The following is a 144,179-nucleotide window of genomic DNA, read 5'->3' as shown; positions in this document are numbered from 1 at the left end:
ACAACAATAACAATAAGAGCAGTTTGACAGCAGAATCAATTACTGAGGATTTGATGGACTTCTTCACCAAATGTGTTCAAGGAGGCTTGACAGTTCTTTTCAGAGTGCCTCAGTGTGAAGTCCTGAATGGAGCAGGTGGTTGAATGCAATCTAAATGGCGCCTTTCAGTCCTTTGACTCTACAATTCTACACAGTAGCTTTAAACAAACTGTGTGTGTGTGCGTGTGCGCACATGCGCATGCGCGCACATTCATGTATGTATACCTTTGTGTGTATATGCACCTAATGTAATTATCTCCTTCTCCCTCTGTCTTAAAAATAATTTGCAATATTAACTAGTTACATCAGGCATTTAATTCAATGTCTATAATATGCTGAATCTTTATAAAGACACGTCCTAATTTATTACATCATTTTTCCTACTTTAGCCTACTTTATTTTATAATTCATTACTTCTATATTCTGCTTCTTATTTTGCTTTTGCTAAGTTATGAGAGTAGACTATACTTACAATCATAATATATTAATGGTGTCTCTGACTCCTCACATATTAGCAGGCAGTACCTCTTAACGTGTCATTGATGTATAAGCTGCCTAATTGCAAAATAATTTGGATACATGTGTTTTAAAAAAGAAAGTGTTTAATATCCAGTAACAGGTCAAGCTTGTGAAAAAGGTTGTAAGAAAAGGAGAAGGGGAAGAATATTCAGCTATGGTTGGTCCAGTGGTAATGTTACAAAGGACCAATATACCATCAGAGGATAATCCTTCTCTTTGAATTGTTACCCTATTCCATGTCTCTTTTAAAACCATATCAAAGGCAAGTAATGACCCACCATTAGATAGAATATGAATAGCAATCTGGACCACTTCTTTGTGGTTCTCTTTATCATGTGAGGGAATTCACTAGAGAAAGCAACTGTGCTGGGAACAGTTAAAAGTAATAGGAAAACAGGCCACCAAAGAACATGGTGGCTGGACACTATCAAAACTGACACCCGCCAGAGCATAGAAAAACTCAAAGAAATAAGATCAGAAGATGTGGAAGGATCTGCTCATAAAATCAACAAAATTTCATCATCATCATCATCCATTTAGAACCATTAAGAAAGGTGCATCAAGTTATGAAAAGCCTACTGACTTTCATTTCGAAAAACAGATAAAATGAAGGAATGTGTTCCCTTAAGGAAAACATTTTCTTAATAGAGCTGAGCTCAAGAAAGCAACATTTACGAATGTTTCAAAGACTTTTGATTATTGTCCTTTTCATCTCTGAAAATGACGGGGTGCTTTGGTGTTCTGCAAAAAAAGAACAGAGAAAATATCAACCAAAATTAACAAACTGTTTTCTAGATGAAAGGTACAATAGCCACCAAAGACATCTCAACATGTATGCATAGATTTCTAGTGATACTTTCCATCTACATTATCAAGAAGGCACAGTTGATAGAATTTTTTTTAAAGGCCGTCATTGAAATTATACTTTATTCAGGCCCATGAAAGCCACAGGAGAAGCTCTTAAATCCTGTATGATCAGGCTTACATTTTGTGGCATATGGTAAGCATGTGATAAGTGCATAGTGCTACAAAAATCAGTGCTCTGGGCACAGTGTATCTGACCATGTGCCTCTGGCCACAGGCTTGAGCACTTAACATGCTCAAGATTTTTCTTCAGCTGCATCCACTATATGGTCATATGAAGGCTGAACAGCAGCACTCATGAAAGTTTAATGAAGAAGAGGAACAGTTTCTTAAACTGCCAAGGGAGCAGTTGGCCATGTTTGTTGTAGAGTATAGAAGTCCCTTCTAAACCACACAGAGTGCCTTTCTGCACAAAACATCTGCTTGAGATGGGATCAAAAGTTTGGAATACAAGAGAGGGAGTGAGACTGTTTTAGTGGGTTTTGATGTGCTCCTCTTTAGTCTCAACCCAGTTTGAAAGTTCTTCATGAAACAAGTTGAAACATACAGAGGTCAGTTATGGTCCATGATGTATGGACATTTGATCCAGCATATGAAAGAACACTTTAACAAATATAAAATAATTATACGAATCAATACAAAAGATCTAGGCTTTGTTTCATCATTGCTCAGATTCTTCATAACTTGAGAGACTAGGAATGTATGTATTCTAATTCTATTTTAAAAAATGATAATGCATTCATTCTCTTCAACTGTTCATCAAACATCATAATTTGAAAAGGTTACAGACATTGAATAAAAAAGAGTGAAGAATACTGAAATCACTACTTTTCCCCTAAAAAAAGCACATGTGCATCAGTAAATTTTGGCTTTTATTTTAGCAACTAAATGTCCCAGTGGAAAACATCTTAAATTGCAATGCCAAATTAATTGCCACCCTCATCTCTTTGGAGGAGAGTTTTGAAATGAAAGAAAGCCAGCTATTCTGACTTTTGACATTTTTGTATTAAAAAAACATGCCATACTCTACATAGTAAACAGTGTTTGACCATAAGTACCAGGAAGCCTTGAAAAGTACAAGTGCAAAATGATTATATTCAGAGTATAGTAGCAATAGATATTAGACCTGGGCAAGGCCATATTTTTGCAAGAAAGTTTATTGCCAAAGTACAGTCCATAACACAATGGCTTTTCTGAGTCATAATTGAAGATGATTGACATTCTAATGAAAAACCGCTTCATGACTGCATGAGAATCATGTGAATGAGTAATCCACATTTCTTAAGAATGGCACTGTGAAAAGATGAAGAAATAAAAATATTTCTTACTTCCCTACCCCAGTTCACATTCAATCCATGTTGGGGAAGAGGAGTAAGTATAATTAATTGTATCCTGTTTTACAGATTCATTAATTTTGTACTACTCCATTCACTGATTTAGCTACATTTCATTATTTCATTTCATGACGATAAGTCTGCATTCAAATTGATTTCTAAAATTATTTATACCATTTTTTAAAAAAAGGCAATACATGATTTTACTGAGAGGGATAGATTCTATCACCCTTCAAAAATAAGCATGGTTCTTTTGCCTTGTTCCCTAATCCAGACTACATTTTGATCATTTTACCAAAACCACACTGATGATATATTTACTGGGTGGCTTAACTTGGAGTAGTCCTGTTGGAAGAAATGTCCATCTGGGTTCAGTTCCAAGTGGGGAGAAAGACACAATGGTGGCTGTTTGGAAGTCAAGTCAAGTCAAGTCAAGTAAGTTTTATTGCCATTTCAGCAATATACAGTACAGTACACAGTGAAACTGTGATCCCCAGGACCAAGTTGCTATATCAGACAACATAGATGAAAAAGAAAAAGAGCAGGACACAGAACTACATATAGCTCTAAATCTAAGAACTTAGAGAGTGTTGAGGAATCTCATGGATTGTGGAAAGAAATTGTTACACAGTCTGTTTGTACAGGCCCAAATGCTTCTGTACCTTTTTTCCAGATGGCGGGACAGTAAAGAGCGTGTATGATGGGTGTGTGTGTGGTCAGCCACAATGTTTCTGGCTTTATGAATGCAGCGTGTGGTGTATATGTCCATGACAGAGGGAGGAACAATCCTGATGATCTTCTCTGCCGTCCTTACTATTCGCTGTAGGGTCTTGCGATCTGAAACGGTGCAATTCCCAAATCAGGTGTGATGCAGCTGTTCAGGGTGCTCTTGATGGTCCCTCTGTAGAAGGTTGTGAGAATGTGTGGTGGAAGCTGTGCCTTCCTCGGTTTCCTAAGAAAGTAAAGAAGCTGCTGGGCCTTCCTTGTTATGGAACCGGTGTTGAGGGACCAGGTGAAATTCTCCGCCAGTTGAACACCAAGGAATTTGGTGCTCTCTATGATCTCCACAGAGGAGCCATTGATGTTCAGTGGAGAACGGTCGTGTTGTGTCCTCCCGAAGTCAACAACCATCTCTTTTGTTTTGTCTACGTTTAGAAACAGGTTGTTGGCTTTATACCAGTTCGTTAACTTCTCCACCCCCTCTCTATATGCTGTCTCGTCATTCTTGCTGATAAGACCCACCACAGTCATGTCGTCAGCGAACTTTATGATGTGATTCAAACTGTGCATTGCTACACAGTCATACATCAGCAGGGTGAACAGCAAGGGACTGAGCACACAGCCCTGAGGGGTTCCAGTGTTCAGTATGATGGTGTTAGAAGTGTTGTTCACGATCCGGACTGTCTGAGGTTTTCCAGTCAAAACGTTCAGGATCCAGTTACGGAGAGAGGTGTTCAGGCCCAACAGGGTCAACTTCCCCATCATATGTTGGGGAATGATAGTGTTGAATGCTGAACTAAAGTCTATGAACAGCATTTGTACGTATGAGTCTTTGTTTTCTAGGTGAGTGAGGGCTAGATGGAGTGTAGTGGAGATAGTGTCGTCGCTGGAGCGATTCGAGCGGTATGCAAACTGCAGTGGATCCAATGTTACGGGCAACAGGGTCTTTATGTGCCTCATGATGAGCCTCTCAAAGCACTTCATGATGATGGGAGTAAGTGCAATGGGACGGTAGTCATTGAGGCAGGATACTGATGGTTTCTTCAGCACGGGGACAATGGTCGTTGTCTTGAAGCACTTTGGGACAACAGTGGTGCTCAGAGAGATGTTGAAGATGTTGGTGAAAACATTTGCCAGTTGGTTTGCACATCCTCTGAGCACTCTGCCAGGAATATTGTCTGGTCCCACAGCTTTCTGTGGGTTGACTCTGCTTAGAGCTTTCCTCATGTCAGTAGTGGAGACAAAGTATCTGGTTGTTGGAGGGAGGTGTGGTCTTCCTCGCTGTCACGTCATTCTGTGCTTCGAAATGGATGTAGAAGCTATTTAACACATCTGGAAGTGAGCCATCACTCTCACAGGCAGGTGGTGATGTTCTGTAATTAGTGATGGCTTGGATGCCCTGCCACATACACTGTGTGTCGCCACTGTTTGTGAAGTGTTGGTGGATGCTCTGGGCATGTACACGCTTAACTTCTCTGATGGCCCAGTACAGATTGGCTCTCGCTGTTCTTAGGGCTGCTTATCACCTGCCCTGAATGCAGAATCTCGGGTTTTCAATGGAGCATGCACCTCTCCAGTTATCCACGCTTCTGGTTGGGGTGTGAGATAATTTTTTTGGAGACTGTGACATCATCAATGCACTTGTTGATGTAGCTGGTCACTGACGATGTGTACTTCTCCAAGTCAATGGAGTCACCTTTGGTTGCAGACTCCCTGAACATGTCCCAGTCAGTGCATTCAAAGCAGTCCCGAAGAGCAGAGATAGCTCCTGCTGGCCAGGTCCTCACCTGCTTCTGAATTGGTCTTGAATGCCTGATGAGTGGTCTGTATGCTGGAATTAGCATAACAGAGATGTGGTTTGAGTAGTCAAGGTAGGGGCGGGGCTTCACCCGATATGCACCCGAGATGTTTGTATAAACAACATTCAGCGTGTTTTCCCCTCTGGTAGGAAAGTCCACATTTTGATGAAATTTAGAGAGCACAGTCCTGAGATTTGCGTGATTGAAATCTCCAGCAACAATAAACAATCCATCAGGGTGTGTGTTCTGCAGTTCGTTGATGGTCCGATGAAGTATACAAAGCGCTTCCTTAGCATTAGCGCTAAGTGGGATATACCTGCCGAGTATAATAGCAGTGGTGAATTCCCTGGGTAAATAAAAAGGTCTACATCTCACAACCATAAACTCCACAAGTGGTGAGCAGTGGGTGGAAATGAGGACAGAGTTTCTACATCATTCTGTATTGATGTATACATATAGTCCGCCGCCATGAGTCTTACCGCACAGAGCTGCATTTCTGTTGGAACGAAACGCAGTTAACCTGTCCAGCTGAATAGCAGCATCCGGAACTCTATCACTCAGCCATGTCTCCGTGAAAACAAAGATGCATCAGTGTCTGTACTCACACCGTGTAGCTTGCTGGAGTCTGATGTAATCTAATTTATTGTCCAAGAAGCAGACATTTGCTAGCAGGATGAGGTAGAGCAGGCCGGCTAGGGTTTGCCTCTAGCCTAGCATTAATCCCTGCTCTCTTTCCGCACTTCTGCTTTCTCTCGCACCACTTCTGATGCCCCCTCCTCGATCCGTTGGCTTCTGGCGATGCTGGCGTCTGAGGGCAAGCTGAGGTTGTGCAGCTTCTTCTGCAAATCATCATTAATGGTGTTGGAATTTCTGTATTTCCATAGTGTCTGCCAAAGGTACACGTAAATGCCAGTTGCTCTGACATCCATATGTTTTGTAGGATGGGATACAACATAAAAATAGCACCACTTTAGATCCGGAGTGGCCGCTGCGAGCTACTGCCGTGCCACCTCCAATCCAATCATCCATGCATGCAGGCAGTCAGAAAGACAGGGAGGCAGGAAGCCAGCCAGCAAGCCACGCGTCCATCTATCCTTGTGAAGAACACTTCCTGCCTGCCTCCGTCTTCCCCACTATCGGCCTCCAAAGCACAGGGGCTGGAGGTGGCACTGGGGGGTTTAACGAGCGCTGCACATCACCAGAGCCATCGGGGCATGGCGGGGCCTCCCCGGCTGGCCTGCCAAGAGTCCTCGGGGTTAGTCCATGGCAGGCGGCCAAAGTGAGGATGATGGACGGCCCGTGAGGGGAGTGAGGGAATGGCGGCGGTGGCAATGAAAGGATGGTTTTAATGGTGGAGGTCCTGGGCAAAAAGGCACATGTTGTGATTCGAATTTGAGTTTGTATTCTGACTGGTTTTCCGAATCCCATGGGACCATGCAGGGGTAACTTTGTAGGTTGTGTTTTTGAGTTCCAAGCTTGGTTGAGACTTGCTGGGTGATGGTGTAACTTCCTACTGTCCATACATCCATCATCAGGAGGAGGAGTTTTGGCATTGAGAGGCATTGACTGAGAGCCACTATGCATCCTAGAGATAATAGGATCTCCTATTTAGAAGCAAATGTTTTCTGGGACAACTGTGGACATCTTGTGTTCTGTTTTGCAAAAGAGAATCCTTGCTAGAGGGCATTTTCTGTTTTGAATCTTGTTCTGGTTGAAAAGATATTCAATAATCACTGATGAAGAACCTCAAGGAGTGAGCAGGAGCCCTCAAGGGTAAGACATAGGTTCGGTTAAACACGGAATACAAATGAATTATTATTGTTTTCTCTATTACGATGAGACATTTTGCCTGAAATGTTATGCAGCACGTCTAAAACCTATATTTCTTGATCTTTATTCTGTAGCTTTAAGAACAGTCTTTTTTCTCTTGGTTTAGGAAAGGACAAGAACTACGCCACATAGTCAGGTGATTTTTTTGCTTTATTGGCCACACAGCTTAGTGATAGGTTCCCAGTCCCAATTATGGTCATGAACTGAGGATTTAACAGAATGTTGACATTCTGATAGTGTTTCCCCTTACATTCCTCTTATACTAAAGACAGTCAAGGCTGGACAGCTTTAAGGATTTTGTCTTGTCTCCCGAGGCAGGGCTCCTGTCTTGCTAATAGCCTTTGTGCACCTTCCCCAAGGACATTTCTGTGTTCCTCTACAACTGCCCTCATGGCTGATCCACCAATAATGGTGTTACCCTTAAGATTTTAATACAATACCAGTTAAGGAAAGCACCTGGTGAGTTGTCCAAGCTTAGTTTCCTTGCCCACAGCACTATTGCTGGAGAGAGAAAAAACAATCCTTGCTTCACATGATTCTAGTGCATAGACTCTCTCTACCTGTTACCTAACAATTTGGCTATTTATGAACATGGATCTAAGGCCAACGAATGTAAGACTATGGAGAGGAAAAGCTACATTGCAATGATGGAAAGCAGTTTCTTATGTTCACTTGTTTATTATTTTGGTACCAGTGATGGAAGGATTCACATTTCCCCCCCTCTGGATGGCTTATGCTGGGTTCCTGGAGGGATGGAAGACTGACAACTGAGGAAAGCAAGGGCTTTTTTCAACCCTTTCCTTTTTGCTTCAGGAGTGAAGCAAATCTAGCCTGATGAATCTAAGAAAAGTTATTGTACTAGAGCAGGGGTGTCAAACTGGTGGCCCACAGGCCGGATGCATCATACTCAGGCCACACCCACCCCAGCTCTGCAAAGGCAAAAAATGTCGTGATATGTGATGTCACATGATGCGATCGAGTTTGACACCCGTGTACTTGAGCAATGTTTCTCAAACTTAGCAACTTTAACTTATGTGAACTTCAATTCAACATGGCTGGCTGTGTTGAAGTCCACATGGCCACATCTGGGTGTTGAATTTGCACCATTCAGGTGATCCTGATGACACAGATAAACCTCCAAGTGGCTTTAATGACTCGCTAAAAGAATGCAAATGACCAGCTGTCTGCAAGGAGTATAAATTCTTCCATTGTCCACCAGCCAGTTAAAATTGAAGAAGTTTCTTGGATGAGAAGCGAAACATCTTTTTTTTTATTAGAGAGTTTTAATAAATTTTACAAATATATCCCCTTCCCCTCCCCTCCCTCCACCCCGATCCCACCCCCCCTACAACCCTCCCTCCCCCCAACCTCCCAGAGCAAAATACAGGGTATAAACATTTAACAATCATACGCTAACATAAGCTAAGGAGGAATTTTAACATCTTCCTCCTCTTGTACTTTAACTCTTCTTTTGTTAAGCTAACTTTAGATAAATTATACCAAAACGTCTTTAAAAAAAACTCAGAAACTCCAGTTGCCTCTTGAAAAAGCACCTTTGGGGCAGCCATGACCTGGAGGACTCAGAATCTCCATAGACAAACATCTTAAAGTTGCCAGATTCAAGAAACACCCTACTAGAGGATACAAGTATAATCAGATCTTAGAATAGCTTTGTTCTCAGCTGACCAGCAACTGCTCTGTTCCACTCTATAGGAAACCCACAATGGAGCCATCATTTCCAAGACAATCTGTTGCAGTACACCTAATCCTAATGCATCTATTTATGCATCTGGCAATTGGATTACACTGTAATCAGTAGGGCTCTGGGGTCCCCACAAAGTTTATTTTGCACTGCTCTTAATAAGCTTTCTTTCTAAGGAAGATAGTTACCTAACTACAGTCTAATAAATATTTGTCTAGGAATAAAGTCACTGGAAAAAAAACCATTGGAATTTCAGTGCCTATCAATTAAAGGGGGGACTATTTTATGACATCCAAACATGCTCCCACTCACATAGATCAGCTTGTCAAGAGTGAAACTTCCTCTCTGTCCTCATATCCACTGTTGTTTACCTACCGCTGTGAAGAGCAAACTTGGACATGTTCAATCTCTCCAACCAAGCATTGTTTGTTGACCATTTGTCCTGCTACATTATTGCTGGGGATATTTTGCCCTAGTATCTTCCCTTTGGATTACTTGATTCTGTTTCCGCTTCTTTACGAGGCTTAGCAAATATCTTTATCTCTTGAAATCCTCTCCTTCTCCTTTATGCATATTCAGACATACATTCCCAGACATAATATATAAGGTAGACAAATCTAAAGATTGTGCAATATAAAATAAAAACAGAAGTGAAAGAGAGGATACCAATATGTCTTTTATGTTTTTGCTGAGCCTTATAGTTCACATAAAACACATACACCAGTTTGGTGTAGAGGTTAAGGTATCAGGTAGAAAGAGGGTGATTGTGAGGTCTTATCACCAAGTCAAATGGGTGATCTTGAGCCAGTCATTCTCTCTCAACCCTAGGAAGCAGGCAAGGAAATATCACAAATGAAATTTCAGAGACTAGTCCAGGCAGTCACCAGAAGTCAAGACTAAATAGAAGCTACCAGACAAACAAACAAAGTTTCCACATACACTTGGAGTTTACCCAGAAAGGCTGGGGTCTAGACTTCACATTTTTATTAAATAAATTGATCTCCCTTAAGCATGAGTATCTATACATAAATGTATAAATGTACAGTGTTCTTCCCCAACCTGTGACTTCCAGATGGGTTGGACTGAAAATTGCAGAAATCTTATCAGTCCTCTGATCTCACTGGCTTCACATTCTAGAAGATGCAGTCCACCAGATCTGGAAGGCATCTTATTGGAGAAGGCAGACAGAGTCACTTAATTGGAGGTATGCAACCACTGCCAATTGATATTAAAACTGGCAAACAGGCCAACATTTCCATCTGCACTGGGTTGAAAAATAACTATGTGTAGGCTGAGATAATAGGGAGTCTGCAGTACATTATTCAATCCCATGACTCATAAAAGCGTTAAGGCAAAAGCTGTGCTGCCTATTCACTCTGCTCTCCCATCAAGCAACAGAATCAATTCATGAGCTTTCCATAAAGACATTAATTTACTGGTGAAAATGTAGGTGTGTGTGTGTGTGTGTGTGTGTGTGTGTGTAGACTCAGATAGGTTTAGAGACTTGAACTACTCCTCAGGTTAACTCCCCACCCCACTTTATAGCTCTGGTTATCATCTTCTTCTTTTACTTCCTCTTCTATGCTTCAGGAGGGAGATACAATAACATACCAAAAGAGATGGTTCGGATGGCATTTTTTAAAGAGAACTTTGCTTGCTTAAAAACAAGTTCAGTTTTTAAAACAAATGTTTGCAGATTAAAGTTATTTATGAACTGATAAAAAAGAGTGAAAGGAGAAGCTAGTATTTATATCAAATGAGTCAGTAAACTTTGGAAACCATTTGGGTTTGCTGATAAAGACCACATCTGTTACTGATTCTGAGATGCACTGATTAAAAAAAGAGAGGAGAGATAAGGGGAGAAACAGAAAGTCTAAATACTGACCAATTTATATATAAACTTCCATAGTCCTTTTCACTTCTGAAAAAGCAAAGAATGAAATAACTCACTGAGATAGATCTTGTGCTTAGATACAGCAGGTAAGAGGTTTGGAAAGGATAGACAAAGGGAGTGGTGAGCAGACAAGAGTGCTTTGGCAGGTTAAGAGACATGAAACAAAAATTGCTTGAATAGAAGTCCTAAATTCCTAAAAGTCAGCCCTTGTCAGTCTGCTACAACAAAACCAGAAATCTGATGGCTCTTCAAAGACCAACAATATCTGTTTGAATCTTGATAGCTTGCTCATTCTCTGGAGGGAGGGGAAGTCAAGCTAATAATATGTTACACACTTCGAAGCATTGTTTAATGGTTGAAAGTACCATATAGCATTAGTGTAGAAGATGAAGCCTCTATATAAATTGGTGGAGAAACAACAATAGGAGACAGTCATTGGCTTGGTGTCTTGATTAGAACATTCCTCCTTCCCCCAAATTCCAAGGTCATTCTCACATCCCATTACATCAGGCGGCCCTTTTCAGAGAAAACAGACTGTTTACAAAATGAAATTTTAAATGCAAGAAGAAAACATTGTCCTACAATTGCCTTTCCAAGCCTTAAAAGAGGTCCTCACATTATAAAATGTTAAGGTCATAGGATCCTAAATTTTCCTATCTAACAACTTTGCTGAAGACTTTGTTAACGCAATTTTATCTTTTGAAAAGGCACGAACCTGGACCTTTTTCCACTTCTCTACCATTCAATGTCTTTCCAAAAGGTAAGGCTTGTTAAGGAGAGAAACACATATCACACAGCTAGATGACGCATCTGTGCCAGAAAAAGACTTTTGGGTGCAGAATTAAAGTCAAATATTTCCAAGATGAATTTCTTAGTTTTCCCCAGACTAGGATACTAGAGGAAAGGCAACATCAGACAAGTACAGAGGCTGGTTCATACTATCCTCACTTCATTCAGTTTTAATCCACACAAACTCTAGCAGTGGGCACAATTAGTGAGTCACTGTTAATAAATTGCAGCAGTAGATTGCACAGCATGGAGCAAGCATCATTGAGGACTATCACATGCAACAAATTTACTCAAGTGGTATCTAGTGGGCATCCCAGATTATGAATTCAGCAGTAACTCGTGAAAGTGCCCTTCAAGCTGTCATTTGCTTGGTCCCATAAGGTGCTCCAAATAATCAGAGTATTCTAGGGACTGGTTCATTGAAAAATTATATCGCCTAATAAAGGCACTGAGGCATGCATAATGATTAGGGCAGTGGTGGGTTTCAAAATTTTTTAGAACCTCTTCTGTAGGCCTGTTTTGTGGGAGTGGTTTGCCAGCCATGTGACTGGGTGGGCGTGGCCAACTTGTAAAATGTGGTGAAATTCACTTAACAACGCTCTTGCTTAGCAACCAAAATGTTGGCTCAGAAACTCTGGCATTTGAAGCACGCAAGTCTTAAAGCTGTCAAGTTACAAGACCCTTGCACCCCTAACCCTTTAGAAAAAAAACCCTGGGGTGTTCAAACTCGACAGCTTTAAGACTTGTGGACTTCAACTCCCAGAATTCCTCCTCCAGTCATGTTGGCTCTGGCATTGAAGTGTGCAAGTCTTAAAGCTGTCAAGTTACAAGACCCTTGCACCCCTACTAAACCTTTAGAAAAAAAACCCCCAGGGGTGTTCAAACTTGACAGCTTTAAGACTTGTGGACTTCAACTCCCAGAATTCCTCCTCTCGCTCTTCATCTTGATGTGCAGACGGGCGGGGGGGAGAGAGCTGGAACCGGTTCTAAATGGCACTGTAGATTTGTGGAACTTCTTCTATAGAAGAGGTTAGAACTGGCAGGAACCCACCCTTCGATTAGGGAGATAATCATCTTTGTATCTGCGAAGATATAAAGTTTCTGTCAGTGGTTTATCTCATATGGCTTCATGACCCGTATATGAACTAGATTTTGTGACATGGATTTATGTGTTACAAAATAAAATTCTCATTAAGTCGTTTCAAAAGGGAAACATTAATTTTATCTTTGTGTGGATCCTACCATTTTGGATAATATACGGAATGGATTACATGACATCACACACCTTTTAAGAAAATTTACAACTGATCAAAATCATCTGACCCAGTCCTCTCCACTCCAATAGCATGTCAAGATATTGGGATTCAATTTCTAGAATTACTCACTAGAAATCGTATACCCCATTGACCGATATGAGGGAGGAAGAAAAACATTAATTAGAAGGGATGAGATCAGAAGCAAATTTTTGAATAACCAAGGCTAAGAGAATAGTGGGAAATGGGGCAGAGATGCAGAGTTTATATTTTAAGACTAATATGCTGAGAGGAAATTAATCATGGAGCTTTAAAATATGGTGTGAGAGTAACTAAGCAACCGAGCCTATTTCATTATACCACATTCATTTTGATCCTTTGTCCCTTAAAGTCTCAGAATACTGCTCCTCTTGTCTCAAAAATCATGACATTTTCTTCTCTAATGAAATAGTCTAAACCTGCTCCCAATGTTAATTAAATGAAAAACCATCCAATTTTACTGCAATTACTAAGACGAGGAATTGGTTTTCAAAAATGTTTTGGGTTTCATGTGTACTTTGCTGTTGTACCGTATATGTTGTATAGGATCTTGAAAGAGACAATTAAAAATGTTTTTAGAATATTTACTACCACTGTGAAAAATATCTAACCGTCAACAAATGCATATAACAAAGTTTCAGTGCTATGAACACATATAATTAATATTTAAATTTTCCTCTTCAAGTATTGCACTTCTAATTTATAGCAAGCTTTTTTCAGGCTCTTTTCCCCCTTTCTCTTCAATAAAAATTGATATAAGAGCTGCTGATGAATATTGACAGATACCATGGTTTTGTAATGTATATTTGACATAAATTGTTCACATCAGTTGTTTTAGCTTGAAAAATCTCGGAAAACTTGTTAGTTCCAGAGACAATTCAAATGGTGCAGCTCCACATTTTGCTGTTGAAGTGTGTCACATAAAAGAGATTTCCTGGCTCAGACAGCAAATTTTTAAAAATAGTCAATTTTCACCTCAAATTATGTTAATAAACTATAAATACACTATCAACGTACATTTTAACAACCTTTGAATCAATGCTCAGCTTAAAATCATCAACAAGTATTAATTGCTGTATGACTTCCAATTTAAATAAATAATAATTGCTATAGCAAGCCAGAAGCTCTTTAAAAATACTGCACTGCTTTGGTGGCAAATAAAATGTGCATTGCTGAATATTCTTTTTATTTCTGCTGTTTTGCTTTTGCTTTCCAGTGACAGAAAATATAACATGAACCTGCAAAACTGTGAAAAATATTTCAGGCTATGCTGAAAGCCTGCAACAAAAAGGATTTTGCATTGCTGAGAAGAGTTCACTTTGAGTCAAGAGAGAAACATTATGCACTATCTGTCAAAATCTCTCTCTCTCTCTCTCTCTCTCTCTCTCTCTCTCTCTCTCTCTCTCTCTCTCTCTCTCTCTCTCTCTCTCCCTCCCTCCCTCCCTCCCTCCCTCCCTCCCTCCCTCCCTCTCTCTCTCTCTCTCTCTCTCTCGTATGGCCACCCACCTTACATGAAAGTGACTAGTTTAATATAATAACATGATTAGCATCAGAATGATATTTGAATAAAAATGCATTGAGAATGTGTGTTTGTATACGGTAATTACTGAAAATTCTGAGTTTCATACCAGGGCTTGTACTGGTTTGTTTTTTTTAAAGAATCAGAAAGACTACAAGTAAAATAGATTAATAAATGGAGGAATGTGAAATTATCACAAGTAAAAGTGTTAAAGCCCCTGGACAGACCAATTCCTTACCCTCTGTCCCTTTCCTCCTGACCACTGCCTAGGGAGGATGCTCTCAATAAAGCCTGAAAATCCTGTAATGCTGTATTTTCAGTAATCCAGAAAAACTGAACTGTCAGAACTCAACTAGACAGATGGGAGCTTTGCAATGAGAAGCAGATCTGAGCAGACTTTCATGGCTGCCATGCATCAGAGCAGTTGTATGGGGATTGCTACCTCACTTAAAAAAAGCCACCTTGAGCTTTGTCTGTCACCCCCAGCAGATACTTCGGTGAGCTAAAGCAGGGATCTCCAAACTTCGCAACTTTAAGACTTGTGGACTTCCATTCCCAGAATTCCTGAGTCAGCCATGCTGGCTGGGGAATTCTGGGAGCTGAAGTCCACAAGTCTTAAAAGTTGCCAAATTTGGAGATTCCTGGGCTAAAGGCCAGAATTAAGGAAATGGTGGATGCAGGAAAGATTTGCCATTTGCGAAGACTACTTGCCAAGTCAAACTGAAGGGGAAAACAGCCAAAACTTCAGTAGGCCCCATCCTCACACTCAGAGGGTTTTCCTCTCATAGTTGCTAATCCTAATAGTCTTTGTCTTACATCCATTCATTCAGTGGCCGTTCAAAGTTACAATGACACTGAAAAAAGTGGCATGATGGGTTTTCACATTTATGACCATTGCAGCATCGCCGTGGTCATGTGATCAATATTTGAGCATTTGGCAACTGGCACATATTTATGACAGTTGCATTATTCCAGGATCATGACTCTCATTTATAACCTTCCCAGTTGGTTTCTGACAAGCAAAGTCAATAGGAGAAGCCAGTTTCACTTAACAACTGAGGTGATTCACTTAACAACTATGGCAAAAGAGGTTGTAAAATGGGGCATAACTCACTTAATAACTGTCTTCCTTAGCAATGGAATTGTTGGGCTCTTTTGTGGTTGTAAGTTAAGGACTATCTGTCGCTATTATTCAGAAGCCTTGTAGAGTATGAATTTATGCCCCATTTTAGGGCAGAAGAGAGTTGATTTGATTCTAGTTTAACATATGGTCTGAAGCCAATTGAGATTTAAGGAACTAACCATAGCTAAGCAATATCACAGAGTTCATGTAACATGTGAACAGTGTTAATGAATGGCTCAGATTTAGAGGAACAGCTTCCAAAATCAAATATCTTTCAATTCCAGCTACCAGAGTAGTGTTAGGCCCTAATATGTTTTGTTAACAGTGAGTCAAAATGTCTGAACACATTTTTCTGTCCATTTTTCAGGATTGGAGGTTTTTTTATAATTTCTTTCCAATTTATACATCTTTTACTCTCTCACATATACATGGGTACCTTAATGAAAACAGCATGTATTGTATATGTTTTGGAAAAAGTGTGTGCAAATATTTCTTTATTTTCTTGTTTATTTAATTACATTTATCTAGTTGCCCAGCTCACATTATGGCTATAAATAGAATATGCTTAGTGTGGGTACTTAAAAATACTACTTTAAATTAAATTAAAATTAAACCCGCAGACAATAAAACCTTACCCAGCGGGGTGACGTTGGGCCTATCATTCTGTCTCAGCCCAACCCACCTCACAGGGTTGTTGTCGTCAGAAAAATAGGAGGAAGAAGGAGTATTCTTTGGGTTTGCTGCCCTAAGTTATTTATAAAGGTGAAAAGAAAGAAGAGAGAGTGGGGGAGGGAGGGAGGGAGGAAGACAGAATTTCATTATGAAGACTTGATTTATAATGGCATAATCTGATAACTGGATGCAACCATTTTATAACCAAAAGAAAATTAATGTCTGAGAAAGCAAAGCTACTTTGCGTCTCTGTGGTTTCTCTATTTTTAAGCCCATCTCTTTGGTAACAGAACAGAATAACAATATGACAGAGTTGGAAGGGACTTTGGAGGTCTCCTAGTCCAATCCTCTGCTCAGGCAGGAAATCCTATATCCGTGATGACGAACCTATGGTACAAGTGCGAGATGGCACGCAGAGCTCTATCTGTGGGCACACGCGCCGTCAGGAGCTACTCTTCTGGGTTCCGTTGCGTGCATGTGTGCTGGACAGCTGCTCTCTGCCGGGTCCCGGCACTTCGGTGTGTGCGCCCACACTCCAGTTTCAGCACTCGGTGCCTAAAAGGTTAACCATCACTGCCCTATACCATTTCAGACTTCCAGTATTGGGGCATTCACAACTTCTGGAGGCAGGTTGTTCCACTGATTAATTGTTCTAATTGGTGTTGTCCTCTTGATTTGCAAGGACCCCAAATTGCATGTGGGAGAGAAGCTTCTGGAGATGCTTTTTTTCCCAGATGTGGATTTTGCACGTTTCAGGTCCAGATAAATAATTATTGGGCTGTTCTTTCCCCCCTCCCCCTCCCCACACCTTTTTTTAAAAAAAGAATCCCCATTGCAACTGCAAAATCAGTTAAGAACTGGAAAGGGGTGGTTTGTCTCTGGGAGGTTAAGCTTTCTTCTTGTAAAAACAAACTTCAAAGCCATCACGTTAGGGGTGGGGAAGCCTTGATCAGCTCTGCGTGTTCCCTGACAAGAGCTGCGTGTTCTGGCAGCCTTTGTGTCTTGTATCCCTGAAGGGATTACCCATTATGTCTACATGCTTCTGTCTCTTCCTTTTTTAAGGCTAAGTAAGTTCATCATATTGCTAAAGTTTATGTAACAGCTAGACAGCTGGCGTTTTGCAAACATACCTTACTTGTGACATGGGGTAGTATTAGACCATCTTTCCAAAGAATCTAATTGTCCAGCACAATTCTAGATCTAAGCCTTATAAGTCAAAATGCTTATTCTTGCCAAGCATTTATGGATTATACAAGGATTCCTTGACTTACAACCATTCTAAGTGACCGTTCTAAGTTTAAAAGGCACTCAAAAATGTGACATATATGACCAGTTATAACCATTGCAGCATCCCCATGGTAACATGATCAAAATTCAGATGCTTGGCAACTGGTTCAGATTTATGATGGTTGCAGTATCCCAAGGTCTTGTGATCACCCTTTGAGACCTTCTGACAAGTAATGTCTATGGAGAAGCCAGATCCACTCAACAACTGTGTTAATTTAACAACTGCAGTGATTCACTTAACAACTGTGACAGGAAAGGTCGTAAAGTTTCCCCCATACATACATGCGTTTCTGGCTCTAGGGGGTGGTGCTCATCTCTGTTTCAAAGCCGAAGAGCCAGCGCCATCCGAAGATGTCTCCATGGTCATGGGGCCAGCATGACTAAATGCTGAACTCACATGGGGCATTGTTACCTTCCCACCAAGGTGGTCCCTATTTTTCTACTTGCATTTTTTATGTGCTTTCGAACTACTAAGTTGGCAGAAGCTGGGACAAGTAACGGAAGCTCACTCCATTACACGGAAATAGGGATTCAAACCGCTGAACTGCTGACTTTCTGATTGACAAGCTCAGCATCTTAGCGACTGAGTCACTGCGTTCCTCTAGAAAGGTCGTAAAATGGGGCAAACCTCACAACTGTTTCACTTAGCAACAGAAATGTTGGGCTCAATTGTGGTCATAAGTTGAGGAGTACCTGTACTTTCAGCATAATTAAGAAACACAGGATATGTTTTCCTGACTTGTGGTGATTTTTCAAGGTCTCCTCACAAAATCAGGACATTTGACAAGTCCAACTGTAAATAATAGGCAGTTGATTATCAATCATATGATGTGGTTCCAAACTGCTGTGACATTTTTTGTGCAATCTTTGGCCCTATTCAATATAATTACATAAAGAAGTCTGTAGCTTTTGTTTTAATTTGGCTTTAGACAGAATGTTTCCATTGTATATATTATCATAAGTGCTCTGATGTATCTATGTGAAAAGTTTGGTCTTGATTTGATTCCCCTGATGGCTACTGAAAACCATTCTGTGATGCTAAGGAAGTTACAAAATACTGAGAACTATTCTAAGTTAAGGACAAGAAGTTTTCTGACTCTGAGGGGGGAAAATGAACATTTCTTGAAAGCAATCAGGAGCAGAGAAATGCCCCAGGAGAGAGCCAAGCATATCCTTTCTCTGCTTGTATTTGGTCTAATTTCTCCCTGATTTTCTTTGAAAAACATGGTGTCCTTGCTGTTGTTATGCATTAAATTCTGGCTTGTATGTTTTAGCTGAGATGGAGTTTATTAGTTGAGATAAAGTAAATTCCAGTATCCTGGACTGAAATGAGAAAAAAACTTTGTGTCTCTTTTAAACAAAACAGGATTCCATCCAAAGCAGCTAGTCTTGGGAATTTTTTCTTTTTCAGTTAACCAGAAGAAATAACTGCCATTATGTTATATACAACAGGACACCATCAATATCACCATCAATTATATTTCCCCCAGGAATTGGTACATCTCTCCCTCTCTAGAAGATTCCACACCTATGACTTTTAAATTATGAGATGACAGACCACAAGTACAATTTGTCTTTTTCCTGTTTGGAAGCTTTTCTCCCAACCCACATGGCAAAGTGTTGATGAGTTTCCTCTCATAGTTTGATTTGAAAGCTGCTAATTTGCAAATGGCTCTTGAAAGGCTGAATAGTTTACAGCTGGATCCTCTTCATCAGGCTGAAAAGCATCAGCTTACAACAAAGAGTCTTATTCTATTCTCAGCCGGTTTCATGCGTACGTGTATTTACCTTTTGGGCTTCTGTTTTGTGCTTGTACCAGCAACGTGGAATGAATGGAGATATTAGTAGTTGATAATGCTTATCTCTACACTTTGAAAAATGTAGCCTGTTGATTCCTGTACAGCAAACAGCAATTAAAAGGCAGGAGCTGTTTAGACAACTTCAACGCCACTCCCCCCAACTGCTGAAGTTAGCTTGGGTAGAGTTCAGGCATTGTGAATGATGGATGTGTTGTGTTCTTAAGTACAAGCCAGACCCCCGTTCCCTCTCTTACCTCCAACAAACTTGCAGCAGGGCTGGTGCTCAGAGTTCTGCCAGTGTGTAGCATATTGTCAGCAGACAATAAAGGCCACTGTAGTTATAGGTATATGTGACTGTTCTACCAAGCTGGCTTTAAATTCATGACTCAAAAGTCCAAGAAAAGTATACATTCTTTTTTTAGGACCCCTGAAATATTTGGCAGAATTCATTTATTTCCTGCTGTTCTTCCTTTCTTCTCCACGTGTGTAGCCTGTTTTTATGAAACCCCCTAGCTATGCTTGGAAATTAACCGTTGGCTTTGTTAAATACAGAACTTGCCTCCTTGTTTCTCGGAAAATATCACACGTGAGCAAATGTGCTTACTTTCCAATAATATTCTGTTCCAAGTAAAAGACATGGGCACAAAGAGGTTGGGATGGGCTAAAGCCACCCAGAGTGTTTCTGGATTAATAGAAATAATGTGAGCAGTTATGCTTTCATAGAAAACATATCCAAGTCTCAGAATTATGATTCTGTTTATTATTTATTGGGAAATAGTCATAAGAATATAGACTGCATTGGTTTGAATTTTTATTAGGGTCAGTATCTAAAAAAGAAGAGTTAATCTCCCTGTTAATGTTTACAAAAATATTTTAAATGTGGCTATTACTAGTTTTGGTTTCCACATTGCAATCCTGAGTCATAATTTGTTTGTTGCGATGTCTATTAAATGTATTAGATGCTTTTCACATAGTATGCTTTTCAAACCAGCTGCCACTCTAATGATATTTCTACAGTACTGTGCAGTAAAAAGGCAAAATGTGGTCTTTTTCTTTATATCTTAATAGCAGTTGTAAGAATCCATTCACAGACTGAAAAACATACAGTGTACACATTTTTCTGCAGATGTTATTTCTTCGGCTTGTATATTTGAAGTGCCTTCACATGATTTCCCATTAGTTTAACTACTGTTGAAAATTAGTCTAATTTTTTTTGACATCAGCACTTGTTTCTTGTAGTGCTCTTGAAAGATGTCAAAAACAGCAGTTCTGAATGTTGCAAAATGCACACTTCCTGCTAAATTCATGATTACCATCTTGTTATCAACATATTATTTCTGCTTCATGTACTGTTCTGAATATGGAGGCTCATCAGAGCCAAAAGCCCTCAAGGTTTCCTGTATCTTTCGCCCCCGAATCTGATTTTTTTTCAACACTTTCCTCAGTGTATTTAACCACAGTTAAGCAAGGAATATGCATTTCTCTTTACTTTTATAACATTTTTATTCCTGTTAAGGTTTCATCACTGGTCTTGAAACCAAGTGTAACTTATTCCAGAATCCGAAGGAAACATGATTTATGATAAACTGCATCAAGAGCAGATAAAAATTTGGTAAAAATCAGGCAGACCATTATTTTCTGTCTCCAATTGCCTTCTTCAAACCACTGTTTATACTTTCATGAAAAACGGGAATTCGAATAGCAAAGAATTCCACCTTCCTCCCATCTTTATTTAGACATGTCTTCTTCATTAAAGAGGATGCAATATTTTAAGTTGAAAGGGCCACGAAATAAAGTTTGATTAGGAGACTCTCCAGTAAATATTTATTAGAACTGTACCCCAAAATTCTACTTACTTCAGTTTTGTTCTAGTTCACAAAAGTAAAAGAAAACAAGCATATTGAGATGACACATTTATTGGCTGTCAGATCTAGCCCAAGAATGATGTAAAACAATCCAGCCAAAATTCAGTTCTTATTTGCACACACCATATAGACAGAATCTTGCCAGGCTAAATCTATACTACTTTAATCTTATAGTTATACCCAGAAAATTCTAGACAGTCGCTATCCTCAATCTCTTCCTCTTCCCATGATCCAGCTCCAGACAATGCCATCTCTTGTTTCCTCCTCCTCCTTGGAATATGCTTCCTCTTTCCTGGGAACCAGATGTTTTATTGAAATCCAACAAAGGTAAAAGAAAGCAAAGATAACCAGCAATAAAAGTGGGTGAAGTCAGTTACAATAACAATGGGTACATTGATGGAAGTCCTGAAGGGTCTAGAGATAAATTATCATATGGAGAAAATCTATATGGTTGCTAGGAGTCAACACTGACTTAATGGCACAACCCGTATATAGGCCTTACCAGCCACCTGCGGACACATTGTGGCCAGCCCACAACCTGTTAGATGTCAAGATCCTCTTCAAACACAATGGACAAACATCAATGGCACATAATCAGTCAAGCAGTCAAAGTAAGCTCTTATGCTGTTCCAAGGACATTTAAATGTTTTATTTTTAAAGAGCAAATTAAACATTAAGTAATTCTGCTCACAACCAAGAAATTATTGAGATTTGATTTTCTTCTGAGACACAACATTGACAATATTTGCTTTTTTATATTTCCATCTTAGATGTTCTTGAACTGATGGCGTATGAGTGTCAAACTCGACTGCATCATATGACATATTGTGATGTATCACACGATGTATTTTGCCTTTGCGGAGCCCTGCGTGTGATGCATCCAGCCTGCAGGCTGCCAGTTTGATCCCCCTGATCATGGTATATACTTGTAATTTTCTGGCCAGGAGTAAGGAAGTGGCATATCATTAACTTTTTCCAATATGTGTTTCTGACTTCTCTTCTCCAGCCTGAGATTTTCTAATAGTGTCCTATTAAAGTACTAATAAGGATCAAGCCAGTTTAGCTTTTTCAATCAACCAAAGTTGTATGGATGCTGCCATATGCTTAAACGTTTACAAATTTGACCAAAAGGAATCCTCCAAAGCCAGATGACTGTTGCAACTGTTCCATTGTATGTTTAATGTAATTATTAATAAATGTATAAGGAAAACTTGGAAAGGAATATTGGTTGATGATATAAAGGTACATATATTTTTATGGAGTTGATTGTTATTGTTTGAAAGCCTAATAAGTTATAGCTGAGTGTTGGATAGACAATACTAGGCAATGAAAATTAATACACTAGGGACCAAAATAATTGTGTTACATAGAGGGGAAAAACCAAGTTAATCATTCCAAATTATACATAAATGTTAAAAAAAGAACAAGTAGACAAGTTTTCATACCTCTGTAGAGTTGGGGAAAGGATAAAGACATTTTAAGATGATATAATATTAGAAAATTACATATAATAAGTGATGTGTATAAAAGAATGCTTCTGCTAACTTTATTCTTCTGAAGTAAGAAATGGATATGTTAAGGGAAGGCGAACTTAAGTTAAATGTAGCAAGAACTGGGTATTTAAGAACTGTGTGTGATAAAGCCAAAATGAATGGGTACTGAATTAACAGAATACAAAGGGACTGTCCAGCAGGAAAGAAAGCATATTGAAGAGGTTTGACCAGAGAGAACGAAGGAGAATCAAATTGCAAAAATAAATATATGAAAGAAACATAAAGGAGTCAATAGGAAGAGGAAGCTCAAGAAAGTTGTGGTTGAGCAAAACACAAAACATGAAAGGGGTCATGATAAAAACAAGATAGATTTCAAAAACAGAAAGGTACAAAGAATGATAGTGAGAAGAAATGACATCAACTAGATTGAGACATATTTCCTTTTAAACCTCAGGCCTTTAAATTCTTTGGCTTATAATTTCATTTACTACACCTTTTCCGGTGGCAGTATTGCTTATAGCACAAAGGATGAGTATCTTTGTATCGTCGTTGCAGGGTGTAATAACTCCTTTATAAAGTGGGTGCAATGCAGCGGTGGGTTCCTAACGTGTTTACTACCAGTTCGCTGAGTGCTGCGCGCGCATGCGCAATTAAACGAAAATTAGTCAGAAAAAAGGGAAAACAGCTGCTGCCCCGGATCAGCTGGGCTTCGGAAGCTGGAATAAAGGTAAAAATATAACCCAGGGACAGCGGGTAGGCCCACTTTTAAGAAAAACAGAGGACAGGTTCACTCTCTGTTTGAAGGCAACACTACTGGTTCGGGAGAACCAGACCTGGTAGGAACCCACCTCTGGTGCAATGGAATTGGATACAATCCAGATCTGAATTATAAATATCATTTTTTAGAATGCCATTTTAATAAGGCGGCCCTTTAAGGCTTTGTTTTTTTTTTAAACTGCTGTACTTTGTTAAATTTGATGAGTGTAACTACAGGTGACTCTCCATAACAGGACTCCATTGGATTCAATTAAGCTAGATGCCTCCTGGCAGCCTGGTTTCAGCATCACTTTCTTGTTGATTGTTTAGTTCTTAATTCTTTTCCTTTCCATTTCCCCCAACCATTCGCTGTCAATATGCTCTCGGAATCATCTCAGCCTCTTCCTTCACCCTCACGCCTCTGCTAAAAACAAAAAGCAAAACCACACTTCCTCTTGGGGACAAGAAAAAAAAACCCACATTCCTCTGCAAGGGTCAATTTATTATTAATTGATCAAACTTGCTTTCCTGCAATCTATTGAAGTTTCCTGGAGGTTCATTATAAAAAACCGCACAGCAATGTGTAAATTTCTGGCCACAGCACAGCCTTAATTAAGCCTTTGGGGAAACCTTTCTGGGTGGTGGGAAAGGAAATCTTTGCACTCCACCAACTGACAGATTTAGGATAGCAATGCCAAATGCAATATCTCTTACCCCATCACCGGCAGAAAGTATGGCTATAAAATATGACAGGTAGGATGGGAATTGTAGTCCAGCCATAGACAGGCCATGTCTCTGATCTCTGGCTGGAACAGGAGGCGATTGGTTTGGGCTAAGCTGTTTTATAAACTCTTCATTTCAACAGCCTTTTATTCTAGTTGCCAAAATTGGCAGGGAGAGCTGAGTGCAGAGACGCAGCAGGCATGTTGCAGAGATTAAGAAGGCTAGAGGAAAAAAATGCTCTGAGACACCTCATCAGCCTGATACAGATTCTTAGCACAGGGCAGGTTGGGAGAACAGAGGGAATGTTGAAATGATTTGCGAAACGCTCTGGATGGATTTTTTAAAAAATCCACGGTTTAATCATCCAACTTCTTTTTTGATAATGTTACAAATGCCCTGGTCAGAGCAACCTTGAAATGGGCTGTGAAAACAGTGCAGGAAAGCCAGATGTAGAGGAGATAGTTTCCCTCCCCATTCCCTCCACCCCTACCGGGCAAGCAATTTTTCCAAAGATATTTCCCTCATGGTAACCAGTTCAGTTCGCAGTCATGGCAAACTAACTCTGGAACTACACCTAGTGGCCCACTCTGCATATTGCCATGCAAAAAAAGACTGCATTTTAGGGTCTAATTCCAATGGAATCACCCTTGATCTAAGTCTGGAAGTTGATTATTTGGAGGTGTTTTTTTTCCATGTGTGGCATGCCAACTTAGCTCTTATAATATTCATAGGATTGTAGAAGTTTTAGAAACAAAATTGGAAGTGCCTACAGCCTGCACTCAGAGCACTTAAATTTGCATTCGCTTACTTGGTAAAGCAACACTGGTATATTTCTGATCTGAGCTTTTTCCCCCCTCCTTTTTATGATGCCCTTGAGTCATGTGAACTTCTGGTAATTGCAAGGACTAGTCTCTGGAATTTTATTTGCAAGATTTTGAAAGTGGTTGTTTGGCATTGCCTGCTTCCTAGAGCTGAAAGCTATCCCAAGGTCATCCAGCTGGCTTTGTACCTCAGGCAGGACTAGAACTCATGATCTAGCTAGCCTGATAGATATCAATTTCCAGTCTTACCTTAAACACTATTTCCAATTGGCTCTCTTTTGTGAGCTGACCCCCCTCCGCCCACTAGATATTTACAACTCCATCCAAAACAACAGAAGGCAAAAAGGATCCATGTGTGACTTACACACATCGTACAATTTCACAATTCTCTGAATTAAAATATGTCTGATGCTGATCCCAGTATATCTTAGCTGTGTTACTTGTCCACCAAAAGTGAAAAAGGCACCTTCAGACAGTTTACATTTTCAACGTATGTTTGACATACTCTTATTTTTATAAATAGCAAGCTGATAACCCAGTGTTGTCTGGATATTTATTTATAAGGGGAAAATGTCCAGACCAAACATAATTTCTAATGTTGGATTTTCCTCCTTAACAGAGGGAGCCCCCTTGTGGAGTATTGTAAAGTCGTTACCAGGGCAACTCCACTGCGCTGTACAACAGTAGAAGCCATTTGAAGGCACAACAGGCTGTATTGTAACAGAACACACACCGTGAGGGGTGTTAGGGGCAGTGGTGGGATTCAAATAATTTAACAAACGGTTCTCTGCCCTAATGATTTCTTCCAACAACCAGTTCATCAAACTGGTGAGAAAGTTAACAACTGGTTCTCCCGAAATGGTGCAAATTGGCTGAATCCCACTGGTTAGGAGTGTCTTACCCTCACAGTATTTTTTTCCAAGGAGTAAGTCATCTGTGTGCCAGGTTTGGTTGAAATTACTCGAGGCTTTCCAGAGTTATGCTGAAACGTACACACACACAGCCTTTTTTTATATGTATAGATTCAAGATGGCAAATATATTTCATATTCCTTCCTTCTCCTATTTTCCCTAAAACAACAACCCTGTAAAGTGAGATATTCATTGTCAGAGAGGACAATGACTTTCCTCAATTCTACAGGCTTCAAGTCAAGAATGAATGATGGTAGAATCACCTTAGTTTCCTTGATAGCTGCTCCACATGTTTAAATTCCAAAGACAGTCTCAAAGGTGCCAAAGCTGACTAATTACTTTGTCCAAAAAGATGCGTACATTTTAGAGATATTTTCCCTAAATCCCTTTTATTTGGTATTGTTATTTTTTTGGTCAGAATGGTAATATACAGCAAGACAAAAAAACAATACAAGAACAAACCATTATAATGAGAGTATTTATTGTTAAAGAGACTGTTGGTTTGCTTTCTCACTGTACATTCCTTACGTTCCCAAAACATTTCAAATTCAAGTAATCCTCGATTTATAATCATTTGCTTAGCAACCGAAGTTACAATATCACTGAAACATGTGATTTACAACTCATCCTTGCATGAAGGACTGTTGAAGCAACCTCAGGGTCAGATAATTTGGGCACTTGGCAGCAAGCATGTCCTTTCGATAGATGTAGCGCATCAAGGTCACATGATCACCAATGGCAACTTCCAACAAGCAAAGTCAGTGGGGGAAATCTATGATTCAATTAACAATTGCAGTGACTTACTTAACAACAATGGCAAAAGAAGGTTACAAAATCAGGCTGGACTCAATTAACAGCTGCCTTTCTTAGCAACAGAAATCTGGTTAAGGTAAGGACTACTGGTACTAGTTCTCTGTCAAGTGAAGTTAAAGGTAAAGGGGGGGGGGAGAACTATTAAGACCTTTCATTTGATCCAATGCAGCTCCTTGACTTTGAACCACATTTTAATTGTGAAGTGTACAGATGAATGACTTAGATTGTATTAAGGAAAAGAGAGACAGGAATTCTCAGAAGATGTATGTGAGGAAGGGGCAAGTGGAGGTTAACTCATCAGGGATGGAAGAATTCATATATAGTTTATTGCTTGTTCATCTTTGCATTGCACTCTGTCAATCAGCAGCTGTTTTTAGAGTAGTTTTAGCACCATCCTAAACAGAGATACCTAGAAATAAACCTTACTGAATTCCAAGGGAACTTCATTAGCATTTCACAAGCATCCGACTTCTGAAGAAGGGACATAACGCCAGCAAAACAGGTTCTGGGTGAGCCGTTTCTGACATTGGAGACAGGCAGGCAATAAGCCACCAATGAACTCATCCATACCTGATGTGGTCTTTGATGGAATAGTATGTAGAACATCCTAAGTCCTGTCTCTTTCTCCATCAGCACCGGATGACCCCAGAATTCTGTCAGCATAAAGGTGATTGCTGTTTCTTCTGTTGCTGTTACTGTTGAAGAGAATATAAAGCATGTTAATCTTTAACCACTTGACTGCAAAATGCTGCCTGTCTTGATGGGGATGATTGATTTGATGTGTAGCCTGACTTTCAGCTCAAAGGGCACTCCATATTGATCACTGACGTTTACATGCGAGCTAATGTTACAGATGAGAAAGTTTGAAAACAGACCATTACATTTCATCCCCTGAGTCATAAACATAAACATATTGTATAAATGTAAAAGAGTCTTTTTCAAATATGGCAGATAATATTTTTTCTAGTTATTTTTTGCAGATTGTTTTCAATTAGGTATCCCGTAGTAGTTCAAAGTAGCTTCATAGTAGTGAATCCCTCCTAACATTATCCAGACCACTAAGAGATGGGAAGTAATTCCTTCCAGGGTCATAAAATCCAGATAATAATCTTTCTTCCAACATATGAAAGCTTCCCACCCCCCACCCCTCCAATTTTAACAACTGGAATTCTCCATGACAATGGCCATTCAACATTCTCCTGCCTAATGTCTGCCCATTTCAGGACGACAAAGGAGCCTGTTTATTTACCTTTCATTTCCAGAAGTTATGAAGAGGTACTGCTAAACGCTACTCCCCCACCCCATGCCTTTATTTTCCTTAGTCCAAGGTAAGGTTTATGTCTAAGATAATGATCGCACCTCCATTCATCAAAAAGTGACTCTGTTATGTCCAATAGATTGCAGTTATGAGATGGTGGATTTACATCTCCCACAACCCTTTTCTGTGTGTCATCCACTCAATCATCATGTAAACCTGAGAAGATTGCTAGCAAATTAATGGCTCTGAATCTAGAATAAGCGGTTGTCTATAATAAATCAGGGTTTATCTCCTGCATCTCCTAGCGTCTACCCAGATTGCACTTTATCCATTCTGCAATACTTGTCATTTATACATCATGCACAAAAATGGCCTGCATTTGTCAATAAGAGCTGTTGTTATAGCTTGGAGAGGAGGAGGAGGAGCATACACCCCAGATGTAGGAAGTTAGCACCCACCCTTCTCCTAGAAGAATGAAATATCCTAGGAAATTTTTAAAAAGGCAGAGTATTATATTTTTCTGGATGTGAAAAGGGAGAAACATGTTTTTAAAGACAAAGTAGCTTCCTCCCTTTGTCAATAAATGATTAAAGCCTGAGCTAATCTACTCTACATAACAAAGGTAGGATTAACCCTCTACAGAAACTTACCACAAGGCACCTGGGAAAATTACATTAGCAAGCAAGGCAACCAAAGCACAGCCTACAGAGTTGCCCCTGCATGATCCCATGGGAGTCTGACAACCAATCAGAATACAGATTCAAGATCAATCTCAGCCTCTTTTCTTTTCTTTCTTTTTTTTTGATCCTGTTCATCATTAAAACATCTTTCCAAGCAGCCTCCCTGTTTCCAGTGTCTTTTCCCCCACTTGGAACTGAACCTAGAAGGACATTTCTTCCAACACAGAAAAATAGGATAGTAGGTGGATTTAATTTTATGATCACAACCCTATGCCCTCATATTCTGAACAATACCCACTAAATTCAATTCAACACGCTCCTAAATAAATGTGCACAGCATTACACTGCACATAGATGCAATCAGGATTAAAACATAATGTTTCCTTTTAGATTTCCAATAATGTGCAGGAATTATCTCTATACAAATTGCAGCTATTCAACTGGGTTGTTTATGGGAACATCAGTTGCACTAGGTCACAGTTCCATTCATTCTCCTTGGTACAGAATTCAACCTTATCTTTCACACTAGACATGCAACATTATATTAAAATGTTGGCAACCATCACTGCTATGTTTCAGTGGTCTAAACATTATTAGACAAGCCAGCAGAGAAAAAAATGCCTTAATATATGAAGTCCCTCTATAAATGAATTGAACAGGCTGAGAGGGTTTGTTTTTTAAGAATAATAATTGATTGCAGTTTGTTAAATTGTCTTTTTATATCCCCTAGCAACAGGTTCTTTCCCAGGACATGATGCTTTGAAAATTTTTAAAGCAAGTCTCAGAGGGCTTGCTAAATAATCAAACCATGAAAGGAGGTCTTGAACAGGTATGAAGGAAACCATGTGTTTCGATAAAACCTGGGGTAGGCATGTCTGTTAATAAATGTTCAAAAAAATCAATATGAGGATGTAGGAAATTAGCATCCATCCCTCTCCTAGAAAAATGAAATATCCTGGGAAATATTGAAAAGGCAGAATATTATATTTCCCTGAATGTGAAAAGGGAGAAACATATTTTTAAAGACAAAAGTCATTAAAGCCTGGGCTAGCCTACACTACATAACAAAGGTAGGATTAGCCTTCTACAGAAACTTACTACATGGCATCTGGGAACTCAACAAAGCTTGGGATTCAAAAGATACTCAACCTACAAGTTAGTTTAAAAAAACCCGCCCCTGTGAGTCTGACAACCAATACATTTCTTACACAGGAACAGGAAACAGAGAGGTGGGGCTGAACAGAAAGTATAAAAAACCCAGGAACTCACAGCAAGCCCCCTTTTCCCTCTTTTCTTCTTCACCCAACATTGGCAAGCATGTGATCCCCTTTTCTGTTCAGGAACTCAAGCCATGTGATCCTGTCCACCATTTCCAAGCAGGAGGGGGCAGCCTCCATGTTTCCAGTGTCTTTTTCCACACTTGGAACTGAACCCAGAAGGACATTTCTTCCAACAAGGACAATGATAACATTTCATGAAAGGTTTCACTTACGCTATTTTCTTTTTTTAAAATCCCATTGAAGTGCAAAATAAAATCAAAAGCTAATGTATCTAACACACTCCATGGTTTTCTCTAGTTGGCTGTCTCCAAGCTCAGTTCAAAGTTATTAGTACTGTGGATTCTATTTATATACAGCTCTTCCCTTTTAAAAAATTAGGTTTTTGTTCGTGTTGGGACCAGCCTTTGCAGTCTGCTTATCTGATCAAATTCATCATATAAAACAGCAGAGACAAGGAAATTGCTACATGGCATAGGGCCCGGTTACTTGACGGACCCACCTGACTCCCATAATATCTGCCTAGCCAGTTTTATCAGGCAAAGTTGTGGCGCTCTGAGCTCCATTAGTTAAAGCAATGTTTCTCAACCTCAGTAACTTTAAGATGCATGGACGTCAACTCTCGGAATTCCCCAGTCAGCACGTTAAAGTTGAGAAACACTGAATTACACAATTGTGAAGTATGCCTTATCTGGAGCACGGCTTTCCCTCTAGAATGAAGTGTGTCTCTCCCCCCCCCCCCCAACTTGGTTAGAGCAAACGTTTTGAGTATTTGAAAGGGCCCTGAAGATGTGGCTCTTTGCCTAGATCTTTGTCTGGGATTATTGAGACCCCCTTTCTCTGTTCTTTGTTTTCTATTGTTTTGGGATCCCCTCCCCCCTTTTACTGATCCTTGTTTTAAATGTTTTACTAATTGGTAAACCATGGCAAGTTGGGCAGCGTATACATTTAAATTATTACGACTGTTTGTCACACACTCAGCCAGATGTTTAGACTTGATATGACATTTTATCCATCTATCAAGCCCTTTCCAAGCACTCAGGAGAGACAGACGTTGTCGTCCAAGCTGACTTTTACAATTAACTGGTGCTGATTTTGTCAATGCCGGTGGCGTTCAAGTGGTGCTCCAGATGTTTTAGGATTACACCCAAGGTACCTATTACTATTGGTGCTACATTTGCTTTTTTTTGCCACACGCTCGTTCTGTTATTATGGTTGATTGCACAGTCAGCCAAATTTTTAGACTGGCTTTTATTATTGTTATTGGAAAGTAAGGTGTATATTTAGTTTCCTGCTTCTTTTCCCCTCTAGCAAACCTTACAAAAGTGTCTTTTGAGGAGAGTTATCAGTGGTAGGAAATAGGTTCACTGATATTTCCATGCAGGGGTGGGTTCCTGCCAGTTCTAACCTCTTCTATAGAAGAGGTTCCACAAATCTACAGTGCCGTTTAGAAACGGTTCCAGCTCCCTCCCTCCGCCTGTCCGGACATCAAGATGAAGAGCCAGAGGAGGAATTCTGGGAGTTGAAGTCCACAAGTCTTAAAGCTGTCATGTTTGAACACCCGTGGGTTTTTTTTTCTAAAGGGTTAGGGGTGCAAGGGTCTTGTAACTTGACAACTTTAAGACCTGTGTGCTTCAAATGCCAGAGTTTCTGAGCCAACATTTTGGTTGCTAAGCAAGAGCGTTGTTAACTGAGTTTCACCATATTTCACAAGTTGGCCACGCCCACCCAGTGACATGGCTGGCAAGCCACTCCCACCTGGTCACATGGCCAGCAAGCCACTCCCACAAAGCAGGCCACACCTACAGAAGAGGTTCTAAAAAATTTGAAACCCACCACTGCTTCCATGGAAATACTTCTAAAATACTTTTAGAATAGTCGCCCTCCCCCAAAAAAAGTCATTTTGTGTTTTTCTATTCCAATGATGTCTCATGGGATCCAAAATATTGCTTGAGAGCAGGGAGGATTGACTTAAATCCAACATTCAAGAAGAAATATAAATCTAGCAGTAAGCTTTTGTTAACAAGTTATAACACTGGTTAATAATTGCTGAAGTCTGTAAAAAGATATTGATTGCAAGCATAGTGAGATGACTGTGATTTGCCTTTTTTTTGCTGGGAAGCTGTTCAATTTAGTCACCTGCCTTGAAGCAGGTGATTATTATATAGTGGATATCTATTTCATAAGGAAACCAGATTAATTTTTCTCATCGCTACTGCAGTGAGCTTTATTAAGGCTAATTAATTCATGACAGAGAACTCAAGTGTACTCCACTAAGGATTTAAAACATCTGATTGTTATCTACCTATAACCATAATGGCAGAAGGAAGCTCAGATTTGTTTCAGTGGGCATCATTGCTAATGGAATTTCTTGGTGGGAAGGACTGTGCACTTGTGTAGAAAAATACAACTAGATTCATCTAGAAAAAAATTAATTATTTTTAGATTAAATCTAGAATAATTTAGAATAATGGATCATTTCCTGTAGATCATTTTCATCTACCCTGTCCAGTTGCATTTTTTTAATCAGTAGAATTGGCGATTGAGGACATGGAGTAGAGCTGGGACCTTATGGGGTGAAAAGAGACAGATCATCAGCCATGCCACCTTTCTGGAGCGCCCTCCAGGGCTTTCCCTGTACCACCTCTGTTGGGGTGGGCATTTTTTCTGATATCCACAGGCTCCATTGTAGTTTAACCTATCAACATGTAAGTGGAGTAAATAAATAAATAAATAATTTAGGATGGGGGGGAAATTACAGTATACATATGAATACCAGACAGACAGACAGACAGACAGACAGACAGACAGACAGACAGACACATAGATATTGATTGCATCCCAGCATATATTATTAAAAATTATATGTAAGAAGTATAAGTTTAGGTTATTAGCATGTAAGAAAATATGCTAATAAACTCAAGAAAAAATGTTAAGAAAAACATTTGCTGCCTGTAAAAATACTTTTTAATTAAACGATTTATAGAAATTTTGACACAGTTAACATGGACTAGTTTCAATACTTTCCTATACTGAACCTTATTTTCAATATCTTTTTTTCTGCAATATTTTTTTAGGTCTCACTCTTTTTTGCAGTACTTTTCTCTGCCCCGCTCTTAGTCAGCATAAATCCTGTTTCTGTTATAAACTGCTTAATGACATTAGACAGATTTCAGAAAATTTCATTCAATTGATGTCATTTAAATGAAATTTAATGAAACTCAAAATTTATCTTTCTTTCCCAGACTTGGCCATATAAATGTTCTATAATGTCCTTAGTTAAACCCTATTGCCTACTTACTAGTATGAATTACACCAGGGACAGTGGTGGGATTCAAATAATTTAACAACCGGTTCTCTGCCCTATTGACCATCTGGGTAGGTGCGGCTCAGTGGTCATGTGACTGGGTGGGCGTGGCCAACTCAAGGTCACTCAGTCAATGGGTGCTTCGCCTTAGCTGTTACAATGTAAGAAGGGTTATCCGGAGAGGCAGTTTCTCTAAGCAGGTCAATAAAGTTTAGGCTAGAAAAAACACTAGAATGTTTCTTTCCTGCCTTCCTTACAGGATTAGCCCTGTAAAGTGGAAAAAAAGAAAAGGAGATTTCTTCCAACAATCGGTTTTCTAAACTACTTAGAAAGTTACCAACCAGTTCTCCCGAATAGGTGCGAACTGGCTGAATCCTACCACTGACCAGGGGTGTTCAAACTCACTTTGTTACGGCGGTGTCTCGTGACATCTCGGGACTTTTTCCCCCTTCGCTAAACTGGGTGTGGCCAGCGTGTGATGCATCCGGCCTGTGGGCCAGGAGTTTGACAACCCCAAATTACACAATGATTTTATGGAACTCTTTATATTGTTTACCAGGCAAATATACCATAAATGACATGTTTAAATTTCTTTCTATCAAATTTTTGTTGCCTTGTCTTGCCTTTTTGTCTTGCCTTTTGCCTTGCCTTGAACACCATTCCATATCACTTGGGTCACCTTCACATTAATGGTTCCATACACACCCATGGTGTATCCACAACATGAAGTTGGTGATGAGGCTGCATCACAAATACTTAGGATCCAACTCTGCTTATTGCAAAATAATTAGATGATTTGGTAATGCTGCTCTAGAGTTAAACAAGCATGATCTGCTTTCAAAGTAAATAGCACTATAAATCTCTTGCAGCGGACATATAGATAAATTGTTGTACCACTCTATTATGCAATATTACACACACACACACACACACACACACATATGGCAATGTATACACACATGGAAACATTTGTCTCTGTAAGTAAATAGAACAAAGAGAGAGCTAGAGTACCTTTCTCCTCCATGTTCTTGTTTTCCATTTGCAAAGAATTTTTATATGGAGTCCCACACAAAAATAGCATTTCTGTTTGCTGAGCTTGTTGTCTGAAAGGCAGGTGAAAGCAACTGTCAAGGTGTGAGGCATGGATGTCCCCCTGGGGAAGTATCAAAACCTTCAAGATAGCAAGCATAGCATCACAACCGAGGCCCTGCTTCGTTTTTAGTGTGCACAGCACCATGTTACAAAAGGGCGGGGCTTTCAGAGTGATGTTGTACCTGCCATCTGAAAGATTTGACACACATACAAGTAAATGCTATGGATGTCACTGCTTTGAAGCTAAATTCAGTTTGAAGACAACATATAGTACCAGAAATTTGCCAAATACAGTATATAAAGCAGAGGTGGTATTCCGCTGGTTCTCTCCAGTTCAGGCAAACTGGTAGCGGTGGATGTGGCAGGCTCCGCCCACACACCCTGACATAATGCACAAGCACTACGCATGCGCAGAAGGAAGTGCGCATGCGCAGACACAGTGAGTGCGCTCACATTTGCGAACTAGTAGGGAAAGTAAGTGAATCCCACCACTGATATAAAGGATGTGGGAGTTGTTGTTTTTTAAAGCCACCCCCCCCCCCCAAAAAAACCCAGGAGATTATTTTGTGGTCACTGCCCCAGACTTGAGGTTTGCTTTTGGAGTGACAGGAGAAAGAACAGGGTGATCTATCACAATTACAGGCTGAAAAAGAGGGGGAGAAGGAAGGGGAGAAAGAAACTTCTAATCCTTCTTGCATATCTATCTCCAGCTACCATACTGGTGAAATCTGTCCTTATTCATTATCAGGATTTGGTGGTAGGCTTTAAGGGAATATTTGGCTGCGTTAGACTCTAATCTCAATAAGTCTTAAGTGCTATTGCTATTATCAAACTGCTTTCCTGCATGTCTAGATCTGATCTTTCATAAGAAGGGCGTAGTTTCAAGTCTGCCCCTTGTTGCTCCATGTGAAGCTACAGAGTGACCTTGTCTTGTTTTCCCAGAGGAAAGTGACGGTAGTGAGAACAACAGCAGCAATGGCAAAAGCAATTTGAAAATTGTCCTTGTTTTTGGAAAAAATGCTGTAATTTCTAGAGAAATGTATTTGAAACGTAAACTATACCTCCAGAGAGAAGTTAACATTCCCAACATGAAAACAGGACAAATAGACATCAGCTTTTTGGACTTTCCTGAACACTGTAGGTTTCTAGATGGCTCTATTTTCTGGAATCTCTGCGTTTCAGAGGTTGATTTGCACACCAGCATTTAGAAAACCCAGAATGTTAGATATTAGCATATATCGAGATAAGTCTCCCCTCTGGTCCGCTACTACAGCGGGAAACAGGTATCCCTCTGATTGGTCGAGGGGCGTACCCGATCCCTATAAAAGGGGAACCCTCCGACCTCAGAGCAAGCTGGATCACTACTACTACTAATAAAGAGCTGTTAAGTTACTTCGTGTCCGCAGTCTGTCTCTCGTTGCCCAGATCTAACATTGGCGACGAAGGTGGGATTGAAAGACAGATAGGACGAAGAACGCTACCTCCAGAATCTCCGGATTTGACCCAGCCAAGGAATTCGGCAGTAATTCCGACAGCCATCTCAGATCACCGCGGCGCGGCAAATTCAAACTGAGGAAATGGCGATGCATGCTCCCCCCGCTCCTTTCGACCCAGCAAACGACGAATGGGAAGCTTTCATGATTCGTTTCGAGTGTTTCCTCGAAGCGAACGAATACACGGGGATCACCGATGCGAGGAAGAAAAACATCTTCCTCGGCTACTGCGGAAAGGAAGTCTTCAATACGGCCAGAGACCTCACCGCGCCTACTCCAATACAGGCAGTATCGTGGACGACGTTGCAACAGACTCTGCAAACTCATTACGCGCCAAAACCTTCCCGCCATGTCTGCCGCAAGGAATTCAACATGAGGACCCAGAAGGCGGAGAATCCATCAATCAATATGTTGCAGCCCTACGAAAAGCAGCAACTCACTGCGAATACAGGGATCTGGAAGAGCACATCTTAGAGCAGCTCATCTGTGGGTTAAGAGACATTTCTTTGCAAAAGAAGCTGTTGGCAAACCCGAATTTAACCCTACAGACAGCGTTAAACGAAGCAAGAGCGTCAGAGTCAGCGGAGAAATCATCAGTGACCATACAACGAGGGGCCAACGTAAACCAGCCAGCACCAAGACAAACCAGAGTTCACTACGAGGACACAAGCCCCGACTTTGAGAATCCCGAGTTCGAGGACAGTCACCTGATGCAGAGCAGTCACTTGAGGCCTGGGGGGAAACCCGGATCCCGTTTGCCGCCCTGCGCAAGCTGCGGAGGGAATCACCCCAGGTCTACTTGTAGGTTCAGGAACGTTGTTTGTTCGCACTGCAACAAACTTGGGCACATCGCACGAGTGTGCCGGAGCGGAGTCCCTGCCTCAAGGCAGCCACCCATGTACCGCCAACAGAAGCCCAACCCAGGGGCTTGGCGAAATCAAAAAGGGCGCCCAGAGAGAAATCCACAAGTGTTTACCCAGAGAGAATATTTCCAAAGAGCTGAACGAGCGTATCCCCAGAGAGATTACTCACAAGGAGTTGAGCGAGCGTATCCCCAGAGAGAATACACACAAAGAGCTGAAAGAGCGTTCTATCAAGACGCTCAACGAGAGTATTTTCAGGATGTTGACGATGAGATAGAGTTGACCCAGAGAGAAGAGTTGCGAACGTATCTCACCACAATACATCAGGTCCGCCCTAAGCGGCCAAAAAGGCTGAGAGTCACAGTCCTCTTGGAGGGCTCACCCTGCGAGCTAGAAGTTGACACAGGATCGACCCTGACGATCATTTCATGGGCATCCATGAAACAGGCTATCCCTAGCCTCAGAAAGAGCCAACTACGCGCTCCAGACGTCCTGCTACGAGACTACCAGGGGAACCAAGTCCCCATCGTGGGCCAAGGCACATTCCACATCCGTTTCAAGGACATCGAAGCCCAGCTGCCCGTGACCATCGCCAGCGCGCCATTGCAGAACCTTCTGGGGCTTGATTGGTTTGAAGCCCTGGGGTTAGAAGTCACCGGAATCAACGCCGTGAGAAACAGCAGCGCTGAACAGATTTTTAAGGAGTTCGAGGATGTGTTCAGCCCCGGTCTTGGTAAGTATGTGGGTAAACCAATATCATTCAATTTAGACCCCAAAGTGGCGCCAATCCGACTTAAACCGAGACGAGTGCCTTTTGCACTCCGCCCAAAAATAGATAAGGAAATAGATAAGTTAGTGGAGCAAGGAATCCTTGAGCCGGTAGATCACGCGCGCTGGGAAACGCCCATCGTGACCCCAGTCAAACCAGACGGATCAGTCCGCATCTGCGCGGACTATAAATGCACAATTAATGTCGCGCTACAACAGAGCGCATATCCTGTGCCTGTAGTACAGCACTTATTGCACTCGTTGGGGCCAGGAAAGGTATTTGCAAAATTAGACATGGCACAAGCTTACCAGCAACTGCCAGTTGATAGCGCCACAGCGGAGGCCCAAACTATAGTGACGCATAGAGGAGCATTCAAATGCAACCGGCTACAATTCGGCGTAAGCATTGCCCCAGGATTGTTCCAGAGCGTCATGGAACGACTTTTGCAAGGGATACCGGGAGTCGTCCCCTATTTTGACGACATCTTGGTGTCCGCTGCAAATGAGGAGCAATTAAACAAAAGAGTCAGATCTGTTTTGGCTAGAATCAGAGAAAAGGGTCTCCGCCTTAAAAAAGAAAAATGCCAAATTAACGTGCCTAGCGTAGAATTCCTGGGTTATAGAATCGATGGTCAGGGAATACACCCCACTTCAAAGAAAATTAAGGCGATCCAGGACGCCCCCACACCACGAAATCAGACCGAGTTGCAGGCCTTCCTCGGATTACTTAACTTCTACAGCGTTTTTCTGAGGCAGAAAGCGACCGTTGCTGAGCCACTACACCGTCTACTCCAGAGGAACGCACCATGGAAATGGGGATGATCCGAAGCTGCAGCTTTCGCCGGGGTAAAGCGCCTGCTCACCACTGACTCACTGCTTGTTCAATACAGCCAGACCCTACCGCTGGTATTGACCTGCGACGCATCACCTTTCGGAGTTGGAGCAGTCCTCAGCCACAGGATGCCCGACGGAAAAGAAGCACCCATCGCTTTCTACTCCAGAACTCTTTCATCGGCCGAGAGGAATTACAGCCAAATGGACAGGGAAGCGCTGGCTGCCGTAGCGGGAGTAAAGCGTTTCCACGAATACCTCTACGGCCGCGATTTTGAACTGATCACAGATCACAAACCGCTGTTGGGACTTCTGGCGGGAAACCGCCCCACTCCGGTCTCCCTTTCTCCTCGCATGACCAGGTGGACTGTTTTCCTGGCCGCGTATTCATACAAATTGATTCATCGACCGGGCTCCACTCTTGGACACGCAGACGCACTCAGCCGTTGCCCATTACCTGACATTCTGCCAGACCCCACTCCAGAAGTACCGGTATTGCTCATTGACTGTTTGGATTCGGGACCGGTTTCTTCCTACGATGTTGCAAGGTTCTCCTCTAAAGACAATTTAATAAAACAAGTTCAAACTTGGGTTTGGAGGGGGTGGCCGAAGGGAAATGTGGGCCCGGAATTCAAAATGTTTTGGTCAAAACGGGACGAGCTCTCAGTGCTACAGGGATGTTTGTTGTGGGGGGATCGAGTTGTTATTCCGTATGCTTTACGTAAAAATGTATTAGATGCTTTACATATGGGTCATCCGGGGATTGTTAGAATGAAGGCGTTAGCAAGAAGTTACGTGTGGTGGCCAAACATGGACAAAGAAATAGAGGAGTGGGTGGCCACTTGCGACCCATGCCAGGAATCGAGACCAGCACCCCCGGAAGCGCCCGCCACAGAATGGGAGAAACCCAAAGCACCCTGGTCGCGAATACACATCGACTTCGCAGGGCCATTCCAAGGTCAGACTTTCCTTATAGTTGTGGATGCATACTCAAAATGGCTAGATGTAGTCCTAATGACTTCAACCACGGCAGAGGCAGTCATAAAGGTTCTACGGCGACTTTTCGCCACCCATGGCCTGCCAGATCTCCTAGTATCCGATAACGGGCCCCAATTCACGGCCATGCAGTTTGAAACATTTTTAGCAGGTTTGGGAATTCGGCATGCCCTCGTCGCGCCATTCCATCCAGCATCAAACGGACAGGCGGAGAGAATGGTGCGATTCGCAAAAGAGGCCCTCGCTAGGATGGGTCCAGGTGATTGGCAAACACGCATTGACCATTACCTCCTAATTCAGCACATTACCCCAAGCGCAACAACGGGTAGGAGCCCCGCTGAACTACTCATGGGTCGCCGCCTACGGTCTCACCTGGACCGGCTTCACCCGAATTACTCTGCCACGGCTCCCCCAGACGCTACAAGCAAAATCCGGTCTTTCAGAGTAGGGGATTCAGTATACGCCCACAACTACGCAGGGGGAACATTATGGATGCCGGCAAAAGTCATTGGCATCACGGGTCCACGATCGTATCTGCTGGAACTAGAAGATGGGCGGAATTGGAAAAGGCACATCGATCAACTTCGGGGTCGTTTAGCACACTCCGACCTTCGGAACGAAGACGAGAGTTTCCTGTCTACAGAAAGTCAGCCACGCGAAAGCCCCATCATAGGAAACAACGACGCCGGCGAGCCAAGCGTGGGACAAGACAACACGCACGAAGCAGAGCAAACCCCAGACAACGCAGCCGAACAGACTCCTGAACGCCCGAGCAACGAAGGCACAAGACCTCCAGAACGGGAAACAGGAAAAGCACCCGATCCTGCAACTACTTCGAACCAACCCGCACCCGGTCCTGCAACCACTTCAAACCAACCCGAACTACGACGTTCCTCCCGAGCAAGACAAACACCCACATACCTAAAAGACTATGTTACCTACCGCAACGTTCCATCTAGGAGGGGAGGGGTGTTAGATATTAGCATATATCGAGATAAGTCTCCCCTCTGGTCCGCTACTACAGCGGGAAACAGGTATCCCTCTGATTGGTCGAGGGGCGTACCCGATCCCTATAAAAGGGGAACCCTCCGACCTCAGAGCAAGCTGGATCACTACTACTACTAATAAAGAGCTGTTAAGTTACTTCGTGTCCGCAGTCTGTCTCTCGTTGCCCAGATCTAACACAGAACATTAACTGCCTTGCCAAGTAGCCAAGGCTCATTTTAAGGTCACATAATAGCAAAATAAAACAATAAATATGAGATTTTGTTTAAAGAGCGCTGTTAAAGGTCTCCAAAATATATCATTTTCAGCAAATTTCTAAACCAGGATATATTCATATAATAAAAGACCAGGGTGAGCCTGATGAATAATTCCTGAATAGGGAATCATACCCTTCCAGTGACTGGTAAAATACAGGTTACTGAATTTTCTTACAGACCAAAGCATCTTAGATTGAAACTATATCCAGAGGTAAAGGGATGGCTTTCCAGGTTTTTTTTCTTCTTCCTGAATATCTGCTATGGATGTCAGGGGAATCTTCTAGACGTATAATAAGTATAGGGAGAAGCACCAACTGGAAAAACAAAGCTACATTGTTTTTGTCAGCAAAATTCTCCACTAGATCTACATCTTGGTCCTGTCTACAAACAGAAAGAGGTGAAGGGATTTTTGCAGAAGCCATGAATCTAAACCATAAGCACCATTTGTTTATTAGATTTTTATTGCATCTTTATTACTTCATAAATAACTCAACATTCCTAATTCTCTTTCCTTCTTCCATTTGCCCCACAACAGCAACCCTGTGAGGTGTGTTAAATTGAGTGTGTGACTGGCCCAAAGATACTCAGCTGGCTTTCATGCCTAAGGCAGAACTAGAAGTCACAGTCACCTGGTTTCTAGGCCAGCACCTTCACCATTACACCAAACTGGCTCTCTATTATTAATGGCAGCTGAAGATCTCCTTGGTTTCTATCCTTCTTTAATTGATGAAAACGTTATTTGAATTAACATGCCCAGCTGTCCAATAATCTCCAAATTTTCTATCCAGGGCACCTGGCCAGAGTGGTGTATAAACTATGTTTTCTACCTGTATTACTATTTTTAATTGCATGATTATTATTATTTTATTATCTGCATATGAGAGCGAGGGAGGGAGGGCAACCAGGATCCTGATAATGGTAAAAAGACACTGAATGCTGAGCCTGAACTCAATCTGTAATGAGTTCATGTGCAAAGCATTTGTGGTATTTAGTGACATCTAGGGACAAATGGGTGACACTGCATCCTGAAACAGAGTCAAACAGTCTCAGATGGGAAAGAAACCAAGTTCCATCTTTGCCATAATGGGACTGGGGAAGGTCAAGATGGTCTCAGAGGATATAGCTTCTTACAATGCAATTTATGGATTAAGATGCCTATTAAAAAATCTGATGGGTTTCCTCATGCAGGCTTTTATCACACCTACATTAAGACTATCATTTTACTAATCTTTCTTGTTCATAAAATTTTATATATTGCTTTGGATATTTATATGTTGCTTTGGATATATATATATATCCAAAGCAACATGTATGGGATTTTCTCCTATTTTTCACAACAATAAGAAGGTGGCCAGGGTTGAGGGAGAGTGTGACTGGCCCAAAGTCCCCCATTAGCTAAGGGGTGTTTGGAAACCGGGTCTCTCTGTTCCTTGTCCAATAACATAACCCCTATTGCCACACTCTCTCTCCCTCAGGAGAAATGCCTGGACGTTCCTAGAAAATCCAATTTTATGAAGTCTCCAAACAATGCCATCCTCCATCTAATTTTGTATTAGGTTTATATCATGCTTTCAGGATCTGAAGGCACAATACACATCCTATCACTTCCTTGAGCTGAGAACAAGTGATAGGCCCAAAATCATCCAGGGAATTTCTGTGCCTGAGAGCAGATTCTGGGTCTCTCCATCTAATATCACTGTAGCGCAGTCATGGCCAAACCTGAGATTATTTTCTGCCAAAGAGCAAAGCCACAGATAGTAATTTGTGCAGCATTCATCACATTCCCAGAATGGAGAGAAATAAATCCTCCCCTCAAGTCTTCAATATATAAACAAACCCATTTAACAAAAAAGGCAAGCCTCTGGTTTAGAAGAGTGGTTGTAGAAAGAAACTAAAGAAATCACCACCCTAAAGAACTGGACGATAATGGGATTCTGAAAGGAAAGCAGCCCATTTTTTTGTAATAGTAGCTCATGTAAATCATGTAATACTAAATCTTATAAATCTACTGTAATAGTAAATCATGTAAAAACAGAGGATTCAATGGACATACTACTTTTAACTAGTAAGAGCCTGACAGAATCGCTTCATACTGAGATGGGCAGCATATAAATTTAATGAATAATTTAAAAAAAAAATCTCATCACACACAAGGCAACATTGGATTGTCATTCCTAGCTAATGGCTCAAGAGCCAGGTGTGGTTCATCTATGATGTACAATGTTCCTCATGAGGTTCTTCCTCCTCTTATTTGTTTTCTGAACCCTCATCTGTATAGCTGGTTCTCCTTGATTCTGCAGAATCACCTTTTCCAGTGTGCATTTATATCTCTGGAAGAAGAACACCAGTTTCGTCGATGCCTCTGCCTTTCAGCGCTTATCACTATGTATAACCATAGTTGATTGCATGTCCTAATGACATACACAAGTAGCCACACTATCTTGGTGTGCACTCTCAAATTTTTCTACTGCTACTGTAACTTGAGGGAATTTACTTCACTGATTATAATATCAGGCCCATATTACTTGATTTGGTTGTAATCAATACCTTACCTAACTAAATTAGAATAGGGTTCTTGCACTGACAACAAAACTATATTTCACAACCTCCTGCTCATCCAAATCTGTTGTGTAATTGAAAACTTCCAATATCACAGTGCCACTAAAAGTTAGATGTACAAGGCTAAAGAAACACTGACTAATTCTTTAGAAATGCAAACTGAAAAGACTTCCTGACTTGAAAATAAAATGATCATGTACCAATCCTCAAGAAATTGATTTATCAGTAACAGTTTTTGTTACCTTATTAACCAAACTCACAACCTCTGAGTGCTTAGAAAAGTATTCAATCATTAACAAATGTAGCCATAAATCAAGTTCAAAAAATATCATCAACCTTTTCCATGGAAGAACTGGGACCTCTTCCATGGAAAGTAATAACTCCTTTTGATTATTGATGGAATGCAAAGAGAACATTCTTTTACTGTAAACACAGTCTCTGATTGATTCCATGACAAATGCATAATCCTTAGCATTTGCTGTTGATTTTTGAAGTCCCCGATAAGAAATATATCCACCAGCCCAAGGCATCTTGCTTCACTGAGGCAGGAACCCATCACTCATATTTTAAAATATAGAATGCCATATTCTACAGACCAGTTTCAGACACATTGTCTTGGCCATTATTTTCTAATAATTACTATAACTACTTGTTATTTAAATCTTGGAACCTTTTTGCAAGGCTTTCTTATATGTATCTCCAAACAACACATCTACCACATCTTCACCAGTCTTGATTCATCTGTTGAAGGATCCTTGACAACATATTATATTTGCTACCTATACAGATTTTTTCTGAACTCTATTTTCCATCCACCTGATAGCATTGCAATGATAACAGCATATACTGGATGTGAACTGCTGCATTACCCATTAGTCTTCTAAAAATTGTTTCCATCTCCTTGAAAACCATCCGTATCACCATACCCGTGATGGCGAACCTATGGCACGGGTGTCAGAGGTGGCACGCAAAGCCCTCTCCGTGGGCACACGTGTTGTCGCTAGCTGTTCTTCTGGTTTCCAGCCAGCTGGTCTTCGTGGGTGCCTGAGCGCCAGAAAATGGCCCAAAAAAACAGCCCCAAAACAGGCTGTTTTTGGGGCTGTTCTTCAAGCAGTTTTTGGGCTGTTTTTGCGCAGCAGACAGCTAGTCTTCATGGACATGGAAGCTCCAGAAAACAGCCTTAAAATGGCAAAAGAATGGGCCGTTTTGGGGTCATTTTCAGGCCATTTTTCAGGCTCTGTTCAGGCCAATTTTGGGGCCAGAAAACAGCCTGAAAACAGCCCCAAAACAGCCTGAAAACGGCCCAAACAACAGCCCAAAACCAGGAATGTGCGCATTGACCAGCTGGTCTTTGGGTTTCCGGCACTCCTGCACACTTATACACACATGTATGTACGCAACTACTGGTTTGGGCACTCAGTGCCGAAAAGGTTTGCCATCACTGCACTATCCCATCTGTAGTACCATCACAATTCTTCCACTTATGTTCAAATGGAAATTTTTTAGTACATAAACTACAGTCAAAAACTCAATTTCTATTTGAGCACAATTTAGTTCTAATGCATTCAAGACCTTAGGACCATAAGAAACAAAGATGATCTCCCACTTTCCCCCCATTTTCTTTGCAGTGGGCGGTCACAAAGGGAGATGAGCTGCCTTGGCTACCAGCCAGGACTATTGTGGAGCCAGTGACGTGCAGTCAGGTGAGGCAAGTGAGGCACAGCCTCACCACTCTCATCATGAAAAAAAAAGTAAAAGGAAAAAGCTGAGCTAGTTGCTGCCTCACTGTGGATGACTCTGCTTAACCTCACTGGTGCTCTCCCTCCCCAAGTGTAGTGACTTCCTCCCCAGGCCCCCATTCATTTCTCTCTCACACACACACAGCTGGATAAAACTATATAAAAATCTAGCCCAGCTTCACTGATTACAAGTTTGAAAAGGCAATGTGGCTCCACTTGCAATCAAACTACACTTGGGGAGGGAGAGCACAAGTGAGCACTGAGGAGACCACAGGAGGAGGCAGGAAGCCAGGCAAAGAGCCATGCTGTAGTACACACACTTCCCCCCAGCCTCTTTCTTTTGGAAAGCTCGGCTCGGCTTCCCTCTGGCTTCTCTGCCTCTCCTCTCACCCCAGCCTGCCAGCAGGAGGTGGTGGGTGGGCTTTATTGTGTTCCAGGCATTTCCCACCCAGACAGCAGGCTGCATTTGCAATGGTGGAGGTGTTTGGGAAAGGCAGCAGGGGAATGGTGGGGGGATGGCAGAGGAGCTGCTTTCAAGCCACTGGAAAAGATATCCAATCCAACTTTTGTGTGTGGGGGGGTTTGTTTGAGAGTGAGTGAGAGAGGGAAGGGGTAGGAGAGATAGTCCAATCCAACTTCTGTGTGTGTGTGTGTGTGTTTGAGAGAGGGGAAGGAAGGGAGAGAGGGAGGAAGGAGGGGAAGGAGAAGAAAAAGAAAAAGAAAGAAGGAGCAAAGGAGAAAAACAAATGCTGTCGCTTTAAATTGGAACTGAGCATGCCTGGCTGTGGAATTCTGGGAGTTGAAGTCCACAAGTCTAAAAATATTTGAAACCCAGCACTGTGTCAGTGCCTCACCAGTCATAAACCTCACCGCACGTCACTGTGTGGAGCGGATCGAGACCTTGTGTCTAGGAGTGGAGACTAATTTTGTATTTAGGAATTGGAGACATTGGCCAAGCCAATTAGAATATATAATATCAAGTGTTGGGGGCTAAAACTTCAAGGGAAACTCATCTCCTCAGTTGCTGGGGAAAATGAGGCCAGTTTCATCCATAAAGGAAATGGGGATAGAGAGACATGTTGCAGCATCTGAGACCTCGGAGAGAATGTTAGAAGTTGGGAAGTTTGGACACTGCTGAAAACTGGGTTTTTTTTCACCAGTTCACACAAAAGGAGATGGTTTCTATTTCGCTTCCATGACCATCACTTCAACTTTTTAGGCTCCACCCCACTTCAGCTTACCCTGAAGCTGAAACCATCTTGAGGCTTCAGTGCTGCCACACCTAGAGCTGAGGGATAGAGAGGGAGGATTAGAGATAGCTGGGGCTATGTAGTCAAAATAAAATACTTCCTCTTAGGAACCAAGAACGTTCTCACATCCGGCCGGAGGAAGGAGGAATGATGTCACCAGACCAGCGAATGCTGCCTTGATTGGGCCATGGACTGATCGTTAGGGATTGGGGCAGAAACTTTCACTTTTAATTAGGTGAAAACCAAGAGGCCCATCAGGGTCGGTTTTCACCAGATATGTGCCAATATGATATTTTCCAATGAAGCTATTCTTTGAGGAATCTACCTGCCTCGGAGTTTTGCTTGCAAAGGATCTATTACTTGGAACCCTGACAACAGTCCTCAATTTATGATCACAATTGAGCCCCACATTTTTGTTTCTAAACTAGATAGTTATTAGATGGAGTTTTGCTCCATTTTACAACCTTTCTTTCCACAGTTGTTAAGTGAATAACGGCAGTTGTTTGGTTAGTAGCACGGTTGTTAAATGAATCTGACAAGCATTGTTTTTCCTTGTCAGAAGGTCCCAAAAGGTGTTCCCATGACTCTGGGACACTGCAACCATCATAAATATGATCCAGGTGCCAAGCATCCAAATTTTGATCACGTGGCCATGGGGATGCTGCAATGGTTGTAAGTGTGAAAACTGATCATAAGTCAATTTTCAGTGCCGTTGTAACTTTGAACAGTCACTAAATAAATTGTTGTAAGTCAAGAATCAGCTATATAAGAGTTTTTTTCAGGAGAGAACTGTGAAGACAGCAAATCCAGACATCAAGAGTGTCCAGTGCTACTGCATTTACACAGGATTGTAACTTAGGCAGTTTATTAAAAGCATCTAGTAATCAAAGATAAACTGATTACTGTGGCGGAAAAGATATATGAGTGTTTCAATTAAAAATCCAGTGTGCCAAACTATCACAATCAACAAAAAGAAACACAAAACATTTGCCTTTATGCCACTTCAGAAGTGAGGAGGTTTTAAACATAAAATATATTTATCTTTGTTTAACCAACTGCTATAATGTGTTTACAACTTGATCACTAGAGGTTTTTCCTCTCAATCTTTCCACTCATAACTCAGAGATCTAGCATGCAGCTTGGTTTGGTTTTTTTTTAATACTGCTTGCTTATATCCGAAAGCAAAGTCTGTTGATCTGTGTGACGTTGCTTTTACAATTAATCATGTGTAGGGGGGGGGGGGGGAGATGGGGAGGATGATACTTTCAGGAAGCAGGAAACAGAGATATGGAGAAGACGAAAACCTCATTTCCTTTGAAAGAGCTTCTTGTATTATGCATTGGTCTTCCCCAAAATGGCCAATATTGACTCCCAGGGGTTAATGGGGTTGATGCTATGGTTGTTATTATGGTTGGTTGCACAGTCAGCCAGATGTTTGAGCTGAATTTGGCATTTCTATCCACAGGTCAAGTCCTTCCCAAGAAGCTTATGTGAAGTCACAGCTGCCAGTACTTTAGCTGGTGTTGACTTTCATATGCCTTGAGTTCTTCCCAAGAACCTAGGATACTGCAATGTATCAATTGAATAAAATAAAATAGAATAGAATAGAATAGAATAGAATACAATACAATACAATACAATACAATACAATACAATGAAGGGAAGGGACGAGAAGAGAAGATAAGAGAAGAGTAGCATATGTAGTAGTATATGTTGCAGATCCAAGCGGTGTGGCCCTTTTGCAATTGACAGATGGGAATTTTGTCAATGCACGGATTTTCTAAGTTCCATCCAAATTTTTTGGTTATGGCACCAAGTGTGTCGATAACCACTGAGATCACTCCCAATCAATTTATTCCATTGTCTTTCTATTTCAATTTTCAGATCTTGATGCTTTGTGAACCCAATTCTTCAACTTCTGTTCTACTGTCTCCTGGTACTACCACAATTATTCACACTTTCTTCTTTTCAACCACAATTAAGTCTGGTGTTTTATGACACAGGTGTGTGTGTGTGTGTGTGTGTGCGCGCGCGCGTATGCTAAAAAAAACCCTGAAAGCATCATGGAAAAACATGAAAATTTCCAAATGAACAACGATATTGATGATATTTGAAAACCTTAAAACCTCTACATATGAGGAAATAAGATTTCATAAAAAAACAGCCTAGCTAGAAAACAGCATGATATTCTCATACATCTCAGAATATAACTATTCTCTATTTTTTTTCAAGCTTCTCCATAAACAGAGATGACAAGACACCATCTAAGGTTTGATTTGTTCTCCAGAAGCATTTATGAAAAACAAGTGGCCACTTAATCCAGATTTCTTCTTCCCCAAACTTCTTTACTAATACCGCCATCCCATTCCTCTTATGATTTTCAACATTTTCTATTGTCTTTGCTTGCTTCTCATAAAAGTGTACCATGGCAAAACCGTTGGCCCTACTTCTGTTCCCAGCAATATTTCTGCCAGTCAGCCTTGGACTTCTTACTGAGTTTCTGAACATTTTATTGTTAGTTGAGCTATAGTCTTGGCACTTGAAAGACATCTCATGGAGCACATATTCTCTCTCCTTTCCCCTGTCCCATAGATGAACGTGGAACCAGACCCAATATGGACTAAATACTTCCCTGAAGTTAATATAGTATAAATCATCTATGGAGTCACCCTGTTATTTATTTGTTTAGAACATTCTTCTTATGTTAACCTCCAAAAGTTAAGCCTATTTTTATCAGATCTAAGTTTCTCCTAACCTAAGAAATAGAAGGCCAAGTTTCTCCCTGGATGAAATCCATAGGGCAGAGAGGCATTTTAGCTTTCAGAGGGTGAGTAGACACATTAACCTCAATAGCACAGGCTGCTATTGCAATGTAATAGCGTAGCATTGCATTGTATTGTAACCCGTGAGGAAAGAAAATTATTTCACACTGAGATGCATGGAAACATAAGCCTCTTTTCCCCAAACTCTCTTACCTGCTTTTTGAAGCCCAGTAAAGCATGGGTTTAACAAACTAATTGATGGAAAATGTGTCCTTTATTATTTGAATCTGATTCTTGATGTCTCAGATTTACCTTGGCTTTGTTGGACCCCACCAGTGGTAGGTTGCCAATTTTTTTACTACTGGTTCGGGCACATGAACTGGTTCAGGCACTCATATGCAGAAGTGTCTGAGCAGATGGGCGGAGCCTCCTGTTGCCTCTACTACCGTTTTGCCCGATCTGGGCTGAACTGGGAGCAACTCACCTCTGGACCCCACCCAAACTCCATTTGGATCAGAGCGGGCCACACATGTTGCAAAACAAAGTAAATGAAATTAAAGGAATATTATGGAGGTAATGATAGAAGAGAACATACATATGTAGCTTAAGTTGAACTGTGGAGTCCTTCATGCTCTCTGAGCATGATTGCTTGCTTGTAGAATTTTCATTAACTGATAAGGTAATATCATCAGGGCTAGTGAGTGTGGAGGTTTGCTCCCCATTTAAATATAGTAGCTTGCCTAGCAATGCTTGTCAAGAAACCAAGGAAACCAACATTGATAGGGCAAGCTACTATATAGAAACAAGAGAGCAAACCTTACGCTCACTAACTGAGGACATTACCTAGTCAGTTAATGAAATATCTGCAAATAACCAAGCCTACAACCCCAAGGACTTTCTGTAGTGGTACCTTTTACTCATGCATAAAATGGTAAAGAACGTTTATCCATTGCATCTAAAGTCCAGTTAATTAAAAGTTTAAGGTATTCACTTTATATAAAAGAAGCCAAAGACTCTAATGAGAATTGTTCCAATGTGTTCACACACCCAGCTAGATGGCAGCACCTCTGTCAGCCTCTGCTTTGCAGTATTCTTAATTCTGAAAAATGGAGTTGAGTGGTTTCTTTCTTGGTTACTGATGGAGGCTGCTCTGACAACCTTGTTGACTGTGGCTAATATCAAAAAAGCTAAACAGGATCCCAGCAATAAAGACTGAACTGTAGTCTTCTGCCCTTCACATAATGTCTTACAATGGGAAAATGTTCCCATCATAAACTATCACTTATTGACATATCAATGTAGAGGTCGCATCACACAGAACCAGCAACATTTCACATGGCTGACTGCCAACCAAGTAAGAACTGGAATTCATTTAATTCTAAAGGTCTTGCCCCTTGCTTGAGTAGAATTTCCTATATGATCACACCAAAGACAAGTAGATTTATATTTAAAAGGACAGTAAGTTATACAATAGGTTCAAAGAATATGGAATAGGTTCAGACTATTTACAGGGGATCAAGTTTCCTGAAAACTTCAGTAAGAGGGGGGGCGGAGATATAAAGAATACTAGAGAAACAAATAGTCATGTTGTTTTACATCATGTGCCATGGTAATATAGGCTGTATAAGTGCTCATAAAGTTCCTTGGATTTATATAGGCCCAGCTAGCTAATAAAGACTGCAATTTCAAGAGCACTATAATTCACATTTTATTCTATAAATCCAGTGTATTTCATGACACCATGTGCTTTGACTGCAGAAAGTAAGTAATTCTATGGAAATTAGGTGGGGGGGGGAATCCAGTGCAGAAATTAGCGTTCCTGTTGAATAACAGCTGGGTACCTGAGGTTTACTTTAGGGGTGAGTGTAGAAATCAGTTGTACTTTCTTCCTAAATTTAGATTTTGTAAAACGTTGTGTTTTTATTTGAAAGATGTGAAATTGAATTATCTCAACAATGCAGGCTGTTGCTGCTTTATCTAACCTGCTCCTCTGAGCACCTTCCCCCCCCCCCACCTATGGATTCCTGCTACTTGACAAGAAGTCAAGTGATTAGTCCAAACAAACTGGCCTCAGTGCTAATTTGAAACACAACACATTTTCATCCAACACGCAATGTGAAATGCCTACTTGATTCAGGCCCCCTATTTGTTTTCACTAGAACATGGTTGCTTATTATCCTATACTATATAAAGTTGTGCATCTCATCCAGTTTGATATCCAAAGTTTACTTGGAAATATTTCTTTAAAAATTGGGTGGTATGAAGTCTTATTAAACTTTAGTTAGTCACGTGGGAGTCGAAAGGTGGTTGTGAATGTCCTGTCTTTCTCTGTGGAATCGCTTTAGTACTCTACAAACATCCCAGAATCCTTTACTTCAACTAAAAATCAGATGAAGAAGTTATGAGCATGGTGACCATATTTTTTTGGAAAACAAAATAAAGGACAAATCCGAAAAGGGGCACATCTGAAAGAGGTACACAAGGAGAAAAAAATTACGTAAATAGTTGAGGTTAATAACTTTGCTTTACAAAGGACAATTCAAGAAAAAAAAAACAGGAAAGCTTTTACAAAACTGCGTATTTTAATAAAAATATCTAAAGGCACATAACCATGAAGTTATTAAAAAAACAGCTGTTGAAAATGATTTCTGCAATCAAACTGCATTAAACGGTACCATTTGTATAGTAAAAGTTAAATGACCAAAACAAAGGACAAAAGTGAATGTTTGAAAAATCAATAAATCTAAAGGAGAGCTTTCTGAAGTAAAGGTCTGTCCTTTATAATCAAAGACATATGGGCAGTGTAATTATGAGGGAATTTCTCCCATTGGGCTTGATTGGAAAGCTAGCATATGTAGCATGGCACACCAAAATGCATTTTAGTGTCATGGTTATAATATCATTTTAACTGAATGTGGGAAGATCCAGGCTGAAGATCCCCAATTAACTATAAAGTTCAAAGGATTTTAGGTCAGTCAGTCTCTCTCAGCCTACTTCGCATAGCTGTCAGGATAAAAGGAAAGGTATGTCCACGTAGTATTGTTGTAGGAGAAGAGGAGGAAAATCTGGAATGGTGTTAAGCATGTCATCAGCTTAGAATCCTTATATTGCCACAAACATTCCAACCTTCTTGAATTCTATTGACCCTTATTTGGTGCCAATTTAGTATTGAACTTTAGTTGACTAGATTCTTTTGTATAGACTTGAGGAATAAACTTTCTGAACTGCAACGTAACAGATGATTCTGACCCTGACAATTGTTGTGTCATAATAGTAAAACTGTAAGCAGTTGAAGAGCCATCAAAAAGTGTGTAACACAAAATAGCACTATCGGCAATAGCAACTTCCACCAATAAGGTATCCACAATTTTGACATTTGAGACAGGTTTTCAAGCATCCAGAAAATCAGGAACCCCTTTGCAGGAAAGAACTGAGAAATGGCAGGGCATCGTTCAACACACCATGAATTTAGAATGGAATGGAAACAACACAAACTGAAGTGGTACATTGAGACTCAGGAAAACTGATTTACACCATTCACCTCCAAACAAGAAAACATCCCTTTTATGAAAGAAAACTGTTGGGTGAATGTGCAAAATAGTTTACTCAAAGACAAATGGTTCTTGTTCTTCTTCCTGCAAATGTTTAGAAACATAAGCACCAAAGTGATTATTTTTTTTAAAAAAAATGTTCTTTTAATTCAGGATTAGCACATCTATTGCTAATTCTTTTACATGGCACTATGGCATTGGAAGCTTACTTTTATAGAACATGTAGAACAACTTAGTAAATCTACAGTCATTCTCAGGCCAGCATCAGTAGCAGAGTTTAGGGAGAAAGTTTTATCATTTGTATCATTCTTGTTGTAAAGTTAATCTAGCTAAATAGTTGATAAACCTCTGTCATTTTTTAAAAACTAGATAAATGCCACCTTAGGGCTTCCCTCTCCTAAATCTGCAGAACTTTCATGTGTAATATTATCCAAAGCAGAGTGATGTCAGATAACCTTGACAACAAGCAAGGATCTCCTTTTGTGTTCACTGGGGGTTATGCTGGGGTAAATACAGTAATCACTTTATAGGAATCTGGATGGTATCCAAACCATTGTTGGTATTGGATTTTGTCACCACACACTGCAAAATGTATGTTTTCTTCCATTGAATCAGCAGCTGACATTTGTCTTAGATGCTAAAAACAAAGAATCTCAAGAGAAGCAACTAATGATGTGGCGAGAATGGGAATCTTCCACTGCAATTATTCTGGTTCTGGGTTTGCAATATCCAGCAGCTTCTTCTGAAATGTCCAGTGTTTCAACGTGTAACTGATTAAATCAACCTTTTCTAACCTAGTATATTTTAGATAGGTTAGATTTCAACTCCTAAATAAAGTTATGGGGACCATAATTCTCTAAGATGAAGCCTAATGCATTTGGAGAAGACCAGGCTTGAAAGGTTTGGCTTAAACGGATCCTTGGCATGTTTCTAATAATGCCAATATTGAACATTCATTTTGGAACAACTTATCTTTTACAGGAAGGGGAACTAAATGACATCTAAAAACTGCTAAATTAATGCAGAAAAATTGTACATAGCCTCGTTTTGCTATCTGGCAGAATGCCACTACTGGGAACCAGTGGCCATTTTGCTTAGAGTGTGTGGGACTTGTAGCCCTAAAGCTCTTGAGGAAAAGCTGTATCACATCATTTGCAATGCAAATTGAATAGAAGGTAATTATATAGGCTAATTCAATCCAGATTGACAGATCAAATCCATCTGTATTCGTTAACAAGTAATCATCAGTTTAAATAAGCTTGAAAACCACGGGCAATTTCCAGCTTTACTGAGTGACCTGAGGTAGACTTTAAAGACTTTGTTTTGGAAAGCTGTTTATTTATTTATTTTCTCTTTTTTTAGCACAGGGCACCTAAACGCCCATGCAAAGGATGTCCCTATAAATAAAAAGGAATATATAAATTATTGTGCCTTAATAGAATTTAGTATTATTGCACCAAAGTTCTCTGCTGTTTATTTCCCATCTTAGTTTCCCACAGTTATTATTTGAAAAAAGAATATTTTTTCCATTCCCACGTTGTTTCTTTTTAATAAAATATATTTAATTATGAAAATAAAACAAGGCCATGAGGTTGCTTTGAGAATTATGGGTGTTTTGGACAGCTGGGGTTTGTAAGAACTGCCAATTCTCCTATTTTTTGTGGGAATGAAATAATACTGAGATATTTGGTGAAACTGATGCTTGATAAGGCACATAAGGGACTCTAGATTTTTCTAGTGGGTTTCTCCGTTTGCATCTCCTAAATGAGGTGCGGTGAGTAGGAACAAAATTGCAAAATGCAGATAGATAAGGCATACTTTGAGAAATGAAAATATCTTCTACTTTCTTTAATTTCACTGAGAACCAGATACGAGAACTTTATAAAACCTGACATGCTGATACACTTTATAAAATGGATATGCTGAGCCTATGGTGAACTCTAGACACTATAATGACTGCACTACTTAAAGCAGCGGTTACTACAGTGAATAAAAAAATACATAATCCAGAACTGTTTCAAAGACCCTTTTTTAAAAGGCAACTGGGTTTTTCCTTGAAAACATTTCGCTTCTCATCCAAGAAGCTTCAGTTTTGAAGAACTTCTGAACTAAAGAAGCTTCTTAGATGAATAGCGAAACTTTTTCAAGGAAAAATAAACCAAGGAAGTCCAGTTGCCTTTGGAAAAGCATCTTTGGGACAACCATAATCTAGATGATAGAGAATCTCCAGAGACAGTGATCTCAAAACATTCAAACACAACTAATACAGTATGATATAAGAGGAAACGTATAGCTGAGGCTTTTTGTAAGACGAGTCATCATTTTCCCTGGGATCAGTAATCAGTTCCCAGTTAATATTCCCTTGCCAAGTGAAAGATATCCATCAGTGGGATGAAGGGACAATTACTCATCAGAACATCTCTGTAGTAAATATGAGAGGAAGCATAGCTAATGCATTTGAAATTCCTAATTCCATGCTTTATATCCTCATTAAGTCTTGAGCCAATTGAAAAAAGACACTTGTGTTTATCAAAAAAAATATATGAGAAAGCAAACAAAGCAGTAATGGAGGAAGAGATCATGTTTTAATGCAGGGCAGTGAATTTTGGATTTTTGTCACGCATTGGAGGAGCAACTAAAGTGTGTCATTCTGTCACTCTCATAATCTCTAGAGGAGAGGTGGGGAACTATTGCCCTTTTATGACTTGTGGACTTCAACTCCCAGAATTCCTGATGCAGCCAGGAAAGCGATGGCTCATCTTACAAAAAACCTTAACTATACCTTTCCTACTACTACGATGGACAAAATTACACTTTAATTATAGTGATAAGCAAAGCCACCAACATTTCCTGTTTTTTCACTGTACTCCTTATTTTTTGTTAGGCTTTACATAGGACTGGCATGATATTTCCTTGGACCTTAGAAGAGGCATAGCCATATGATGAAGCAAGCTGAGATTTATAATGGCAGATAATGTTTTCATGTAGCACATTTTGACAGCTTCTACAGTGCTTTTTGGATTTTCTGCATTGGTCATCCTCTTCTTGTCTCCCCCTCCTCCTATTTCTCTCTTTCTATGCTGAGGTGGCCTCTACACCTCTTGTCTCCTTTATGCTCTTGAGGGATAGGAAACAATGAAGATGTGGATACTCAACTTTGCAAAAGAATGTGCCACTGAATCTGTCATGGGCTCAGTGACGTGCGGTGAGGTTTATGGCTGGTGAGGCACTGACACAGTGGTGGGTTTCAAATATTTTTAGACTTGTGGACTTCAACTCCTAGAATTCCACAGCCAGGCATGCTCAGTTCCAATTTAAAGCTCTCTCCCTTCCTCCTCCCCCCTCTCCCTCACACACACACACACATTGGATTGGACTATCTCTCCTACCCCCTTCCCTCTCTCACTCACTCTCAAACAAACACACACACACAAAAGTTGGATTGGATATCTTTTCCAGTGGCTTGAAAGCAGCTCCTCTGCCACCACCACCCCATTCCCCTGCTGCCTTCCCCAAACACCTCCACCATTGCAAATGCAGCCTGTTGTCTGGGTGGGAAATGCCTGGAATGCAATAAAGCCCACCCACCACCTCCTGCTGGCAGGCTGGGGTGAGAGGAGAGGCAGAGAAGCCGGAGGGGAGCCGATCCGAGCCTTCCAAAAGAAAGAGGCTGGGGGGAAGTGTGTGTGCTACAACATGGCTCTTTGCCTGGCTTCCGTGGATGGCTGCTTAACTGCTAAAAAAAGCCTCTTAAAAATGCCCTCTACTATGAGGTAAGAGAACTGCTGCCTCAACTACGTCAGGAATTTTTAGGCTTTTAACCCTTGCTTAACTCCGCTCGAGTGATCATAAAACGCCCAAAGTCAGACTAGAGGAGGCATGCAGTTCTCCTGCCTCATAGTAGAGGGCGCTTTTAGAGCCTTTTTTAAACAGTTAAGCAGAGTCATCCACAGTGAGGCGGCAACTAGCTCAGCTTTTTCCTTTTATATATATATTTCTTTTCATGATGAGAGCAGTGAGGCTGTGCCTCCCCTGCCTCATCTGACTGCACGTCACTGCATGGGCTAGGCCAGTGTGTCTCAACCTCAGCAACTTCAGGATGGGTGGACTTCAATTCCCACAATTCCCTAGCCAACAATGCTTAAAGTTGTCTTAAAGTCCCTGAGATTGAGAACATTGGGCTAGGGCATGGGTGTCAAACTTGCAGTGTCACCTTGACATCACGTGATCTATCATGTTTTCCCCTTCATGGAGCTGGGGTGGCGTGGCCTGCATGTGACGCATCCGGCCTATGGGCCACCAGTTTGACACCCTTGGGCTAGGTGAATGTTAGTATCTGATTTGTCACATGTTTAACTGGTTTTAGGAGCATGCTGGTCTAAGCTGAGCATCTTGTATCTTGCTATGGCAAGTGCAGAAAGCTAAGAATACAGCATATTCTTAGGATGAAAGACACATAGACATCTCAGTCATTCTCATAGTCATTCTGCAATGAAACATATCTTCTTATTTGGGTAGAATATTATGCGTGGCTTTACAGGTTCAGCATGTGCTCCTATAATTTGTGGGATAAATTATTTGCTTCAATAAAAACAATTACATATAGCAGGGGATACTAATGAAATAGTAAACTTATTTATTGCCACCGAGAGTCAAAAACTGAATTCATACAAAAGGCTTGTTTGATTTTGGATTATCATGTGGTATTAACCGAGATATTGTAAAATGTGACTGATGATGTATCTGTTGCTGCCCATGTAACAAACAGCAGTGAAAGCAAATTATAAAACGGGTGGTAACGTAAGCAGAGCTTTTTCAACTAAGTGGCTTTTCTTCACTACATTTTCACTGAAGGAATATTGCATTAAAGGGGGAAGATGCACAACCTACATAACTACAGAAGTCTTCCTACCTGCAAAGAAAAGCCTAGTGTTGAACATTGTGACAAACTGTGTTTGACAGCTCTGTTTATGTTGCAAGGAGTAATGAGTGCTGACAGTTGAGAGGACCACCCACTGGATTATTTACTTTCAAAGTCAACCGTGTTTAGATAGTGTTTCAGCTTTTGCATCTGGCCAGCCCACAGATGCTACTTAAATACAGCATGTCAGTTAGCGCAATCTACTAGGAGTCTAATCAATAACAAGTGTATGTCAGGTTGTCAAAGCAAGCACTATTAATATCACACTCTGGAGGCTTGTATTAAATATTTTGTTCCCCTAGAGGCCAAGGCAGCTTGTTGAAGAGTTCTTCTTTTGCACACTAAGGGGGTGGGGGTGGGGGGAACCACACTTGTGGAATGGTTTATTCAGAAACAAATATAAGATAATAACGTGTTTGGAAAGAAAATGTTTTAAATGAAGAACAAACAAAACATTCCTTTAGAAATATTTAAAATGCCTCGAGAAAAAGGAAACATTCAGAAGAAAAAGGAAACATTCAGATTTGATGCTACCAAGAGAACACAATCAGTAAAATATATATAGGGCCTTTTCAATGGTGGCACCCCAAATGGCTATCCTTTACAATTTTACTGATTGTGTTCTCTTGGTAGCATCAAATCTGAATGTTTCCTTTTAAAACAAAAACATTAAAACAAAAAAAAAAAATAAGAATTTTACAATACAGTAAAATAGAAAAGATGACCATTAAAATAAGTATGGAGAATTCTGGGGAATTCTGGTAGTTGAAGTCCCACACATCTTAAAGCTGGTAAGGCTGAGAAACATTGCTTCAGCCAGTTAAGTCTTTAAAATTCCAACCTACATCCTGAATTGAGTTAGTAGCAAATAGGTGTAGAAGATGATCAGGTGGATCCCAAAGGAAGTGGTCAAAGGTATCATCAATTTGGAATCATTACGTTTCCACAGGAGACCTAAGTCGAGCTTCCCGTGAATTCCACTGACTCTTATCTCGTGCCAACTTGGCTTGACTGTTAGTAGATCCGATTCTTGTGTATAGGTAGCATGAAATAAACTTCTAGTGCTTTGAGCTCTATTTCTGTTTGTTTTCTTATGCAGAAAACATTACTTAATATAATTACTTAAACATTGGAATGAAATGAATCTATTAACAGGTACTGTAATTTAAAATACGTTTAATTGCATTCAAGCTATTTTATTATTGTAAATTGCCCAGAGAAGCTCCCTGATGAGATGAGCAACAAATACATTTCACAAAAAACCCAAACAAATTAATAAATAAATAAAAGTTAATAATAAAGTAGATGACCCAAAATTTTAGCTACCAAAGTTTGAAAAGATTAAAGTTTCCAAATTGTTTAAGGTAAACTCCAAATTTTACAGCTGGTGCAGTTTGCAGTGCCTAACCGTTACTTCTTTCGGACCAATAACCAACAAAGGTTTTTCTTTTTACCAATTTCGATGAAAAATATAATTAGTTTGGAAGATAAACCCTAAACTGTGCTTAATGTGATTTGGAAAAGAGATCTTCTCCTAAACAGAAAATAATGTTGAAAACTGTGTCTGCTCACTGATTTCATGCTGCATATATACAGTGTACTTTTGAATATAGCAGTATACTTTTGTTTTAGCCTCTGAACAGAAAGTGACATATAAATCTAATAAATAAAATATTGACAAATCAACCAATAGCTATGGTTCTTAAAGACTATTATTAGGTTTTTGTGATTTTAAGATCTAACTAAATAATTAACATTAATTAATGTTAACTATTTACATTATAATAAACATTTTGTTTATTGGCAACCCGGATGTTTAAAAAAGATTAGCTCTCATGTTAGATGCGTAAAGTAGGTTAGGTAGGTTGTTATGATATAGACTTGCCCTATTGTTTCCATGCTTTGCTTTAATATTCCTATTTGCTCTTCAATATTGGAAATAATGGCACCAAGTTTGTAGTCCTGGATCATCAATATGTATTTGCTTTGTGTTATGAACTGGATCTCTAGCACTGCAATGGAAAAACTGATCAATACTATTCTGTGTGGTCAAGGTTGAATGAAGTCTTGTGCTGAATGATTTTCTCTATATATGTGATACATACTTTTCTCTCTCTTTTCTGCATATTAAAGCAATAAAATACAATTTTTAAAGATAAACAGTGTAGCATATTAATTATTTAGTTCATACAAATAAAAAGGTATTAGAATTTGTCTGACATCTCTTTTTTAATCAACAATTTGGTTCTCAGCCTTATTAGAAAGAGCTGAAAGGTGATATGAAATCCAGACTGAGCTAAAAACAATGTCGTTAAAATGGTGACCTAGCTTGAAAATGAAGATATCAGTTCATACTTCATTAATTATGTTTCTAAGTTTCTCCTGTTCCGAATATTTCATCTTTGCCAGCGTACTGTACTTTGGTTCATCAATCTAGCTTTTTAATTCCCAGCACATTGTTTTTATGAAATAATGCTTGTTTTGTATTTAGCTGATATCTTTTCATTTTCAAGCTAGGTCACCATTTAACGACATTATTTTTAGCTCAGTCTGGATTTCATATCATCTTTCAGCATTATTTCATAAAAACAATGTGCTGGGAATTAAAAAGCTAGATTGATGAACCAAAGTACAATACGCTGGCAAAGATGAAATATTCAGAACAGGAGAAACTTAGAAACATAATTAATGAAGTGTCAGTTGCACAACATACCTGTCGCAAGCTGTTTACTGCCAAAATGAATGGAAATGCCACTCATTACTTTTGAGATATGTAGGCATTTTTGATGTTGTTAATTAATCCAAAGCCAAGAGAAACATCAGTAGATTCACTACATTCTGTTTACAACTCCACACAACATGTTTAGTGATGCTATATGGACATATGCTGGCCCAAGAGTTGACGTTAATTGAAAGCCCATATACAAACTGAGTGACCCAGAACATTTCAGCGACCCACAACACATTTGTTGAATTCTTTTTTTTCCATATGTATTTGTCAGAATATGATAGATGACAAGCAACCAATTAAAGCCGGGATGATGGCTTTGGTTTATAACTCAGGGTAGGGGGTTAGTTTTAAAAATCTTGAAGGAAGGAAACAGATTAGGTGCTTTAATACACAAAGAACCTGCCAAAGAGAGTAAGAAGCAATGTGAAACAAGACACCATTTTCAAAATGAATTGCATTTAGTTCTCTAAATAAACTGGCACTGAAGAATGTGCACAGGGGATTGACATGGAAATCAGTCAATTAAGCAGCATCAGTTTTCAGTATTTGGGACGAAGCACTTCTTGATCCCAATCAGAAATTGTTAACTCCAGTCTGTAGCCATTACAAGAATGTTGCAAGGTTAACAGGCAATCGAAAAATTATGCCTATTCCTCCTTCCTGTTTTGAGCCTGAAGGAATATTATGTACAAATGAGCACGCACACAGGTACACAATTACATACACACAAGCTGAACCTTTACACTCATATACTACATTTTCCCCTGCACATTGCTTAAATTCACACAATTTTTGCAATTTTTAACTTCTCTGCTGGAATGACATGACAAACCATGAGACTTGCATTCTCTGCTTCCATGCCCCAGTACCCAGAACTACAAAGGTTAAATGAGTTGGGCTTTTCAGGGCTCCGTTTTATCTTCAATGTGGCTTATATGGCTATAGAACGACAACTAAGAGACATTGGTACGAACTTTTGTTTAGTACCCTAATGACACAAAGAAAGAGAGGAATCTAGTAATTCTGGTAAAACATGGCCCAGTAAAAATTGAAGCTGAAGCCTGACAAATTAGAGATACTCCTGAAATCAAGTAGATTGGCTCCATTGAGTGGAACTGTGGTTTTTTCCTAAAAGAATGGTCATTTATTCTATGTTTACAGAGTTAATGCTACTAGTGGAGTATTGTAGGCTACTTCTGCTGACTGCTGGCTGACTTCAATTTAGCAGTTCGAATTTCACCAGGCTCAAGGTTGACTCAGTCTTCCATCCTTCCAAGGTGGGTAAAATGAGGACCCAAATTGTTGGGAGCAATATACTGACTCCGTAAACCACTTAGAAAGAGCTGTAAAGCACTGTAAAGCTGTATATAACTCTAAGTGCTATTGCTATTGCTAGCAAAGGTACAAGGAATGCTTTTTCAAAGGAAATGCTTTTTTTCAATCTCTAGCCATCCTTGTATAGGCAGCCCACAGTGACACTGGTAGACTTGGACTCTTGCAACAAGGTTTATATGTTAGTTGCAGTTCATGCATTAAAGGAGATACAATCCTGACCGCATGCAGTCAAAGAGCTGCACTGGGTGCCAGAATATTACTCAGTGCTTGAACTGAGAAAGTTTCCATCTCTTAGGACCTGGATGCTGGTGGATCACCTTCTCTCTTATATAATTGACCATGAATTCCTTCATCTCTAGAGAAAATGCCATCTTGAGGGAGAGACGTCTGGCAAGTAGGGAGTGGATAGAAAGCATTCTCAATGCTTTGGTCATGACTGTTGAAATGTCTTCCTCCATTTCCCTTCCCAGGTCTTACAAGTTGTACAGAAGACTTCTTATTCACGCATGACTTCAGCTGAATCTATATTGTTGTATTCCTCTTGCCTGCTATGGATTTGCTTTATGGCTTTGAATTAGAGTACATAATTTTCCACATTCTTAGTCAGTTTTGCATTCTTGATTTGTATGTTAATTAAAAACAGACAACACATTTTACATAAACCAAATAATGAAGCTTGGCCTACACATCATGAGGAATAACTAAAAAATGCGTCTTGGAGCTTAGCAGAGAAATTGTAATTTCTTACGAGAAATGCTCTGAGAAAGGCACGTGGATCAAGATCATTGCAAATGTTTGTCACTACATAGAACAATATAACATGGTTTGATTCTTCTTTTACTCATCGTGATTTATTAGCTTAAATATAAGAAATACAAACAGCAATTTAAACCAAATCCAGAGGAATAACATTTACATACTTAAACACAGTACATAATATGAAAACATTCTTTTGTTCAGAAGAAATACAGGAGACCCTTGGCAAAAATAATTTAAGGTTGTATTTTGAATTAGTAATGAGACCATATTAAACATACAGTATATTAAATGCAGCACCTGTCATGCAGTTCATTCCAATTAGATGTATGCTTTGCTCATTATAGAAAGACATTAAAATTTATAAAAAATATTATTTTTGAATTTATTTTCTAAAAAAGCTTGAAAAATATGGTAGAGTGCTCCCGTTAAACAAGCCTGATCCATATAAATAGCCCTTATGGATCTCAATAGTAGCTTTATTTCCTCTGCCAACAGCAGCATCAAACAGAATAGGGGAATTCCATCAACATTTCTTCCATACCCCTCTTCAACTTAATATCTAGCCTTAGAATGGAAAACTGAATATAGGAGACATACAGTATATGACTTTTTCTGACTTTTCTCTACAGTCTCCTTTCTGAAAATATAGGGCTGCAGTGGAAGTTAAGACCATGAAAAGAGTGCTTTAATGAATTTTTCCTACAGGAGCCCACATTCAACTGAATCAAAAAAGTATAAAATGATCAGTCTTATGTTTACTTAAGAAAAGGATACCAATCAAAAGTATAAGGCCATTTTAAAGTAAATACTTTAGTTCAGTGTTACATAATTAGCAGGAAAAATGCCAGTCCTGCCGTGTAAACTTCCTTCCCACCAATCAAATTGGGAATCTGTTTTTGTTGTGACCTTGATTTTGTCTCCAGGGTTAAAAGTCAAATCTCCTGGCTGCTGTCCTTGAAAGGGATATATGGCTGTCACAATTGTAGGATTGAATTTGGAGTTTTCTGGGGGGAAAAAGAAAGTAAGTTAGCTTTGTACAAATTTAGCTGTGTCAAATTTTACCGGGAACAGCTAATTTCACAATCCAGAAACCTAAGATGCCTATGTAAACATCTGAGGAACTGCCTAGAACAGCAAGAAATATAGAAATTCTTAGTCAAGGTATCACATTCGTCTTCCTTAACTTTAGTTTCTTAAAAGCCCAAATGCTTTTGAAATGGTGCAAAACAGCTAAATTGATCAAGTTAATCTTTTTGTTGTTGTTTCTTTTTCATTCTAACACAGAATTGTTATTTATTTCAGCTAGGTTAACTTTAACAAAGTGATTGACTGGATTGGAAAGGGCCTAAATCTTGAGAAAAAGATATTCTCAACACAACTAAAAACACATTTTGAAAATATACTGAACTAGTTACTTGCTTCTACATAAGTAGGCAAGATCATGCAGTACAAGCTTGCTAAATCATTATGTGCATTAAGTTCTTTCAATTGTAACTTTTAAGTATAAAGCATTCACAAGATGGTGCTACAGTGCTACCTTAAAAAAATAGATCTAAGTGACCGAGTCATGCTGATCCATTAATCTGTAACTTCTAAATCAAATAGGGTGACTTTATGAGTTATGTTATTAGTATTTCTACATTAGAATAGGAAACAATAGTACGGAAACAGGTACACTTCTGGTCAATTTCTCAAGGTAAATTTGAAATTTGTTAAAGATCATTTTATGTGTACAGCTTTGATTACTGAACCTGATTCAGATGTGTTGTTGCTCTCGCCTCAGTGATTTCAGAGGAAAGAAGGTCATAATTAACCTATCCCAGAGAGACCTCATTAATCTAGACAGAACTTCCACCTTATTAAATTTTTTGAATTCCATATAGCACCCTTTACTGGCTCAGATTTGTAAATGGAACATGCCTATATTTTAGAAAAAGAAGTAGAATAACATAGTTGGAAGGGACCTTGGAGGTCTCCTAGTCCAACCCCCTGCCTAGGCAGGAAACCCTACACCATTCCAGACAAATTGTTATCCAACATCTTGTTAAAAAGTTCCAATTTTGGAGCATTCATCACTTCTGGAGGCAAGTTGTTCCACTGATTAATTTACTATCTACATATTTTGCAAAATAATCAGAAAACATTTGTTATTTATCATTGATCATGATAGCCAATGTTGGTGTGTTGTCAGATTTTGGCAGCAATATTTGCTCTCCTTTTTATGTGTTATGCAGTGTTTCTCAACCTCAGTGACTTTAAGATATATGGACATCAGTTCCCATAATCCCCCCCCCAGCCAGCTAGTTGTAGTCCATACATTTTAAAGTTGCTGACATTGAGAAACATTATATTACAACATTACCCAGGCAAGGTCCAATGTCCCCTGTGTAATGACACAGAACTTTGAGCCTGGCATGTCATCTGGCACATTCTCTCATATAGTTTTTAAGCCCTCTTCTACTAAGAGGTGACCTATAATAAACCAAGTATATTGACAAAGTCTAAGGCCACACTTCTCTTCTCTTACATTCTCATGAATCAGATGTTGGGAAAGTTTTAAATGGCTATCCAGAATGACCTGACATATCTATGACTATTAATTTGATTTAAATAAAAAAAAAAGCCATGTTTCTTTTTTTGCTGTCAGTACTGGAAAATACTTGCAGCTCCTGCAATAATATATCTACCATAATCTTCAATCGTACTTTTGTCAGAGTTTAATCTTAGTAGAATGCTTGGATCATCTCCCAGGGGATAATTGCATTGCAAAAGGAAACTATAGACTGAATGTTTCCCAGATTTCCAAATTCATTTCTGAAAAGTTAATATCTACCTGCTAAAATTGATATAAAAGTCATTTTGAGGCAATGAAAGAGTAATTAATTATGAAATAAACTTTCACAACGAAGACAAAAAACACTTAGTAGTAATTTTTTAAAAAGCCAAACTATCATCTAATATATATCTATAGCAATTTGTAGATATTACTTTGATCCTTTATTTTCGTACTGCTCTGTCCTGGAGAGACCCATGTAGAGCAAGCTATATCCACTCATCTAGTTTTTATTATTAAAACATATATTAATAATAATTGCTGCAGTGCATTGTTTTCACAGTGTCTAAGCTGGACAGGCAACAACATTAAATACAATGAACAAGAGACTCCATGCTACGTTTTGTAAAATATGCAAGATGCTTGAATTCCAGGGGGTATCAAACTCAAGGCTCGGGCTTGGATTTGCTCGCGGGGCCGCCCTGGGAACAGTGAAGGGCTGGCCCATGGTGCCTCTGCCAGCAAAAACAGAGCAAGGGAGGGCTGTGTCTTTGCTGGCAGAGGGTTGCAGGAGGCCGTCGCAGCTGAAAATGGAGCTTGGGAGCCCGTTTTCTCTGGCAGAGCGCTTGGGCCACCACAGGCGCCCCAACACGAGTGATAGTGAGCTGGCCACGCCCACCCTGGCCACACCCACTCTAGCCCCCTGAGGTAACCCTCATGCGGCTGTCAATGAAATCGAGTTTGACACTCTTGTTGTATTCAGACAAGATTCCTGAAATGATATAAGACAAAATAGAAGCAATAGTAATAAATCTGCACTTGTTTATAAATGAATGAGACATATTCATACTCAAACAGTGAAATTTTAAGAGGAGATACACAAGCATATGTTTAATTCCCATCCAAATTATCTTTAAAAATCCTTTATTTCAAGTATTTCCACTCTAGTACTTCCACCAAGTACTACCCTTGGTGACTTCATGTAAGTCTGGGAAAGATTCCCATCTGGTGTTCTGGAAAAACATTGTTGGTCAAAAGAGACAAGGTTGAACCAACTAGTTTTAACTAGGTATAATACAGCAACTTACTTCCAATATTAGACCTGAAATAGAAAAAAATAAGGCAGATACATAAACAACAGATGAGGCTGCCTCCAACAACTATGGGCTGTGTGAACTTTAGTAACATTTAAGTTAGTTTTCCAAACTAATGGCTTCAGATCTGTTACATTACTATGGCCACCACCTTCAACCAGGTAGAAAGAAGGTTATCTTAAAGACTTGCATATCAGCCTTTGGTTACAAAAAATTCAATGGATCCATATTGCCCATGGAACTGGTATTTACACAAATATAATTTTTTTCTAGATCTCTGCACTGTTTAAGTATTGTAACCTTTATTACTTGCCTCAAAATTCAAGCTACTGCACTGCTGGATGGAGAAGAGTTTTAAAGTTTTAGTGATATTTTCAATGATTGGCTGAAAGACCATTGCACACTGTAAGAATTTATTTCTTTGGCAAGAACAGCAGAAGTACCAAGTTAAGAAAGCTAGAAAAATACATGTTTCTAGTGCCTGCCTATTATTCAGTAAGTTTAACATAATGGCATTTGCCCAAAATACACATAAAACAAAGACCTCAATTTTCTAGTCCTAGCATGCACTGACCTCAGTTGCTATGTGCCTCTGCAATCAGCTGGCTCAGCAGGAGAATGGGTTTTTCAAGGTTTTTTTTTAATCCTTGTTACACTGCAACTTCTTTTGTGTCATTTCAAGAAAGTACACATCAAAAAAGAGACTTCATTCAAAATGATTGCAGAATTGATCACAGCAATGTTTATTGTAGCTGAGCTGTTACAAAATAATCTTAGCAAGATTCCTGTCATTCAGTGGTGGGTTATGGCCGGTACGCCCCGGTACGGACGTACTGGTGCCTGCTGGGAGCACCAGGTACCGTTCCGGTACAGTGCTCCGGAGGGCTCGCCTGCCCGCCCTCCTTACCTGTATTTGACCCAACCGGGCCATTTGCACACGCGCACAGAGCGTACAGCGCCTGCGCAATGCTCCGCCGAGCAGCTAGAGCGTCACGGGCAGTGGGTGCGCATGCGTGTGCAGCATGGGTGCGCATGCGTGTGCAGCATGCGTGCACGTGGTGGATGCCCAGCCCTGTCTCAGCATACCAGTTGCGACAGGATCCTGAACCCACCACTGCTGTGATTTCCTGCTTCAGGAACAGCATTAAAGAAATTTAGATTAGTTATAACAGCAAGAGAGATACTATTAAATGCATGCTTATTTTTCTTTAAAATCAGCAGTTAAGTTCCACCAGAAAATCACAAAAATAGACTATGCTCTCATAAATCTCCTTAAAAGGGGAAAGGATTCAGTGTTGCATATCATGTTTTATAAACTTATATAGATTATACTTTTGCTTACGGATCTTCAGATATACATATCTATCAGTCACCTTGATCTGGCTTGCTACCCTTATAGTTTATAACTAACGGTAGGTTATTCCCTCAAAATTATTACAAATATATTGGAACCCAGATTATGAGCATCAGCTCTGATTATCCCAGAACAGTTCAACACAGTGGCCCCCAACCTTTGGCCACCAGGGAACGGTTCCGTGGAGAGAGGTTTTACTGTGGACCGGAGGAGGCATGGTTTTGCATCCTGCCTTCACCCAACGGATGGGGCTTCACTTGTTTGCGTGGCCCGGTGTCGGTCCATGGACTGGGGGTTGTGGACCCCCGGTTTAACAGAAATATTTTACCTTGCTTCAAAGAGCCATATACAGCCTGTACTTATGAGAGGCAAACATTATTATTTAGGTACTTTTTCAATGATATTATGAAAGCTCAAGGATGCCGTTAAATATAGCTATTAAGGCAAAGCCTTACCTCCTTTGTGCTGCTAGATGAGCAAGATGTGTTCATCCTTACTAAGTTTGCAACCCAACTGTTTCTGTTTCTATATTACAACTGTAGGTGTGGGAACCATTTTCCTATAAGCCTATTCTGTACAAACTGTGTCTACACTTAGAAACTACAACAAATACTTAGCTATTTGTTATTTGGTTTGAAAAGGGCAAAATATTACTATTTCTATGAAGTAATATAAGGATATTATGCACAACAGTCTGTGAGTATATTACTGTATCATTTAAAACAAGTTGATTTAAATCATGATTTAAATCACTACTAAAAAGGCTTGATTTAAATCAACTCGATTTAAATCATAATTTTTAAAGAGCAACTGTCATCTGTGTCCCAGAGCGGCTCTCCTCTGACCCGCTACTGACTCACCGACAGTCTCAGTCACTTTAATGGGACAGCTGGTGATGCGGCAGTGACACAACAAGGTGAGGGACATGGCAGGCAGCAGGTGAGTGGATGCCTGCTAACAGGGGCTGCCATGATGGATCTGAAATGACAAGTGCTCTTTAATATGATATTTATAAGCTGCTTAGAAGGTTTCACTTTCATTTTTACTGCTTGCTCTTCCTCCTCACACTTAGAGCCTGGGATGCATTTCTCTTCAAAGAGATGCATTTCTCTTCAAACAATCATACAGTTTGTAGTGTACATAGATTTACAAAACAATGGGATACAGGAATATTCCTGAACTTTGTTTTAGGATTTATCTCATGGTTACTGTGAAATTGTGTGAATGCATCAATGCAATGCACGTTATCTCAGCTTGCAGAGTTTGGATTCATTGAATGAGTTTACCAAAAATGTAAATATTGCAGAACATACAGCCTCATGCTACATAACTAAGCTCCATTTCATGCGGAATAAATTAAATTATTGATGTATCTTAGATAGAAAACTATCTTTAGATAGATTTTTACTCCAGAAGCTTTTTATTAAAATAAATTTGATTTTAAAAATCCAATTTAATTTTTTTTATTTTTTTTAAATCATCAATTTTTATCCATCCTAAAAATGTTATACCATAAAAATCAATACTAGGAACAACATACTCCAGAAATTATGTAGAACTAAATGGGGAGCTTCAATTGCCACCCTGAGATCATCAGCCCTAGGGTTGGTCTTCTCTGCAGCAGAATACTGTATGGCCTAACAGCTGCCATATTAGAAAGTTAGATGCCAGACTCAACAACACTATGAGGATTATAAATTGATGCATTAAAACCACTCCGGCTTGCTGACTTGCTGTTCCGAGCCATATAGCATTGCCAGCTTTACGGAGGCAAGTTGCACTAGTCAGAGAATACAGAAACAATTATGAATAACTCACTACTATCGGTGCACGCAGACCTCTGTCTTCTTTTTAGCAGGAAGACTCAAATCCTCCCCTCAGTGTGACTATGGGGTCTCACGTCAAACTATTGACCACATCATAACTGGCTGTAAGCTGAGGGCATATACTGGTCCCATATCTGGTTTCTTTTTAAATTTAAACGATGCTAAGCTTCAATGGTTAGAAGGTCTAGACATTGATATTTGAACATAGATCTTTTTGACATTTATATTTTATTGGGTTCTACAAATCTAGTTGAATTTATATTGCTAGTCCATACATGATATGCCATATGTAAATAAATAAATGTACTGTTTGATATGATTACCACTACTGTGTAGAATGAATATGTTGATCTCTGATTCCACGTGAGATAAACGAATATGTGCCAGGTTTTAAATAAAGAGATCCTTGCTATTTATCATATCCAGACTCTAACAAATAGCCAAACTAGTTATTTAAATTTTAGCATAAACATGCAATGTCTCTTACAAGTTGTTCAAAGGAATAAAATGCTTGTAAGGACAGTGAAGTTAAAAAATAAAATCAATTGTATAGGTTTCTATAGAAAATAAACTACTGTAGTTCAGAAGGCAGTCCTTTGCTTTCTCTGACTGAAGGAATTAAACCACCATTAACTGTCTGAATAATATCTAATAGGAAACATTTATATCCAAGTCTCTGGCTGCAAAGACAGGCATACCTAGTTTTAGTATGCTTTTCTTTATTGTGCTTCACAGGTATTGTGGGTTTTCCTTACAACACATTCCACCAGCAAAAAGATTGTGAGTTGCCAAAGGCTCAGATTTAGCATTTTTTAACAATAAAGTATTTTTAATAAAGTTATATATGTTGTGGGTTTTTAAGCATAGCTATTGCCCACTTAAGAGACTACAGTGTAGTATAAACATAAATTTTATTTGCAATGTAAAGCAAAAAAAATCTTATGTGTCGTTATTTACTTTATTGCAGTGGTCTGGAACTGAACTTGTGGTATCTCCAAAGTGTGCCTTAAACCAGCAGTCACCAACCAGTGCCTACTGGTGGTCCATGAGAAATGTTTGGTGGTCCGCAAACAAATTATTTGTATTTTTTATTGCACTAAATACTATTTATGTTTTTAAAAAATCATCATTAGTGGTCTGCAGGATTTAAAATTATGAATTTAGTGGTCCCTGAGGTCCAAAGGGTTTAGACAAAATATTAGGACTCTGCCAAGTTCTGAACATGACAATTTCATCCAGAAGGAGCTAAAGAAATTTTGCAGCACCTATAAAAGGCTGACAATTTTTACTATTCTTTTAGTGTTTATGTCAGCTGTTGCTGTCCTGATAGCAACAGAGTGGGAGAACCCAGACATAAAGTTACTTGGTTGAACTGGGCAGCTACATAAATTAAATAAACCGCATGCAATATATTGAAATTTCTCATTTGGAAAAGACATTTGTGAAAGTTTACTGCATTAGCAATTAGCTAATTGACAAGTGGAGGGAATTCCATATTCCTATTGTATTCTATTCTGTTTTGTTTCCTTTGCTTCCATTCCACTCCATTTACTTTCTTCTCCCCCCCCCCTCTCTCTCCCTCCCTCCCTCCCTCTCCCCCCCTCTCATCTCTCTCTCTCTCTCTCTCTCTCTCTCTCTCTCTCTCTCTCTCTCTCTCTCTCTCACACACACACACACACACACACACACACCCCTAACTGTTACTTTAAGCTTCTTTTAGCCAGGCACCACATTCCAAGAATCAAATTCTTCTGGAGCAGAGAAAGAAAATAATAGCAGTAATGAGAAAAAATGCTGGGACCAGAGGTCTTGGATATGGTGTTTCAAACAAAACTTAGTTTGTATGTTCCAGGATGGCCAAAAAAGTTTACCAAGCAAGTTTTCTAGAATCAGGATGAATAAGAATATGTAAAATAAGAATTTGTTCCTTCCTATTTACTTTTGAATGTGTGGAGAAGGAGAATGGAGGACTGATAGGCAAAATGTGGAAGGGGAATATAAACTGTAAATTTTGCTCTATTTATTTATGCTGGTCCATGATCATAATACAGATTTGATTTGCTCTCTGCATTCTGAAAACAGCCCTGAGCATAGTAGAAAACATACCATCATGTTTTACTTACATTGAAACATTCACTTTCTGATTTTTCCAACTTATTTTCCGCTGATCCAATAAGAAACACCCCCACCCCCCACCTCCACATTTGTAGGACATGCCTGTACAGAATGTAGTGAGCAATAGTCCGTATTCAAAGATTCCTGAAAGAGGAATATGCTTGCATCAAACATCCATCAATCAGAATAAAGCTGGAAGGGACCTTGGCAGCCTTCTAGTCCAACCCCCTGCTCAAGCAGGAGACCCTATACCATTTCAGACTGTCTCTTCTTAAAAACCTCCAGTAATGCAGCACCCACAACTTCTGGAGGCAAGCTGTTCCACTGGTTAATTGTCCTCACTGTTAGGAAGTTCCTCCTTAGTTCCAGGTTGCTTCTCTCCTTGATTAGGAGATCCATTGTTTCTTGTCCTGCCCTCGGTGCTTTGGAAAATAAATTGACTCCTTCTTCTTTGTGGCAGTCCATCAAATACTGGAATACTGCTATCATATCGTCCCCCAGTCCTTCTTTTCTCTAGACTAGCCAAACCCAAATTCTTCAACCGTTCTTCATATGTTTTAGTCTCTAGGGCTTTAATCTTCTTAGTTGCTCTTCTTTGCAATTTTTCCGAAGTCTCAACATCTTTTTTGTAATGGAATGACCAAAACTGGATGCAGTATTCCAGGTGTGGCTTTACAAAGGCTTTATAAAGCGGTACTAATATTTTATCAGTTTACACAGTTTTCTTTTTCCAGAATTCTAGACTGACTTGCCAGTCCGGGCCCAAAATTTTGGCTGTTTGGGTCATATGAGCATAAGAACACTAAAAGTTTGAAGAAATCTGGATTATTGGTATCTCATTTTCTTTCAAAGTAACACTAAAAAGTAACTTTCTATAGACCAGTGTTTCTCAACCTTGGTCACTTTTAAGATGAGTGAACTTCACCTCCCAGAATTCCCCAGACAGCTATGTTGACTGGTGAATTCTGGGAGTTAGAAGTCCACACATCTTAAAAATGGCCAAAGTTGAGAAAATACTGCTATAGACAGTAATTATTTGTTCTACTTGTTCTGTTCTGGTAGGCCAAAACTGCTGAAATTCTAAATAACTGTAACCAATATATGTGTCTATGTGTTGCCCCTTACCAAAAGCTGTATATTTTTAACAGCTTAATCTTCCCCAATCTCATAAATCATATTTAAATTGTAGGCTTGTATGCTGGAATAAATTTCTAAATGGGCATCCGTAGGTGGAACAAGCAAGAACAAATGACAAAACAGGCATCGCAACATTGCAACAGAAACTGCATCTCTTATGTATCAGTGTTGTAAGATTCTGTGGTCCTTTCTGAGTTCTATGTGGAGAAATGGACCAATATCTCAGAAACCTTCATTTACTTCTATTCAAACATTTTCCTGAGTTCTAGAACTCTCTGCGTTGTAACATGTACTTACAATACTATAAATACTCACCTATTGCAGTGCAGTTCTTGGGAATCTCAGGATAAAGTCTGTTTGATGTTCTTGGAGCTATAGAAGAATTCAGAACATTACTATGTTAGTTAACACATTCTATATGATGGTTACTTCCTTTCCTATTATAAAGCTAAAATTACTGGCCCAAGCCAGTCAGGAACTACACTATTAAGAAAATAAAGAGGGGAGACTAAATACTAACTTACCACGTGAAGGAATTCAGAAAGCAACAGAAGAGAAAGCCCAGTCTTAATAGGTGGTGTGATTATTTGATGCAGCACATTGTGTCTTCACAAAGCAGAAATTTAAAAAGATTATGGGAAGAAATTAATTTTTTCTTTGAAAATATGTAATATAAATAATGGAAAATTGATGAGAGTGAAGTTGGAACATTTAATGTACCAAGAAGAAAATAATCTCCACTATTCTCAACCAGATCAGTGTAAGAAAAATAAAAAGATTTTCAGATTTGATTCAGTGTATTATAGTATTATAATTTCAACTTGTGAGTTATACAGTATTTACAATGAACTTAATTATGTACTCTTAATATTTATTCCTAGTTTTGTAAATCATGTAGTTTATAATTCATAAGTAATTAATGATATATGTAGAACACTATAATCCTCATAATAGTACAGCTCCTTTATTCATTTGTATGTTACTATTTACATTTTATTCTTCTTACATGTTTTCTGTTTATACTCTTCCTCTAAAGTCTTTACAAAGTAGAAAACAAAGATAATAATGAAGAAGAATTAGAGTATATGTTAAAACATGCTTTAACATGCTTAACTCCTGATGCAAAGACATTGCTAAAATAAGCTTAGATTAAAATTAAAACATTGCAATGACTGTTCTACTGACTGATTCAAAAGTCCTCTGTTATTCTATTGTACGAATGAAGAAAATCAGTCAGTACTTAAAGATTGTTTTAAACTGTTTTAAACAACCCTTGTGTTAAAGAGATGAATTTAATTTGTCTTTGTTTGACCACAGGACAAGAACACTGTCAAATTTTGGAGTTGCTTCATTTATAACATCATTTCCAGGCTCACTGCCCTGGTTTTTTTTCCTTCCTTTTTAAAATGGCTGTGCTTTATTAAGAATTTTTTATTTTTTTTAACGGTACTATGTATATTTGCATTTTTCTTTTAGTGTTATGAATGTATCTTGATTACCACTGTTTGCCAACAGCCCTTTGAGTTGGGACAAATATCACAAGGTCTACTGGAAGTTGACTCAACAACAGAATATAATACAACACAATGTCACTTTGAACCAAAGAAAAAGAAGTGAAAACATTACTATGTTCTTAAAGAATGGAAGATCAACCATGAAATGTTGTCATGAAGCATCCTTTTTGTGGCAACATATGATGTATTCCCATAAAATTGAAGTTTACAACCCTATTGCTTGGCAAAAGAAATTCCAGTCTCAATTGCCATCATAACCTGAGGACTACTTTTGCACCAAACTGGCTCTAGATTTCATTTACTGTCTCTTTAATCTGCTAAAGGTTCTTGCATTCCTTGGCCAACCTTATCTTTGCCATATTGTCTAAAAGTAGCCTAAGTCACAATACATATCACTGTTTCAGGCATTCACTCTGCGTCCATGCATGTGAGAGCAGGACTTTTCACCACATATGGAGCAGAGGTGGGCTACCAATTTTTTTACTATTGGTTTGGGTGTGCTCCCATGCACACTTGCGCAGAAGCTTCTGTGCATGCCCAGAAGTGTCAGGGGGTGGGCAGAGCCTCCCACCACTGCTACTACAGGTTCGGCCAATCTGGGCCGATCCGGCAGCAACCCACGTCTAATACGGAGTCAGATTATTCCAAACCCTCCCTCTCAATGTCCAAAAGGATTGATTATTTTAAAAAGAACAGTCGAAGGTCAGAAAGAAGACTGAGAAAAGAAGAGCACTATAATTATTTCCCCTCAGCTTCTGATTAAAGTTTTCTTAGGAAACTGGAAGACCAGGTAACTGGAGCAGAAAAAAATATATTTCTCCGGACTCTTCTGTTTTTGAAGAAATTGTTACGGTGTTTCCCCGAAAATACAACCTGTCCCAAAACTAAAGCCTTGCCACATTTTTCGTGTGGGCAAAAATATAACCCCACCCCCGAAAATAAACTCCATGGATAACACCCCCCCCTGGCCAGGCAGAGCACCGCTCACTGACCTAGCGTTATCCCGAAAGCGCCAAGTTGCAGGAACCGGGGGGGGGAGCGCTCATGTTGCTTGCCGCCTTCGGGAAACCGCTAGATTGGGGAGTGGCATTCTGCCTGGCTGGAGGGGAGAGTTGCTGGGCAGCTGCTCCCTTGTGAACTGGCTCCCGAAGAGCCAGACACAGCCTCAGGGGCGAAGCAGCCATGAGGTAACCATGCTCACGAGCAGCTGCCCGGAAATCCCCTCTCCAGCCAGGCAGAGCGCCATTCACTGACCTAAGGGGCATCCCTAAGGTGCCAAGCCATGTGGCATTCTGCCCGCCCCCAGCTCCCGCGGCTTGGCACATTCAGGATACCCCCTAGGTCAGTGCATGGAGCTCTGCCCGGCTGGAGAGGGGAGCTGTGCGAGCACATGTTCCGCCCGCAGCCTCACCAAGCCCTTGCGCAGCTCTTCCAGGGCACTGCTGCCCGCCGCTGGCCGCCACCGCCCCGCTCCGAGCATAACTTCCAAACTCCAAAACTCGGGGCCGAGTCTTCCAGCATCGGCCGTTCTAGGAGTGCTCTCTATGGTGGGCCAGCTGCTGGAAGACTCCAGAAGACTCTCTGTCCGGCAATCCCTAGGTCAATGAATGGCACTCTGCCCAGCTGGAGGGGGGAATTGCCCGGCTGGACGGGGGATTTGCCGGGCGGCTGCTCATGAGCATGGTTATCTCATGGCTGCTTCGCTCCTGAGGCTGTGCCTGGCTCTTCGGGGGCCAGTTCACAAGGGAGCAGCTGCCCGGCAGCCCCAAAACAATAAGCCCTCCCTGATAATAAGCCCTCAGCCATATTTCGTGGGGCAAAAGAAAATAAGCCCCTGACGTATTTTTGGGGAAACCAGGTAAGATGTTTAGCAAGGATGTTGCACTGTAGATTTGATTTCTATTTTCTATGTGGCCCCCTCTGCAAAAGCTGGGAACTACAAATATCTTCAGCCACTATCTATCATTCAGGGTGGGTTCAAATATAGCATGCTTTCCTTACAATCTATTTGTGGTTTGTAATAATATGAAAACAGTCTTTCTCCAGAGACCTGCATATCGTTTTTTATTAGGAGACCAGTACTATCTAGAAGACTAGATTTCTTAATTAAATTGACAGTTATGTGATCTGGATGGCTCTGTGATAGAACTTCTCCATAAATGATTATCCGCATTTTAATATTTAGAGTTAAAAGTTATTTTTAATGGTTTATATTTTTCTTTGAAAAAAAGAGTTCGGTTTTGTTCATCTCTGAGGTAATTAATCATCTACCAAACAGACAAAAAAAGGGCTGGACCTTGCACAAAGTAGCACTATTGGGGGGAAAAAGCATTTTTCAAGCAATATTGCAAATTACGCATTACCTTCTCGTGGAATGTTCTGTGGTGTCCTACTTGGCTGTAGCTTTACATAATTCTGTCAGGAAACAGCCAAAAGCTTTATCAATATACATTATAAACAGTTTCCTGATACCTTATAAACATACTGGATTACAACTGTCATAATTTCCTGGCCAATATGGCTGTTGGCTAAGTATGTGGGAAAAGGAAGATATGGAATCATTCTTAGAATATGCACACACTTTCTATGAGTAATTATTTTAGTCTGTGATTAGCTAATTCTGCATGAGCCTGACTCCGGCCTGAAAAAGTATACTGTCGCAGTTTATGGATACTATATTGTTAAATTTGGCTCTTTCTCTGGGGACCTGGATATCAAGAGCAGCTCTCCATCACTTAATGCTCACATGTCATCTACAATTCCTCAACTGAGATAGCTTACACTTCATTATCCATGCACTAGTAACAAGTCTTTGAGTCCACTACAACACATCATAACAACGGGCTGCCTTGTTATTGAAAAACAGAGCAATCATAGCTACCAGCTGGAATTGAAATGAGCATTGGAATATTTTTATGGTTTTCATGTACTATTGAAAACACTGGTCACTCAAGAGTACCTGGCTCCTATTTTCACATGTTTATCTTCTTTGGGAGATTAAATAGAATAGACCAGGATGTCCTAAAGGTGCTTTTTTTTCCTTTTTAAAAAAAATGGCTTATAATATAAAATACGAAAATACAAAAGCAAATAGTAGGGAACAAAGGGAAGGGAAAGGGGATAGAGAAAAAGGTAGGAAAGAAGGAGCAGGGGTAGGGGGTGGAGAGAAAGGTGTTGACTTCCGAGTCCCTCTGAGGCAGTAGAATAAGACAGTAACATCCAACCTCAACTTTTTAACTTTTCCATAATAGCATAAGCTAGCCATTTCTATAACAACGAATCTATGTAATCAGTAAAACCCAAAATCAAAGTTTTATTTTTTAACACTTCAAAGTCCAGAAGCAGTTTCCAAGTAGAAACCAAAGATGTTCTTTTCTTTAATCAAAGCAGTCAATTTAGCCATTTCTGCCAGCTCCAGCAACTTTTGCAGCCATTCGTCCATTGTGGGAGCCAAAACATCCTTCCATTTTTGCCCCTAAAATAGTCTTGCTGCCGTCAACATATATAACATCAAAGTTCCAAATTGTTTTTCCAAGTCTTTTTCCATTAAGCCTAAAAGAAAAGTTTCTGGTTTCATCTTTATATTCACTTTAAGAATTCTGCCTTTTTCAAGGGGCAACTGGATTTTCTTTGTTTTTCCTTGAAGACTTTTTGCTTCTCACCCAAGAATTGAACATCTTCGATGAAAAACCAAGAAAAAAGCACATTTGGGACAACCATGACCTGGATGTTTGAGAATCTCCATAGACAATAGAGAAGGATCTGCTTCATATTGTATGTCGGACAATTTAAAATCTCTGCTGTCTTAGTTAAGAATGGGGTGGGGTGGGGGTGGCAGTTAATTTAAGAAAGCCCTTTTCCTTCTTTTATACTTGCAGGTATAAATATGTAAATCTTTTCAGGGCTTTTGTCATGATACTACTGTCAGGAGGCAGGCATGAAGCAGGTTAACACAGACCTTTCTTGATTCTTTGGCCACTGGTGCACTACTGTAGCTTCTCCCTTCCTCAACTTCATATTGAAGAGTAAAAGATTCAAGGATATCATAAAGATCTTGTGCCTGAAGAGGAGGGGAAATATCACCAAACAAAATGGCGCTGGCACGAATATCTCGGCCATAGAACCTAAAAACAAACAAACAAAAATCCTTTATGTTAGTCCACAAGGTTTTATTTATTTTTTAAGAAAATTTATATGGCTGCCCAACTCACTCTCAGGGACTCCAGGCAGGTTACAAAGTTATAAGGGGGACGGGACAGGACACTACATGTTCCTAATAAACTGAAATAAACACTTCATGTTCCTAGTAAACTTTCATTGCATGCTAACTAAATATGAAACCTGCATGTTGCAATAAGTGGGATCTGGGCTGTTGCACTGAGTGTTCAGGTTTGCGCCATGGCCTCTTTCAAGATGTTCCAATATCTGTGCATTCATGATCTACATTAGTTGGAGTTCCTCACATAAATATACAAAGTCTTGGAAGAATATACATAAATAAAACCTTCAAACATTTATATGGGTGCCAGAAGCGTACATAAAACAAGATTTTCACGATTAAGTAACCAGGCTTTCTACAAACTATAATCCTTTAGTGATTTCTCCCAGCTAAAGCATTTGATGCTGTATTTTGATTACAAAATGGTTTTCTATGTAATAAATATCTCAAAACTGATCATCTTTGTCATTTTATCAATATTTCTTGTCATTAATGCAGAGCTACTTTGAATCTATTCCAGTTCTATCCAATTTAAAGATGCTGATGGCTGAATTTAACAATTCTTCCTGTTATTTCATATAAACCACATGCAGCATTTTCAAGAGATAATTTTTAAAAACAAAACACTTTTGTTTACATTATGTTTTTTTTTTACACCAGAGGATGCAAACGTTGAACTAAGCACATTGGGCTATTCATTTAAACATACTTGCTGTTGGTTTCTTTTCTTTCAATTAAGCAAGTTCCTTCCAAAGAGACTCCGGCAAATAGTCCTCGAGATTTGCAATAGGTATACACAGCAGCAGAGCTCCGCAGTGCCACATCCCCTTCTAGATTTCTAAGAAAGGTGGAAAACATTTTGAATAGAATAGAACAGAACAGAATAGAATAAAATAACATAGACTTTATTGTCACTTTGAATGTACACTAATCGGCATACATTAAAATGAAATTTTGTTGCATACAGCTCTCAAAGAGTCACTACCTCCACCACTATATATACACTATACAAACATGACAAAATAAATAAATACTAAATTATATGAATATAGCCACATATATTAAAGACACAGAGAAACAATACAGTTTAGCTCAGATGTATACTTGTACATGGCGAGCAAAATGAATCTTGAAAGTTTACCAGACAGATTGCATAGGGAACAAAGCTGTTACAGAATCTAGTAGTCCTTCTAGAAATACTTCATATTTCTAGTCATATTCATATATATTTTCTATACTTGGGGACCCGAGCTTAAACTTCCTTTCATGTTTCCCCATCTGAACTAGATTGCTGGAAAGTGACACCAATAGCAATAAATTACTCCCTTGGTAGATGACAGCATCTCATCAAACTTGGCTTTCTAATCAGCAAGTGGCTGGGAAACCAAAAGGCTAGATTAGAAAGTTTTAAAAAAAACTTCTAAAAGAAGGCAACACAAAACCACTCTCCTACTGCTATTGTGAAATCTGCACAATCATGGCAATGCATTTATCTGGAACTGAACTCAACCCAAGGAAGGCTTGTTTTTCTAGTAAACTGTTAACTGAATCTTATAATTAGATATAATGGAAGTAGTTAATTGGAAAATCCCTAATTAAAAGCTATCATGGCACTAAACTGCCGAGTCAATAATCCTCTGCTCTTCCAGCAAATGTTAAAAGCTGAACTGTTTCGGAGAAGCTTGACTTAAATTTACATCTGCTTTCTTGCCGTTTTCTGTGTTTTTCTATGGGTTTTGACATGATTATTTATTGTTGCTATCATTATTCAGATTGGAGTGAAGCTATTGGTGGCTATTGGTGGCTATTTTAAAATCTCAGTGGGTCACTGAGAGACTGCAACAGAGCAGATGTATGATTAATAAATAAAATAAACATTCTCCTCACTAATGTGAACATATTGATTAAACCTTACTGAACTTTTAATTTCACTGTTGCTCAACTTTGACTTATGTGCCAATTATGCCCTTTCCTGGTTAGAGAGACTCTCCGCTAGGCCTCATGTCATGTCAGCATAACAACAGTCATCTGCTGTTTGGAGCACTGTAATGTGCTCTATACGGGGCTACCCTTGAAAAGTATCCAGAAGCCTCAACTGGTATAAAATGTGGCCATGTGGGCAATTTTAAGCACCCGAAGGATGACACATATAAAATCTCTGTCAAACTTGTCATTGCTTCAAAAAAGGTGGTACGTGAGGCAAACATGCAAGTGTTTTGTAGAATTTTTAGTACTGGAAGATTTGCCTTCAGTGAAATTCTATCATGTTATCATTTCAAAATAAACCTTGGTACATCTGCTACTTCATTTTAGGTTCCTTCTTAAAATATTTTGCGGTTTCAAAACATATCACAGTCATCTATTAAAAGAAATATTCCAAAGATCTGAAAAAAACCAACAACCTTGGGCTGAGAGTGACTGGACCAAAGTCAACTAGCCAGCTTTCATGTTTAGGGCAAGACTAGAACATGCAGTCAACTAGTTTGGTAACCAAGTCTAGAACTTGTAGAAAGTAAGCAAAAATAAGTTAATGTACATTTTTTATTCATTAGACTTTTATCCCGCCTTTATTATTTTATAAGTAACTCAAGGCAAATAACCTACGTAATATTCCTTCCTCCTCCTATTTTCCTGACAACAACAATACTGTAAGGTGATTGGGCTGAGAGTGACTGGACCAAAGTCAACTAGCCAGCTTTCATGTTTAGGGCAAGACTAGAACATGCAGTCAACTAGTTTCTAGCCTGGTGCCTCAACTACTACCCCAAATTGACTCTTTTCATATTTTCTTTTCTAAAAGTAAAAGAAAAAAGAAGTGGAAGAGAAGAGAAGTATTAGTAATATGTACAGATAAAAAGAAGCACTTGATGGGCCTTCAGGTAGTCATTAGTGAGTGGTTTGAGTCCAGAGCCTGAAAAGTTGTAACTGCCTTATTCTGTACCCTTTTGCACGCAAATGTTCTGACAGGGAGAAACTTTAATTCAGGTGAATTCCCTCAGGCGCTGGGAATTGGTACAGGAGCCAGGGAAGTGGCATTACATGTTTTGCCTGAATGACTCTCCAAGCATAAGATGAACAGTACAATTTTCAAGAAACAATTAAATAAGGAGCACAGAAAGAGTTTCAGGCTCTCTGACTTTGCAGGATATTAATGATACTTACCTCCCTAAAGGTCCAATTGCCACTGTGAAATTTCCTCCCAGAGTAAGATTTCCACCTTTTGCAAAAGCTTCAACTGCTCTTTCATGGTTCAATATTACTACAAGGTCTGATACCTGATAGCAGCAGTTTAGGGGGTGGAATAGGAGAGAAAAAAAAGAATTTAATGTTATTCTTCTTCCAGAACCAAACTATGGGTTGTTGGAAAAAAATCTTGGCTTAGTGCAAAAGTAAACTATAAAATGCCTGTTGTTGTTTGTCAAGATACATTACAGGCACACATAAAACTACTGTAGCTATTTTTTTAAATGTTAAAAATAGAAGCATTCATGAGATTTCAGCAATCTTGAATTAAATTACTGTGATTTTGTAGTGAAATCTCATGCAACTTTGGCAGCTGTGACTGATATGCTCTGTTGTCAATCACAACTGGGGCAATAGGTGACGAATCAAGGTTAGACTGATCACCTCCAACTTAGTAAAATGTAATAACAAAATCACTGTGTGAGAGAGACAGAGGGGGAGCGATTTCTTGAATTCTTTCTCAGTGTGGTTTGATAATTCCCTAGGATCAATGAAGTAACTTAAGTGGCTATCATCTCAAGGTAAAGGAAGACAAACTCTTTATCATGAACTGAAATATAAACATTCATTCTGAACTTGTCTGAACGTTGTCTTCACTTGCCTTGACACAACCAGAATGGAATTAAATGCTATTCCCAAACACTGCTGCAGAAAAGCAGCATTTCCTTGAGTGAAAGGGAGCAATTAGGTTGACTTTGAAAAGAGCAGAAAAAATCTTGGAGGGGAAGCAAAAAGGAAGAATGATTAGGCTGAAAAGTATGCTTGAACAAACCTGCTGAAACCTTCATTATTTATCAAATCAGAGAAATCATATGCCCTATAATGAACTATGGTAGATGTAGGATTTGCCACGTGACTAGTTAGTTTTTGTGAAACTATTACTATAAACTATATGAATGCTTGAAAAGGCCACACACATAATTTCTAGTGGAATATAGCTGAAGGCTCATGTGTCAAAGGCTATTTCCCACCAAGTCAACCTGGCTAATCTGACAATAGTAATAACCGTGAGACGGTTTTTGGAGTCCTAGTGGACAGTCATTTAACTATGAGCCAGCAGTGTGCTGCAATTGCCAAAAGAGCCAATGCAATCCTAGGCTGCATTAACTGAGGGATAGCATCAAGATCACATGAAGTGTTAGAATCACTTTATACTGCCTTGGTAAGGTCACACTTGGAAAATTGCATTCAGTTTTGGTCACCACAACATAAAAAAGATGTTGAGACAGAGTGCAAAGAAGAGCAATAAAGATGGTAAGGGGGATGGAAGCTAAAACATATGAAGAAGGGTTGGAGGAATTGAAAAGGACTAGGGGTAAACCGATAGTAGTGTTCCAATATTTGAGGGGCTGCTACAAAGAAGAAGGGTGTATGTGTGTGTATCAACCATATCTCCAAAGCACCAAAGCAGGACAAGAAGCAAGGGATAGAAATTAATCAAGGGGGAACCAACCAAGAACTAAGGAGAAATTTCCAAACAGAACAATTAATCAGTGGAATGACTTACCTCCAGTTGTGGGTATTCCAACACTACATGTTTTTAAGAAGACATTGGACAACAATTTGTCTAAAATTGTATAGGTTTTTCTGATTGAGCGGGGGTTGGACTAGAAGGTCCACTATCCCTTCCTATTCTGTTATTTTATTAGAGACCTTGGCATAGGTCTTCAGCTCAGACAAACTTCTGACCAAGAAGCTTCACTTTCTAATGTTCTAATTTTATAATTCACATAGCTTTTATTTCCTTCCAGAAAACCGTAATGGTGGGAGACTGGATGGATAAAGCTAGAGGAATAGTTGTGTCATCCCCAATTTACTTCAGTTCATTGCTTGGCTTTGATAATTGACAACTGCAAGACAAATGTGGGCAATACAACTGTTCTGAATCAAAACCCCAGGATCCTGTAGCCAAATCAATTAATCATCATATAGAGGTACCCTGCTCCTCTTTTAATCCACAAACTTTGATACATTATTTTCTTATTTTCATCTTAGAATATAATTCTTAAATAAAGCAGAATACATCTGCATAACAGGATAAATGAGTTTGCAAACTACTGGCTATGAAGCTGCTATCCACTGTAAATATTCGTTCTTCCAGGGCATAATGTATATCAGTGCAGAGTAAACTCTGATGGAATTCTTTTGAAAATATAAATAAATATGGAAAGAAAATGAGTGTTAAAGCAAAAATATTGTACACTTGGCTAAGATCTTATTAACACGGAGAGCTAGTAACCTAAATCACCTTGGCAAAAAAGAAAGAAAATGGGATTCCAGAAACTGCAATATCTCTAACATTGGATCATATTAAATCTAGTAAATCTAGTTAAAATCCTCTCTGAAAACAACTGCTCCCTTTGATCATAAAGGATGACTCTCACTTGGTTTACTGTTGCATGACTTTTAAAACATTACCAAATATTTCAGACTGTTGTCTAATTTACTGGACTCATCTTTTTAGTCATTTTTAGAACTATTCAATGTAACATCACAACTCAATACTCACCTCAATACCAATTTCAAATCCACCACCAAGGCCAGCAATTCCTATGGCAGAAGGAGCCGACCAGCCTATAAAGGTAATTTAGAGAAACCTTGTGACTATGCTGACTACTTAATTTTGATACAGTAAAAATTGAAAGATGGTAGAAACAGTTTTCAAGAATAATGCATTGATGTTTCAATGAGAACAAGAGAAGAAAGAAACCTTATCTACGTACGAAAAATAGTAGAAAGCAAAGTCACCTCACCAAAGTCCAAAACTTTGTCCCCTATGCCAACTGTCTGGTAAACTCGCAAGATTCGTTTTACTCGTCATGTACATGTATACATCCGAACTAGACTGTGTTGTTTCTCTATGTCATATATGTGAGTATATACATAATTTTGTATTTATTTAGTCATATTTATGTAGGGTATATTAGAGGTGGTCTTTGAGAGCTGTATGCAATGATATTTCATTTTAATGTATGCCGATTAGTGTACATTCAAAGTGACAATAAAGTTATTCTAAGTCTAACTCCATATCTACAACAGAAAGAGACGTGTCAGGAGTATTTCTGATAACGACAGAGGAAAATGTTAAAGTATCAAAAGCAACTAGTTGTGTCCAACAAGGAACATAAAGGTATTAACGTGGCATATTTTGAAAGTAAATGGACACATGGGATGCAAAGATGTAACCATCCTATTAATGTTCTTAAGAGGAAGGACAAAAAAGAGCAGGCAGTTAAGGTTTGTCTGGTGCACTAAATTAGAAAAGAAAAAAAATTACCTCCATTAGGTAGGCGAGCTAGTACTATCCCACTGCCTCCTCGAGCTGTTACCAAGAATCCTGCTTTGATAACAGACAAGATTGCAAGGCCTTTTGCTTTGGCAATTACGTGGGCTACAAACAACAATACAATTAAAGATTACATTAGAGGCACTTTAAAATATATACATACATACATACATACATACATACATACATACATATACATACATACATACATATATATATACACATACATACATACACACACACACACACACACACACACACACATATATGTTTTCTGAGGTTTTCGCGGGTGTTTGTATGTATGTCTTTGGTTGTTCGGGTTTTCTCCCGCGTAGAATTGGAAGTATCTTCACTATGAAGATACTTCCAATTCTACGCGGGAGAAAACCCGAACAACCAAAGATATATATATATATATATATATATATATATATATATATATATATATATATATATATATATATATATATATATATATATATATATATATATATATATATATACATACATACATACATACATACATACATACATACATATATATATATATATATATATATATATTTTTACATATATATATATATATACAAATGAACTTATATAGTCAATACCTGCCCCATTTTCTAGGTAGAAGAAACAGGAAATATAACCAGTTGAACTAACTCTCGTTATTTCTTTATGGTAAGTTTACATTAACAGAATCTTGCCAAGTCTGAAACTATTTTTCTCCCCCTCTAATTTCCCCGTTACCCCAAAAAACAGGGAGGGTCTCTTCTGAGCCTCTAGCCCTACCCACATTCCTGCTGCAGGCTCAGCTGCCTTTTATTTGACAGTTGACCTGGCTGTGTTTCAGTGCCCTGTGTCCCAGTGTCATTCCCACATACCATTACAATATGCTGCTATTATGCTAATAACCAGTTGCAGACTTCCTGTTAGCAGTGAAGAGACCAACCTATTTGCTTTTTGATTAGGAAATTGTTAGAGTTAGATAGTCTCCACACCAAGCAACATGGGGTTGAATTGATTCTAAATTGAAAATAATTTGGTTCTAGTAATAGCTTTAACTCCATTCAATCTGTCTCAATAAACCTTATTAAACAGAACTCTGAGAGTGCTGGAGGCATAGAGGAATTTTACTTTAAACAGCTACCGAAGTGCCTGAAAAAAGCTACTTTTCTTCCAGGATCATGGGGCTGCCACAAAAATTCAGGAAACCTGTCTTTCTTCTCAACAGTTGCAGGCACAGCCAACTCTTTTGCCCCTGTATTCTCTGGAACACCATTCTGCCTTCATATCTAAGGCACTAACACAGCTCTAATAATTACAGCATTCTTGAGAAAGAACTGTCAGCTCAATTGAATGATTCCTTCTCATTTTACACTGATTTGGCTTTTTAGTTTATGTAGAGCTGTCTTGATTATTGTAGCTCTTTAGAAACTAGAGAGACTTGGTTCTGATTTAATTGAAAAAATAAGTTTTGGATTCAGATTGATTTATTAGAGTATGCCATTAAATTAGTCATTTATTTGTTTATTTTATATGGCTTAAATCCAATTTAACTCTAAATTTAACTCTAAAATCCCATCCTAAGATGTTGTTACCAAAGTGGAAATTACTACTTATCAGAATCAAAACTGAAAAGATAAGATCTCACAATTGTCATGCTTGAAGTCAGTCTTTAAAAGAAATATATTTTCCTCAAAAGACAAAAAAAGTAGTTTTCTATTACAAAAAATTCAAGCAGAAAAGGCCATGGAAGAGCAAACTCTAAAGTCCATTTATTTGTAAGTTTTAGTTGATGGTATAAAAATATTACAATACTGCTGATGTGTAAAGTTTTCTCTTCTAGACATTTTGAGACAACATTTTGCTTCATGAACAAGAAGCAATGAGGTCTATTATTAATATTCTGAATGTCATCTGAATATTAAAGGACAGCCAGGGAAGCAGTTACCTTTTAAACTAGACTTCTAGAACACATTATTTCTAAGGGAAAATGGAATAGGAAAGGAAATATGCCATAAAAATATTATTTCACAATATTATTTCAAAATATTGTTTCAAATATTATTATATTATTATAATCCATCTGAAAGAAAGCACAGTGTGATTACAAAAACATTTTAAAAACCCATCTTGATCTAGTGCTACTGCCATTGGCTACTAACTGCTATTTTAGGTTTTATAGAAAGCAGGCCCCTTAAAATGTAACAACATATGCTTTTTACAGGCTCATAATCCATTTCCCAATGTAAATTACAGAATCCATGCCTTTACAGAATAATTTTTCAAATAAACTCAGCAGGCAAAGGCAAGGCTTTAGAGGTACTTTAAAAAAGAGAAAGGAAAGCATAACTCAAGGCAGAACAAGGCTTCCATAACATACAGAAATGAAAATATCACTCTTTACCAGGTATGAGCTTGTCAGGACCATTTCTGGAGGTTATTTCAGTAAATTCTCTTAAAATTTTAGCTGCCTTTTTGGCTTCCGATTTCAAATTGGATGGTATGGGATTGTTCACTAGAAGAGAAAAAAATGATAATATAAAAGGACATTATAATAGTATAACATTGACAAGAGAAGCTGAAACCATCTTTCATTTTTTCCAATGGTTTGTAAGACTTGATTGGACCATAACTCTCAACCTTAGTCATATTCCGTGATGCTATTGCAATTTCCTTCAATATCTGCATAATAATGGCAGAACTGAGGTGAACATTGGCCTTTCATGGAATGAGGAACTGAGGGACAATTTCTTTCCAATGACATCCACCGGTCCCATCAGCTCATCTGGGATGGGTATGTTTTGCAACCTGTCAGCTAGGGAATGTTGTCTGGCTAGAAAGAAACGCTGTTATGTCACGGCTCCCTCCCTTTGGAACATCATTCCTCAAAGATCAGATTAGCTTTGACTTTCAGGCCTTTGAAGTAGTCCAGAGAGGGAAGCGCTAACCATGAACGTTAACAGTATATTTATTGTAAAGTTACAGTAACAGCATCTTGGAGGCCTGAAAGTACATCTCCCTCATCCATCCACTTTTACAGTCCAAGAAATCAGGGAGGGTTCCTTTTTAGGCCTCTGCCACGCCACATTGCTTCTGAAAACCCAGGTGCCATTTCTCTGCTAAGGTCCTTCTCCTCCTGTCTCTCAAGGAGATTTTCACAGACCGTAAGACTGACCTTGCTGGCCTTGAAATGTGGTTTCACCATGGGGAGTTGGAAGTGTGGTAAAGAGAACCAGTGCGGTCTAGTAGTGAAGACACCAGGCTAGAAACCAGGAGATGGTGAATTCTAGTCTCGTCTTAGGTATGAAAGCTAGATAGGAGAATTTGAGCCAGTCACTGTCTCTCTCTCTCTCTCTCTCTCTCTCTCTCTCTCTCTCTCTCTCTCTCTCTCTCTCTCTCTCTCTCTCTCTCTCTCTCAACCCAGCCCACCTCATAAGGCTGTTGTGAGGAAAATAAGAGGAGGAAGGAGAGTTAGGTACTTTCACTGCCTTAAGCATAAAAAAAAATAGTAAAGGCAAGATAAAAATTAAATAAATAAATAAATACATAAATACATACATACCACATACATACATATACCCTGTGCAGTAATTGTGCAATTGTTGATGGATATTGGAATACCTCAGCTATAGATTTTGTTATATGGCTTTTCTATTGTTTTTAATCCTTGTTTTCTGTTATTTTTTAAAATGTGATGAGCTGCCCTATATTTGAGGTTGGTAACTATATAGATAGTTATAGATTGAAATAAATAAATAAAGTAAAATCTTAACCCAGGAATATTTATTGATATTGAAGTGACGGGTTAGGCATAAATGATTTTTTTTTCCACTACACACCCTCTGAAGTTTATTTTAAAATCAATACATGATTGCTCTAATTTAATTCTACCAACTATCAAGAGAAAAATGTAGCAGGAAATAGAAAAACAGTTGTTCCGTTTCAGCAAGGAAATTTACTGTCTGATGATTTTGAAATGCTTACATCCCAGCTATTAATTTGAGAAAGATGATAGTGAACAGGAAACCATACCTTAATGCTGCAAAAGGGTTAAAACTTTAAAGAAAACTCAGTTTATAGTTAACAATATAACTAATCACTCACTGTGTTTATTCTGAAAATGTTCTTTTTCTCATAAAACTAATCCTAGTGAAATAAATGAAGTTATGTTGTAAATTGTAATGATCCCATTAAATTCTAAAAATATTTAAGGATCTGTTATGATATTTTCAAGAACTTATACTAATGTATAGACCACTGCAACTTAAGAGAGAAATAACCATTTGAATTGTAATGTATATTTACTTATAAAAGCTACAATTAGAGAGAGAGAGAGAGAGAGATGTATTTACATAAATGTATATATTATGTATTTTTTCATTTAAATACTGTCAAAATTGTATGACTCCTGGGGGTTTCTAATTGAAAAACAAAATGAAATTTAAATACAACTTGTTCAATTTTTATATTAAACAAATTTAATATCGAAACATTAAAATAAACATTTATTTGTATTCTTCACACCAGGCAATATCAATTTCAAAAGCTCCAATATCTATAATAGTAAGTACTATTTCATAAGAGAGCTTGCAGCCGCCTTATGTGTCAATATTTGATCAGAGGGCAAATATTATTGTGTACTACCAAGTTGCTTTTGGTGACATGAGCTGCCACACAAGTTGGATTAATAAATAAATTATAAAAAATGGAAATAGGGGAAAGAGGTGGAAATATTTCAGGAACATTTTCTTATACTATTATCCTTTTACTGCAAAAGGCCAGATTTTGTCTTAATGAATTTACAATTAGTGTTTGATACAGAGAGAGGGATCACATGGGATTAGTCACATTTTCACATACTTAATTCTAATTTACAGTACAGAATGAATGCACTGTTTTGGAAAGTATGAGATTTGAGAAACTCTTAAGAAAGAGATGAGAGAAATAAAGGAAGGAGGGAGGGAAAGAGAGAAAGAGATGTCCTCTCACAAGAATTTTTGCCTTGCATTATAATTAAACAAATACATGGTGCAAGACATGATTAGAAAAAAGCAATATACCGACAGTATTAAAAATACAAATAAATAAAACTGCTCCTACAAATTGGCATCAAACAAGTTACATTTACTTCAATAATATATAGAAGTTTGGATTTCCGGTTCCGGCTGCGATTCGCGACGGGCAAGCTTTGCTTGCCCCACGCACTCCTGGTGGGCTCCCCTTTGATCGGGGGGTCACAGGACGCCTTGGAGGGCCTCCTGCCAAGGGGGTGGCGTAGTGGGGGACCCCCTGTGTCGGCGGCGGCCGGGGGGGGCTCCCCGCATCGCCCTAGGCATCGGGAGGCAAGACGGGAGGCGCTGCGGCGTCTTCGCGTAGAGGCAGCTGGACAAACTGAAGATTTGAAGGACGCAGTTGCAATGCGGCGAGATGGAGATTCCCCCCGTTCCCTTTCATGAGTGAAGGAAAATAAAAAGACTGTCAGCCTTTTGAAAAAACTTTCAACCTGTTCCTGGGAAGTGTGATTGGAGGAAGGGGGATTCCCCTCCCCTTGGACAAGCGGCTTTAAACTGTTCTGCTCTCTGCCCCCAGAGGAGGAGGAGGGGGGAGCCTGGAATGAAATCACGCTCATAGCAAATGCAGATTTTTTTTTACTGTAATTGTGAAAATGAGGTGATGATCTGTTTCCTTCTGACAACTTTGAAAACTTTTGGTTTGTTGCCCTCTGATCCCGGAGCTGGCAGGGCAAGATGGCACACTTCCGTCGTCTTCATGTACTTTGAAATTTGACTCCACCCACAGAAACTGCTGGCATTTGTCTTTGTTCTCTGTGACACTCAGAGAAATCTCTTGTTACATTACCCTGGACTTGGAACAAAGGATTTTATTGCTTTATTGCCTGGAACTAGAATTGAGAAAAGGTCCTTATCTGTCTGGACTTCCTGCCTCGCGATCTCTCTTGGCTATCCACCTTACCAATTGTTTCTTCTCTGTATTGACATTGCCATCTCTGAGCTTTGCTTACTACAATGCCACCTAAAAGACCATCACCGGGGAAACCGGGTTTTGCTGGCTCCGTCCCAGCATCTTCAACGTCCAGCCCCAGCGGACAACAGACACTAACTTCTTTGTTCCAGCCTAAGCCCCCTGAGGTGGACTTTCAACAGATGTTTCAACAACTTTTAAAGGGGCAGGAGGACTTAAAAAATCAATTGAAAGAAATGAATGAACAGCTCAGAGAGAACCAAGACCGAGCGATCCAAAATTCACGGAGACTGGAACTTTTGGAGGAGGGGATGGCTGAGATGAGGAGGGAGGTGAAGGGGGTGCAGAAAGGAAACGAAGAACTTGAGAACCACCAGATAAAAGTGGAATTTGAAAGGATGTCTTTTTTTCTTAGATTTCAAAATGTAATTGAGGCTGATGATGAAGATCTAAGGGATATTATGACAAATTTATTGGCTGAATATATTAAAAAAGACAGACAACAGATGGGGTGGGACATGGACCTGGTCTATAGAATAAACTCAGCATATGCCAGAACACACGTTCCAAGGGAGGTACACATTAAATTTCTCAGAAAGACCACAAGAGATGAGATTCTGAGTGCACAAAGGGGGCAAGCACTAAAATACAAGGATAGAGAAATAGCATTCTGAAACAAATCCCAAAGAAAGTTAGAGATAAAAGAAAAAACTATTCGCTTTTAGCGAAGAAATTATACCAGAAAGGGGTGTGGTTTAGATGGCTTATGCCAGAAGGTATGCTAATATTCTGGGAGGACACGAGAGTTAGAATCAACACAATTATGGAGGCTGAGGCCTTCATGGAAAAAAATAAAGTCCTCCTAGATAAACCTGATGATACTATATGGGACATACAGGACACGGGAGGTGCCGGAGCTCTGCTGGAGGGGGGAGAAGAGGCAACATTGAGAAAACTCAGATCACAAAAATGAACTAGAAAATCTGTTTGATATAAAATGATTGAAATTGTTTGAAGATAAAAGTTTATGCTGACAAAATACTATTAAGTAGCAACAATCTAATGTATTAATAAATGAAAGTTATGAGAATGGGGGGGAGGGCCATTTCCTGCATAATGTAACTGTCAAAATTTGTAATTTTACCCATTACCCTTTTCCTTGATAATTTTTTTAAAACTAATTAAAAAATTTTTTAAAAAATAATATATAGAAGTTTCAGACTTCTGAATGATGTGGTGGCCTAGTGGCGAAGACTTTTGCCTCCTACTTGGAAGATTGAGAGTTCAATTATAGGTAGTGCCAGATATTTCTCTCCCAGGGGCCAAAGAAAAAATAGCTGCTGTGATATTGCATGGTGTCAGGAAGGGTATCCAGCTAGTAAATGTTCAGCTCCATCCACTTGCTCCAATTCTACCCTGAATTAAGGGATTACAGGGTTGTAAAGCCTGTATCTAACACCCGAGGCACCCCATGAAATACTGCAATTAATAATGTACTGTCATACATCAAATACAATAGTCCAGGAAATTACAGTGTATAACTATTATATCATTTTCCCCATTGACCATTTGCAGGACCTCCACAGAAAATAGACAATCCATGAACCATAAATTGGGAACCATCATAGTATAAAGTAGTCCTCAACTTACAACCATTCATTCAGCAATCAGTTACATTGACACTGAACAAGTGGAACTTACAACTGACAATTGCGGTTGTGACTGTTGCAAAGTTCCAGCAGTCTTATCATTGCAATTCAGGCACTTGGCAACCAGCTCACATTTATAAGGGTTGCAGTGTCCTATGGTCATGTGATCATCATGTGTAACCTTCCATGCTAGTTTTATCATAAGCAAAGTCAAAGAGAAGCTTCAAAGTGGAAATTGGTAGCAGGTTTCAAGTTACTCACAATCCTGCTGCTTTTCCTCCTGAGGAGCCCCATGGGGATCTTGTGCTCAGTAGCGCATACCCACCCATAAACTGTTGTGCCCACCCTTTTGGCAGCTACCAATTTGCACCCTGTAGCACCAAAGGCCTGCATGTCTGGCATGAGTTTTCCCACACTGTATTCATATGAGGTCCTTGCTTAATAACCTGTGGGATCCTTGCTAATGACAATAAGAACTGCCAGGATTGCCATCACTAGTCATGTGACAGTTCTCTGCTGTTGTTAATAACATTAATCTCCCTTTTGCAGATGTTTTCAAAAAGATGATGAAACCCCAGAGATAACAATAAACACCTCAAAGCTCACATACCCTTTGCATAGCTTTCTTTAATGAATAATATCCATTAACTATTTGTTGATTTAAATGTATAGCCAAAGCAGCACAGCCCTTCTGCACTGTGCAACTCTCTCTACCTACATTCTATTGATAATCCTGTTCCCATTTGTTGTACAAACAAAATTTGAGAATAGTCTTAGAAACACTCATTCTATTAGTGTATGCTTCTATGGCTTGCTTTCTCTGTGATCAAAGACCATGCCCATTTTTTTAGAATTGGAATTCATTTATATATTTGCCAACAATGAGGGGGATGCTAGGTTATTTGATATATTCATAAAGATTTCCTAATATTGAAGATATCCGCTCCTTCCGCCAGAAACTTAAAACCCACCTATTCCAGCTAGCCGACTTGACCTAATTCCACCTATCCCACCTCAGTTCTATTTCTAAATTTTTAAGATTGGTTTTAGGGTCTGTTTTTTAATTTTTATAAATTGTACAGGAGTTGTTTAATTTATTTTTACCTATTTGTATGAATTGTCTGTATGTTTTAAATTTATTCCTGTACTCCGCCCCGAGTCCCTCCGGGGAGAGGGGGCGGTCTAGAAATTTAATAAATTATTATTAAATTATTAAGATGATTATTAGAATCTGAAAGTTTACTGAATGTATTAATAAAATTTATCATCCAATCACAGCTAAATAATTCTGCTCTCAGAAACTAAAACACTTGGTTTTGTCCATTCCATCTAACACAGTTATGATCTCTCTGGACAATTGCTATGAAAGAATGAGGATCATCTGAAATAATTGGGATGTACAATAAAAGGCTGCAGAAAATGGGGGGAGAATGACCTTATTCCACGGCTACAATGCATCTACCAGTCCTTTGCAACAGGTGGTTAACTACTTCCTTATCCAATTTTCCTCCCTGTGTTTCAATTTTAATTTTCACTGTGAATGTATTTACATTAATAGATTTGGTCCATATCTGTTGTAATATTCAAGCAGATCAAACGGTAGAGAAAAGGTGAAAAAAATGCACAATTATTGCACCTGTGTGTGAACTACACAAGGTAAAAGGAGCTAGCTGAATGGTTTTTCCTGAGGAAAAAAAATCAATACAGCTTTAAAGGAAGATCTACCTTGAAACTTCTTTAACCTGTGTTTGTGTCTGTGTGTGTGTGTGTGTGTGTGTGTGTGTTTGGTGTTGGAGAATTCCCAGTCAGCCTAAGTAGCTGAAGAAAATCAAAAGATATTACAAGCGCAAAGTATATTCAGGACTTTAAAGGTAGAACAATGATACTAAACTTTTTGGTCCTAAAATTTAACTGGTAGTTAATGCGGTCACGTGAAATCAAAAATGATATGCTACTCATAGATATCCCCTGCTAAAATTATCCACAGAATTGTCACAAAGGTGCTTTTTTTTGAGAGGCAACTGGACTTTCTGGTTTTTCTTTGAAGACGTTTAGCTGAAGAAGCTTCTTGGATGAGAAGTGAAATGTCTTCAAAGAAAAACCAGAAAGTCCAGTTGCCTCTTGAAAAAAGCACCTTTGGGACAACCATGACCTGGATGACTGAGAATCTCCACAGATATCCATAGAATCATAAAAAATTGAAGCTACCAGCAGCTTCCAAATTAGGAAAAAAAGTTACTTGAACAAAAATAAGTTTTAATAGCGTCCACTAACTCAGAAAGGCATGAGGAAATAGAATTTAAACCCATAAACTTAAAAAGAAGAGCTTTTACTTCTATGTGTTACAGTAGATAAATGTATTGTATACAGATGGCTTCCTGCTTGCCTGCTATAAATTAATGAAATCTTTCCATTGTAGTCATGAGTCTTCTGCTAAGAAGCCAATTCCTAAACAAAGCCTAGGTATCTGGAGAACAGAGTTTTTTTTACTCTGCCTAGGCTAAGGCTAGTTATATTTTAAAATTAAATTCAACTCTTCAACTATCTTCAAGATTAACCTCATGTACGACCTGTCCTGAAACTAAAGCCTTGCCACATATTTCGGGTGGGCAAAAATATTAGCCTCCCCTGAAAATAAGCCCCTTGGACAACCCCCCCCCTTCCGGCCAGAGCGCCGCTCGCCGACCTAGCGGTATCCCAAAGGTACCAAGCTGCAGGAACGAGGTGGGGGGCAAAAGTGCTCACGTTGCTTGGTGCTTTCAAGGTTGTGGGCTGCAGAGTGTACAACCATAGAGCGTACTCCCAGAGCGGCATCTGTCCTCCATTGCGGCTTTCAAAGCATGGAGGTAGGATACCTCTCTGTGAGTACGCTCTATGGTTGTACGCTACCATAGAGCATGCTTCCAGAGCGGCATCCGTTTTCCGTACATTGAAAGCCGCAAAAAAAAAAAAAAGTGGCGAGCGGCACCAGCAGCAGAGATGCCCTGGCTCTGCAGGTACTGTAGAGTTAGCCAAGGGCATCGTGAGCCTACGAGTCGCACAAGCGGGGAGGGCAAAAGCCACTCGTGCAACCCCCCTCTCCAGCCATGCAGAGCCCCATCACACACCTAGGGGCATTCCGAAGGCGCCAAGCCATGGGAGGCGGAGGGCGGTGAACAGGCGCTCGCGTTGCTTGGTGGCTTCCGGGTACCGCTAGGTCAGTCAGCGGCGCTGTACCCAGCTGGAAAGGGGGGTTGCCGGACGGCTGCTTGTGAGCGTGGTCACCTCATGGCTGCTGTGTTGCTGCTGCGACAGCGCAACACAGCCATTCAACCCTGAGCTGTGCCCGCTCTTCGGGAGCCCGGTTGCAAGGGAGCAGCCACCCGAAAACCCCAAAACAATAAGCCTTCCCCTTTAATAAGCCCAAGGCCATATTTCGTGGGTCAAAAAAATATAAGACCCTGTCGCATTTTTGGGGAAACACGGTAGTAATCTAAAAAGACTATAGTCAAAGCATAAATGATGCAACAATTTAGTTAAGTTTTGTGGAGTTGGACCCATCTTCTAGTGTGTGGGTGAAGAGATATAGCTCTTATAATAAATAGTTGTAGCTTAATTGGATAGATGCCTAGAGCCTATAAATAAGTAACCAACTTGGAAAACTTGAAAGTGTCTTAACATCAACTCCTTGGGTCATGTGACCAGGAAGAATGGAGGAATCTCCAGCAGAGTTTTGAGCCACTTCTAAACCGCCTCTCCTAAAAGGATACATTAGGGGATATCCCCCCCCCTGCAATACCCTTATCCAGATCCAACCAATTTTTAGATGTCGTTATTCTTTTCCCTTCTTTTCTTTTTTGAAGCAGAAAAGCTGTATCTTGAATCCTTTATTCTTAATCAAGAATAATCAATCTGCCTGCGTGCCCTTCCACTGGTCACAACAAGAGTAAACCAAACATAATTTTACCTCTGCAGGTGGCAGCACAGGGTTTGCGCTGTCTGGTTTACTCATAGCTCAAGCATGGTTGGGTGTGATTAGTATTTGGATGGGAGAGTATCAGGAAAAACAAGGGCTATATAGGCTAAACTAGGAAGTCAAACAACAAAAACACAGCCATATCCCCATCCTGAAATAAAGATACAAAAAGCCACTATGTGTCAAGAGTCATGCTGGCCTCTGTCCTTGAAATATATGTTTATTGGATTTGTATCCCATTATCATCATTCAAATAAAGAAATCATGTCATTAATATAATCTCAAAGATTATGAAAGAGATATATAAAGCGTTTCGTTTTAGCTGGTGTAGATCTATCTTCCCCACACGTTGGTTACAAGCTCAATACATATACTGTATAAAAACATATTCATTACAGTCAAGTAAAAATATAGCAGATTTCTAACAATCAAGGCATTCCATAGATGGGTCTATGCAACACAAGGAAGAAATGAAGGCAGACGCGGACCCTCCCGGACTAAGCCCACAACCTTTCTCAAAATCCCAATATATGAAATCCTCCCCTTCGCAGATCAGCCGCATCCAGATCTACTCACTTCTGCCGGGCGTCCCTGGTTGGAAAAGCTCCACTTGACTTAAAAGCCACGCGCTCACCCACGCGAGAGAAGGAACACGGTCACATCCCCACCGAAACCCTTCGCCTGGGCAAGGCGGAGGCTATTGCGGCAGCAGCTGGGGCTGCTACTGCTGCTCACCTGAAGCAGGTGCATTTGGGAGGGGGAATAGCTGTCTTCCCGAGTGCCTGATTTTTAGAGGGGGGGGGAGAATGAGGGAAGGAAACCGGGCGGGTTGACGGGCATTTTGCTAATATCTTGGGCTCCTGTTTTGAAATTCTACGTATCCCCTACCCAAAGAGGCCACCAAATGTCTCTGGTCCTGACATTTTAAATTAATATCCAGGCAATGGACGAAGACGGACCCGGCCGTTGCCGTAAAGCGGCGAAAAGAGGTTTTACGTCAGTTCGAAAACAGCTTTGTCCGCTTTTCCATCGTTCGTTGCCTTCGGGGTTTTGAGCGATCATGGCGGCGGGGCAAGCAAAGTCCGTTTTATTCGTATGTCTGGGTGAGTGGATACTTTTTTTTAGGGAAAGAGCGGTGGGGTGCATCGGTTGGCAGAAAAAAGGGGGGCATTGGCTATTGGTCTTTCGCTTTATTTTTATTTGTACCCTATGACTATCATTAAGTGTTGTACCTTATGATTCTTGATGAATGTATCTTGTCTCTTTATGTACACTGAGAGCATATGCACCAAAGACAAATTCCTTGGGTGCCCAATCGCACTTGGCCAATAAAGAATTCTATTCTATTTAATACAACGACTAAAAAGAGAGGAGAAAGGAAAGATTAGAAATTAAAAGAATTTTAATTTACTACTTTCCCTCTTTCTCCCGCTGTTCCCAAGAATGATAAATAAGGACTGATATTTTCAATTGCACATATTCCCTATTTCTCATCTCTCATCTTTGCCGCTCCTTCCTTGCATTTCCCCCAAGTTGCTATATTGCATCTTTTGCCTCCGTCTCTGGCTTCGGCATTTACATGTCGTACAGCAGCAGAAGGGAGGGCTGCTCTTTTACCCTAAAACTCAGTTTGCAGGCCCTGCGATTCACCAAGGTGGGGAAATAACTGTAACGGCGGGAAACTGTTTATTTTGGCGAGCGTGCATCATTTCTGCGGAGGTGAGACTCTACTTGTGACTGGAGTGTTTCCTTTGGATAGCTGCCGTATATCTGGTGAAACCAGACACGTTTTTAGTCCATTAGCTTCATAATTCTATCCACTTCATATTTTTTTAAATCTCACTTTCTCCCCCTTTTCCAGTTAATTTGGGATGTGGTGAATAACAAACAATAAGCAATATGAAATAACTCTGCTTGCATGCTATGTATACACTTCTCTCCACTTTTGCTATTCTTTTTTTTTTTAAAAAAAAGCTGGATGATTAATTCACTAAGGCAGCTATGACATTTACTGAAGGACAGTCATTAATTGAAACAAGTGACTTGGATTTTTTTTAAAAAAACCAGCAAATAGGATTTGATTCATAATGAAAAACAATTTTCTATTTCTTGTTTGGGTTTGTACTAACAGCGCTCCTGTCATTCACAAATGAGGCAGTGAAACATGAGACAGCTGTAAACCGGAACTGTTAAAGATATACCAATCAGTCTTTTAAAGAAAAAAAATTAAATGCCTAATACGTACTGCCTAAAAGCATGTTTACTTATGCCTGCATATATGATTTATAATAAATATATAACTGCTACAAAAAGAAACCTTAATATGCACATAAATTGACAGAATAAAGGTTCCTCAGTCGATACTTTAACTGATTCTTGGTAATACTAGCAATCATGGTAGATGTTAGTTTAATCGTCTTTTTGCAAATGCCGCTTTGAACCCATTTTAAGTGTCTTAAAATATAACTTCATATACATGGAAAGAGACATCTGCATTCTGATAATTCTTTAATCCACAACTCAGAATAATGAGTATCTGGAGTGAAGGCATTGGAAGCAAGTGATAAAATGTGCATGATGATATCGTCCTTCAAATGTATATGCATATTTGAATCAGATGCTGGGGCCGAAGTATCACAGCATTTACATGGTGATCTTACCATATACAGTATGTGTCAGTATTTTGACATGATTATGGTTTGCCACAGCTACCACTACTCAGAATTACTTTCTGGGACTTTATTACTATAAATTTCTGATTGTTAGAGTGTCGTTCCGTGACTCAAAGAATTCACTAGTGACCATTTCAGAAGCCACTGTGTTACTTGAAATATTTACCTGTACTGTGAAGACTTTATTAAAATGTTCTCTATTCAATTTGTCTTGTTGGTGCACCATGGTTTTGGTGATCTGTTACCCTAATCTGCAGAAAATTAGATACAGTTATAAACCTATGCAAGGTTGATCATGTTAAATTCAATAGAATTTACTATCAGAATAGTCTAGAGGTTACGGCTCAAATTTCTGTTATCTCATCATGGCAGGAGAGTCATGACTCATTTAATTTCTGATAATTGCATTAAAGAACATAGAAGTAATTTTCTATATAGTCACAACTCTGTTTAACTTTTCTTTGAATATTTGCAGAACAGAGAATGTGTTAATGCAATGGTTTGGTTTATATTATGTGTAAACTTACTGAATAAGCCCCAGTGGGTTATTCCATATACTAAGTACCATAACATTTAGCAAGCCAAGTATGAGCTTGAATAATTTGTCGTAAAACCAGCAAATAACTATAGTTTAATGTGCTGTATGACCCCAGTAAGTGAATTAAATTTAATCAGCACTTTTTTAGTTGCACCTATTCTCTACTAAGTACAACCAGATCTACTAACTAATTTTAAAAGTACTGTCCTAGTAATTTTATAAACACACTATGCTTTTGAAACCAGATAATGTAGGACAGAATACCCTATAGGACACCCTTTACTGAGTACTTTGTTGAAGCACCTTTGGCAGCAATTACAGCCTCGAATCTTTGGGTATGACATGACAAGCTTTGCATACCTGGAATGGGGGATATTCTGCCATTCTTCCTTGAAATCCTCTCAAGCTCAGTAGATTAGACCTACAGAGATGGGCAATAGGGTACAGGTCAGGGTTTGGCTGGCCCACTCTAAGACATTCACAGAGTTGTCCCTAAACTACTCTTGTGTTCTCTTGGCTCTGTGCTTAGGAATATTGTCATGTTGGAAAGTGAACCTTTAGCCCAATTTGAGGTCCTGAGTGCTCTGGAACAGGTTTTCATTGAGGATATCCTTGTACTTGGTACTTGAGCAGCTTTCTCTCAACCCTGACCAATCACCCAGTCCCTGCTGATGAAAAATACCCCCACAGCATGATGCTATGCTTCACTGTTGGGATTATATTGGGCAAGTGATAAGCGGTGCCCGGTTTCTTCCCGACATAATGTTTAGAATTGAGGTCAAACAGTTCAATCTTGGTTTCAACAGACAAATAATCTTGTTCCTCACAGTCTGAGAGTCCTTCAGGCCCTTTTTTAAAAACTCCAAGCAGGTTTTCATGTGTTTTGCACTGAGGAGAGACTTCTGTCTAGTCACTCTGCCACAAAGCCCAGATCAATGGAGAGCTGCAGTGATCCAGCTGCAGAAGGTTGTCCCTCTGGAACTCTGTCCCATCTCCACACAGAATCTCTGGAGCCCAATCATTTTTCTTACAAGGGCCCTTCTCCCCTGATTTCTCAATTTGACCGTGCGGCCAGCTCTTAGAAGAGTTCTGGTTGTGCCAAATTTCTTCCATTTGAGAATTATGGAGGCCACTGTGCTCTTAGGAACCTTCATTGAGGCAGAAATTTTATTGTAGCCTTACCCAGATCTATGCCTTGCAATAATCCTATCTCTGAGCTCTGCAGGCAGAGCTTTTGCTCTCCTACAGTATGTCCCTTGTGAGGGCTGCTATAGAAAGGTGCGTGCCTTGCCAAATCATGTCTAATCAAAGGTGGACTCTAATAAAAGTGTAGAAACATGTGAGCAACGATCAAGAGAAATGAGAAGCACCAGAGCTAAATTTCAAATGTTGTGACAAAGGGTATGAATATTTATGCCAATGTGATATTTCAGCTTTCTAATTTTTAATAAATTTAGAGACATTTCTAAAATTCTGTTTTCACTTTGTCATTATGGGATACTAAGTGTAGATTATTGGAAAATAATGAATTTCAATATGTTTAGAATCAGGCTGCAGCATAACAAAATTGACAAAAGTGAAGGTGGTCTGAGTACTTTCTGAATGCACTGTATAAATTAATTAAATATTTCCTACATTAGAAAAGGAAGACATAATTGGAAAAGAAGGCCAGGAGACATTAGATTTGCTTTTAGCCGAAGCCAAAAGGCTAAAAGCCTACATATGTCTCATGACTACGTATGTTTTTTAAATATATGTAAAATTGTATTTTAGAATCACTGGACTGAACCTTTATTTCTACAGGGAATATTTGCCGGTCTCCCATAGCTGAAGCTGTTTTTAGAAAACTTGTAACTGAAGAAAACCTTGAAAACAAGGTAAATTTGATTTTAATTACTCCAGGCATTTTTTTGCTAGTATTATTTAAATAAATTGCTTTGTTTTTCTGTAGTGGAGGATAGACAGTGCAGCAACCTCTACATATGAAATAGGAAATCCTCCAGATTATCGAGGCCAGAATTGCATGAGAAAACATGGCATAAGTATGAATCATATTGCCAGGCAGGTACTGTACCCATATTCTTTTTAAATGTGTGTCTATCTATGTTCTTATTGTTTGCAGTGGATAATAGACAGTGGTGCTGTTTCTGACTGGAATGTGGGACGGTATCCAGATCCAAGGGCTTTAAACTGTCTGAGAAATCATGAAATTGAAACAGCTCATAAAGCACGACAGGTAGAAAGATGTGTCTATGTGTCTGCTTGTGTGCATGTGTTTTCAGAAAACACAGGCATACCTGTATGCCACAACTGTTTTGTTTTCTGTGAAAGGGTGGATAAAGCATTATATACTGAATAATCAATGCAGCATCGTTGTAAAAGTGAAGCTATAGATACTGATAACACTGTAACCTGATTCACTTCTGAACATGGGGTTTTGATCCTTATTGGGAATGTCATTGGCCATTTCCTCAGCTTGGACACATCTTTGCTTGGGTTTACACATGGTGAATAAGATGGCATCCAGGACAGATTAAAAGTTAATGATTTTACAAAATTGAATTTCAAAACTTTAAATGGGATTTTTTTTATTAATCAGATTTTAAATTGTATAAAATATGTAATCACGAAAACTGAATTATATTCTACTTTATACAAAGTATTTTATAAGGATAGTTCTCAACTTAGGATGGTGCTATATGAAAGGACAGCCACATGAACAAAATTTGGGCACAGGACCTTGCCTTCAGTTACGATCATAGGAGCTCTGCAACTCCCCCATGATCTCCCTTGCATCTCAGCTGCCTACGTAGTCAGCTATTGAGTGCAAGCCTACTACAGCCAGGGAGGCCTTGGCTGGCTATGGGATCCACTAGCATGTACAAAGCATCACAATTAACTTCACTGTTTTTATTCAGCTGCTGATACTTATGGCCAGCCTACGTGAGGCATAGCCTTCCTACCGAAACTGCCTCACGCCATTCTCAAGCAGCATTAGTTAATCCAGGCAGGTTGTCATGGGGCAAGCCCACCTCATGGTTGCATGGCCCTCTGTGCTTCTCCCAAAGGCCACATAGCTAAGTTTTGACCCCTTTGTAGAAGGCCAAGAGCATGGGGGTTGGCCTCTGTGGGCAAGGTGCAGGGGCACCGGCAGAGAAGCCTTTCTTCCTAAACCCCACCGGGCTAAATTCACTGACTTACCAAGATTGCAGCTTATCTCCCCTACCTGATGAGCGGGATGGGCTAATGTAATGGAGCAAAGCTAGTTCTATAGCAATCATAGAGTCATCACACAGATGGCTTTATTTGCATATTGGAAATCTATTGTTCATGGAGTCCATTCTAATAAAGTCCACTGAATTGAGATGTCACTGTACTTACCATTAAAGGGGGTTTTCAGTTAGATTCTTTTCATAAAGAGCTTGTGATTAGGAGTTGTATGCAATGATTTGTTGTGGATGTTTGGAGGACATTATTATATTCACCAAAAGAACAATAGTTACCAATTTTTATAAATTGTACCAGAATCTTTGGTTCTTTCTGGCTGGCATTCTTGAGCAAACACAAAACATTGCTTCTTGTTAAAATAGCAATCAATTGCATTTTTAACTATTCATAAATAATCTTATTTTTTATTTACTTAAACGTTAAATATATCTTTTGAATTTTAGATTACAAAAGATGATTTCCTGACATTTGATTATATTCTTTGCATGGATGAAAGCAACTTACAGTAAGTGGTAAAAGCTATGATTTTTGCTAATAACTGTTTGCATATCCTAGCATACTCCCTTCACATCACTTAAAGAAAACCCTTGTGAAATTCAACATTCTTCCTTCTAAATAGACGCATGTAAGATTATTTAAAATGTACAAACATATTAGAATGGAACATGAAAGTGTGAAAAACAGGGGTCTTTCTTTACATCCAAAGCGCTGAGACACAGTATCTCAGCAATCACTTTTGTCTGCTGTGTCTCTAATGTTACCTTCATCTTGTTTGGATAGCTTCAAGTGGTCCTCGAGGTTCCAGTTTTAAATAGTAGCATTTTCCCCACGAAGCTGGTTGCATACTGGGACAGTTTTACAGTGGGTTCAGTTTCACTGGCAATTCTGCTGGAGTCACAGTGATGTGAAACATAGCATCTATGAGCCACTTTAGCTGGCGCAAGCACGCTCTGTCTCCCTCCCCCCCCCCCCCCTAATATTTGAGCAATGTCAGATATTTTAATTTTGAACAGCAGGAAAGTCCAGTGTATTCACACAGGCTCTCCCCTTTACCTACTAGTTCTCCAGGCAGAGAGGCCTTGATTAGTTCAAACGAAGTTGACCATTACCAATTCCCTCTCTACCACTTTATACGGCACTACCCTTCTGCCATGCCTGTCAGCAGTAACTGGTTTGGCACTCTCTGAGCTTTAAATCCACATCCAGTAGAAGCCTCTGTGAACAGACTTGTGCAACGCACGTGCACAAAGTCAGAGTGAATTTTAACATCGCTAAATCCACCAGCCTAGCCATCTGTTAAAACTCACTTCCTCCTCGGTCCCATCCCACATGAAGGAGTAGTAAATGTTTGCCTCATAGTTGGTGATGCTTGATGGATCAGGAAGGAAACAGCTGGGGCAATCTCCTTGTCCCTTTCCTTAACATGTGGTGCACAGGGCAAAATAAGGTCATAGCCATTTGGCAGAATTACGCCTGTGGTAGGATAGGTGCAGCAAATATACTAGTTAAAGGTCTGGTGGATAGTACTTTAAGTTGGCTGTGGGAAAAAGTCATAATACAGCTCCATTGGTTCATCTCCAGAACTTTGATTGCAATTCTGTATTTGACAAACAGACTGACATCCCTTAATTGCAACTTCCCTGCACAATTCATGCATTTCCCCTTGCTTTAGGATTTTTTCTTTTACATCAAGCCAAGGGCTGGATCATGAATTAATTAGGGCTTGCCTACTTTAAATGAGCCATTCTGACGATTATCCTTTTTGGATAGTTGCAAGAGGTTAGCCATTTCCTACTGACAGATACCTGAAGGAAGATGCAGCAACATTTTTCCATGTGATTTTTCATCCCATTTTATTGGCTGAGAGTAAAACTAAAATATTTGTTGCTTTCCCCCCAATTTTTCTTTCAAAATGAATTACGAACACATTTCCATTTCTACTTGGCAAAATGCTTGAAAGCCATAGAAAGTTCCTCACTATAGATGTCATTGTGAATAAATGCCTTTGTTATTAGCGGAGTCAATTATACCATTCCAAAAAGCAGGTGTTTCTTTTATATACAGCAATACTGATAAAAAATATATGCTTTACTTAATAATAATGAAAAGTTAACTAATATTTTTTAGTGACTTGAGAAGAAAATCCAATCAAATTAAAAATTGCAAAGCTAAAATTGAACTCCTTGGTAGTTATGATCCAGAGAAACAGCTTATTATTGAAGATCCATATTATGTAAGTATTTTCTCATTTAATCTACTTAATTATTGTTATTTGTAAGGAAAAAAATTGTTTGTAATTTGAGATTCTATATTTTCTCTCTTTTTTTTCTTTCCAACTCCAGGGAAATGATGAAGATTTTGAAACTGTTTATCAGCAATGTCTCAGATGCTGTAAAGAATTTTTGGAAAAACCTCATTGATGTGGTTATGTTTCTGAACGTAAATAATTCTATGACAGTGCAAAATCTCAATTAACATTAAACTATGGTAGTGTGCCTCTAAAATAGATACATTTGTGCATTCTTAATTTTAATTTTTGTAGTATACCAAATGGGTATACAGTACATTATTTGAGAATATATATATTTTTTAAATTAAATTTGATCTTATCAATTATACGACGAATAAATATTGTGCTGGTATGTAAGAAAAAAAAATCCTGTTGGTACTAAACTAAATGAATAAACATGTGTTATTCAATATACAGATAGTCCTTGACTTGTGACCACAATTGAGCATGGAAATTAAGTTGTTAATTAAGTTCTTACGTTGTGGTCATTAAGTGGATCCCCACATGACCTGACTCAACTTTAGAACCAGCATGGCTTTCCCAGGCATGGGTGTTAAGTGACCATGCAATGGGGAGGCCTGATTGCTTTGTCCTGCACCATTCAACTTCCCTGGCATTTAAAGTCATATATGGAGGCAGGAAAGAGATAGGGAGATGGAAGGAACTTGAATTTTGATCATGTGACTGCAGGCAGGCTGCAGTGACACTAACTTGAGACACGGGTCATAAGTCCCTTCGTTCAACGTGGTTGTAAGTTGAAGACCACCTGTATATAGATATTTAACATTTCGTTTAGTGACCATTTGAAGTTATAGCAGCACTGAAAAAAGTGATGCATTACTGTTTTTCATACATATGACCTTGCAGCATCCTATGGTCAGGTGATTGACAATTGGAGTGATTCATTTAACAACTTTGGCAAGAGGTTGTAAAATGGGGTAAAACTCACTTTTGGGCTCAATTGTGGTCATAAGTCGATATGTATTGAAGATACATAAAAAAATCTTGGATGTGTAAATATGGCACAGAGGTCTGTTTCCTGTTGCTATTATTAACTAGTGTTTTTTTCTTTTCACATCGAAAGTTTATAAATTCTTCCCTGTACATTTTTATTTGTCAATTGCTAGAGGTCTGAAAACTACTCTATTTTGATATTTTTCATCACTTGTATGTTATACAAAATATAGATTTGAAGGTAAGGCAGCAGAAAAATAATAATATAGGAAAGATTTTATGATATTTAACAGCCATATAGAATGCTGTGATGCAAATATTTGCAGTTCTGCCTTAGCACTGACAAAAAAGAATTCCCTCGTAGTATAATCTTTTTCTAAAGAATACAAATTGAAGTAAATAACTGCTTATTTATTTTTAAACTTAAAAGAAAATAGCTTTAAAGGCTATTGACATGATGTTTGAAAAAGGTACTATAGCATTCTGAAATAAGATAATGATAGATTATGTGTTTCAAGTTCTGATCAGTTCCTTTACAGCTCCAGCACTAATAGAAATAGAGTAGACCAGTGATGGCGAACCTTTTCGGCAATGAGTGCCCAAACCGGAATGTGTGTGTGTGTGCACGCAGATCTGGGCACATACGTCGGAGCACTGGAAACCCAAAGACAAGCTGCACGCACCGGCCACCTAGTGTTTGGGTTTGCGGCGCTCTAGCGCACGGAAAGATCAGCTAGCCAGCGTGCATGTGCACATTGGAAACTAAAAGACCAGTTGGTGATGGCGCATGTGCCCATAAAGCGGGCTCTGCGTGCCACCTCTGGCACACGTGCCATAGGTTCGCCATTACGGGAGTAAACTGGTAAACTTCCTTCATTTCCATAATATGAAAAAACTAAAAAACAAAATGTTAGGAAATTATTACATTCTTGTTTGTTACACAAATGTAACCTTTTGGAGCCTGGTATATATTTGTGGAAGGCATAAAATGATTGAGGGAAGGATTTAAAAACCTAGAGAGTTTGTAGTTTTCCAGTGGAAATAAAGCCTCTACCCTCCCCTCGCATTTCATGCCTCTTTTTACTGATGTTCCTTATGACATCATTGGTTTCTTTCTTTTCTTCCCTCCCTCCTACTTTTGAAACAATATTATTTATGGATGCTTCAAGATTAAGCCAAAGACAAGTTGTTAGACAGAAGCAGGCAGCGAAGTCCATAGTAAGCTGGCAAAGATCTGCTTATTTAAAAAGCACATACTGAAGGATGTTGATATAAACCAGTGATTCTATGTAAATATTGTATGAGCCATTTCTACTGATTATTGTCAGTACATGCAGTGTAATGTTGTGTGGTTAATTGTTTAAAAGATAACAGGATTGTATGCAATTGTTTGCCAAAACTTTCATCTTCTACTCAGTATATTTTGTCTGTGTTTTGCAATTATTCATTGTTGCCATAATCCCTTTTCAGCCAAGAGTCCTTATAAACACTGCATGGGGAAGTACAAGTCAGCACTATTTTCCCCACTTCTCTTTTAGAGTTAGTTTTTGTGTGTCTTCAAGTCTTTCCAAAAGAGGAATCCTCATAGGCCTGTAGTAGACTTTGCTGCTGTTCGTGTTACCATCTGGATTTGTCATTTTTAAGCCATAATTCCTATTAATAAGACACTTTGCTCAAGTTCTATTAAAATGCTCTAGGGACCTGCTTTGCTTTCATGAATGTCAGGTTTTATTTCAAGCAAATTTACAGACATCATAATTAACTTCCAGGCCTGTGATTAGTATGTACAAGACCAAATAAAATAGTGAAACAGCTATTTTACTTCTTGTAAAATTTTCATTTTATGATCTAGCTACGGTAGTAACTTTATAAATGTATTTTGTAAATTATCTGTGCAAAAAGATGATATATGAAACCTGGTGCTGATCATTTACAAAGTTTCTTTCTACGATAACTGTTGATTTACCACTTAAAAATAAGACACTATTTTTATATCACATATTAAAAATGAGTGTTTTGTATATTATCCTTAACTTGAGGTTTTGATAGCAAAATATATTGTTAGGAAGGAACAATACATTTGAACAAGGTTTATCTTATTCTGCATAAGTTAATTGAATACAAAGGGATTTTTTTGAAAATTTGAAATTTGTGTTTCATAGCCAGCAAATTTTGCTTCATTTTTTTTATAATTTAGAATGATTTGATCATAGCCATTTTTATTACAGTTAATTATTGGGACATATTTTGATGGTATTAATGATTTAAAGCAAATTCCTCACTTTTTATATATTTAATCAAACACGAAACTATTCAAATATCCTTAAGTACTAATGTTTCCCCTGAACAGACTTTGAAAGTTACATTTTCCCCAGGTCTTTGGTATTTTTTAAACTGTCTCAATTTGTGGGTAATTGATGCCAGCACTGAGTGTTTGTACACATAGAAAACACTGTTACCTATTGATTTAAGTTTGAAAAAATAAGGCTATTTTAGAAAAGCTTTAATCAGTTATAATTTTTCCTGAAATTTTTGTGTGTTGTTAAGGGCAGAAGATCTAAATAATTAGGAAATCAGTTAAAATGTTTATACCTAATTAAAAATAAATTGATTCCAGATGTGAAAAATATACAGAAGCTATATTTGTAATCTGATGTAGTCTTGTCCAAAATAAGACCATTAAATTCTTTTTTTTTTAATCATGTAGTTTTCAAGGATGCTATGGTAAAGCATTTGACCAAGAACCATTATGGATGGTAATACCTATTAATTAACTCCACAGTGGACCCATGGTGGGTTTAAATGAATTCTCATATAGTGATCAAATTGAAGAGAGATCCTGTTATTACATTTTTATTAGAATCTTGAGCACATACACATAAAATTCTGACTACTTCCATTCCAAAATAGATAACACCGCTTTCAAGCTATACAGAGTCTTGGAATTGGAAGATGGTGTTTTGGCCACTGATTTCAAACTCTTGCTCTGTTCACATAAGATTGTGTCATGTGAACTGAACAAGAATTTGGAATCAGTGGCCAAAACACCATCTTCCAATTCCAAGATTCTGTGTAGCTTGAAATTGGTGTTATTTATTTTGGAATGGAAGTAGGTGAAGCAAATTTAGAGTTAACTGGTCTTATTAACTGGCAGGATGACAGGGACGAAAGCATGATTGAGTAGACAATAGCGTTTCACTTTTAAAAGAGCTATTTGGCAAGTTTGGTGTTTGAAACATGACCTCAATTACACCTGTGGTAACTGACTGCCATCACTTTGCAGTGTCAAGTTACATTGAATTAATTCTTATTAGAACTATTTAAATGCATAGTCCTTATTACCAACCCTCAAGTATTGAGAAGTATTGCTAGAATTGTAGAATTGAGATCAGTTAGTACCCTTCAGGTTTATTCAGTTGTAAGCTTTGAAATCCATCCAGAATATACACTGTATAATTATTATGGGAATAGTAGTCCAGCATAAGTGGAAGGCTTCAGGTTGCATACCTCTGTTTCACAAGCATAATTTCTTCCAAACTTGAATATGCAAGGAATGAACACAAACAACCAGATTATATACAAAACATTTTATTACATATATTTGCGAATTTACAGTATGTACATATTGCACATTTAGCTGGAATGTATATTTCTATTATACAGGAAAGAAGTGACTTCAGAGTGGATACAGAATCTAACCTAAAAACATGTTCATCCCTTGCCTATGGCATGCAGTCTAGTAGACCACCATTGTAACAGCTTTATGAAAAGTTTGTAACATAACATTTTCAGTTGCATAAGCAAGAAAGATTTCAAATAATGCTTCTTCCACAGGCAGGTTTCCTTGACAGTGTGCTGTAATGTCTCTTAATGGGAAACATGTCTATACTTGAAAAGATGGTACTTGTTACTTTTTTGGCAGTACAACACAACTGTTGTAGAGCAACTTTAAAGCATAAAACATGAACAATTAATTAGCCTTTTGGTAGTTTTTCACTAAAAAGAATGCATCTGTAAACAGTGATGATGGGATACAAAACACATTTTTAAAGTTTTATGAGAAGAAGTCCATCAATTTCCAAAAATAAATCTCTGGTTCATAATGCCATATGTTACAAAAATGCTAAGTTCAATTTCCCTGTCAGTTTCCAAGGCACTTCTCTTGGTTCTTTTATATATTTTTCCTTTGATAATAGTAGCATCTAAAGTAAAACAAAAGCACAAAAGATTAAACACTACTTTTCCTGATATTTCACATTAATTTTCAATAAATCCTGTTAAATAATAATTCAGATTATTTCCAATTCCTATTGGAATGTGGGAATTGAGACAAGTGAGAGAAACCTTCCATAGTATAAAAATCTAAACTTGATAATCCATTTTAAAAGTAGAGTAGAATATTCCCAGGTTCAATTTGCCAATTTGCATCTCTGCTGTATAGTTTCTTTTTTCCCAAATGTATTAATAACATTCTTTTGCACAAGGGTTATCTTGATTGGTATTCTGAAGCACAGCATAGACAACTTGAACATAGTAAATTGAAGGAATGGTATTAAATTTCTTTTATATCAAATTATTGATGTAAAGAGAAAATAATCCAGTGATTCCCTTGGGGGCATCAATTGTTCCTGGTACTGCTGTACAGTATTGCTGTATTGCTTTACTGTATTGCTAAGCAAGTATAGTAATTCAAATACAAATTGCTGTTGAATAAGCAAATAGATCTTAATGCTGTTTGATTCTATGTATAACAAAAGCAACATTTACATCCTGCATTATATCATGAATGGTGTAGATGTGTAACTGGCTTCTACACATGCCTAATTAAAAATGGCTTCTTATATCAACAAAAAGGTATCCAGTATAAATAGAAAGAAATAGCAGTTGATTTAATTCCTGAAAAATTAGCTATGCCCAATACACTATCTACTGCACTAATTCACAGTTGTTTCTCGAGAGTTTATACTGTATTGCTTTCTAGTAGGGGGTATGTTTTTATTAATAGTAAATATTTTACTAAATGAAAGGGCTTGCATTGCTTTTGGAAACAAACATATTTCAGTCCAAAAGATATTCTGCCAATGTTTATGAATTAGTCATTGTTATCCCCATAGCGGCAGCATGCAATTGTTCCTCTCAATAATCTTACCTTATCCTTCTGTGCACATTGGACTTACTGCCAACCGAGTAAGGAGCCTGGCGCATCTTTTATAATCTGGTGGGGAAAAAAAGATAAATAGCAGTTTAGAAAGTTCTTATGGGGAGGGTCAGGTATATTTTTAAAATGTGCAATTTGTATAAGGCAATATAAACGTAACTATTTCATCTTGAAGCCCTGTATTGTAAATTTGAATTTTTGTGCTTGAACTAATTTTAAACATGCTTCTTAGATTTTTAAGAATGGTATATATGGTAAGTTTGCCATCCTATGAAGACTGATGTGGCACAGGGCAGTGTTGAATGAATGGATATTTCATCAGACTAAGATAATGAATATTTACTAATATCCATGAAAAGACTTTCCATTTGCATGAGAAAGAACAGTTTGTATGTTTATATAGTGAACTATTTATATAAGTAGCCATGCCTATAAAGAAAGTTTTTTAAAAAATGAGGTTAATCATGGGGTACGTTAATCAGCATCCACCTATCAATTTAAGAATGGAATAAGATAGCTGCTAACAGGGTAGTAGCAAGAAAGTGAAAGGATGACTCAGATGCTGAAAACATGTAGAAAAGGAAGAACAGTAAAGATGGTCTAGCATAGCAGCTCTCAATCTTTGGCATCTTAAAACATATTACTTGGTCCATTAAAAACTCATGTCCCATAATAAGATCTACTATTTCAAACAAAGGTTTATATATGTTTAGGCTTTCTGTTGCCATAAATATGGGAAGTTTTAAACATTTCAGTGAATTGCCCCGTATCCCATTAAACAACACATTTTATTTTTATTTAGCATATTTAGGAACTACTCATTTTCCTCATAAAGTGGTTCTTAAATCTTAAATTATGCAACATAGCTTGCACAATGTCAACCTTTAAATGAAGTATGTTTGATGCTCATTAGTTAAGTAGTTCCAGAGCACATTAGTGAAAACACTGGGAGCTAAAACAAGTAATAGAAGCAGTAGCAAAGCATCTAAATTCATTTTCATCTCATGAACTAATAGCATGTTTTTGTTAATGAGTAGTTTATATTGTATGCTTGTACCCATGCAGATTTATGCAGAAATGTGGATGCAAAATAAAAGAAATGTGTCTTACTAAATACTGTACAGCAGGCATGTCCAAAGTGCGGCCCGGGGGCCAAATGTGGCCCTTTTTCAAATTTCAAGCGGCCCCCAGCCTCTTCTCCCCACTGGAGTTATTTGTTTAGTCTTTCATAAAATACCGTATTTTTCGAAGTATAAAGATGCATCTTTTTCCCCTCAAAAAAGAGGCTAAAAATCTGGGTGCATCTTATACACTGAATACAGCATTTTTTGCCTCCCAAAACTCTGCCCCCTTCACCAAAATGGCTGTGCATAGCCTTTAGGAGGTTTTCAGTGTGCTCCTGGGGGCTGTGGAGGGCATAAATGAGCAAAAAACGGGCCATTTTTTTGCTCAACTTTGCCCCCCCCCCTAGCCCCCAGGAGCACTCTAGAAGCCTCTTAAAGGCTATTCATGCCCTTTTAAAAAAAGGCCCATTTTCGTGGGAGAGTGCAAAAACTTTTTTTTTAATTTGCCTCTTCAAAATCTTGGTGCGTCTTATACTCTGAAAAATACGGTAGTTAATTCGCATTTAATGTTAAGGGTTCAAAGAATGTCAGGCTGAATGATCGGCCCCACACATTTTCACCTCACCAAATCTGGCCCTCCTCGCAAAAAGTTTGGACACCCCTGCTGTACATTGTTTAGGCTGCCACTTAGTTTTGTAATTCAGTTCCTCGCGTATCATTTAAATTTACTCTAGCAGTCAGGATTGGTTTTAAATCCTGTAAAAAGTAATCCTTAGTAGAAAAATGTTGCTGTAGGGTAACATGTTGCCCAGAATCTATGGTAGTTTTTCTATAATGTAATAATGTAATTAAATCCCAATTGCCAAGCTTATTTTAAAATATCGATTTTTGTTCAGTTAAAACTGTTGGAAAATAAGAAACAGATATACTTTGTTGAATTGCTGACTTTATTTGGGAGGCCTTTGACTAGATTGGATTAAATAATAAATTTGATCATTATAGTAAGGCGTAATATGGTTCCTTGGTTTTGGCTTAGATTACTTTAACAAACAAATGTTGGTTTTTTCATCTACTCTAATAATAGGTATTAACAGATTTGGCATAATGTGTGAGAGATTTTGTGGTCAATTTGTGAATAGACGGATAAATTCATAAGCAAAAGTCAATCTACTTGTAGAAATACACCCTCCTGTTTATATCTTAGAAGAAAAAATATGCAGTTTATGCATTTATGCAAGTTCAAAACCTATGTACTAAATGACTTATACTTTGAATAATTGCTTTTCTAGCAACAGTAGTACCAGGATTTTTCAGTGGTGTATTTGTGCTTTAAGCACAAAGCAAGTTTGATTTGTAAATTTCTGTTATCTGATGTGATAAGAAATTCAGTTTCTGTACCAAAATCCTAAAACAAAAAGAGTTGGCATATAATGGAAAAGCAGATTGCCTGCCAGCACAAATATGCTTTAAATGATTGTTTATGAAATTAGAAATTAGAACCATTAGATCTCCCTGAGGAATTGCAAGAAAGCACTCCTCTATTCCATAGCTTTAACTCTGCAAACTCTTGTATCATGTTAATTATACAGGGTGATTATTCTTTAAAAAGCTACATTTATTAGTAATTCTGGTCTTGGATGATAGAACTTACATGCAGGTATGGTACAATCTCTCGTATGGTGATAAAGTCTATGAAAGTGTTTAGTGCACTTTGGGCCAAAGTAAAGGTGACCTGGAAAAGAAGAAAATCAGCAGATTAATTGAATTGGTGCCATAATAAAAAGGATTATAATTAAGGCAATAATTCTGATGTAAAGTTTGGCTTACCTGTTAAATGGTTTAAAAATTTGTCTTTCATTCTTAGGTCTCTAGGAAATATTTCTGTTAAAGAGAATAAAGAGACTTCTTTAGAACAGTCAGTATTTATATTCTAGTTCTGTAATTTCCTGGAATGTACAATTCAAGGCAAAATTAAAAAATTGTCTGAAAGGGCAATGATGTTTTAGAACAGGGCTGTCAAATTTGCAGATGCATCATGCTTTGGCCACACACACGCCCGGCTTGACACTCCTGTTTTAGAAGCAAATTATAATCTCTCTTTTTTCCATTTATACAGTTGGAACAAAAGTCTTATATAATTAAGATATTGTATTCCCATTTAATAAGAGCATCAAATTTTGAGTAAAGATGACTAGTATTTGGCTTCAAAGCTATAATCTTGCTAAAAATTCTTGGAAATCAGCAAATTGTAATTAATTTGCTTTATTTCTGTGCTTTATAAGAGACAATATTAGTGACTTAAATTGGTACAATTAAATAATAAATAGGACTGTCTCAGAGGGATTGAAACTGAGACATTGACATGCAACGGCTCTCTTTCCTAAAGGGTTTTTCTGGCACTAGTGATTCAGAGAAATACTGTCTCTGATTCTGAATAAGTATTCCGCCACTCTGAGATGATCTACAATTTGAACATTGATAGGTCTGCTTAGGGCAGGGGTGTTAAACCTGCGACAACACGTCACGTGATGTATCGCAACTTTTCCCCCCTTTGCTAAAATGGGAGGTGTGGCCAGTGCATGACACATCTGGCCTGCTGCCCACGAGTTTCACACCCCTGGCTTAGTGGGACAAGTGGTTACTGTAGCAAAAACGTTTTGCCCAGTTTCATCTTGTGACCTTTCCTGGATCAGTACCCTCTGCTCATTGATAATAGTTATCTAGCCACTTACAATTTGGACTGTTGTAATATGTCTTATGTGGGATTGCCTGAAGAGCATCAAGAAGCTATAATTTCTGTGGCCTGAGCAGTCATGGATGTATTTTATATGCATATAAAATGAAGTGGCTTGGGCAATCCTGGATGTATTTTAATCTGTTCTGGTGAGCTCTCTGCTTTGGGATTACAAACTAAAGGGATTCCTCTGGTCCCTTCAAATTCTAGCTTCTCTGTGCATCTTTTGGCTTGATGCTGATTTGCTTAATGCTGATTTGCTGGCAAAGGTGTCATGGACCTTCTAGTTGTTTTAGCTAAAGCTGCTCTGACATGAGAGGGAGAAAAGACTGTCAGCTTAAGTCTCAGCAGCTGTGGACAACATCCTTAAAATGCAAGATCATTCATCTTAAATTATGCAACATTGCTTGCACAATGTCACCTTTTAAATGACCTATATTGACATTAATTAGTTAAGTAGTTCCAGAGCACATCAGTGAAAAAACTGAAAGCTAAAGTGAGTAATAGAAGCAATAGTAAAACATATAAATTCATTTTCGTCTTGGAACTAAGTATAGCACATTTTTCTTAAGGAACAGTTTTATATCATATACTTCTATCCATGCAGATTTATGCAGAAATGGGGGTGAAAAATAAGGAGTGAGAAAAAGAAATGTGTCTTACTAAATACTGTATTTAGACTGCCATTTCCTTCTGTGATTCAGTTCCTCAACATCCTTATCCAGGATGGGACAATATTGACACACATTGACAGAGAAATTGATACAATATTATATTTTGAAAGAAATGAAACCATGTTGTTGAACAAAAGGCAGTGGAAAATACATAAAACTTTTGTTACTATTTGCTTTCTCATAGCTTATTCAATGGATGGGAATATAACTAGCTTATTGAAATCCTCTTTAGCTTCTTGTGGCCATCTCTTTGATTTAGTGTCATATTTAATATTGTTATTTACAATTTTGTCATGATGACAATTGCATGTGGTCATTTATATTACCATAAATACATAAATGACATTTCCCTTTGTGACTTTTACATTCAACTATATCTGGCTCACTGGGGAGTTAGCTATTTCTCAAAATTTAGCTTTTATTTTTATTATTATTTATATATTTTTATTTTATTTTTGTTTCATTATTTACCTATCATATTTTGATTTAATTCTGGCAAGCGCAGCACTAAATGCTTAGGTACTTCTCTCAAAAGTTGGCAAAATGAAGGCAATTCTGAAAGGTAGTGCTGGCTAAGTTTCTTCAGAAAAATATTTCAGAAGTTGGCAAGTTTTCATTAGAACATATAGTCTGCATCTATGTAGCCCAATTAAATTCTGCAAAATTACACACTGAATTTCAATCTGTTGCTTAAGCAGATTTTGCAGTTGTGTTAAAGTTGTATATTTAAAAAATAGTAAAATGTATGATAGAATATGCATCTCAAACTTTTGTCATTTTTGTCATTTTATGGATAATATTGAAGTAGTTTGCATTGCCTTCTTTTGGGGTATGTTTTTTTCAACTTCTCTCTATAGCCAATAGTTCTAAGCTTAGCCAATAGCGCTAAGGTTTCTAGCCACAGTTGAGTTTAGCCAAGGTGAGTTAAATGTTCACCAAATGATGAACATATGAGTTCCATAAGCATTTTCAAATAATCAATGTTAGCTCTTGGGTAAACAAACATCTATTAAAAGCACCAAGCATGTTTCATCCATACATTTTTTTCTTTTTTCTATAATGATTAAAACTGTAGCACAGCAATCTTAATTAATTGATCCCTGATAGAACGTCTTCCAAAGAAATACAGCATGTATTTCACTAGGATGAAAATTACATTAAACAATAGCTAATGTGATAGGTACAACTGGTTTTTCCCATAGCAGGATTGTACTTTTTGCTACATTGAAAGCTCCCTTTCCTCAACAAATTACTAATTCAAAATTAACTATTCTAAGAAAAATCTTTAAATTTGACATTCTGGGTTTTTTTTTCTTCAATGAAATGTGTTTGCAGTATTTTGGAGAAAACTTTTATAGTATTTTGCATACGTGGGGAAGCCAAAAGCTAAATCTATGTATCTAGTTTCTGGGGAGTCAAATATTTTTAAAGTATGTTCCATATTCACTGTTTTCTTTAGACTTAAGGCCAGACAATATTTTAACATGAAATTTAGTTCATAGCTTCTGTTGAAACTTTAAGAAGAAACACATTTGTTTCACAGATACCAAAGCACCAGCATGAAAGTAAAACAATTTATAAACCCGCAGGTTTTAAACAAATGCAATCACTTTCAAATCTCATTGGTTTCAATGTGAGAGGTGGGAAAAGAATTATAATTGCTTACAATTGCACTTTCTATCAACAGCTTTTTGTAAAAGCACATTCATCTAATATATGTCATCTGATCCTTCCTGTAGAGGATCAGGTGAGTAGAGAAGTCATTGATCTGATTTGTACATTGCACTGAACCATTTGAAATAGACTATAGCAATAGCACTTACACTTATATGTAAAGCAGTACATAAATCTAAGTGCTATTGTTATATACTGCTTTGCAGTGTTTTACAGCCCTTTCTAAGCAGTTTACAGAGTCAGCATATTGCCCCCAACAATCTGAGTCTTCATTTTACTGACCTCGGAAGGATGGAAGGCTGAGTCAACCTTGAGCCTCGTGACATTTGAACTGCCAAACTGCAGTCAGCCAGCAGTCAGCAGAAGTAGCCTGCAATACTGCATTCTAACCGCTGTACCACCACAGCTCAATTATCATTAGTTGGGCCACACAGCATGTTAAGACAAAATGAAGCAATCACATGTTGGCTTAGTGCAGTAAGTTATTGTACATATATTAAAAGGAAATCTTATTTTGCTGTAACAGCACAAACACTGTGTCAGTTACAAAATTCACTTTGAAGAGACATTAAAATTAATGAGGCTTTAAAATATTAAAGTATTGACCACTGTTCCATATCACCTTGAAGGAATAAAAGGTGTGTATCCCATTTTCTCAAAGCCTCAATTGTAAAGGTGCTAGTTGATGGGAGATGACTCCCTATCTTTTTAATTTTTCCATTAATACCAGTGGGACTCTAGGATGCTGAACTTAATATAGAATTAATAAACAGTAGAGAAGCAGAAAATCTCAGATAGACTCAAATGTGACTCAATAATTCCACAGGATTGGATTCTTGCACAACTGTTTTTGATTCCAAGTAGACAGCAAGCAAAGCACACTTAGAATATGCATATGAAGCAATGGGAATTTTACCAGGTTCCATGTATATAAGACTGCACCTGCATAGTAGAAATGAAAATCTGAATCATAAGAAATGAAATATTTTATAATGAGTCGCGGTGGCACAGTGGTTAGAGTGCAGTACTGCAGGCTACTTCTGCTGATCGCTGGCTGCCAGCAGTTTGGCTGATCAAATCTCACCAGACTCAAGGCTGACTCTTCCTTCTATCCTTCTGAGGTTGGTAAATGAGGATCCAGATTGTTAGGGGCAGTATGCTGACTCAGTAAAGTGCTTAGAGAGGGCTGGAAAGCACTGTGAAGAAGTATATAAGTCTAATTGCTATTGCTGTAACACCATACACAGTGAATATCCCTGTAAGCAGCTTTAGCAGTCATTTGAAAATTCCCATTACTGTCACTATCATAAGTAACCAACTGTTAGATATTAAACACAGACTGATAACTTTTTGGAATTTCTACATGTGGATCTAGTTTTTTGCACCTGACACCTGTGAACTAAGGACTTTTAAACTTTTCATGCATTATAATTTACACCAAAACAATAGTTGATGATATTTTATTTCTGTATCATTTTCCCTCCTAGATGAGCCTAGAGCAGTTCCATAAGGAATAAACACAATTTTCAATAGAATAATAAAAATAGAGAAAAATAATAGATGAAAATGGTTAAATGTCTAATTTTAAGAAAGGATTCTAAAATATGATATACTGGGAGCAGTTATCTACTCATGCCTAGATGAAGAACTATTATCTTCAACAGTCATACAAAAAGATCTGAGGCTAGCTATACTTTCCATAATAATGAGTATTCAGAGAAGACTCTTCCTGGCCAAACCCAAATGCAACCACACACAGAACCTCTTTTGCTGATGTTTAGTGCAATCTTGTAAGCCTTTGATTCTTAAACTGCTCAGAACTTTATAAGTTAATTGAAACACTTGTGTTGGTCCAAGAACTCGCAGTCTGTGCAGCATTTTCAGGATCAATGTTATTTGATTTATCCATTCCACTTAGCAATTGAGCTGCTACATTCTAAATGACAGTGCCCAGTGGTAGCCCTTGATTGAGTACATTATGCTTATTCCATCATGTTATTACTAGGGAATGGCTCACTGAGGCTAGACTAAGTTAGACCAGATGCCTGAACAAACTTGGTCATAAGATTTCTTCGTTACTGAACTACCTGTCCCATTAGTTGACAGAATCAAAGAGAGACCCCATTGTACGCATCTTTGGGAGTGTTGGCTCATCTAGAACAGGACACTCAACTCCCAGATCTGAAAATCACTCAGACCGAACACTCATTTCATCTCCAAATGACATAACAAGGTCAGAAGTACAACAGAATTGTCAGATATTCATCTCTGAAGCTAGAGCATCTTAAATGAACCCATTGGTAGCATTTTCAAATTGGAGTTGTTGCGAAATGGGCCATTTTATAAATTGAGATTTAGATCTAAGTAAGTTAAATAAATAATACAGCCATCTCAGATATGGTTTTGAGGCAGCAAGGTAGGCTCCCTGTTCTGTCTCTGGATCCCATATCAAGTAGAAACTGACTTTGGCAAGTGGAATATGTCATCTCCTCACTAGTCTATGTTGATGCTAAGCCAAATACCTAAATGGGCAGAACTTGGTCAGATCAGATTTGGTCCTCTCATTTCCTCTAACTTCAGAGCAGTTGAACCCATTCCTCTATGCAAAAATCAGTCAGGTTATCTTTATAAAAACTTTATAGAATTCTTCAGGGGCAACTGGCAGTGTGATGGCACATTTTTCTTTTTAGTAAAGTGGGAGTGGGAAGGATCATATTAAACTGTAATACAAATACAATAGACTTACCAACTTTCTGTTCCTCTGAGTAAGTTCCATAGTCCGGCATTTCCCTTTGATCAAGAGGTGGATAGTCTTGCTTGTACTGCACTCCATTTTCTTCATCCTCTTCTAGATGGTATTTTTTCAGTTCTTGAATGATCTCCATTATCAGATTTAAGAGGTTTTGTCTTTCCTTCAGCCCCACACTAGTTTCTGATTTTTCTTTACAATGTCCTGCTGAAAGTATCAATGCTATCACCCCAATCAGCACTGAAGACCTTAGAAGTTTGTACATTGCACTTGCGGGGACAATCCAGGAAAAGAGAATGTGTCCCACTTACTCCCTGAAAGAGAAATTTAAAAAAAAAAATCAATCAGAAAGAAAACATGAATTTGGATAGAATATTTTTCATTATATGTACTGAACAAGCTACAGAGTTGTTGCTGCTTCTTTTTTTATTTCAGTAAAATATTATTTAGCTAGGAAGACAGTTGGACTTCTAGATGCATTCATGTAACAGTCTGACCTTCTCCTTCATACTCAAAAGTATCAAGAAATGTAATGAAATCAGTGAAGGAGAGAAGATACCCTACAAAATCAACTGGGCAAAGAAAAATGAAAAACAAAATCTTAGAAAACAGCCAACTATATAGCAAAGATAAAAATTTTCCATTTGTTTGGCAGATCCTGAAAATCTGAATGAAATTTATGTGTTGAACACCCTGCCTCTTACGTTAAGAGCAGATAAGTTTCAACAAGGAGTAACCAAAAATTTGGGAAGGGGGAGAGAAATCAATATTAGTATCACCTGACTCCAGTATATGGCTTCTTAAGTTACTGGGAAATTTTTCAGCCTACTCAGATTTGCTTGACTTGATCTTAATTTATTTAAAACTTCATACAATTTTCTGCTGGTGATTACAAAAGCACTGACCAAATAATAACTTAACTAACGGAATTACTACTCTTATTCTTGGTTTGGTAATGTTTTCACTATTTTCAGTCAATACATTGGGAACTATTTCTAATTTGTACACTGGCTGCCTGTTAAAATTCTCAAGGCAAAGTATCTTTGAATGATTTGCATCTGCCTCCAGTGGTAGTAAGATTCTACAAGGCTGCCAAAATGCTGTTACAGATCATCAATTTACTTAGTGATTGCACACATTGCACCCCATGATATAGGGTCCTACAGTAGAGCCAGTTCAGAATGCTCCCAAACCTTCCAAGGAAATCTTCCACATCATGCAGCTCCAGACCGAATTGGTCTGGCCTGATCCCATCCAATGCTTTCTATTCAAGGCATAAAATCTGAATTTAACACCCCCATTTATCTTATATGCTCAGACATCCACTGTGTGTCAATTTGGCCGACCTTACTCAGCGCTCGCTTCTTCCACATCGCTTGGGATGCTCAGTGCAGCTTCACTGCCTTTGGATTCCCAAAGCTAAAAGGATTGCAGAAAAGAAAGCACCCTATCCAGCATCGCGGAGCGCTCTCGCTTTTCACGGGATGGATGTCCAATTTCATCTAGAGGTACCAACGCTACTTAAAATGACTTGATTCGGACTAGATCTTCCGCTCTTGTCTTTCTCCAGAGGAGCCCATTCTGGGAGCAGATCTATCTCTGGCTTTTATTTCTACAGAGCAGAATTTTCTACAACGAAGCGACGCCCGCAGAGGTGCGTTTTTGTCTCTCCGGACTGACATCAGCTCTGAAGCAGAACCGATCGAAGGAAGAAGACCTGGCTTGCAGCCTAGCAAGAAGGAAGCCGCCTTCCGACAGGCTCCCCAAGATTCGCCTGCGCCCGCACTCGCCCATGGCCGCCAACGAGAGCGCCCCGAGAACTGTTGAGGAGTCCGCTAAAACTTGGCCGGGAGCGAGCGGGCGCGATCAACTGCAGCTGCCACTCCTCGCAAGCAACCCGGAGGCGCTGGCGCTAGCCGCTCGCACTTGGAGACTGAAGGCGCATACCTGTCTCCGCTGGCTTCAGTGCCCTCACTTAGACGGTCCCCTGAGCTGAGCTGAGCCTCTTCCCGCAGCGAAAGCGGAGCCTTTAGCCTTTCGCCGCCGTTCTCGGCTTTTCCCGTCTTCTCCCTGACGCGCCCGCCGTCTCTTCTCCTTCACCTAGTCCATGGCCGCGCTTTATATAGGTTCACAAGGAGTTCACGGGGTGGCCGCCGCCGAGTCAGCTCGTCTCGACTTGCGAGTGGGTGGACGGCCGGCTCCGCGTCCCGCTTTGACCACCTCGTGGGTGCCGCCGGTTTCCCCTGTTGCTGCCGCCACCGAAGTTCCCTCGGACTCCCCCGCTTTGCCGCCGCGTGTTCTCCTCTTATGCTGCTCCCCCCCCCCCGGCAGACGTAGAAGGAGCTGCCCGGCTCGGGCGAAGGGGGATGGGTGGGGGTGGAACGGAGGGAGGGAGGGAAGGAGGGGGGCACCCGCCAAGTTTCTTTAATTAGAAAGCCTGCGCTGATCATTTCTCGCACGCTCGCGCGCACACTCCACCCACCTACCCTCTCCTCTTACACACACACACACCACGTTTATGTCGGACGTCCAACCTCCTCCACGCTTCCCGTCTTGGGGTTGTATCTTCGGGGCAATCGGCGGCTCTGCCCACTGAGCACGACTTGCCGGCAAGTTTTGTGACTGGACGGCGCTTGGATAGCAAAGGCCGGACGGGGTGGAAAAGGGCGGGAATGAGGACGGGCGGCGGCGATTGTTTCATCTTCCCGAGCGAGAAGAAGAAGCGGTGCCAGTCCCGCCTTCCGGTTGAAGGGATGAGCCTGTCCGGAATTCCCTCCCTGTCACCCGGAGAAAGTTTCGTCCAGGCTTTCCGTTCGGTTCTCACAGAGCCCTGCTGGACCCCGATGTGTCCTTTCTCCGATGTTTGTGGGATGGGAGTGCGCCAAGGTCAAGAAGACCCGTCCCTCCTTGGTTTCCCACTATTGAAATACACTTAAGAGCTGTGGAGAGTGGACCAATTCTTTGTGATGAATCTGTCTAATGCTTTTTTATATAGTGTCCCCCCCTCCCCCCAAGCAGGCAATGCCACAAGTTGTGGTAGAGAATTCTGCACGGTGAATTAAGTGCTCCAAGTTGTGGGAAGAAGCACTCCTTATTTCTAAGCCTTGAATATCCTGTCAGCCTCATTAGATGGATCGTCTAAGAAGTTTAAGAGGAAATTTGTGGCTTGTTTCTTTATTACTTTGGTTTTTTTCTGCCTTTCCTACAAGCAGCTCAAGGGGGCATACGTGGCTTTCCTTATTTTAATCCTCACACCAACTCGGTGGCTGTGCCTGCACAATATGTGGTTAAGGGAATACAGTCAGTAATCTACAAATTTGGCCAGTCACAGTCTTAGTGTACGAGTTTGACTTAGCAATCAGGTCTCATGTATACTGAGTAGCAATATAAATTATCTCTCACCATTCCTTAGTTTCTGGAGTCTGTAACTGTAGCTGTTAAATTGTATATAGAGATTTAATTGCTTTAAATCTGTGGTTGGCCAAGTAAAGGTACATATCAAGAGGGCACCTTTCTTTTCCTTCTTTTTTTTCAGTGAATTTATTTATTTATTTACTTGCTTATTTATTTATTTATTACATCTCTATGACTTATCTAAGTGATTAAATTTGAAATATATACACCTATAGTAAGGTCAGGACAAAACATCGGTCTCAGAGAAAAATACAATTAAATTCAACTATATTAATTAAATAAGACAAATAGGATTGCTATCTATATCTATCCATCCATCCATCCATCATCTATCTATCTATCTATCTATCTATCTATCTATCTATCTATCTATCTATCTATCTATCAAATTAAACATGACCAAATAATTAGAATTTAGTACATAAACTTTAGTGGTGCACTGTGAGACCATTCAGGCTAATTTTTTTTTCTCATTCAAGTGGAACAGAAGTTCTTTCTCCAGCAAAAAATTGCCTTCTCGGGCAATTTTTTTTGTGATACCGTGTTCCAATTCTCAGAGCAGTGAGAGGCATAACATTCCAAAAACAAAAGACATTTTTTGCTGGTGCTTGCTTGGAAAAATTGGCTTGGAAAGTGGGAAAGAAGAGATGTGATTGAATTCAGGAATTCATAGATATATCCTCAAATTAGAGTGGGCCTTAAATGTGACCTTTTGAATATCTGGCAAAATCTAAGTAAAGAGAAAGAGATAAAATTATGTTTGCTGTTAATTCTACACCTGATTATTTCTGAGATTCTCTCTAAGGTGTTCCATGTAAACCTATCTTTTTCAAATTTTGTGTTTTTCAGTTTTTCTAATCAGTACAAAAGAAAACCTAAGCAGAATATAACAAATTCACAAAATAAGCACACATATAGTGGAGTCTCCTAATATACCAGCCATGATGACTGGGGAAAAGATTAGATCTTAACAGCCTTGTAGAAAGTCAGCAGGGTCAGGGCCCTCTGAATCCTGGAGCAAGTTGTTCCATAGGACTTTCACTGCAACAGAGACGTTGTGCCTCCTTAGTCCTGGAACTGGAGGGGATCTGCAGGTTGTTCTCTCTATCAGATTTGGTATAAAGACCATATAATTTGAAAACTTGCAAATTATATGATATTTAATGTAAATGATATTTAGTGTGCTTCATCCTCTCACAACATCTACTCCCATACATTTTGAGTTTAAAATATTTTAAAAGCCATTAAGCGTACATGGTTTTTGCACATGAGATAATGGGGTCCTAGGTCTCCATATTTTCACAAATGAATCAGAAAGTTCACTGGTTTTCACAGACCTAAAAATTATTGGATGATAATTTCAGAGAGATTATAGTGGTGAGATTCAAAAGTTTTTATATGGATTCTGTGGGCGTGGCATGGTGGGCGTGGCATGGCGGGCGTGGCATGGCATGGCTTGGTAGGCGTGGCAGGGGAGGGTTACTGTAAAATCCCCATTTCCTCCCAATCAACTGGGATTTGGGAGGCAGAGAATAGATGGGGATGGGGCCAGTCAGAGGTGGTATTTACTGGTTCTCCGGACTACTCAAAATTTCCGCTACTGGTTCTCCAGAACTGGTCAGAACCTGCTGAATATTACCCCTGGATTATACATCCAAAAATGTTTGGAGGTTACCACAATCTTAATAGGCATATCACTGGTTTATGTCCCCATTGATTTTCAGCTGAGAAGTAAGTTATATTGAAAAGTATTCTACTTTACAGGGAATACAATTATGAAATGTTGAATTAGGACCTGGAACACCTAGGTTCAAATCTAGCCCCAGTCACAGGAATTCAATGGGCAATTGCAGATAAGTTTGAATCAGGGAGTGCTATCTATTCTGCTTTAAACTTTGGAGGAAAGATCAAGCTATAAGTCTCATAAAACTAATAAAAATAAAGTTCATACATCATACATTGTATATCTTGCTACTATGCTAATTTAAGCAATCAAGACAGAAAGTTTGCAAGGGAAACCCCACATAAAGCACATTGCAGTAAACAAGCAAATCCAATGACAATTGGAGCTCAAAGACTACTTCCAGACTACCAACTTACTATTTTGGTGGGAATAGTACCCCGTTAAAAATAGGTTTCACTTGAGTCAATCTTTTCTGGATTTAATTTCAGCTGGTTTGCTCTCATCGATTCACTTAGCAAGATTAGGCAATTTCAACATTTATTGCCTCCTTGGAATTAGATGTAGGGGCAATAGAGCTGGATCCAGCGATGGCACTCCCCTTCAAAACTCAAAAAATCTTATCCCAATAGTTTTATGTAGATATTACACAGCATGTGGAACATGATAGAACCCTGTGTAATATATTGTCAAACTATCTAGGTATCAAACAGTAATCTTCCAGTAAGCATTCATGTCTCAACAGGAACAACAGGAACTATTGCAAAGCAATGCCTGCAAGGTCCAGTCCCAACAGGCAGCTCAGAAGAATTGCCATGGTCAGAAGTAAGAAAAGCCACTGAGGAGTCCTGAACAATTAGAAGTGATGCACACCTTACTACCTGGCCTCTGGAATGGGTTAACCACCAAGATGGCCAAAGCATTCTCATATCTTTCTTGATGAAAATCCAGTTGTAATGGGTTTAACTGATTGAATCCAAAAGCAATTTGAGCTATGAATCTTCTCTACACATATCCACAAATTAAACACGAAACTGGCATTTATACTTACAGAGATCTTCTGGGTACAGGGAAGTTTTCTCAATACATATCTTAACAAGCTTCTTCAAGCAAGCAGGAACATATTCCATCATCAAAGAGGCATTGACTGCAACTTTTAAGCATGCGTTAGTCCAGCCTGGCCAGAAGTGACAAAGATTAATGAAGCAGGTGGGCTATCCACATATCTGACAATATTTTGGGGTTTTGTAAGTAAAAATGTGAGCAGGGCAAATGGTTGCCAAGTTTCATATACCATGTCCCAGTCTTCTACTCTTACAGAGCTTTATAGCAACAACTAATCAATAACTGAGCAGAAATGATGGCTCATATACAATAAGTGGTCTACAATATTCACATCAGAAGTGTGCTATTTAAGAATTTTTTTAAAAAAGTCATAATTCTTCTTCCATGGAATTCTATCTCATCAGCCAAATAAATAATATAATAATAATAATAATTTTCCCCAAGATAAATACTATAGAAATGAATGGATTAAAAACTGCTAAAAGGTTCTGAGTTTTTGATATATGCAAGTGATTAATCATAATAATAGAAAAATGATTATTTTTAAAAATCAGATTACTTAAATGAAACACATGCATTTCTTACAAAGAGCTATCATATCATTGCTAAGCAAGATAATACCGGACTAAATGCTACTGAAACAGGATACAGCAGAACAATCTTATTTGCTCTAATGGTGTGTACATAAACCGATCCCTTTTCTGATAATAAAGTAAATAGAAACTTGGCGTGTTGTGATCGTTTCTCAACCTGTATGAAATGGATAGAGGGAAGCACTAGAGGTAATTAAGATGAACTCTGATTGATGTAGATAAATAATCATATTCCTTGTAACATAATTGTTTTAGACGCAAAGAAAAAGCTGATCAGGTGGGCTGAACATTGTAACTAAGTACCATAGTAAAAGTAGTGACACATAATGTTGGTATTGCTCTAGAGGAACCTTTTTTAATCAAATAAGTGTAAGAAAGACACAAAAAGTATTTAATTAAAAGTCTTCCTCCAATAGCATTGGTTCTATGAGTACTTTACTACATGCACATTTTAATTCATGCAAGCTATCTCCTGTTCATTACTAAAGTATCATTACATTTCTGTGACTTAGAGCTACAGATTTTGTCAGTTTCATCCTTTGAGACTTTTACAAACACAGAGACACACATCCCATATTATTATTACAAATGCTTTTGTGCCAGTTAGCAAAGTGAAAGTCCTCATACATGACTAGACATGACTGTTTATCTAACGCCATTTTAATCTCCATGATGAAATCAAATCCATTTCAGACAAGGCATGGCAGATATTATCCTAAGAAACGGTGTATTATAAAATAATGGGTGTTTCTTGATGGATAGTTCCTATGCTACCAATCAGAAGACTTAATATATATTTTTAATAACAAGGAAAAGACAAAGGAAGAGTGGAACATATATGTGAGTTACAAGCGAGAAGTATCATTGGCTGCCCCTGCCCCTCCATCTCATTAAATTTTGAAGAGGAAATCAGGAAATTGCAAAGTAAAGTTTTCAGCTGGAAGACTCTATTTAACAGGGCTGTCAAACTGGCAGCCCGTGGGCCACATGCGTCATGCATAGGCCATGCCCACCCCTGCTCCATGGGGAAAACGTCGAGAAATGTTACGTGACGACAATGTGACGCGGTGAGTTTGACACCAGTGCTGTATTATTTTACTTTATTTTTTTATTTATTTGTATCCCGCCTTTATTATTTTTACAAACAAAACAGCAAACATATCCAACATATCTTCCTCTTCCTATTTTCCCACAACAACAGTCCTGTGAGGTAGATCAGGCTAGGAGACAGTTACTGGCCCAAGGACACCCCAGCTGACTTCCATGGTTAAGGCAGGGCTAGATCTCAGGGTCTCCCAGTGCCTTAACCATGGAACCAAACTATCTTAATTGGTATTAAAGCCGATAATATTTACCTATAGCTATACCTCTACACTAGGAAAACTTGCACTTAACAAACATAGATATCTTTCTGTCTCTCACTAGAAAATACTTTCATCCCAGTGCCAAGACTGTTGAAGCAAATGGAGGGGGAAATGGCAATGCCATTCCATTTTATCGCATGTGACTTATTACACTTTCAGAATTACATTCCTTCCTGTCAGAATAAATGTCTTTTTCCCCAATCAAAGACTGTTTTTGAACTCCCACAGTGAAGCAGTTAGTTCCATTTATGGCTTTGCTCTCTCTTTTGTCAGAGGATTGTCTGCACATTTCAGTTGTACATAAAAATGCCATGTTTTCAGAACTACATGCTCAGTCTTTTTTTTTTTGTAAAAAGTTTTTATTGGTTTTAAAACATTTATAGGGAAAAGGTAATAGGGTACATAGAAAATTTTAGTAGCTCCCATATTAGCAGTAGAATCCCCCTAAATCTCACACTTCTACAATTTTGGAAATAACATGTAAAGGGTAGCATAAACAGAATTCTTACTTTATATCAACAATGTGTTCAATCATCTCTTTCTTTGTCACTTTCTAGTATATCAACAATTACAATAATATTTCAGATATATTTATTTTTGTGACTTGAGCCTTTTCGATATTGCTCCCTCCTCCCTGTCCCCAGGTGGAGCCATGCCCCCCCTTCTCCATATCTTGTACGTTGCTGCCTTTTTCCCCACCTCCGCTATCTTCGTCCTCTGGGAGGGAAAAATGTTTTTTAATAAAGGCATCTTTATTAAATTCGGCTTCCCTCCCAGAAAATCAGCATTCCTTCTGGCAATAACCATCTGAACCAAATTCCTCTATTGTATAATTTCTTTGATAAGGAAGAGTACTTCCTCCTTTTTTCTCGAATCTTTTTTGGAATTTGCTTGAGAATGGTAATTTCTTTATCTTGGTATTTTAGAGGTCCCTCCCTTTGGGCCCCTAGCACCTCGTCTCTCGTGGTCCTCCTGAGAAATTTAACGTGTACCTCTCTTGGAACATTATGAGTTCTGGCATATGCTGAATTAATTCTATAGACCAGGTCCATATCCCACCACATCTGCTCTTTGTTTCTCTTAAGGTATTCTGCTAAAATTGTGCTCATGATATCTTTAAGATCTTCATTTTCTGTCTCTGGTAGATTCTGGAACCTAAGAAAAAAAGGCATTCTTTCCAATTCTATTTTGGCCATAAAGTTTTCCAGTTCTAAATTTCCCTTACGGACCTCCTTAACCCTTTCCTCCATCCCAGCTGCCCCTTCCTCCAGTACCGCAATCCTCTGTTTATTTTCTGTTGTGTTATGTTGTACCCCTCTGAGCTCATTTTTGAGGTCTGCCACTTCCTTCCTCAGTTCGTTTTGGCCTCCCATAATTTCCTGAAACATTTGCTTGATAGATAATTCTTTTGAACTTTCTCCAGCCGCTTCTTTTTGTAGCAATGAAGTAATTTTCGGCTGCTGGGTATTTGGGCTGGAAGTCACTGATGCAGGAGCCAAAAGTGACTTGCCCATTGGTGGTTTCTTAGGTCCCATTGTCTAAGTTCAGAGATGGTAAATCTTTTACAAAGAAAATGGCATCGCTGGAGCGCGCAGCCGGGCTGGTCCAGGGTAGCAGGTAAATCCGAAAGTAAAGAGTTAGTTCTCCTTCACTGTTCCAAGACCCAGAGGTACACCAGGAAGGGAAAAACCAAATAATCAAATCCAGAAAGTCCACAAAGCAGAAGAGATCCGGAGCACCCTCAAGGGAGATATTAAAAGATGCCAGAAATTATCATTTTTTCCCAGGGTGGTTTCAAAAGGCAGACTTCATTTATAAGTACAGAAACGAGAATGGAGGGGAGCCATCTTGACTCCTCCTTTCCACAGGGAGAAGAGCAAAAGTTTTAATTTTTAAAAACAGCTCAGCAAGCACTCTTGCAACTGTGATTTCAGTCTTTCTCATATAGTTAATTCGAGTGGCAAGTCAGCCTTTGTTCTCTCTCCACTCTGAAGTGGAGAGAGAGAGTTTGAATGCTGCTTTGTCTGAGGGGGGGTTAGAAAAGAAAAACTCCCCCCTCCAATTTTGGTTTAAAATAGATTGAACTGAAACTTACGATAGCCTGCTGCTTGTCCGTTACCGATAGTTGAAGAGATTAGGAAGGATCCTCCACAACTAACATTTCAGCCAGTCTTCCTTTGATTAGCTTATTTCCTCCGGAGCTCATTCGGCGAAGGGGCAAGCATGCCCCCCCTTCTGCTCCCCGGCTCCTGGGGCGAAGCTGGAAAACCCCCTACCGGCTGCCGCCGAGTCTGGGGGGTTCCAACAAGCTGCCCTATGGCAGGGGTCCCCTCCAAGGTCCCCTGTGCTCCAAACGGAGCCCACCAAGAAGACAAGCGGCAGACGAAATGTCCGTCGCCTGCAGGAACCGGAAGTTGACCCCCATGCTCAGTCTTCTTGGACTTCATGTGGGACAATTTTAGCTTTTCAACTATTAGGAAATGCTTTACCTTTTTTGATACCCCAGTCAATGAATTTGCAACTAAATTTTGTACATAAGCGAATTTATTTTTCCAGCATGATTATCTGTACATACCTATACAGCAACATTATTGAAAGTTGCATTGTCAATATTTTTTTAAAATGGGGAAATTAGGTCCAAAGAAGCAGACATTTTTCATTATCCCAGCTAACTTTATAATGGGATAATATCCAAGCTAATGTATGTGCATTTTTCTGTATGAATTCCCTAAAGCTGATCACAATATTCAAGATTAGTCAAAATCTTTTAATTCAATTAATATATTTCAAAATACATCCTATTGGTTCTGCAGTCATGAAAGGAGTCTTGGGCTTCTTTTGCTCTAATATAAAATGTCATAACAAATGGCAAAGAATAAGCATAATGCATATTATGAAGAATTGAGAGACGGGGAAGGGAGTGATATACTGTTCAGAGGAATACGGGGCAATGTGATCCTTTGAAAGAAGAATCTGATCCTTTGGATCCCAAGAACCTTTCTTTTCAGGACACTTACATTTTTAACAAAACAGAAACAAGAAGAAACACAGGTAGCAAAAAGTAATAGAAGCATTTCTTTTTCCACAATACCATTTTAAAATTAGAAGAGATTTTAGACAGCTGGGGTCTGTAGCATTAAATATCTTATTGTAAAAATTAATTTTCTTTCACAAAGTTATTCTCTCGAGAAGCAGAAGATATAACATAATCATGTCATACTGTGTACTGAACTCTAAGATCTTGGGAGATTACACACTTATTTTCTATTTACCTAGCAGTGAGAATAGACACTCTATTGGTGACTTTTAATTCCAGACTGTTACACATGATATCTTGATCAAGGAAATTTAATTATGTAGGCTTTCTTCATTTTTTGAAAAGCCCTCGTGAAATCAACATTCATGCAGTTTGATTTCAATCTCTCCAACATATAATGTTATCTCAATACCAATTTGTAAATCATAATATTTACAACAATATATTGTAACTTTAACATTTTCAGTAGAATAACTGACACAAGAAGAGAGTGACAAATCAAGCTAAGTTAAGAGATAATAAGGAAGATTCCAATTTACATGAAATAGTTTCTAGGATCAGATCAATTGCATCTAAAGAATTTGCTAATATCAACTGAGCCCCCTAATTATGGATTTTGAGAAATCAGAGAAGATGAGCATAGGTTTGCAAGCAGACTGAAAAAGTGCAACATTTCTCTTCTTTAAAGAGAAGTGGTGGGAAAAGATGACCTATACAGACCATCTCTACAAACTCTATAAATCTCTACAAATCCCATAAATCCTTCCTAAAGTGTTCTCCAGTTATGGGCATTTTGAAATGATAAACTGGAGCATGTCCAGAGGAGAGCAACAAAGATGATCAGGAACAGGAACTTACAAAGAACAGTTTGAAACATTGGGTATATTGAGTCTGAAGAATTGTGAGAAGATATACTTATCTTTTGATATCTGAAGGAGTCTCATTTAGAAAACAGACCAGAATTGTTGAGAGTTGTTCCAGATGACAGGTTAAAAAAAAAACCACATCTAAATTGCCGGGAAGTAGACTTTGATAATGTTAAGAAGTGTTCAACAGTAGAATAGTCTTTCTTAGGAGAAGATGGATGTTTTGGGGATAATACACTGGTGGATTCCTGCACTTATAAGACATTGAACTAGATTACCTTCCCCTCACCAAAAATCTTCTATGTAACATTCCATGATCTTACCATATTTTTAAAAAATCAATGCTGCATTTGTATTTTTTAAAATACTGGATTACAAAACACGAGGCACCAGCAAATTTCTTGCATTCCTGCATGTATGCTCACCAGAAAGAAAGATACATAATGATGTTGATGAGTAAACAAAACTTGAGAAATCATCTCTTGCACAAGGAGAAATGTGTTTTCATCAGTGAAATGTGGAATATTATTGGATCCCAAGTACAATTCAGCACTTGATAAGAGTTGATAGTGAAAAAGCAGAATAGGTATTCAAAGAAACTAATAGATGATATTAGCAAAGATACTATTTCATTATTTATTAGGAGTATTTACATTAGTTAAATGTTCCTGAATTCAGAACTCAGGGCAGCATAAATCATGTTTTTTTAAAAAATGTCATCATTATTATCATCGTTATCATGATCTATTTTCCCACTACAATGGGAGAATTTTCAAAAAGGGCTGTCATGCAGATTTTAACACCAACCATGCTCATAAAGAAGATGCAGGCCCTTTGACAGTGAAATCTAAATTATTGAGGCTCTAAAGGTAAAAAAAAGCAACATTATACATAATGAACAATTGGAAAGTACTGCAAATCTAGTGCAGATATGATATGATTCATGCATCTTGCATCATTTATCAACTATCTGCCAGTTAATAGCTTTTACCATCAAGCAGAACTTAGATTTATGCGTTATTTTTTTAAATGAAGGATCAATTATTTCTTTACTAATTACATAAAAAATAACCAGTTAGACTTCATGCTCAGCTGATAAATTGTAGATTCAATTCTGGAATGAAATTATGAACACTAAAATAGGCATGTTACAACTAACTTGAGCCAATGTGGATTTGTCACAAACAAATCATGTTACACTAATTTTATCTTATTCGTTAGAATTACTATCTTAGTTGATCTGGAAAATGCTGTAGAGATCCTAGAACTTAGCAAAGCATTCAACAATGAAATACTATGAAATAGTAAAATAGGGGCTAGAAGATATTACTGTTAGATGAATTCACAATTGGCAAAATGATTGCATCCAAAGAATGTTAATGATTCCACTTTATCTTGGAAAGAAATATCAAGTGGATGCCACAGGGCTTTGTCACAAGCTTTGTCTGTTCAATATTTTTATTACTGTCTTGGATGAGAGAATTGAGTTATAAAATTAGCAGATAACACAAAGCTGGGAGAGTAGCCAAGATATTGGAGGCAAAGAGAGAATATACAAGATAATCTAAAGAGGTTTGAGCAGTGGGCTAAAAAGAATAAGATGAAATTTAACAGGGGGAAAAATAAAGTTCAGCAACTCAGTAACAAAAAATATAAGGCACAAGTATCAAATTGAGGAAACATGGCTTGGTTGTAATACCTGAGACAGAGATCTAGGTGTCCTTGTCACCCAAAATTTGAACATTAACCAGGAATGTGATCCACCTGCAAAATGACAGCTGCTATCTTGAAGTGCATAAACTGGATCATAGTATCAAGGTCATAGGAAGCAATTGTTCTTCTGTACTTCCCTGATTCAGACCCCACTTGGAATATTGTGTCCAGTGCTGGGCGCCACAGTTCAAAATGCATGATGATAAATTGGAATTAGCTATCAAGATGGTGAAGGGTCTAGAAAGCAAATCCTTAAGGAAGCTTAAAGGATCTGGTATGTTTAGCCTACATTGGTAACAAAATTCAAATAACTATCACAAAACAGGGGGTAATCCTATTTTGTGTTGCCCTAGAAGGCACAACCAGAACCAATGTGTTGAAACCACAATGCAATAGATTCAAAGTAGATATCAGGAAGAACTTCCTGATTATGCAAAAAGTCAGCCATTGGAACAGACCACCACATGAAGAGGCCGTTTTTTCTCTGCTGGAAGAAAACAGAGGCTGGATAATCATGTATCAAAGATGTTTCAGTGGACCCTTTATTGAGGAGGGAATTAGAACAGATTTCCATGGCCTATTCCAAACCTATGATGCTACGTGCTTGCGATTATTGCAACACATACCTTTCTTCTCTTTAGATACATTTTAAAAAGCCTTTAACTGGATGGAATGGTATTACATCTTTATGATACTTCAGGAGTAATGTGTTTCAATTTTAAAACATCTCTATATTGAAGAGGTTCACAAAAATTATTGAATATAAATGGTTTTGCAAATGGTAGGAGACAGGGATGTTCTTTCCCACCTGTCTTGGCAATTAACAATTAGTGTCTAGCAAACTTTAATTAAAGACATTTGAACATAAAATTAACAATGGATAACATTTTGATTTTCATTTCTAATCAAGGTAAGCTGTTCTTGAAAATTTGCATGTTTATACTTTATTTCATAAAGTATCAGGCTTCATCGTAAGTTAAAAATAAGTTAGATCTTTTCTATATATAAATATTTTAAAAATTACAATGTAAATTACAGAGGTTTCCCGGATCATAGCTTAAACTTTCCTTTAAATTACCTTGGAATACTAATAAAAAGAGAGCTAAGATAATTAGTGCTAAAAATTATAATAGAGGGGGAAAGTCTAGGAAATTTACAAATAACTGCTAAATTTATCAGTCAGAAAGCACATAATGGCAATACAATACAATACAATTCAATACAGATACAGATACAGATACAGATAGATACAATACATCTCTTCCTTGCTTTTCTTTCTATTCCAGTACATTATTCTTTCAATGAAAGCTCAACTGCTTAGAGAAGTGTGGGTATTCTAGATTTCTTAATATATAGGAAGTTATACCTTGCAATTCCAAATTCATGTCATTACCCAGTATACTACATTTCATTGCAGAAAATGCATCTGTGGCATGCATTATGATGGAATTATTTTCCATAAAAAGAAATATCCCATTGGTTTTACAAACAAACATTTTCCATTCTCTTTCAATGCCTATCAATTGGAAAACTTTGATTAAAAATATGCACTTATTTGTTCCAATTTTTTCTAATCTGCCTAAGTATTAAGATCTTAGCACCTCCCATTTCCCTCTTTCTTTCATTTTTAAAAATATAACTTTTTAAAAATACAATGAAAAAAATACCACTTTTGAATTGAAGAGAAAAAGACTAGGGGAAACAATAAGAAAGTGAAGCAAAAGGAGAGAAAATAGAAAGAAGAGAAACTACTAAAGAAGATTGGCTTCCAATCTTCTTAACAACAGTTATAAATATATTTATATTTGATCCCCTTTTCTCATTTTTTAAAATATATTTTTATTATTTTTACATTTAAAACAATGCAATACCGCAGAGTCGGAGTGACCATACATTCACATTATGTACAGCTAGTTTGAACCATTAACAATTAATCTACTTAATACATTGTCTATCCTTCTGCCCAATCACAATATATACATTTGTTCCAGTCTTGTCATCTTGTCTTATACCAATCATAAAATCTGTTCCATACTTCAAAATATTCTGATTCCCCTTTATTTTTAAGTTCAAGAGTGAGCCTATCTGCTTCTGCACAGGCCAACACTTTTCTGATTATATCAAGCTCTGATGGTGTATTTTCTTTTTTCCAATACTGTGCATAGGTTATGCGTGCTGCAGTTAGTATATGTATAATTAGATAAAGTGTATACATATATTTATATTTGATCCCTTTTTCTCATTTTTGTAGCTATTGTTTGTCATATTTAATATCAAAATATGAAACTATACAATCCTTAAGTAAATTAGAACAGTTTTATGTAGCTCCAACAGATCTAATTTCAGAAGTGCATGGATTGTTAACAGATGTTCAATTTAGCATATTATATATCCAGCCTTAAATCTATGTGGAATCTTTCTCCTACTGGATTCTGAGTGGGATATTTTCTGGAATAGCAGTTAAATCACCTTTAGCTCATCTCTGGGAGGTGTAATCAAGACTGTGTGTTTGCCACTCAACACCCATCAAATTACAGTGAATGCTGACATCCATGAGATTTTATTGCAGAAGTTGTCGCGAACCTAGTACATTTCTGCACATGTAGCTTCTCTAGCCAACTGTCAAGAGCTTTTGAAATTAAGATTCACAAACAACTTTTAATGTAATTGGAGAAGTTAAGTTAAATGTTACATTCTGTGGAGTACCGTATTTTTCGCCCTATAAGACGCACTTTTTTACTTCAAAAAAGAGGGTGAAAATCTGAGTGCGTCTTATAAGCCAAATGTAGCCACCTGGGTCCACTGTTCCCTCTAAGGTGCGCGGCAACAAAACACCGCGCAGCAGTTTCCAACTGCCGCGCGGTGTTTTGTACTGTCACAGGCGCCGGAGGCTGGGGAGGTCCTTTGCAGACGGCTAGAACTGGCCGCCCGCAAAGGACCTCCCCGGACTTGTTTTGGTGAGCGCGGGGTGACTGACTCTAGTTCAGCAAAGCAAGCCCAGGGAGGTCCTTTGTGGGCAGCCAATCCTAGCTGCTTGCGCCCGGCGCTGCGGCTAAAATAAACCCTCAAAGCCCCTGCCGCTACTGGAATATCTGCTGCCGCCTCCTCCTCCTCTAACAGCACCACATTTGCTGCCCGACGCTGCGGCAGATTTCCTGACAGTGAGAAGTGAAGCCGCCAAAGCTCCCGCCGACGCCGAGCCCCTGCCAGAATAACAGCTGCCTCCTCCTCCTCCTCCTCCACCACATTTGGAGTGAAGCCGCCAAAGCTCCCGCTGGCACCCCCGTGCATGGCAGTGGCGGTGGCGCTTCCCCCTCCACTCGGAGCATCTGAGCTGGGCACCGCGTTACCCTGCTGCCCCCTCCTCCTCCGCCGTGCTTTTGAGAAGCCATGAGGCTTTTTTCCCCCTGCTGCCCTCCACCGCCTTCCTACTGGCTCCCGCCCGTGGCAGCGGCGGCGGCGCGTCCCTCTCCACTCGGAGCATCTGAGCTGAGCCCCGTTACCCCTGCCCCCTCCTCCTCTGCTGTGCTTTTGAGGAGCCATGAGCCGCGGGAGCCAGTAGGAAGGCGGCAGAGGGCAGCAGGGGGGAAAAAAGCCTCATGGCTTCTCAAAAGCACGGCGGAGGAGGAGGGGGCAGCAGGATAACGCGGTGCCCAGCTCAGATGCTCCGAGTGGAGGGGGACGCGCCGCCGCTGCTGCCACTGGCGGGGGCATCAGCGGGGGCTTTGGCGGCTTCACTCCAAATGTGGTGGTGGTGGAGGAGGAGGAGGCAGCTGTTATTCTGGCAGGGGTTGTTGGCATCTTCAGAAGCAGCCCTGCCCCCTGTGAAAAAAACCGAAGATGGAGCAGATCCACGCAGATGACATTGCCGCAACATGACTGGAGGAGGAATTCTGGGAGTTGAAGTCCACAAGTCTTCAAGCTGTCAGGTTTGAAGACCCTGGTTTTTTTTTTAAGGGTTAAGGGTGCAAGGGTCTTGCAACTTGACAGCTTTAAGTCTTGCATGTTTCAATGCCAGAGTTCCTGAGCCAACATGACTGGAGGAGGAATTCTGGGAGTTGAAGTCCACAAGTCTTCAAGCTGTCAGGTTTGAAGACCCTGGGTTGTTGTTTTTTTCTAAAGGGTTAAGTGTGCAAGGGTCTTGTAACTTGACAGCTTTAAGACTTGCATGTTTCAGTGTCAGAGTTCCTGAGCCAACATGACTGGAGGAGGAATTCTGGGAGTTGAAGTCCACAAGTCTTAAAGCTGTCAAGTTTGAACACCCCTGGGGGTTTTTTTTCTAAAAGGTTAGGGGTGCAAGGATCTTGTAACTTGACAGCTTTAAGACTTGCATGCTTCAATGCCAGAGTTCCTGACCCAACATTTTGGTTACTAAGCAGGAGCGTTGTTAAGTGATACTATATAACACTTTTAATTAAGCGGGTACCTTGAATAAACATAACTTTGAGTTTCAAATAATACTGATTTTTTTGTTGTCTTAGGTGACACCTGTGAAAAAAATTCAGGTGCTGCTCAGGCATAAAAATGTGCCGCTCAAATACTATACTTTTCTGCTCACACTGAAAAAAAATTAGAGGGAACATTGCCTGGGTCATCTAAAAATGGGGGACATAAAATTGTTCTTAAACTGCTGTTAACTTTATACAATTGATATAAAATATTTTACTACAGTATTTGGTTCAGAATCTTTTTTTTCTAGATTTTCCTCCTTTAAAATTGGGTGCGTCTTATATTCCGGAGCATCTTATAGGGCGAAAAATACGAATGTGTTAAAGGAAGGGGTCTTTAATGTATGGACATTAATAAAATATTTTGAGCAACAATATTTATTTCAATTTTTAGATTCTTTTAACAAATCTTAAACATTGTGTATAAATATTATATTTGAATGCTAGTATTAATGTGATGAACCCAAGAGATATTGCTAGGATCAGCTATCCAGATTTTGCAAACATTGCTTTATGTTGCTTCAAGGAAAAGACACCCCCCCCCATGTAGAGTTATGCGTGCACTGCATAGATCACAAAAGTGGGACTTATCCACATCGATTATACCCTGCACTTCTATCTCACTGTAGCATGAATGGAAAATAATAGCCCAGTTTCAACGGAATGGATGCCTGCTTCTTTTGAAGAAGCTGCTTTCTGAAATGAAACTGGTTACTTTTTACATTGAGAAAGACTGATGGATATGGTCCAGTATACATTTATGAAAATTGCAATACATTTGGCAGTAACTAACCCCTTGCAACTATTGTGGTGACTGTGGTATTGGTGGGATCTAAAGTATTGACAGACAAGAGGGAGGACTTGTGACCATTGATGGCCCTGGCACAACATTAAGACAGAGGATTCAGAGGTCCAAGGTTCACAGGTCCAAGGACCATTAAGAATGTAGAAGTGTGCGTACAAATGTTGGTCACCATTGACAACTAGTCAACTGGCTGGGGCAAAAATATGTAGCCAGCAAATAAGATTGGAAAAATGCAATATTTTGAATATAATTCTTCAACTTCATAAACATGTTAGATGTACGTAATAAAATTATGCTACATTTCCCCACTATCTTAAGCACATTTGTGAGCATTTTATATGTCTTCCTTTTGTTCCACTTCATACATTTTATTTAATATCACCTCTCCTTCACTACAATGCCTCTTAGACATTATATCCCAGATAAGTTGGAACTGTGTTCCTGGAATTCCCTTCAGACCTGTTGACTGGATATTCTGGGAATCACAGTCTCAATAGATGCAGACAACATGATCTTAAGAAAGGCTATACATAGTAAATCTGGAGGGTGACCAGGCTGACGGGAGGGAGGAGTCAAATGCATCATCAGTCATGAGTCCCTTATGGCCCTCAAGAGATCAGTAGAGCCCACTTTGAATTCCTTCTATTCCCATCTCCCACTAATTTCCCTTAGCCATTAGTAGTAGAGAGATTAAGTTTACAATAAATCTTTATACACATTTGAACTGGCCAGATCTCATGATTTCCCAGTGCTTGACAGCATCTAATGTAGTTTTGGCACTCTTTGCAGCAGCACAGCCAATCACTCGAAGAATGGGTTTTGGTCAAAGGAAGTGCGCAGAACTATTCACTAATTTCCCAACCAGAAAATGGGTCAATTCACTATCTGATTTAACTCATATTTCATATTTTTATTTCATTTTACCAACTCTGAGTGGTTTACACAAACAATACTATAATTAGATTAAAATAAGAACTGACTATAAATAGCAAAATACAACTTTTGCTTGTTCACCAAGGAATATAAAACTACACATCGAGGCACCCCATGGCAAGAGTGAACAACTATATCATGTATCTTAAAATTCTATATTTTAAAAAAAAATCCTTTGATGAGCATCTCAATGTATACTTTCCCAATCTATACATTTTACATTGTTATTCCAAATATAGCAACATAAGATTATGTATCAGAATCTATACAAATAGCCACACTATGACACTTGCCTCCAAAAACGTATTGTGTGTAAATGTGAAATAATATATGTACACCTAGCTCATTTCTATGTAACTCTCTAAGGTAACACAGCTGCTGCTAAATTTATATACATTTAGTTGGTCAGATATAGGGAGGCGGTGGCTCAGTGGCTAAGACGCTGAGCTTGTCGATCAGAAAGGTCAGCAGTTTGGTGGTTTGAATCCCTAGCGCCTCGTAACAGAGTGAGCTCCTGTTACTTGTCCCAGCTCCTGCCAACCTAGCAGTTCAAAAGCATGTAAAAATGCAAGTAGAAAAATAGGAACCACCTTTGGTGGGAAGGTAACAGCATTCTGTGTGCCTTTGGCATTTAGTCATGCCTGCCAAATGACCATGGAGATGTCTTTGGACAGCAATGGCCCTTCGGCTTTGAAACAGAGATGAGCACCGCCCCCTAGAGTCGGGAACGACTTAGCACATATGTGCGAGGGGAACCTTTACCTTCAGTTGGTCAGAAATAAATCCTTCCATCCCCCCCACCATTCAGTTAGAATTGATGAAGCTTCTTAGATAAGAAGTGAACTGTCTTCTTTTTCCTCGGTTGCTTTTTTTTAAAGCACCTTTGAGACAACTATGACCTGGATGATTGCGAATCTCCATAAACAGCTGAAAGCAAATAGCAGAAGTCCTTTAGAACTCCTATATAGCTGGGGGACATTTATAACTTCAACAGTAGGGATTCTTACATCAGCTCTATTCTGACCCCCCCCCCCCATGCCTGTGAATAAACCAGAACACAGGCTTGGCTGTTTGCCACTGTTTAATTACTGAGATAACGAATCCTTTGGCTGAGGCCCAGACAACTCACGTTCAATAGAGCAACCCAGATAATTCAAATGAAGCAACGCAGATAGTCCAAACGAGCAGACACGGCTAGAATACATAGATTTTCTTAACTACTAATTCAAATGGTTGTTTCCTGCAATGTCCCCTCCCAATGCCTCACCTATAAGCTCTCTTGGGAGGGGCCAATCCACAACCACCTGTGCTTAATCATCTTCTGTGAGTCTGCCTACGCTGCTTCCATTTCTCAGCCCTTCTCAATCTAGCATCAGGGACAAACTGCCTTTGATCCTCCCCACTGCTCCATGCCTCAGGTGCCTCCTGGTGGCCAACCAGCCTCTCTGGTCCCTGCTCTGAGTCTGAACCCTGCACAGGATCCTCCACATCGTCCAGGGCAGACTCATATGGTTCCTCACTATCCAAGTCCATCAGCAGTTCAACCGGATCCTGCTGAGCCACAACAAGTTCAATATATGATTTTCCCATCTGGCGCACATGTTAGAAAGATTAAAATCCTCATTGACACTATTGGAACCAAAATCCAGAGAAAAGTTAGATAGACACCTGATACATTGCAAAGCACCATTACTGCATGTCAATATGGAATTCCAGTAAATTATTGTAAATCAGTTTTCCCCAAATCAATGGGATCAGAGACCCTCCTGAACATTTTCTATTTTACTTTTCTCTTTGCACATTTTTGCCTCGCCAAAAAAAGTGAATTATTTTATCAAATCACAAATAGTCTGCATTTCCTATATATTTCTGTGATGGAAGCTCAGATTTATGGACAGCGTTTTAGTATTTGCTATCTGCAAAGAAAACTTTATACAGGTTTATCAATCTTTAAACATTTATTTTAGGTAATGATTTTATAAATTTTCAGTACTTTCCTCATTAAATATTTCTCATTGAACAATTTATATTTGGAGGACCCTTCCCCCCTTTCTTTAAAACAGGTAATATACTTATATAATTATTTCTTAAACTGCTCCATCCATCCATTTATTTAATGCAATAAGCTTCCAGGGAGAGATAGAAATGTATCAGAATCAATTCTGTATCATTCATTGTGACACCATGACAATTGGAGTTAGCTTTCTAATTCCCTATTTGCATGTGCCTTTGTGGGTTTATTATTCTACTGTCACAATTTAGATGCTGTCATTCTGGAGATCTTTAGTCCTATTTTATTTTTCATATATAATGGCATCTGACAGTTTTACCCACAGCAAAATAATACACAACACCCTACAAGTTGTTGGAATAAATAAATAGCAGCTAGTCCTGCTGGCCCATCTTATTGCAGAATTTTGTTAGAGACACACCATCATTTGCTGCAGCTATTCCTTGTTTAAGCAACAGTGGTATCATTTTGCTCTTCTCTGACAGTGTGAGAAGGGACTCTCACAGCAATTCTGCTAGGAATTCTGCCTACAACCCAACCTTGCAACTATTGGGCAAAATTTCTAGGCTCAAAACTGATGACATGGCATTCAACTACCTTCCCAGTTCCCAATGGGAATCTGAAAGCAGAAAAAAAGGTGGCTTGGCAGCCAAGCAGCTGCATCTCATTATAAATGCTCAGGGTTTTTTTTTATTGCAAACAAATGGACAAATACAAAATGTATTAAAAACGTGGAAGGGGGCATCAGAAGTTTATTTGATCTGTTTCTTCATGTACAATAGAGCAAAGGGAACATTTTGTATTTCAAAACTGATAATTATAATGGGTAAAATACTGAAAGTTACTTTTTTTACATGCTCTTATAAGTCAGCATCCATTCGCTGGATGGAAACTACAGGTAACCCTCATGTCACTTATGACCACATCTGAGCCCAGAATTTATGTTGCTAAATGAGAAATTGGTTTAAGTGAGTTTTGCCTCATTTTATGACTTTTCTTGCCACATTTTGTTAAGTGAATCACTGCAGTTGTTAAATTAGTAACATGGTTGTTAATGAGTTTAGCTTCCCAATTGAATTCGTTTGTCAGAAGGTTGACATGACCCCAGGACACGGCAACCATCATAATATTTGTCTAAATGTACCGTATTTTTTGGAGTATAAGATGCACCTTTCCCCCCCAAAAGTATAAGATGCACCTTTCCCCCCCAAAAACAGGGTGAAAATCTGGGTGTGTCTTCTACACTGAACACAGCACTTTTGACCTACCAAAACCCCACCCCCTTTGCAAAAAAGGACATGCAGAGGGTTTGGGAGGCTTGCAAAGTGCTCCTGGGGGCTGGGGAGGGCAAAAACGAGCACAAAATGGGCTGTTTTTGCTTGTTTTTGCCCCCCCAGCCCCCAGGAGCACTCCAAGAGCTTCCCAAAGCTCTTCATGCCGTTTTCTTTTTGCAAAAAAAAAAAAAAAATAGATGTACAGAGGGTTTGGGAGGCCTGCAGAGTGCAAAAACCTTTTTATTTAATTTGCCTCTTCAAAATAATGGTGCATCTTATACTCCGGTGTGTCTTATAGTCTGAAAAATACACTAAATTATGTGACCATGGGGATGTTGCAACAGTCAAAAGTGTGAAAAATGGTCATCGGTCCCTTTTCACAATGCTGTTTTAACTTCAAATGGTCACTAAAGGAACTGTTTTAAGTCAAGGACTGCCTTTTGCTCCCTTGCTTTTTCAGCAAATTGGAGAAAAGACAGTTGGCAGGTCCATTTCAAATTAGTTTGGAGAGTGACAGTGATGATGCATGGTAGACAGTTAAATTAATTCATGATTGAGGCAACATAGGAAGTGAGGCTCTTTCCTTAAATTCTTAATTAGTTCAGAATATGCACTTGAAAGACAGGGTATTTTTAAAGTGTTAGGCTAATTAACAGAAGAAAAAATATAGATATGTACAATTGTATTGTTAGTATAATTTTAATGTTAATAATCATGATAATAAAAGAGGCCTGAACAATGACATTATAAATAGTGTTCTTCTAAAGTGTTTGACTGTTTCCTTGCCCTGACAAACAACAATACACTGCAAGAAATAATAGTACCATACAAGGGGCAGCTCCCTTACCAGAAATTTCCTTTCTACCTGCTTTGGAAGCCACCAAGTTTCTTCTTTTCATTGAATATTGAAAGGGGGAGAAAATGTGCCAGTCTGTGGAGATGAGAGAAATGGATTCTTAAAGACTTGCTATGCTCAGAGACTGAACATATATGAGCTGTTACTGTGCTAAATATAGATATTTTTTTTAAAAAAATGAATTAATTGATTAATGGTACCTTTCTTAAGATTCACATTTAAATCATTCCTAT

General features: G+C 38.9%; 3 protein-coding genes across 8 annotated transcripts; 1 reads left to right on the top strand and 2 right to left on the bottom strand.

The window, feature by feature from the left end:
- Window positions 1-62,059: 62,059 nt before the first annotated feature.
- SH3YL1 (SH3 and SYLF domain containing 1) lies at window positions 62,060-96,868 on the bottom strand. The gene is made up of 10 exons (XM_081944615.1): window positions 96,728-96,868; window positions 86,970-87,080; window positions 84,551-84,664; window positions 83,783-83,847; window positions 81,193-81,305; window positions 78,740-78,868; window positions 77,770-77,935; window positions 76,175-76,226; window positions 72,613-72,669; window positions 62,060-63,002 (listed from the first exon to the last, which is right to left on the bottom strand). Coding segments are annotated over exons 1-10 (1,002 nt in total). The 5' UTR covers window positions 96,729-96,868; the 3' UTR covers window positions 62,060-62,808.
- On the top strand, window positions 96,800-105,291 carry ACP1 (acid phosphatase 1). Of its 3 annotated transcripts, XM_081944617.1 has the most exons (7): window positions 96,800-96,895; window positions 97,092-97,254; window positions 101,165-101,238; window positions 101,313-101,426; window positions 103,033-103,094; window positions 104,717-104,822; window positions 104,932-105,291. In XM_081944617.1, the coding sequence occupies exons 2-7, from the start codon at window positions 97,212-97,214 to the stop codon at window positions 105,007-105,009; spliced, it is 477 nt and encodes a 158-aa protein (XP_081800743.1). In that variant the 5' UTR covers window positions 96,800-96,895; window positions 97,092-97,211; the 3' UTR covers window positions 105,010-105,291. The 3 variants fall into 3 exon arrangements, with proteins under 3 accessions (XP_081800743.1, XP_081800744.1, XP_081800742.1); XM_081944618.1 differs by lacking the exons at window positions 96,800-96,895; window positions 101,313-101,426 and adding an exon at window positions 101,484-101,597 and having other exon boundaries at window positions 97,058-97,254; XM_081944616.1 differs by lacking the exon at window positions 96,800-96,895 and having other exon boundaries at window positions 97,058-97,254.
- A 1,748-nt stretch (window positions 105,292-107,039) lies between these two features.
- Window positions 107,040-122,469, bottom strand: ALKAL2 (ALK and LTK ligand 2). 4 transcript variants are annotated; one of them, XM_081944620.1, is made up of 6 exons: window positions 122,398-122,469; window positions 119,884-120,200; window positions 113,883-113,936; window positions 113,707-113,787; window positions 110,983-111,048; window positions 107,040-110,035 (listed from the first exon to the last, which is right to left on the bottom strand). In XM_081944620.1, exons 2-5 carry the CDS (start codon window positions 120,149-120,151, stop codon window positions 110,984-110,986), a joined length of 468 nt encoding a protein of 155 aa, XP_081800746.1. In that variant the 5' UTR covers window positions 120,152-120,200; window positions 122,398-122,469; the 3' UTR covers window positions 107,040-110,035; window position 110,983. The 4 variants fall into 4 exon arrangements, with proteins under 4 accessions (XP_081800746.1, XP_081800745.1, XP_081800747.1 ...); XM_081944619.1 differs by lacking the exon at window positions 122,398-122,469 and adding an exon at window positions 121,834-122,177; XM_081944621.1 differs by lacking the exon at window positions 122,398-122,469 and adding an exon at window positions 121,233-121,297.
- Between the last annotated feature and the right edge of the window lie 21,710 nt (window positions 122,470-144,179).

This window comes from Natrix helvetica (assembly GCF_964273705.1).
Source record: "Natrix helvetica genome assembly, chromosome: 2".
In the NCBI taxonomy this organism is placed as follows: domain Eukaryota; kingdom Metazoa; phylum Chordata; class Lepidosauria; order Squamata; family Natricidae; genus Natrix; species Natrix helvetica.
Note: the sequence above shows the minus strand (reverse complement) of the source record. Positions and strands in the feature narration are given on the sequence as shown.

Bases quoted from the DNA above. Each gene is read 5' to 3' on its own strand.
- SH3YL1 (XM_081944615.1), bottom strand. The intron at 78,869-81,192 runs GTAAGTATCATT...CACCTTTCTTAG, and splicing joins GCAATTGGACCTTTAGGGAG to AAATCTAGAAGGGGATGTGG. The intron at 63,003-72,612 runs GTGAGTATTTAT...TTTTCCCCCCAG, and splicing joins CAAGAACTGCACTGCAATAG to AAAACTCCAAATTCAATCCT.
- ACP1 (XM_081944617.1), top strand. From the start codon at position 97,212: ATGGCGGCGGGGCAAGCAAAGTCCGTTTTATTCGTATGTCTGG. The intron at 97,255-101,164 runs GTGAGTGGATAC...TTATTTCTACAG, and splicing joins CGTTTTATTCGTATGTCTGG to GGAATATTTGCCGGTCTCCC. The intron at 101,239-101,312 runs GTAAATTTGATT...GTTTTTCTGTAG, and splicing joins AAGAAAACCTTGAAAACAAG to TGGAGGATAGACAGTGCAGC.
- ALKAL2 (XM_081944620.1), bottom strand. From the start codon at position 120,151: ATGTACAAACTTCTAAGGTCTTCAGTGCTGATTGGGGTGATAGCATTG. The intron at 113,937-119,883 runs GTAAGTCTATTG...TCTCTTTAACAG, and splicing joins CTCAGAGGAACAGAAAGTTG to AAATATTTCCTAGAGACCTA. The intron at 111,049-113,706 runs GTAAGTTCTATC...TTTCCCCACCAG, and splicing joins AGATTGTACCATACCTGCAT to ATTATAAAAGATGCGCCAGG.